Here is a 144,179-nt window from a genome sequence, read left to right as displayed (position 1 = left end):
CCATAAATGGCTTCCTCTTGAACAATGGGCCTTCCAGGGCCCAGGCAGATGGTTTATTGCAGGGGTAATAAAAATGGCTTCCTCTTGGCAGAAACTGGGAGGGGGAGAAACTGGAGACAGAGGCTGAGCTTGAAGAAAGTGGAAAGACTGGTTTCTGTACCATGTGACCTGAAAAGACACACCCCTGTAGCCAGAATATGGTTTTAGAAAAAGATGAATAACTCATAGTACGGACTTGTCATAATTATTTAAATGATACCATAATTCTTGTGATTTTTCTGCCCACATTTTAAGAGGTTTTTAGAACCGGTGGCATGATCTGGGGGCAAGCTAGCAGTTAAGAGGGTATTACTTAAAATGTATGCATGTTAAAAATCTGACACTTCATCAAGTAATGTCCATACTCCTTGCGCACATGTGTATAAATTTGAGTAAGAATCTGATATTGGTAACCTGACCAAAAAGTGAAATATGTTGCCATTTCTGAATGCAAGCTCCCAGGAAGAGCAGATTTGGACAGGGTATACCTCCTGTGATATGTGATGGGTGCATGTAATTTTAAACAAATGTGTACCTGTGCAAATATGTCTTTTGGGTCAAAATATAGATTGTGTGTAATTTGACAGGGGTGGGTTCTCTGTACCATAAACAGACCTCATCATGATGACACTTCATTTCATTCCCCCAATCAAGGGGAAGAGGAGGAAGTGGCCAATGACAAGTGGAGAGGGGTAGAGCCTAGTGATGCTGCACACACACCCATTTTCAAAACACATAAAAGCAGACAGTCAGGACAGATAGGGACATTCAATTCCATTTGCTGCAACGCGCTCTGCCGGACCATACCACATCCAGAGATCCAGACTTCAAATCCATCAATCTCCAGAATCCAGAGAGGCTAGAGAGAGAGCACAGCTGACCCAGATCACTGTGAAGTGCCGAGACCAGACCAGAGTCCAGTCTAAAACCTGACCAGATCCGTGGCGAGGCCCATTCTAATTCAAGAATATAGTGTGAGTACCTAGCAAGACTGTGCAGAACCAATCTCTTAGTTAAAATAATATAATTCAATCTATTTTAATCTAAGTAGAACTGCCTCCTAACTGTCACCTGTCATTTGTAAAGCTGTCACCGGTCATTTTCTAGTTGCAAGCTGCACTTGTCACTTTGAATTTTAACATTCCAAATCCGAAAAACTACCTTTATTTAATCACTCATATCTCCGTGACCGTTTGTCCTAGAGACTTGCAGTAACTTTCCTCTGAAAGCTTAGATTCTTAGCTTTTCAACGAACCTAGAACCGCATTCCAAGTCCATACACTTTTGCCGCAATCGCGAAAAACGCACTCGCGAATTTACCACGATTTGCAAATTTCTCTACGTGTGAAAACAGCAGTTTCCTTGCTAAAATTTCGTTTGCCTCTTAAGAACCATCCCTGAATCATTGCTAGAGTGAACCTGGACTAATATTAACTAGATACCACTCACCCTGAACCTCTAGAGGGAATTAAAAGCATTCTAGCATATTTTTCACTTCATTGCCAGCACATATAAAAGCATTTTGGGCCTGTGTTTCCAACTTCTGTAGTGTAAGCTTGCTGGGGTGAACTGAATTACAGTTGATTGCCTTTCTGAGAACTGTGTGCTTTCCTTCCATTTCCTTGCATTGCATAAAGGGGGAGTGGATTGCCAGAGAAAAGTGATTACATTGTTTTGGTGAAATCATATTGAGTATTTTCTGTACTGCATTTTCATTCAACATTGCATCCATCTGAACTTATATAAAGCATTCTCTACCACCTTATTCTTCTGTTCCTATTCACAAGTGTGCCAGTGCCAGACTATCCATTATTGATTACTGCTCATATTAAGTGTCATATTCAATTATTAAATTATTATAAAGTGTGATATATATATCTATTGTTTAAATTATCAAATAAACCTTTTAACTTGCAAAACAGAACTACTTCTTGGCTCAGTGGGGTCAGGGGGATTCCAAGAGAGGGGTGTTATATAGGGGTAGTCATCCAGAACGCATGAACTGGACATAAAGATATATCAATAAGGGTTTCCATTCAGTATCCCAGACTAGGCATTGACTTAGCTGTAGTGTTGAATTGAATCCTCTTACAGAGTAAGGAGACCCCTGATGCTGATTTGATTACCGCTCAGAAGGGGGATCCAATAATTGGTAAATTTTACCAGCACCTTGAGGACCCTGAGAACTTTCCCCTGACGGATACCGATTACATTGGGAAAGAGGACCTAAGGGTGTTGATGAAATGTCCAAAAATGTTCCGAATCCAAGACGGTTTGCTGGTAAGGAAATCCAAAGCTGGCCACGATCAGTGGGTGGTTCCTACCTCATTCCGAAGCCTGATGTTAAGTCACGCCCATGATGCGGCCACCGCCGGTCATAGGGGGTTTCACACAACATTGGAAATCTTAAGAGAGGTTGCATACTGGCCACACATGGGGCAGGACCTCGACCGATACTTGAAGGGGTGTCTTGTGTGTGCACAATTTCAGCCATCATCCCTCACGCACCGTGCGCCTCTCCAAAAGAGGGGGATGACCCTGCCATGGTCAGATTTACAAATCGATTTCGTAGGCCCCGTGATTCGCTCGGCTAGGGGGAATAAGTACATGTTGACTGTGACATGCTTGTTTACCAAGTGGGTGGAATGTCTCCCAGCCCCAAATTGCAAGGCAGAAACTGCAGCTGCCCTGATGATTAACCACATCTTTTCCCGTTTCGGTCTACCTCAAAGGATTGAGTCAGACAGGGGTAGCCACTTCACCAGTGAAGTAATGACAAAGATGTGGGAGATACTGGGGGTCAAAAGGAAGTTGCATATTGCTTACCGGCCAGCTTCTTCTGGGGCAGTAGAGAGATATAACCGAACCATTGTGAGCATATTAAAGAAGTTTGTGGCAGATTCTGGGCCAAGTTGGGATATCCGATTACCTCTGGTCCTAATGGCCATCAGATCTACCCCTTCATCTGCAACCAAAATGTCACCATTTGAGTTGATGACTGGGCGCAAGATGGTGCTTCCTCAGCATTTGCTCTACAGGACCCAAGAGCAGACACTGATAAATGCCTCCACAACTCATGAGTATGTGGAGAATTTAAGGAAACACCTTCAACATGCTTTTTATTATGCTCAGCGGAATCTAGAAAGATCAGCTGATAGCATGAAGACCCACTATGACCTGAAGACTTCCAGGAAGGAAAATCAGGTGGTGGACCGGGTCTATCTATACAATTTCCAAAGGAACCAGGCCAAACAGCGAAAAATTTTGCCTACATGGAAGGGACCGTTTGAAATTATAGACAAAATCTCCCCTGTGGCCTACAAGATCCGCATCCCCAAAGGCGGTTTGGCAGAGGGGGAAGACAAGTGGGTCCACATAAACCAGTTGAAGTGTTGCCATCCCAGGCACACTCTGCAACAACTGGAGGAATCCTCTGGAATCCTAGAGGGTACTGTCTCAGATTAATTCAGTTTTAACTTAAAATATCCTACATATCGCCTATCAAATTCTGAGTTTCTCAATGTGGGTGTTTTCGTTTTTGAATGCAAAAAGAAATGTGCATGTCCATATGTTTTGACTATAAATGTATATGCCACCCCACTATATCAATGGTGGGGGAGAAATGTCCATGAATAGGTATTGCCGCTCTTCCTTTGTCATCCTGGGAGAAAGAAAACCTGGAGACGGGCCAAGGAGGACGATCCGGAGACCAGGAGCAGAGACGCAAGGGGCCCAGGGTACCGCCCAATATTCCCATCAGGACCGGCGAGGAGAACCGATCGATCCGACCGGATGGAGGAAAAGATGCTGAACTGTGCCATCTATTGGAAGAAGATGAGGAAACATCCCAGGTCTTGCGAGTCCCATCAGTGAAACAGAATGGCCATCGCAAGAGGGGGGCTTGTGGGATGTTTTTATCCACGCATCCAAGCCCTACCTCAAAAACTGTGCAGTACTGACATGGAAAACATCATGACGGCCAGAGCTTCCCAGAAAATGTACAGGGAAATGCATGAAGAATAGGCTGCCACTCATTTTTGCCGATGTTATGGGCACAGAAGGGCACTGCCTAAAACCACCATTGGGCTACCCACACAGTAGTCTGAAACCATTGGGAATGGCAATGCTGATTGCCAAAAGCAACCTAGAATTGTGGGGAATTCATTTTCTTAAATCCCAAAAATGCGTGCAATACCAGTACTCACCACTATCAGAAAGCCGGCGTTTTAAAACAGCACCAGACTTTTTCTTTTTGTGTAAAATTGAATAAATTAACCCAAGGCAGGCCAAAGAAAGACTTACTGAGAGGTGGATACAATCTAAAGTGATATTCTGAAGTGACTTGAAGGTTTATAACAAGACTGGCTGAGTTGTGGATTTCAGCAGTTTAAGTAAATTTGGACTGAAAGACACTAAAAATCTAAATGTTTAAATTAACTGAGTGACCTACTTTTGAGTGGCACATAGTTGTCACTGTTGAAATGCCATAGTTTTGGACTTAGAATCAGCATTCTAGCTGCATATGTAAACATTGTCTTGACTTAAACTGGGTAACAAAAAGTGACATTTTAGCTGGGGCCTGGCTTAAGGAACTGAATTCTGCCCACCAGCTACCCCCGACAGGAGTTGAGACTTGCACAACTGCTGTGTTCCCATGCCTACCTGCCTTTTGCTGCTCCCACCAAAAGGGATATGACACTTCTCTGATTGGATTACCAAGGGACTGCTAGAGGCTAAACATAGGACCCAGGCAGAGGGTTTATGGAAGTGGCCATAAATGGCTTCCTCTTGAACAATGGGCCTTCCAGGGCCCAGGCAGATGGTTTATTGCAGGGGTAATAAAAATGGCTTCCTCTTGGCAGAAACTGGGAGGGGGAGAAACTGGAGACAGAGGCTGAGCTTGAAGAAAGTGGAAAGACTGGTTTCTGTACCATGTGACCTGAAAAGACACACCCCTGTAGCCAGAATATGGTTTTAGAAAAAGATGAATAACTCATAGTACGGACTTGTCATAATTATTTAAATGATACCATAATTCTTGTGATTTTTCTGCCCACATTTTAAGAGGTTTTTAGAACCGGTGGCATGATCTGGGGGCAAGCTAGCAGTTAAGAGGGTATTACTTAAAATGTATGCATGTTAAAAATCTGACACTTCATCAAGTAATGTCCATACTCCTTGCGCATATGTGTATAAATTTGAGTAAGAATCTGATATTGGTAACCTGACCAAAAAGTGAAATATGTTGCCATTTCTGAATGCAAGCTCCCAGGAAGAGCAGATTTGGACAGGGTATACCTCCTGTGATATGTGATGGGTGCATGTAATTTTAAACAAATGTGTACCTGTGCAAATATGTCTTTTGGGTCAAAATATAGATTGTGTGTAATTTGACAGGGGTGGGTTCTCTGTACCATAAACAGACCTCATCATGATGACACTTCATTTCATTCCCCCAATCAAGGGGAAGAGGAGGAAGTGGCCAATGACAAGTGGAGAGGGGTAGAGCCTAGTGATGCTGCACACACACCCATTTTCAAAACACATAAAAGCAGACAGTCAGGACAGATAGGGACATTCAATTCCATTTGCTGCAACGCGCTCTGCCGGACCATACCACATCCAGAGATCCAGACTTCAAATCCATCAATCTCCAGAATCCAGAGAGGCTAGAGAGAGAGCACAGCTGACCCAGATCACTGTGAAGTGCCGAGACCAGACCAGAGTCCAGTCTAAAACCTGACCAGATCCGTGGCGAGGCCCATTCTAATTCAAGAATATAGTGTGAGTACCTAGCAAGACTGTGCAGAACCAATCTCTTAGTTAAAATAATATAATTCAATCTATTTTAATCTAAGTAGAACTGCCTCCTAACTGTCACCTGTCATTTGTAAAGCTGTCACCTGTCATTTTCTAGTTGCAAGCTGCACTTGTCACTTTGAATTTTAACATTCCAAATCCGAAAAACTACCTTTATTTAATCACTCATATCTCCGTGACCGTTTGTCCTAGAGACTTGCAGTAACTTTCCTCTGAAAGCTTAGATTCTTAGCTTTTCAACGAACCTAGAACCGCATTCCTATTCCATACACTTTTGGCGCAATCGCGAAAAACGCACTCGCGAATTTACCGCGATTTGCAAATTTCTCTACGTGTGAAAACAGCAGTTTCCTTGCTAAAATTTCGTTTGCCTCTTAAGAACCATCCCTGAATCATTGCTAGAGTGAACCTGGACTAATATTAACTAGATACCACTCACCCTGAACCTCTAGAGGGAATTAAAAGCATTCTAGCATATTTTTCACTTCATTGCCAGCACATATAAAAGCATTTTGGGCCTGTGTTTCCAACTTCTGTAGTGTAAGCTTGCTGGGGTGAACTGAATTACAGTTGATTGCCTTTCTGAGAACTGTGTGCTTTCCTTCCATTTCCTTGCATTGCATAAAGGGGAGTGGATTGCCAGAGAAAAGTGATTACATTGTTTTGGTGAAATCATATTGAGTATTTTCTGTACTGCATTTTCATTCAACATTGCATCCATCTGAACTTATATAAAGCATTCTCTACCACCTTATTCTTCTGTTCCTATTCACAAGTGTGCCAGTGCCAGACTATCCATTATTGATTACTGCTCATATTAAGTGTCATATTCAATTATTAAATTATTATAAAGTGTGATATATATATCTATTGTTTAAATTATCAAATAAACCTTTTAACTTGCAAAACAGAACTACTTCTTGGCTCAGTGGGGTCAGGGGGATTCCAAGAGAGGGGTGTTATATAGGGGTAGTCATCCAGAACGCATGAACTGGACATAAAGATATATCAATAAGGGTTTCCATTCAGTATCCCAGACTAGGCATTGACTTAGCTGTAGTGTTGAATTGAATCCTCTTACAGAGTAAGGAGACCCCTGATGCTGATTTGATTACCGCTCAGAAGGGGGATCCAATAATTGGTAAATTTTACCAGCACCTTGAGGACCCTGAGAACTTTCCCCTGACGGATACCGATTACATTGGGAAAGAGGACCTAAGGGTGTTGATGAAATGTCCAAAAATGTTCCGAATCCAAGACGGTTTGCTGGTAAGGAAATCCAAAGCTGGCCACGATCAGTGGGTGGTTCCTACCTCATTCCGAAGCCTGATGTTAAGTCACGCCCATGATGCGGCCACCGCCGGTCATAGGGGGTTTCACACAACATTGGAAATCTTAAGAGAGGTTGCATACTGGCCACACATGGGGCAGGACCTCGACCGATACTTGAAGGGGTGTCTTGTGTGTGCACAATTTCAGCCATCATCCCTCACGCACCGTGCGCCTCTCCAAAAGAGGGGGATGACCCTGCCATGGTCAGATTTACAAATCGATTTCGTAGGCCCCGTGATTCGCTCGGCTAGGGGGAATAAGTACATGTTGACTGTGACATGCTTGTTTACCAAGTGGGTGGAATGTCTCCCAGCCCCAAATTACAAGGCAGAAACTGCAGCTGCCCTGATGATTAACCACATCTTTTCCCGTTTCGGTCTACCTCAAAGGATTGAGTCAGACAGGGGTAGCCACTTCACCAGTGAAGTAATGACAAAGATGTCGGAGATACTGGGGGTCAAAAGGAAGTTGCATATTGCTTACCGGCCAGCTTCTTCTGGGGCAGTAGAGAGATATAACCGAACCATTGTGAGCATATTAAAGAAGTTTGTGGCAGATTCTGGGCCAAGTTGGGATATCCGATTACCTCTGGTCCTAATGGCCATCAGATCTACCCCTTCATCTGCAACCAAAATGTCACCATTTGAGTTGATGACTGGGCGCAAGATGGTGCTTCCTCAGCATTTGCTCTACAGGACCCAAGAGCAGACACTGATAAATGCCTCCACAACTCATGAGTATGTGGAGAATTTAAGGAAACACCTTCAACATGCTTTTGCTTATGCTCAGCGGAATCTAGAAAGATCAGCTGATAGCATGAAGACCCACTATGACCTGAAGACTTCCAGGAAGGAATATCAGGTGGGGGACCGGGTCTATCTATACAATTTCCAAAGGAACCAGGCCAAACAGCGAAAAATTTTGCCTACATGGAAGGGACCGTTTGAAATTATAGACAAAATCTCCCCTGTGGCCTACAAGATCCACATCCCCAAAGGCGGTTTGGCAGAGGGGGAAGACAAGTGGGTCCACATAAACCAGTTGAAGTGTTGCCATCCCAGGCACACTCTGCCACAACTGGAGGAATCCTCTGGAATCCTAGAGGGTACTGTCTCAGATTAATTCAGTTTTAACTTAAAATACCCTACATATCGCCTATCAAATTCTGAGTTTCTCAATGTGGGTGTTTTCGTTTTTGAATGCAAAAAGAAATGTGCATGTCCATATGTTTTGACTATAAATGTATATGCCACCCCACTATATCAATGGTGGGGGAGAAATGTCCATGAATAGGTATTGCCGCTCTTCCTTTGTCGTCCTGGGAGAAAGAAAACCTGGAGACGGGCCAAGGAGGACGATCCGGAGACCGGGAGCAGAGACGCAAGGGGCCCAGGGTACCGCCCAATATTCCCATCAGGACCGGCGAGGAGAACCGATCGATCCGACCGGATGGAGGAAAAGATGCTGAACTGTGCCATCTATTGGAAGAAGATGAGGAAACATCCCAGGTCTTGCGAGTCCCATCAGTGAAACAGAATGGCCATCGCAAGAGGGGGGCTTGTGGGATGTTTTTATCCACGCATCCAAGCCCTACCTCAAAAACTGTGCAGTACTGACATGGAAAACATCATGACGGCCAGAGCTTCCCAGAAAATGTACAGGGAAATGCATGAAGAATAGGCTGCCACTCATTTTTGCCGATGTTATGGGCACAGAAGGGCACTGCCTAAAACCACCATTGGGCTACCCACACAGTAGTCTGAAACCATTGGGAATGGCAATGCTGATTGCCAAAAGCAACCTAGAATTGTGGGGAATTCATTTTCTTAAATCCCAAAAATGGGTGCAATACCAGTACTCACCACTATCAGAAAGCCGGCGTTTTAAAACAGCACCAGACTTTTTCTTTTTGTGTAAAATTGAATAAATTAACCCAAGGCAGGCCAAAGAAAGACTTACTGAGAGGTGGATACAATCTAAAGTGATATTCTGAAGTGACTTGAAGGTTTATAACAAGACTGGCTGAGTTGTGGATTTCAGCAGTTTAAGTAAATTTGGACTGAAAGACACTAAAAATCTAAATGTTTAAATTAACTGAGTGACCTACTTTTGAGTGGCACATAGTTGTCACTGTTGAAATGCCATAGTTTTGGACTTAGAATCAGCATTCTAGCTGCATATGTAAACATTGTCTTGACTTAAACTGGTTAACAAAAAGTGACATTTTAGCTGGGGCCTGGCTTAAGGAACTGAATTCTGCCCACCAGCTACCCCCGACAGGAGTTGAGACTTGCACAACTGCTGTGTTCCCATGCCTACCTGCCTTTTGCTGCTCCCACCAAAAGGGATATGACACTTCTCTGATTGGATTACCAAGGGACTGCTAGAGGCTAAACATAGGACCCAGGCAGAGGGTTTATGGAAGTGGCCATAAATGGCTTCCTCTTGAACAATGGGCCTTCCAGGGCCCAGGCAGATGGTTTATTGCAGGGGTAATAAAAATGGCTTCCTCTTGGCAGAAACTGGGAGGGGGAGAAACTGGAGACAGAGGCTGAGCTTGAAGAAAGTGGAAAGACTGGTTTCTGTACCATGTGACCTGAAAAGACACACCCCTGTAGCCAGAATATGGTTTTAGAAAAAGATGAATAACTCATAGTACGGACTTGTCATAATTATTTAAATGATACCATAATTCTTGTGATTTTTCTGCCCACATTTTAAGAGGTTTTTAGAACCGGTGGCATGATCTGGGGGCAAGCTAGCAGTTAAGAGGGTATTACTTAAAATGTATGCATGTTAAAAATCTGACACTTCATCAAGTAATGTCCATACTCCTTGCGCACATGTGTATAAATTTGAGTAAGAATCTGATATTGGTAACCTGACCAAAAAGTGAAATATGTTGCCATTTCTGAATGCAAGCTCCCAGGAAGAGCAGATTTGGACAGGGTATACCTCCTGTGATATGTGATGGGTGCATGTAATTTTAAACAAATGTGTACCTGTGCAAATATGTCTTTTGGGTCAAAATATAGATTGTGTGTAATTTGACAGGGGTGGGTTCTCTGTACCATAAACAGACCTCATCATGATGACACTTCATTTCATTCCCCCAATCAAGGGGAAGAGGAGGAAGTGGCCAATGACAAGTGGAGAGGGGTAGAGCCTAGTGATGCTGCACACACACCCATTTTCAAAACACATAAAAGCAGACAGTCAGGACAGATAGGGACATTCAATTCCATTTGCTGCAACGCGCTCTGCCGGACCATACCACATCCAGAGATCCAGACTTCAAATCCATCAATCTCCAGAATCCAGAGAGGCTAGAGAGAGAGCACAGCTGACCCAGATCACTGTGAAGTGCCGAGACCAGACCAGAGTCCAGTCTAAAACCTGACCAGATCCGTGGCGAGGCCCATTCTAATTCAAGAATATAGTGTGAGTACCTAGCAAGACTGTGCAGAACCAATCTCTTAGTTAAAATAATATAATTCAATCTATTTTAATCTAAGTAGAACTGCCTCCTAACTGTCACCTGTCATTTGTAAAGCTGTCACCGGTCATTTTCTAGTTGCAAGCTGCACTTGTCACTTTGAATTTTAACATTCCAAATCCGAAAAACTACCTTTATTTAATCACTCATATCTCCGTGACCGTTTGTCCTAGAGACTTGCAGTAACTTTCCTCTGAAAGCTTAGATTCTTAGCTTTTCAACGAACCTAGAACCGCATTCCAAGTCCATACACTTTTGCCGCAATCGCGAAAAACGCACTCGCGAATTTACCACGATTTGCAAATTTCTCTACGTGTGAAAACAGCAGTTTCCTTGCTAAAATTTCGTTTGCCTCTTAAGAACCATCCCTGAATCATTGCTAGAGTGAACCTGGACTAATATTAACTAGATACCACTCACCCTGAACCTCTAGAGGGAATTAAAAGCATTCTAGCATATTTTTCACTTCATTGCCAGCACATATAAAAGCATTTTGGGCCTGTGTTTCCAACTTCTGTAGTGTAAGCTTGCTGGGGTGAACTGAATTACAGTTGATTGCCTTTCTGAGAACTGTGTGCTTTCCTTCCATTTCCTTGCATTGCATAAAGGGGGAGTGGATTGCCAGAGAAAAGTGATTACATTGTTTTGGTGAAATCATATTGAGTATTTTCTGTACTGCATTTTCATTCAACATTGCATCCATCTGAACTTATATAAAGCATTCTCTACCACCTTATTCTTCTGTTCCTATTCACAAGTGTGCCAGTGCCAGACTATCCATTATTGATTACTGCTCATATTAAGTGTCATATTCAATTATTAAATTATTATAAAGTGTGATATATATATCTATTGTTTAAATTATCAAATAAACCTTTTAACTTGCAAAACAGAACTACTTCTTGGCTCAGTGGGGTCAGGGGGATTCCAAGAGAGGGGTGTTATATAGGGGTAGTCATCCAGAACGCATGAACTGGACATAAAGATATATCAATAAGGGTTTCCATTCAGTATCCCAGACTAGGCATTGACTTAGCTGTAGTGTTGAATTGAATCCTCTTACAGAGTAAGGAGACCCCTGATGCTGATTTGATTACCGCTCAGAAGGGGGATCCAATAATTGGTAAATTTTACCAGCACCTTGAGGACCCTGAGAACTTTCCCCTGACGGATACCGATTACATTGGGAAAGAGGACCTAAGGGTGTTGATGAAATGTCCAAAAATGTTCCGAATCCAAGACGGTTTGCTGGTAAGGAAATCCAAAGCTGGCCACGATCAGTGGGTGGTTCCTACCTCATTCCGAAGCCTGATGTTAAGTCACGCCCATGATGCGGCCACCGCCGGTCATAGGGGGTTTCACACAACATTGGAAATCTTAAGAGAGGTTGCATACTGGCCACACATGGGGCAGGACCTCGACCGATACTTGAAGGGGTGTCTTGTGTGTGCACAATTTCAGCCATCATCCCTCACGCACCGTGCGCCTCTCCAAAAGAGGGGGATGACCCTGCCATGGTCAGATTTACAAATCGATTTCGTAGGCCCCGTGATTCGCTCGGCTAGGGGGAATAAGTACATGTTGACTGTGACATGCTTGTTTACCAAGTGGGTGGAATGTCTCCCAGCCCCAAATTGCAAGGCAGAAACTGCAGCTGCCCTGATGATTAACCACATCTTTTCCCGTTTCGGTCTACCTCAAAGGATTGAGTCAGACAGGGGTAGCCACTTCACCAGTGAAGTAATGACAAAGATGTGGGAGATACTGGGGGTCAAAAGGAAGTTGCATATTGCTTACCGGCCAGCTTCTTCTGGGGCAGTAGAGAGATATAACCGAACCATTGTGAGCATATTAAAGAAGTTTGTGGCAGATTCTGGGCCAAGTTGGGATATCCGATTACCTCTGGTCCTAATGGCCATCAGATCTACCCCTTCATCTGCAACCAAAATGTCACCATTTGAGTTGATGACTGGGCGCAAGATGGTGCTTCCTCAGCATTTGCTCTACAGGACCCAAGAGCAGACACTGATAAATGCCTCCACAACTCATGAGTATGTGGAGAATTTAAGGAAACACCTTCAACATGCTTTTGCTTATGCTCAGCGGAATCTAGAAAGATCAGCTGATAGCATGAAGACCCACTATGACCTGAAGACTTCCAGGAAGGAATATCAGGTGGGGGACCGGGTCTATCTATACAATTTCCAAAGGAACCAGGCCAAACAGCGAAAAATTTTGCCTACATGGAAGGGACCGTTTGAAATTATAGACAAAATCTCCCCTGTGGCCTACAAGATCCGCATCCCCAAAGGCGGTTTGGCAGAGGGGGAAGACAAGTGGGTCCACATAAACCAGTTGAAGTGTTGCCATCCCAGGCACACTCTGCAACAACTGGAGGAATCCTCTGGAATCCTAGAGGGTACTGTCTCAGATTAATTCAGTTTTAACTTAAAATATCCTGCATATCGCCTATCAAATTCTGAGTTTCTCAATGTGGGTGTTTTCGTTTTTGAATGCAAAAAGAAATGTGCATGTCCATATGTTTTGACTATAAATGTATATGCCACCCCACTATATCAATGGTGGGGGAGAAATGTCCATGAATAGGTATTGCCGCTCTTCCTTTGTCGTCCTGGGAGAAAGAAAACCTGGAGACGGGCCAAGGAGGACGATCCGGAGACCGGGAGCAGAGACACAAAGGGGCCCAGGGTACCGCCCAATATTCCCATCAGGACCGGCGAGGAGAACCGATCGATCCGACCGGATGGAGGAAAAGATGCTGAACTGTGCCATCTATTGGAAGAAGATGAGGAAACATCCCAGGTCTTGCGAGTCCCATCAGTGAAACAGAATGGCCATCGCAAGAGGGGGGCTTTTGGGGAAGTTTTTATCCACGCATCCAAGCCCTACCTCAAAAACTGTGCAGTACTGACATGGAAAACATCATGACGGCCAGAGCTTCCCAGAAAATGTACAGGGAAATGCATGAAGAATAGGCTGCCACTCATTTTTGCCGATGTTATGGGCACAGAAGGGCACTGCCTAAAACCACCATTGGGCTACCCACACAGTAGTCTGAAACCATTGGGAATGGCAATGCTGATTGCCAAAAGCAACCTAGAATTGTGGGGAATTCATTTTCTTAAATCCCAAAAATGGGTGCAATACCAGTACTCACCACTATCAGAAAGCCGGCGTTTTAAAACAGCACCAGACTTTTTCTTTTTGTGTAAAATTGAATAAATTAACCCAAGGCAGGCCAAAGAAAGACTTACTGAGAGGTGGATACAATCTAAAGTGATATTCTGAAGTGACTTGAAGGTTTATAACAAGACTGGCTGAGTTGTGGATTTCAGCAGTTTAAGTAAATTTGGACTGAAAGACACTAAAAATCTAAATGTTTAAATTAACTGAGTGACCTACTTTTGAGTGGCACATAGTTGTCACTGTTGAAATGCCATAGTTTTGGACTTAGAATCAGCATTCTAGCTGCATATGTAAACATTGTCTTGACTTAAACTGGGTAACAAAAAGTGACATTTTAGCTGGGGCCTGGCTTAAGGAACTGAATTCTGCCCACCAGCTACCCCCGACAGGAGTTGAGACTTGCACAACTGCTGTGTTCCCATGCCTACCTGCCTTTTGCTGCTCCCACCAAAAGGGATATGACACTTCTCTGATTGGATTACCAAGGGACTGCTAGAGGCTAAACATAGGACCCAGGCAGAGGGTTTATGGAAGTGGCCATAAATGGCTTCCTCTTGAACAATGGGCCTTCCAGGGCCCAGGCAGATGGTTTATTGCAGGGGTAATAAAAATGGCTTCCTCTTGGCAGAAACTGGGAGGGGGAGAAACTGGAGACAGAGGCTGAGCTTGAAGAAAGTGGAAAGACTGGTTTCTGTACCATGTGACCTGAAAAGACACACCCTGTAGCCAGAATATGGTTTTAGAAAAAGATGAATAACTCATAGTACGGACTTGTCATAATTATTTAAATGATACCATAATTCTTGTGATTTTTCTGCCCACATTTTAAGAGGTTTTTAGAACCGGTGGCATGATCTGGGGGCAAGCTAGCAGTTAAGAGGGTATTACTTAAAATGTATGCATGTTAAAAATCTGACACTTCATCAAGTAATGTCCATACTCCTTGCGCACATGTGTATAAATTTGAGTAAGAATCTGATATTGGTAACCTGACCAAAAAGTGAAATATGTTGCCATTTCTGAATGCAAGCTCCCAGGAAGAGCAGATTTGGACAGGGTATACCTCCTGTGATATGTGATGGGTGCATGTAATTTTAAACAAATGTGTACCTGTGCAAATATGTCTTTTGGGTCAAAATATAGATTGTGTGTAATTTGACAGGGGTGGGTTCTCTGTACCATAAACAGACCTCATCATGATGACACTTCATTTCATTCCCCCAATCAAGGGGAAGAGGAGGAAGTGGCCAATGACAAGTGGAGAGGGGTAGAGCCTAGTGATGCTGCACACACACCCATTTTCAAAACACATAAAAGCAGACAGTCAGGACAGATAGGGACATTCAATTCCATTTGCTGCAACGCGCTCTGCCGGACCATACCACATCCAGAGATCCAGACTTCAAATCCATCAATCTCCAGAATCCAGAGAGGCTAGAGAGAGAGCACAGCTGACCCAGATCACTGTGAAGTGCCGAGACCAGACCAGAGTCCAGTCTAAAACCTGACCAGATCCGTGGCGAGGCCCATTCTAATTCAAGAATATAGTGTGAGTACCTAGCAAGACTGTGCAGAACCAATCTCTTAGTTAAAATAATATAATTCAATCTATTTTAATCTAAGTAGAACTGCCTCCTAACTGTCACCTGTCATTTGTAAAGCTGTCACCTGTCATTTTCTAGTTGCAAGCTGCACTTGTCACTTTGAATTTTAACATTCCAAATCCGAAAAACTACCTTTATTTAATCACTCATATCTCCGTGACCGTTTGTCCTAGAGACTTGCAGTAACTTTCCTCTGAAAGCTTAGATTCTTAGCTTTTCAACGAACCTAGAACCGCATTCCTATTCCATACACTTTTGGCGCAATCGCGAAAAACGCACTCGCGAATTTACCGCGATTTGCAAATTTCTCTACGTGTGAAAACAGCAGTTTCCTTGCTAAAATTTCGTTTGCCTCTTAAGAACCATCCCTGAATCATTGCTAGAGTGAACCTGGACTAATATTAACTAGATACCACTCACCCTGAACCTCTAGAGGGAATTAAAAGCATTCTAGCATATTTTTCACTTCATTGCCAGCACATATAAAAGCATTTTGGGCCTGTGTTTCCAACTTCTGTAGTGTAAGCTTGCTGGGGTGAACTGAATTACAGTTGATTGCCTTTCTGAGAACTGTGTGCTTTCCTTCCATTTCCTTGCATTGCATAAAGGGGGAGTGGATTGCCAGAGAAAAGTGATTACATTGTTTTGGTGAAATCATATTGAGTATTTTCTGTACTGCATTTTCATTCAACATTGCATCCATCTGAACTTATATAAAGCATTCTCTACCACCTTATTCTTCTGTTCCTATTCACAAGTGTGCCAGTGCCAGACTATCCATTATTGATTACTGCTCATATTAAGTGTCATATTCAATTATTAAATTATTATAAAGTGTGATATATATATATCTATTGTTTAAATTATCAAATAAACCTTTTAACTTGCAAAACAGAACTACTTCTTGGCTCAGTGGGGTCAGGGAGATTCCAAGAGAGGGGTGTTATATAGGGGTAGTCATCCAGAACGCATGAACTGGACATAAAGATATATCAATAAGGGTTTCCATTCAGTATCCCAGACTAGGCATTGACTTAGCTGTAGTGTTGAATTGAATCCTCTTACAGAGTAAGGAGACCCCTGATGCTGATTTGATTACCGCTCAGAAGGGGGATCCAATAATTGGTAAATTTTACCAGCACCTTGAGGACCCTGAGAACTTTCCCCTGACGGATACCGATTACATTGGGAAAGAGGACCTAAGGGTGTTGATGAAATGTCCAAAAATGTTCCGAATCCAAGACGGTTTGCTGGTAAGGAAATCCAAAGCTGGCCACGATCAGTGGGTGGTTCCTACCTCATTCCGAAGCCTGATGTTAAGTCACGCCCATGATGCGGCCACCGCCGGTCATAGGGGGTTTCACACAACATTGGAAATCTTAAGAGAGGTTGCATACTGGCCACACATGGGGCAGGACCTCGACCGATACTTGAAGGGGTGTCTTGTGTGTGCACAATTTCAGCCATCATCCCTCACGCACCGTGCGCCTCTCCAAAAGAGGGGGATGACCCTGCCATGGTCAGATTTACAAATCGATTTCGTAGGCCCCGTGATTCGCTCGGCTAGGGGGAATAAGTACATGTTGACTGTGACATGCTTGTTTACCAAGTGGGTGGAATGTCTCCCAGCCCCAAATTGCAAGGCAGAAACTGCAGCTGCCCTGATGATTAACCACATCTTTTCCCGTTTCGGTCTACCTCAAAGGATTGAGTCAGACAGGGGTAGCCACTTCACCAGTGAAGTAATGACAAAGATGTGGGAGATACTGGGGGTCAAAAGGAAGTTGCATATTGCTTACCGGCCAGCTTCTTCTGGGGCAGTAGAGAGATATAACCGAACCATTGTGAGCATATTAAAGAAGTTTGTGGCAGATTCTGGGCCAAGTTGGGATATCCGATTACCTCTGGTCCTAATGGCCATCAGATCTACCCCTTCATCTGCAACCAAAATGTCACCATTTGAGTTGATGACTGGGCGCAAGATGGTGCTTCCTCAGCATTTGCTCTACAGGACCCAAGAGCAGACACTGATAAATGCCTCCACAACTCATGAGTATGTGGAGAATTTAAGGAAACACCTTCAACATGCTTTTGCTTATGCTCAGCGGAATCTAGAAAGATCAGCTGATAGCATGAAGACCCACTATGACCTGAAGACTTCCAGGAAGGAATATCAGGTGGGGGACCGGGTCTATCTATACAATTTCCAAAGGAACCAGGCCAAACAGCGAAAAATTTTGCCTACATGGAAGGGACCGTTTGAAATTATAGACAAAATCTCCCCTGTGGCCTACAAGATCCGCATCCCCAAAGGCGGTTTGGCAGAGGGGGAAGACAAGTGGGTCCACATAAACCAGTTGAAGTGTTGCCATCCCAGGCACACTCTGCAACAACTGGAGGAATCCTCTGGAATCCTAGAGGGTACTGTCTCAGATTAATTCAGTTTTAACTTAAAATATCCTGCATATCGCCTATCAAATTCTGAGTTTCTCAATGTGGGTGTTTTCGTTTTTGAATGCAAAAAGAAATGTGCATGTCCATATGTTTTGACTATAAATGTATATGCCACCCCACTATATCAATGGTGGGGGAGAAATGTCCATGAATAGGTATTGCCGCTCTTCCTTTGTCGTCCTGGGAGAAAGAAAACCTGGAGACGGGCCAAGGAGGACGATCCGGAGACCGGGAGCAGAGACACAAAGGGGCCCAGGGTACCGCCCAATATTCCCATCAGGACCGGCGAGGAGAACCGATCGATCCGACCGGATGGAGGAAAAGATGCTGAACTGTGCCATCTATTGGAAGAAGATGAGGAAACATCCCAGGTCTTGCGAGTCCCATCAGTGAAACAGAATGGCCATCGCAAGAGGGGGGCTTTTGGGGAAGTTTTTATCCACGCATCCAAGCCCTACCTCAAAAACTGTGCAGTACTGACATGGAAAACATCATGACGGCCAGAGCTTCCCAGAAAATGTACAGGGAAATGCATGAAGAATAGGCTGCCACTCATTTTTGCCGATGTTATGGGCACAGAAGGGCACTGCCTAAAACCACCATTGGGCTACCCACACAGTAGTCTGAAACCATTGGGAATGGCAATGCTGATTGCCAAAAGCAACCTAGAATTGTGGGGAATTCATTTTCTTAAATCCCAAAAATGGGTGCAATACCAGTACTCACCACTATCAGAAAGCCGGCGTTTTAAAACAGCACCAGACTTTTTCTTTTTGTGTAAAATTGAATAAATTAACCCAAGGCAGGCCAAAGAAAGACTTACTGAGAGGTGGATACAATCTAAAGTGATATTCTGAAGTGACTTGAAGGTTTATAACAAGACTGGCTGAGTTGTGGATTTCAGCAGTTTAAGTAAATTTGGACTGAAAGACACTAAAAATCTAAATGTTTAAATTAACTGAGTGACCTACTTTTGAGTGGCACATAGTTGTCACTGTTGAAATGCCATAGTTTTGGACTTAGAATCAGCATTCTAGCTGCATATGTAAACATTGTCTTGACTTAAACTGGGTAACAAAAAGTGACATTTTAGCTGGGGCCTGGCTTAAGGAACTGAATTCTGCCCACCAGCTACCCCCGACAGGAGTTGAGACTTGCACAACTGCTGTGTTCCCATGCCTACCTGCCTTTTGCTGCTCCCACCAAAAGGGATATGACACTTCTCTGATTGGATTACCAAGGGACTGCTAGAGGCTAAACATAGGACCCAGGCAGAGGGTTTATGGAAGTGGCCATAAATGGCTTCCTCTTGAACAATGGGCCTTCCAGGGCCCAGGCAGATGGTTTATTGCAGGGGTAATAAAAATGGCTTCCTCTTGGCAGAAACTGGGAGGGGGAGAAACTGGAGACAGAGGCTGAGCTTGAAGAAAGTGGAAAGACTGGTTTCTGTACCATGTGACCTGAAAAGACACACCCTGTAGCCAGAATATGGTTTTAGAAAAAGATGAATAACTCATAGTACGGACTTGTCATAATTATTTAAATGATACCATAATTCTTGTGATTTTTCTGCCCACATTTTAAGAGGTTTTTAGAACCGGTGGCATGATCTGGGGGCAAGCTAGCAGTTAAGAGGGTATTACTTAAAATGTATGCATGTTAAAAATCTGACACTTCATCAAGTAATGTCCATACTCCTTGCGCACATGTGTATAAATTTGAGTAAGAATCTGATATTGGTAACCTGACCAAAAAGTGAAATATGTTGCCATTTCTGAATGCAAGCTCCCAGGAAGAGCAGATTTGGACAGGGTATACCTCCTGTGATATGTGATGGGTGCATGTAATTTTAAACAACTGTGTACCTGTGCAAATATGTCTTTTGGGTCAAAATATAGATTGTGTGTAATTTGACAGGGGTGGGTTCTCTGTACCATAAACAGACCTCATCATGATGACACTTCATTTCATTCCCCCAATCAAGGGGAAGAGGAGGAAGTGGCCAATGACAAGTGGAGAGGGGTAGAGCCTAGTGATGCTGCACACACACCCATTTTCAAAACACATAAAAGCAGACAGTCAGGACAGATAGGGACATTCAATTCCATTTGCTGCAACGCGCTCTGCCGGACCATACCACATCCAGAGATCCAGACTTCAAATCCATCAATCTCCAGAATCCAGAGAGGCTAGAGAGAGAGCACAGCTGACCCAGATCACTGTGAAGTGCCGAGACCAGACCAGAGTCCAGTCTAAAACCTGACCAGATCCGTGGCGAGGCCCATTCTAATTCAAGAATATAGTGTGAGTACCTAGCAAGACTGTGCAGAACCAATCTCTTAGTTAAAATAATATAATTCAATCTATTTTAATCTAAGTAGAACTGCCTCCTAACTGTCACCTGTCATTTGTAAAGCTGTCACCTGTCATTTTCTAGTTGCAAGCTGCACTTGTCACTTTGAATTTTAACATTCCAAATCCGAAAAACTACCTTTATTTAATCACTCATATCTCCGTGACCGTTTGTCCTAGAGACTTGCAGTAACTTTCCTCTGAAAGCTTAGATTCTTAGCTTTTCAACGAACCTAGAACCGCATTCCTATTCCATACACTTTAGGCGCAATCGCGAAAAACGCACTCGCGAATTTACTGCGATTTGCAAATTTCTCTACGTGTGAAAACAGCAGTTTCCTTGCTAAAATTTCGTTTGCCTCTTAAGAACCATCCCTGAATCATTGCTAGAGTGAACCTGGACTAATATTAACTAGATACCACTCACCCTGAACCTCTAGAGGGAATTAAAAGCATTCTAGCATATTTTTCACTTCATTGCCAGCACATATAAAAGCATTTTGGGCCTGTGTTTCCAACTTCTGTAGTGTAAGCTTGCTGGGGTGAACTGAATTACAGTTGATTGCCTTTCTGAGAACTGTGTGCTTTCCTTCCATTTCCTTGCATTGCATAAAGGGGGAGTGGATTGCCAGAGAAAAGTGATTACATTGTTTTGGTGAAATCATATTGAGTATTTTCTGTACTGCATTTTCATTCAACATTGCATCCATCTGAACTTATATAAAGCATTCTCTACCACCTTATTCTTCTGTTCCTATTCACAAGTGTGCCAGTGCCAGACTATCCATTATTGATTACTGCTCATATTAAGTGTCATATTCAATTATTAAATTATTATAAAGTGTGATATATATATCTATTGTTTAAATTATCAAATAAACCTTTTAACTTGCAAAACAGAACTACTTCTTGGCTCAGTGGGGTCAGGGGGATTCCAAGAGAGGGGTGTTATATAGGGGTAGTCATCCAGAACGCATGAACTGGACATAAAGATATATCAATAAGGGTTTCCATTCAGTATCCCAGACTAGGCATTGACTTAGCTGTAGTGTTGAATTGAATCCTCTTACAGAGTAAGGAGACCCCTGATGCTGATTTGATTACCGCTCAGAAGGGGGATCCAATAATTGGTAAATTTTACCAGCACCTTGAGGACCCTGAGAACTTTCCCCTGACGGATACCGATTACATTGGGAAAGAGGACCTAAGGGTGTTGATGAAATGTCCAAAAATGTTCCGAATCCAAGACGGTTTGCTGGTAAGGAAATCCAAAGCTGGCCACGATCAGTGGGTGGTTCCTACCTCATTCCGAAGCCTGATGTTAAGTCACGCCCATGATGCGGCCACCGCCGGTCATAGGGGGTTTCACACAACATTGGAAATCTTAAGAGAGGTTGCATACTGGCCACACATGGGGCAGGACCTCGACCGATACTTGAAGGGGTGTCTTGTGTGTGCACAATTTCAGCCATCATCCCTCACGCACCGTGCGCCTCTCCAAAAGAGGGGGATGACCCTGCCATGGTCAGATTTACAAATCGATTTCGTAGGCCCCGTGATTCGCTCGGCTAGGGGGAATAAGTACATGTTGACTGTGACATGCTTGTTTACCAAGTGGGTGGAATGTCTCCCAGCCCCAAATTGCAAGGCAGAAACTGCAGCTGCCCTGATGATTAACCACATCTTTTCCCGTTTCGGTCTACCTCAAAGGATTGAGTCAGACAGGGGTAGCCACTTCACCAGTGAAGTAATGACAAAGATGTGGGAGATACTGGGGGTCAAAAGGAAGTTGCATATTGCTTACCGGCCAGCTTCTTCTGGGGCAGTAGAGAGATATAACCGAACCATTGTGAGCATATTAAAGAAGTTTGTGGCAGATTCTGGGCCAAGTTGGGATATCCGATTACCTCTGGTCCTAATGGCCATCAGATCTACCCCTTCATCTGCAACCAAAATGTCACCATTTGAGTTGATGACTGGGCGCAAGATGGTGCTTCCTCAGCATTTGCTCTACAGGACCCAAGAGCAGACACTGATAAATGCCTCCACAACTCATGAGTATGTGGAGAATTTAAGGAAACACCTTCAACATGCTTTTGCTTATGCTCAGCGGAATCTAGAAAGATCAGCTGATAGCATGAAGACCCACTATGACCTGAAGACTTCCAGGAAGGAATATCAGGTGGGGGACCGGGTCTATCTATACAATTTCCAAAGGAACCAGGCCAAACAGCGAAAAATTTTGCCTACATGGAAGGGACCGTTTGAAATTATAGACAAAATCTCCCCTGTGGCCTACAAGATCCGCATCCCCAAAGGCGGTTTGGCAGAGGGGGAAGACAAGTGGGTCCACATAAACCAGTTGAAGTGTTGCCATCCCAGGCACACTCTGCAACAACTGGAGGAATCCTCTGGAATCCTAGAGGGTACTGTCTCAGATTAATTCAGTTTTAACTTAAAATATCCTGCATATCGCCTATCAAATTCTGAGTTTCTCAATGTGGGTGTTTTCGTTTTTGAATGCAAAAAGAAATGTGCATGTCCATATGTTTTGACTATAAATGTATATGCCACCCCACTATATCAATGGTGGGGGAGAAATGTCCATGAATAGGTATTGCCGCTCTTCCTTTGTCGTCCTGGGAGAAAGAAAACCTGGAGACGGGCCAAGGAGGACGATCCGGAGACCGGGAGCAGAGACGCAAGGGGCCCAGGGTACCGCCCAATATTCCCATCAGGACCGGCGAGGAGAACCGATCGATCCGACCGGATGGAGGAAAAGATGCTGAACTGTGCCATCTATTGGAAGAAGATGAGGAAACATCCCAGGTCTTGCGAGTCCCATCAGTGAAACAGAATGGCCATCGCAAGAGGGGGGCTTTTGGGGAAGTTTTTATCCACGCATCCAAGCCCTACATCAAAAACTGTGCAGTACTGACATGGAAAACATCATGACGGCCAGAGCTTCCCAGAAAATGTACAGGGAAATGCATGAAGAATAGGCTGCCACTCATTTTTGCCGATGTTATGGGCACAGAAGGGCACTGCCTAAAACCACCATTGGGCTACCCACACAGTAGTCTGAAACCATTGGGAATGGCAATGCTGATTGCCAAAAGCAACCTAGAATTGTGGGGAATTCATTTTCTTAAATCCCAAAAATGGGTGCAATACCAGTACTCACCACTATCAGAAAGCCGGCGTTTTAAAACAGCACCAGACTTTTTCTTTTTGTGTAAAATTGAATAAATTAACCCAAGGCAGGCCAAAGAAAGACTTACTGAGAGGTGGATACAATCTAAAGTGATATTCTGAAGTGACTTGAAGGTTTATAACAAGACTGGCTGAGTTGTGGATTTCAGCAGTTTAAGTAAATTTGGACTGAAAGACACTAAAAATCTAAATGTTTAAATTAACTGAGTGACCTACTTTTGAGTGGCACATAGTTGTCACTGTTGAAATGCCATAGTTTTGGACTTAGAATCAGCATTCTAGCTGCATATGTAAACATTGTCTTGACTTAAACTGGGTAACAAAAAGTGACATTTTAGCTGGGGCCTGGCTTAAGGAACTGAATTCTGCCCACCAGCTACCCCCGACAGGAGTTGAGACTTGCACAACTGCTGTGTTCCCATGCCTACCTGCCTTTTGCTGCTCCCACCAAAAGGGATATGACACTTCTCTGATTGGATTACCAAGGGACTGCTAGAGGCTAAACATAGGACCCAGGCAGAGGGTTTATGGAAGTGGCCATAAATGGCTTCCTCTTGAACAATGGGCCTTCCAGGGCCCAGGCAGATGGTTTATTGCAGGGGTAATAAAAATGGCTTCCTCTTGGCAGAAACTGGGAGGGGGAGAAACTGGAGACAGAGGCTGAGCTTGAAGAAAGTGGAAAAACTGGTTTCTGTACCATGTGACCTGAAAAGACACACCCTGTAGCCAGAATATGGTTTTAGAAAAAGATGAATAACTCATAGTACGGACTTGTCATAATTATTTAAATGATACCATAATTCTTGTGATTTTTCTGCCCACATTTTAAGAGGTTTTTAGAACCGGTGGCATGATCTGGGGGCAAGCTAGCAGTTAAGAGGGTATTACTTAAAATGTATGCATGTTAAAAATCTGACACTTCATCAAGTAATGTCCATACTCCTTGCGCACATGTGTATAAATTTGAGTAAGAATCTGATATTGGTAACCTGACCAAAAAGTGAAATATGTTGCCATTTCTGAATGCAAGCTCCCAGGAAGAGCAGATTTGGACAGGGTATACCTCCTGTGATATGTGATGGGTGCATGTAATTTTAAACAACTGTGTACCTGTGCAAATATGTCTTTTGGGTCAAAATATAGATTGTGTGTAATTTGACAGGGGTGGGTTCTCTGTACCATAAACAGACCTCATCATGATGACACTTCATTTCATTCCCCCAATCAAGGGGAAGAGGAGGAAGTGGCCAATGACAAGTGGAGAGGGGTAGAGCCTAGTGATGCTGCACACACACCCATTTTCAAAACACATAAAAGCAGACAGTCAGGACAGATAGGGACATTCAATTCCATTTGCTGCAACGCGCTCTGCCGGACCATACCACATCCAGAGATCCAGACTTCAAATCCATCAATCTCCAGAATCCAGAGAGGCTAGAGAGAGAGCACAGCTGACCCAGATCACTGTGAAGTGCCGAGACCAGACCAGAGTCCAGTCTAAAACCTGACCAGATCCGTGGCGAGGCCCATTCTAATTCAAGAATATAGTGTGAGTACCTAGCAAGACTGTGCAGAACCAATCTCTTAGTTAAAATAATATAATTCAATCTATTTTAATCTAAGTAGAACTGCCTCCTAACTGTCACCTGTCATTTGTAAAGCTGTCACCTGTCATTTTCTAGTTGCAAGCTGCACTTGTCACTTTGAATTTTAACATTCCAAATCCGAAAAACTACCTTTATTTAATCACTCATATCTCCGTGACCGTTTGTCCTAGAGACTTGCAGTAACTTTCCTCTGAAAGCTTAGATTCTTAGCTTTTCAACGAACCTAGAACCGCATTCCTATTCCATACACTTTAGGCGCAATCGCGAAAAACGCACTCGCGAATTTACTGCGATTTGCAAATTTCTCTACGTGTGAAAACAGCAGTTTCCTTGCTAAAATTTCGTTTGCCTCTTAAGAACCATCCCTGAATCATTGCTAGAGTGAACCTGGACTAATATTAACTAGATACCACTCACCCTGAACCTCTAGAGGGAATTAAAAGCATTCTAGCATATTTTTCACTTCATTGCCAGCACATATAAAAGCATTTTGGGCCTGTGTTTCCAACTTCTGTAGTGTAAGCTTGCTGGGGTGAACTGAATTACAGTTGATTGCCTTTCTGAGAACTGTGTGCTTTCCTTCCATTTCCTTGCATTGCATAAAGGGGGAGTGGATTGCCAGAGAAAAGTGATTACATTGTTTTGGTGAAATCATATTGAGTATTTTCTGTACTGCATTTTCATTCAACATTGCATCCATCTGAACTTATATAAAGCATTCTCTACCACCTTATTCTTCTGTTCCTATTCACAAGTGTGCCAGTGCCAGACTATCCATTATTGATTACTGCTCATATTAAGTGTCATATTCAATTATTAAATTATTATAAAGTGTGATATATATATCTATTGTTTAAATTATCAAATAAACCTTTTAACTTGCAAAACAGAACTACTTCTTGGCTCAGTGGGGTCAGGGGGATTCCAAGAGAGGGGTGTTATATAGGGGTAGTCATCCAGAACGCATGAACTGGACATAAAGATATATCAATAAGGGTTTCCATTCAGTATCCCAGACTAGGCATTGACTTAGCTGTAGTGTTGAATTGAATCCTCTTACAGAGTAAGGAGACCCCTGATGCTGATTTGATTACCGCTCAGAAGGGGGATCCAATAATTGGTAAATTTTACCAGCACCTTGAGGACCCTGAGAACTTTCCCCTGACGGATACCGATTACATTGGGAAAGAGGACCTAAGGGTGTTGATGAAATGTCCAAAAATGTTCCGAATCCAAGACGGTTTGCTGGTAAGGAAATCCAAAGCTGGCCACGATCAGTGGGTGGTTCCTACCTCATTCCGAAGCCTGATGTTAAGTCACGCCCATGATGCGGCCACCGCCGGTCATAGGGGGTTTCACACAACATTGGAAATCTTAAGAGAGGTTGCATACTGGCCACACATGGGGCAGGACCTCGACCGATACTTGAAGGGGTGTCTTGTGTGTGCACAATTTCAGCCATCATCCCTCACGCACCGTGCGCCTCTCCAAAAGAGGGGGATGACCCTGCCATGGTCAGATTTACAAATCGATTTCGTAGGCCCCGTGATTCGCTCGGCTAGGGGGAATAAGTACATGTTGACTGTGACATGCTTGTTTACCAAGTGGGTGGAATGTCTCCCAGCCCCAAATTGCAAGGCAGAAACTGCAGCTGCCCTGATGATTAACCACATCTTTTCCCGTTTCGGTCTACCTCAAAGGATTGAGTCAGACAGGGGTAGCCACTTCACCAGTGAAGTAATGACAAAGATGTGGGAGATACTGGGGGTCAAAAGGAAGTTGCATATTGCTTACCGGCCAGCTTCTTCTGGGGCAGTAGAGAGATATAACCGAACCATTGTGAGCATATTAAAGAAGTTTGTGGCAGATTCTGGGCCAAGTTGGGATATCCGATTACCTCTGGTCCTAATGGCCATCAGATCTACCCCTTCATCTGCAACCAAAATGTCACCATTTGAGTTGATGACTGGGCGCAAGATGGTGCTTCCTCAGCATTTGCTCTACAGGACCCAAGAGCAGACACTGATAAATGCCTCCACAACTCATGAGCATGTGGAGAATTTAAGGAAACACCTTCAACATGCTTTTGCTTATGCTCAGCGGAATCTAGAAAGATCAGCTGATAGCATGAAGACCCACTATGACCTGAAGACTTCCAGGAAGGAATATCAGGTGGGGGACCGGGTCTATCTATACAATTTCCAAAGGAACCAGGCCAAACAGCGAAAAATTTTGCCTACATGGAAGGGACCGTTTGAAATTATAGACAAAATCTCCCCTGTGGCCTACAAGATCCGCATCCCCAAAGGCGGTTTGGCAGAGGGGGAAGACAAGTGGGTCCACATAAACCAGTTGAAGTTTTGCCATCCCAGGCACACTCTGCCACAACTGGAGGAATCCTCTGGAATCCTAGAGGGTACTGTCTCAGATTAATTCAGTTTTAACTTAAAATATCCTACATATCGCCTATCAAATTCTGAGTTTCTCAATGTGGGTGTTTTTGTTTTTGAATGCAAAAAGAAATGTGCATGTCCATATGTTTTGACTATAAATGTATATGCCACCCCACTATATCAATGGTGGGGGAGAAATGTCCATGAATAGGTATTGCCGCTCTTCCTTTGTCGTCCTGGGAGAAAGAAAACCTGGAGACGGGCCAAGGAGGACGATCCGGAGACCGGGAGCAGAGACGCAAGGGGCCCAGGGTACCGCCCAATATTCCCATCAGGACCGGCGAGGAGAACCGATCGATCCGACCGGATGGAGGAAAAGATGCTGAACTGTGCCATCTATTGGAAGAAGATGAGGAAACATCCCAGGTCTTGCGAGTCCCATCAGTGAAACAGAATGGCCATCGCAAGAGGGGGGCTTGTGGGATGTTTTTATCCACGCATCCAAGCCCTACCTCAAAAACTGTGCAGTACTGACATGGAAAACATCATGACGGCCAGAGCTTCCCAGAAAATGTACAGGGAAATGCATGGAGAATAGGCTGCCACTCATTTTTGCCGATGTTATGGGCACAGAAGGGCACTGCCTAAAACCACCATTCGGCTACCCACACAGTAGTCTGAAACCATTGGGAATGGCAATGCTGATTGCCAAAAGCAACCTAGAATTGTGGGGAATTCATTTTCTTAAATCCCAAAAATGGATGCAATACCAGTACTCACCACTATCAGAAAGCCGGCGTTTTAAAACAGCACCAGACTTTTTCTTTTTGTGTAAAACTGAATAAATTAACCCAAGGCAGGCCAAAGAAAGACTTACTGAGAGGTGGATACAATCTAAAGTGATATTCTGAAGTGACTTGAAGGTTTATAACAAGACTGGCTGAGTTGTGGATTTCAGCAGTTTAAGTAAATTTGGACTGAAAGACACTAAAAATCTAAATGTTTAAATTAACTGAGTGACCTACTTTTGAGTGGCACATAGTTGTCACTGTTGAAATGCCATAGTTTTGGACTTAGAATCAGCATTCTAGCTGCATATGTAAACATTGTCTTGACTTAAACTGGGTAACAAAAAGTGACATTTTAGCTGGGGCCTGGCTTAAGGAACTGAATTCTGCCCACCAGCTACCCCCGACAGGAGTTGAGACTTGCACAACTGCTGTGTTCCCATGCCTACCTGCCTTTTGCTGCTCCCACCAAAAGGGATATGACACTTCTCTGATTGGATTACCAAGGGACTGCTAGAGGCTAAACATAGGACCCAGGCAGAGGGTTTATGGAAGTGGCCATAAATGGCTTCCTCTTGAACAATGGGCCTTCCAGGGCCCAGGCAGATGGTTTATTGCAGGGGTAATAAAAATGGCTTCCTCTTGGCAGAAACTGGGAGGGGGAGAAACTGGAGACAGAGGCTGAGCTTGAAGAAAGTGGAAAGACTGGTTTCTGTACCATGTGACCTGAAAAGACACACCCCTGTAGCCAGAATATGGTTTTAGAAAAAGATGAATAACTCATAGTACGGACTTGTCATAATTATTTAAATGATACCATAATTCTTGTGATTTTTCTGCCCACATTTTAAGAGGTTTTTAGAACCGGTGGCATGATCTGGGGGCAAGCTAGCAGTTAAGAGGGTATTACTTAAAATGTATGCATGTTAAAAATCTGACACTTCATCAAGTAATGTCCATACTCCTTGCGCACATGTGTATAAATTTGAGTAAGAATCTGATATTGGTAACCTGACCAAAAAGTGAAATATGTTGCCATTTCTGAATGCAAGCTCCCAGGAAGAGCAGATTTGGACAGGGTATACCTCCTGTGATATGTGATGGGTGCATGTAATTTTAAACAAATGTGTACCTGTGCAAATATGTCTTTTGGGTCAAAATATAGATTGTGTGTAATTTGACAGGGGTGGGTTCTCTGTACCATAAACAGACCTCATCATGATGACACTTCATTTCATTCCCCCAATCAAGGGGAAGAGGAGGAAGTGGCCAATGACAAGTGGAGAGGGGTAGAGCCTAGTGATGCTGCACACACACCCATTTTCAAAACACATAAAAGCAGACAGTCAGGACAGATAGGGACATTCAATTCCATTTGCTGCAACGCGCTCTGCCGGACCATACCACATCCAGAGATCCAGACTTCAAATCCATCAATCTCCAGAATCCAGAGAGGCTAGAGAGAGAGCACAGCTGACCCAGATCACTGTGAAGTGCCGAGACCAGACCAGAGTCCAGTCTAAAACCTGACCAGATCCGTGGCGAGGCCCATTCTAATTCAAGAATATAGTGTGAGTACCTAGCAAGACTGTGCAGAACCAATCTCTTAGTTAAAATAATATAATTCAATCTATTTTAATCTAAGTAGAACTGCCTCCTTACTGTCACCTGTCATTTGTAAAGCTGTCACCTGTCATTTTCTAGTTGCAAGCTGCACTTGTCACTTTGAATTTTAACATTCCAAATCCGAAAAACTACCTTTATTTAATCACTCATATCTCCGTGACCGTTTGTCCTAGAGACTTGCAGTAACTTTCCTCTGAAAGCTTAGATTCTTAGCTTTTCAACGAACCTAGAACCGCATTCCTATTCCAGACACTTTTGGCGCAATCGCGAAATACGCACTCGCGAATTTACTGCGATTTGCAAATTTCTCTACGTGTGAAAACAGCAGTTTCCTTGCTAAAATTTCGTTTGCCTCTTAAGAACCATCCCTGAATCATTGCTAGAGTGAACCTGGACTAATATTAACTAGATACCACTCACCCTGAACCTCTAGAGGGAATTAAAAGCATTCTAGCATATTTTTCACTTCATTGCCAGCACATATAAAAGCATTTTGGGCCTGTGTTTCCAACTTCTGTAGTGTAAGCTTGCTGGGGTGAACTGAATTACAGTTGATTGCCTTTCTGAGAACTGTGTGCTTTCCTTCCATTTCCTTGCATTGCATAAAGGGGGAGTGGATTGCCAGAGAAAAGTGATTACATTGTTTTGGTGAAATCATATTGAGTATTTTCTGTACTGCATTTTCATTCAACATTGCATCCATCTGAACTTATATAAAGCATTCTCTACCACCTTATTCTTCTGTTCCTATTCACAAGTGTGCCAGTGCCAGACTATCCATTATTGATTACTGCTCATATTAAGTGTCATATTCAATTATTAAATTATTATAAAGTGTGATATATATATCTATTGTTTAAATTATCAAATAAACCTTTTAACTTGCAAAACAGAACTACTTCTTGGCTCAGTGGGGTCAGGGGGATTCCAAGAGAGGGGTGTTATATAGGGGTAGTCATCCAGAACGCATGAACTGGACATAAAGATATATCAATAAGGGTTTCCATTCAGTATCCCAGACTAGGCATTGACTTAGCTGTAGTGTTGAATTGAATCCTCTTACAGAGTAAGGAGACCCCTGATGCTGATTTGATTACCGCTCAGAAGGGGGATCCAATAATTGGTAAATTTTACCAGCACCTTGAGGACCCTGAGAACTTTCCCCTGACGGATACCGATTACATTGGGAAAGAGGACCTAAGGGTGTTGATGAAATGTCCAAAAATGTTCCGAATCCAAGACGGTTTGCTGGTAAGGAAATCCAAAGCTGGCCACGATCAGTGGGTGGTTCCTACCTCATTCCGAAGCCTGATGTTAAGTCACGCCCATGATGCGGCCACCGCCGGTCATAGGGGGTTTCACACAACATTGGAAATCTTAAGAGAGGTTGCATACTGGCCACACATGGGGCAGGACCTCGACCGATACTTGAAGGGGTGTCTTGTGTGTGCACAATTTCAGCCATCATCCCTCACGCACTGTGCGCCTCTCCAAAAGAGGGGGATGACCCTGCCATGGTCAGATTTACAAATCGATTTCGTAGGCCCCGTGATTCGCTCGGCTAGGGGGAATAAGTACATGTTGACTGTGACATGCTTGTTTACCAAGTGGGTGGAATGTCTCCCAGCCCCAAATTGCAAGGCAGAAACTGCAGCTGCCCTGATGATTAACCACATCTTTTCCCGTTTCGGTCTACCTCAAAGGATTGAGTCAGACAGGGGTAGCCACTTCACCAGTGAAGTAATGACAAAGATGTGGGAGATACTGGGGGTCAAAAGGAAGTTGCATATTGCTTACCGGCCAGCTTCTTCTGGGGCAGTAGAGAGATATAACCGAACCATTGTGAGCATATTAAAGAAGTTTGTGGCAGATTCTGGGCCAAGTTGGGATATCCGATTACCTCTGGTCCTAATGGCCATCAGATCTACCCCTTCATCTGCAACCAAAATGTCACCATTTGAGTTGATGACTGGGCGCAAGATGGTGCTTCCTCAGCATTTGCTCTACAGGACCCAAGAGCAGACACTGATAAATGCCTCCACAACTCATGAGTATGTGGAGAATTTAAGGAAACACCTTCAACATGCTTTTGCTTATGCTCAGCGGAATCTAGAAAGATCAGCTGATAGCATGAAGACCCACTATGACCTGAAGACTTCCAGGAAGGAATATCAGGTGGGGGACCGGGTCTATCTATACAATTTCCAAAGGAACCAGGCCAAACAGCGAAAAATTTTGCCTACATGGAAGGGACCGTTTGAAATTATAGACAAAATCTCCCCTGTGGCCTACAAGATCCGCATCCCCAAAGGCGGTTTGGCAGAGGGGGAAGACAAGTGGGTCCACATAAACCAGTTGAAGTGTTGCCATCCCAGGCACACTCTGCCACAACTGGAGGAATCCTCTGGAATCCTAGAGGGTACTGTCTCAGATTAATTCAGTTTTAACTTAAAATATCCTACATATCGCCTATCAAATTCTGAGTTTCTCAATGTGGGTGTTTTCGTTTTTGAATGCAAAAAGAAATGTGCATGTCCATATGTTTTGACTATAAATGTATATGCCACCCCACTATATCAATGGTGGGGGAGAAATGTCCATGAATAGGTATTGCCGCTCTTCCTTTGTCGTCCTGGGAGAAAGAAAACCTGGAGACGGGCCAAGGAGGACGATCCGGAGACCGGGAGCAGAGACGCAAGGGGCCCAGGGTACCGCCCAATATTCCCATCAGGACCGGCGAGGAGAACCGATCGATCCGACCGGATGGAGGAAAAGATGCTGAACTGTGCCATCTATTGGAAGAAGATGAGGAAACATCCCAGGTCTTGCGAGTCCCATCAGTGAAACAGAATGGCCATCGCAAGAGGGGGGCTTGTGGGATGTTTTTATCCACGCATCCAAGCCCTACCTCAAAAACTGTGCAGTACTGACATGGAAAACATCATGACGGCCAGAGCTTCCCAGAAAATGTACAGGGAAATGCATGGAGAATAGGCTGCCACTCATTTTTGCCGATGTTATGGGCACAGAAGGGCACTGCCTAAAACCACCATTCGGCTACCCACACAGTAGTCTGAAACCATTGGGAATGGCAATGCTGATTGCCAAAAGCAACCTAGAATTGTGGGGAATTCATTTTCTTAAATCCCAAAAATGGGTGCAATACCAGTACTCACCACTATCAGAAAGCCGGCGTTTTAAAACAGCACCAGACTTTTTCTTTTTGTGTAAAACTGAATAAATTAACCCAAGGCAGGCCAAAGAAAGACTTACTGAGAGGTGGATACAATCTAAAGTGATATTCTGAAGTGACTTGAAGGTTTATAACAAGACTGGCTGAGTTGTGGATTTCAGCAGTTTAAGTAAATTTGGACTGAAAGACACTAAAAATCTAAATGTTTAAATTAACTGAGTGACCTACTTTTGAGTGGCACATAGTTGTCACTGTTGAAATGCCATAGTTTTGGACTTAGAATCAGCATTCTAGCTGCATATGTAAACATTGTCTTGACTTAAACTGGGTAACAAAAAGTGACATTTTAGCTGGGGCCTGGCTTAAGGAACTGAATTCTGCCCACCAGCTACCCCCGACAGGAGTTGAGACTTGCACAACTGCTGTGTTCCCATGCCTACCTGCCTTTTGCTGCTCCCACCAAAAGGGATATGACACTTCTCTGATTGGATTACCAAGGGACTGCTAGAGGCTAAACATAGGACCCAGGCAGAGGGTTTATGGAAGTGGCCATAAATGGCTTCCTCTTGAACAATGGGCCTTCCAGGGCCCAGGCAGATGGTTTATTGCAGGGGTAATAAAAATGGCTTCCTCTTGGCAGAAACTGGGAGGGGGAGAAACTGGAGACAGAGGCTGAGCTTGAAGAAAGTGGAAAGACTGGTTTCTGTACCATGTGACCTGAAAAGACACACCCCTGTAGCCAGAATATGGTTTTAGAAAAAGATGAATAACTCATAGTACGGACTTGTCATAATTATTTAAATGATACCATAATTCTTGTGATTTTTCTGCCCACATTTTAAGAGGTTTTTAGAACCGGTGGCATGATCTGGGGGCAAGCTAGCAGTTAAGAGGGTATTACTTAAAATGTATGCATGTTAAAAATCTGACACTTCATCAAGTAATGTCCATACTCCTTGCGCACATGTGTATAAATTTGAGTAAGAATCTGATATTGGTAACCTGACCAAAAAGTGAAATATGTTGCCATTTCTGAATGCAAGCTCCCAGGAAGAGCAGATTTGGACAGGGTATACCTCCTGTGATATGTGATGGGTGCATGTAATTTTAAACAAATGTGTACCTGTGCAAATATGTCTTTTGGGTCAAAATATAGATTGTGTGTAATTTGACAGGGGTGGGTTCTCTGTACCATAAACAGACCTCATCATGATGACACTTCATTTCATTCCCCCAATCAAGGGGAAGAGGAGGAAGTGGCCAATGACAAGTGGAGAGGGGTAGAGCCTAGTGATGCTGCACACACACCCATTTTCAAAACACATAAAAGCAGACAGTCAGGACAGATAGGGACATTCAATTCCATTTGCTGCAACGCGCTCTGCCGGACCATACCACATCCAGAGATCCAGACTTCAAATCCATCAATCTCCAGAATCCAGAGAGGCTAGAGAGAGAGCACAGCTGACCCAGATCACTGTGAAGTGCCGAGACCAGACCAGAGTCCAGTCTAAAACCTGACCAGATCCGTGGCGAGGCCCATTCTAATTCAAGAATATAGTGTGAGTACCTAGCAAGACTGTGCAGAACCAATCTCTTAGTTAAAATAATATAATTCAATCTATTTTAATCTAAGTAGAACTGCCTCCTTACTGTCACCTGTCATTTGTAAAGCTGTCACCTGTCATTTTCTAGTTGCAAGCTGCACTTGTCACTTTGAATTTTAACATTCCAAATCCGAAAAACTACCTTTATTTAATCACTCATATCTCCGTGACCGTTTGTCCTAGAGACTTGCAGTAACTTTCCTCTGAAAGCTTAGATTCTTAGCTTTTCAACGAACCTGGAACCGCATTCCTATTCCATACACTTGTGCCGCAATCGCGAAAAACGCACTCGCGAATTTACCGCGATTTGCAAATTTCTCTACGTGTGAAAACAGCAGTTTCCTTGCTAAAATTTCGTTTGCCTCTTAAGAACCATCCCTGAATCATTGCTAGAGTGAACCTGGACTAATATTAACTAGATACCACTCACCCTGAACCTCTAGAGGGAATTAAAAGCATTCTAGCATATTTTTCACTTCATTGCCAGCACATATAAAAGCATTTTGGGCCTGTGTTTCCAACTTCTGTAGTGTAAGCTTGCTGGGGTGAACTGAATTACAGTTGATTGCCTTTCTGAGAACTGTGTGCTTTCCTTCCATTTCCTTGCATTGCATAAAGGGGGAGTGGATTGCCAGAGAAAAGTGATTACATTGTTTTGGTGAAATCATATTGAGTATTTTCTGTACTGCATTTTCATTCAACATTGCATCCATCTGAACTTATATAAAGCATTCTCTACCACCTTATTCTTCTGTTCCTATTCACAAGTGTGCCAGTGCCAGACTATCCATTATTGATTACTGCTCATATTAAGTGTCATATTCAATTATTAAATTATTATAAAGTGTGATATATATATCTATTGTTTAAATTATCAAATAAACCTTTTAACTTGCAAAACAGAACTACTTCTTGGCTCAGTGGGGTCAGGGGGATTCCAAGAGAGGGGTGTTAAATAGGGGTAGTCATCCAGAACGCATGAACTGGACATAAAGATATATCAATAAGGGTTTCCATTCAGTATCCCAGACTAGGCATTGACTTAGCTGTAGTGTTGAATTGAATCCTCTTACAGAGTAAGGAGACCCCTGATGCTGATTTGATTACCGCTCAGAAGGGGGATCCAATAATTGGTAAATTTTACCAGCACCTTGAGGACCCTGAGAACTTTCCCCTGACGGATACCGATTACATTGGGAAAGAGGACCTAAGGGTGTTGATGAAATGTCCAAAAATGTTCCGAATCCAAGACGGTTTGCTGGTAAGGAAATCCAAAGCTGGCCACGATCAGTGGGTGGTTCCTACCTCATTCCGAAGCCTGATGTTAAGTCACGCCCATGATGCGGCCACCGCCGGTCATAGGGGGTTTCACACAACATTGGAAATCTTAAGAGAGGTTGCATACTGGCCACACATGGGGCAGGACCTCGACCGATACTTGAAGGGGTGTCTTGTGTGTGCACAATTTCAGCCATCATCCCTCACGCACCGTGCGCCTCTCCAAAAGAGGGGGATGACCCTGCCATGGTCAGATTTACAAATCGATTTCGTAGGCCCCGTGATTCGCTCGGCTAGGGGGAATAAGTACATGTTGACTGTGACATGCTTGTTTACCAAGTGGGTGGAATGTCTCCCAGCCCCAAATTGCAAGGCAGAAACTGCAGCTGCCCTGATGATTAACCACATCTTTTCCCGTTTCGGTCTACCTCAAAGGATTGAGTCAGACAGGGGTAGCCACTTCACCAGTGAAGTAATGACAAAGATGTGGGAGATACTGGGGGTCAAAAGGAAGTTGCATATTGCTTACCGGCCAGCTTCTTCTGGGGCAGTAGAGAGATATAACCGAACCATTGTGAGCATATTAAAGAAGTTTGTGGCAGATTCTGGGCCAAGTTGGGATATCCGATTACCTCTGGTCCTAATGGCCATCAGATCTACCCCTTCATCTGCAACCAAAATGTCACCATTTGAGTTGATGACTGGGCGCAAGATGGTGCTTCCTCAGCATTTGCTCTGCAGGACCCAAGAGCAGACACTGATATATGCCTCCACAACTCATGAGTATGTGGAGAATTTAAGGAAACACCTTCAACATGCTTTTGCTTATGCTCAGCGGAATCTAGAAAGATCAGCTGATAGCATGAAGACCCACTATGACCTGAAGACTTCCAGGAAGGAATATCAGGTGGGGGACCGGGTCTATCTATACAATTTCCAAAGGAACCAGGCCAAACAACGAAAAATTTTGCCTACATGGAAGGGACCGTTTGAAATTATAGACAAAATCTCCCCTGTGGCCTACAAGATCCGCATCCCCAAAGGCGGTTTGGCAGAGGGGGAAGACAAGTGGGTCCACATAAACCAGTTGAAGTGTTGCCATCCCAGGCACACTCTGCCACAACTGGAGGAATCCTCTGGAATCCTAGAGGGTACTGTCTCAGATTAATTCAGTTTTAACTTAAAATATCCTACATATCGCCTATCAAATTCTGAGTTTCTCAATGTGGGTGTTTTCGTTTTTGAATGCAAAAAGAAATGTGCATGTCCATATGTTTTGACTATAAATGTATATGCCACCCCACTATATCAATGGTGGGGGAGAAATGTCCATGAATAGGTATTGCCGCTCTTCCTTTGTCGTCCTGGGAGAAAGAAAACCTGGAGACGGGCCAAGGAGGACGATCCGGAGACCGGGAGCAGAGACGCAAGGGGCCCAGGGTACCGCCCAATATTCCCATCAGGACCGGCGAGGAGAACCGATTGATCCGACCGGATGGAGGAAAAGATGCTGAACTGTGCCATCTATTGGTAGAAGATGAGGAAACATCCCAGGTCTTGCGAGTCCCATCAGTGAAACAGAATGGCCATCGCAAGAGGGGGGCTTGTGGGATGTTTTTATCCACGCATCCAAGCCCTACCTCAAAAACTGTGCAGTACTGACATGGAAAACATCATGACGGCCAGAGCTTCCCAGAAAATGTACAGGGAAATGCATGGAGAATAGGCTGCCACTCATTTTTGCCGATGTTATGGGCACAGAAGGGCACTGCCTAAAACCACCATTCGGCTACCCACACAGTAGTCTGAAACCATTGGGAATGGCAATGCTGATTGCCAAAAGCAACCTAGAATTGTGGGGAATTCATTTTCTTAAATCCCAAAAATGGGTGCAATACCAGTACTCACCACTATCAGAAAGCCGGCGTTTTAAAACAGCACCAGACTTTTTCTTTTTGTGTAAAACTGAATAAATTAACCCAAGGCAGGCCAAAGAAAGACTTACTGAGAGGTGGATACAATCTAAAGTGATATTCTGAAGTGACTTGAAGGTTTATAACAAGACTGGCTGAGTTGTGGATTTCAGCAGTTTAAGTAAATTTGGACTGAAAGACAATAAAAATCTAAATGTTTAAATTAACTGAGTGACCTACTTTTGAGTGGCACATAGTTGTCACTGTTGAAATGCCATAGTTTTGGACTTAGAATCAGCATTCTAGCTGCATATGTAAACATTGTCTTGACTTAAACTGGGTAACAAAAAGTGACATTTTAGCTGGGGCCTGGCTTAAGGAACTGAATTCTGCCCACCAGCTACCCCCGACAGGAGTTGAGACTTGCACAACTGCTGTGTTCCCATGCCTACCTGCCTTTTGCTGCTCCCACCAAAAGGGATATGACACTTCTCTGATTGGATTACCAAGGGACTGCTAGAGGCTAAACATAGGACCCAGGCAGAGGGTTTATGGAAGTGGCCATAAATGGCTTCCTCTTGAACAATGGGCCTTCCAGGGCCCAGGCAGATGGTTTATTGCAGGGGTAATAAAAATGGCTTCCTCTTGGCAGAAACTGGGAGGGGGAGAAACTGGAGACAGAGGCTGAGCTTGAAGAAAGTGGAAAGACTGGTTTCTGTACCATGTGACCTGAAAAGACACACCCCTGTAGCCAGAATATGGTTTTAGAAAAAGATGAATAACTCATAGTACGGACTTGTCATAATTATTTAAATGATACCATAATTCTTGTGATTTTTCTGCCCACATTTTAAGAGGTTTTTAGAACCGGTGGCATGATCTGGGGGCAAGCTAGCAGTTAAGAGGGTATTACTTAAAATGTATGCATGTTAAAAATCTGACACTTCATCAAGTAATGTCCATACTCCTTGCGCACATGTGTATAAATTTGAGTAAGAATCTGATATTGGTAACCTGACCAAAAAGTGAAATATGTTGCCATTTCTGAATGCAAGCTCCCAGGAAGAGCAGATTTGGACAGGGTATACCTCCTGTGATATGTGATGGGTGCATGTAATTTTAAACAAATGTGTACCTGTGCAAATATGTCTTTTGGGTCAAAATATAGATTGTGTGTAATTTGACAGGGGTGGGTTCTCTGTACCATAAACAGACCTCATCATGATGACACTTCATTTCATTCCCCCAATCAAGGGGAAGAGGAGGAAGTGGCCAATGACAAGTGGAGAGGGGTAGAGCCTAGTGATGCTGCACACACACCCATTTTCAAAACACATAAAAGCAGACAGTCAGGACAGATAGGGACATTCAATTCCATTTGCTGCAACGCGCTCTGCCGGACCATACCACATCCAGAGATCCAGACTTCAAATCCATCAATCTCCAGAATCCAGAGAGGCTAGAGAGAGAGCACAGCTGACCCAGATCACTGTGAAGTGCCGAGACCAGACCAGAGTCCAGTCTAAAACCTGACCAGATCCGTGGCGAGGCCCATTCTAATTCAAGAATATAGTGTGAGTACCTAGCAAGACTGTGCAGAACCAATCTCTTAGTTAAAATAATATAATTCAATCTATTTTAATCTAAGTAGAACTGCCTCCTTACTGTCACCTGTCATTTGTAAAGCTGTCACCTGTCATTTTCTAGTTGCAAGCTGCACTTGTCACTTTGAATTTTAACATTCCAAATCCGAAAAACTACCTTTATTTAATCACTCATATCTCCGTGACCGTTTGTCCTAGAGACTTGCAGTAACTTTCCTCTGAAAGCTTAGATTCTTAGCTTTTCAACGAACCTGGAACCGCATTCCTATTCCATACACTTGTGCCGCAATCGCGAAAAACGCACTCGCGAATTTACCGCGATTTGCAAATTTCTCTACGTGTGAAAACAGCAGTTTCCTTGCTAAAATTTCGTTTGCCTCTTAAGAACCATCCCTGAATCATTGCTAGAGTGAACCTGGACTAATATTAACTAGATACCACTCACCCTGAACCTCTAGAGGGAATTAAAAGCATTCTAGCATATTTTTCACTTCATTGCCAGCACATATAAAAGCATTTTGGGCCTGTGTTTCCAACTTCTGTAGTGTAAGCTTGCTGGGGTGAACTGAATTACAGTTGATTGCCTTTCTGAGAACTGTGTGCTTTCCTTCCATTTCCTTGCATTGCATAAAGGGGGAGTGGATTGCCAGAGAAAAGTGATTACATTGTTTTGGTGAAATCATATTGAGTATTTTCTGTACTGCATTTTCATTCAACATTGCATCCATCTGAACTTATATAAAGCATTCTCTACCACCTTATTCTTCTGTTCCTATTCACAAGTGTGCCAGTGCCAGACTATCCATTATTGATTACTGCTCATATTAAGTGTCATATTCAATTATTAAATTATTATAAAGTGTGATATATATATCTATTGTTTAAATTATCAAATAAACCTTTTAACTTGCAAAACAGAACTACTTCTTGGCTCAGTGGGGTCAGGGGGATTCCAAGAGAGGGGTGTTAAATAGGGGTAGTCATCCAGAACGCATGAACTGGACATAAAGATATATCAATAAGGGTTTCCATTCAGTATCCCAGACTAGGCATTGACTTAGCTGTAGTGTTGAATTGAATCCTCTTACAGAGTAAGGAGACCCCTGATGCTGATTTGATTACCGCTCAGAAGGGGGATCCAATAATTGGTAAATTTTACCAGCACCTTGAGGACCCTGAGAACTTTCCCCTGACGGATACCGATTACATTGGGAAAGAGGACCTAAGGGTGTTGATGAAATGTCCAAAAATGTTCCGAATCCAAGACGGTTTGCTGGTAAGGAAATCCAAAGCTGGCCACGATCAGTGGGTGGTTCCTACCTCATTCCGAAGCCTGATGTTAAGTCACGCCCATGATGCGGCCACCGCCGGTCATAGGGGGTTTCACACAACATTGGAAATCTTAAGAGAGGTTGCATACTGGCCACACATGGGGCAGGACCTCGACCGATACTTGAAGGGGTGTCTTGTGTGTGCACAATTTCAGCCATCATCCCTCACGCACCGTGCGCCTCTCCAAAAGAGGGGGATGACCCTGCCATGGTCAGATTTACAAATCGATTTCGTAGGCCCCGTGATTCGCTCGGCTAGGGGGAATAAGTACATGTTGACTGTGACATGCTTGTTTACCAAGTGGGTGGAATGTCTCCCAGCCCCAAATTGCAAGGCAGAAACTGCAGCTGCCCTGATGATTAACCACATCTTTTCCCGTTTCGGTCTACCTCAAAGGATTGAGTCAGACAGGGGTAGCCACTTCACCAGTGAAGTAATGACAAAGATGTGGGAGATACTGGGGGTCAAAAGGAAGTTGCATATTGCTTACCGGCCAGCTTCTTCTGGGGCAGTAGAGAGATATAACCGAACCATTGTGAGCATATTAAAGAAGTTTGTGGCAGATTCTGGGCCAAGTTGGGATATCCGATTACCTCTGGTCCTAATGGCCATCAGATCTACCCCTTCATCTGCAACCAAAATGTCACCATTTGAGTTGATGACTGGGCGCAAGATGGTGCTTCCTCAGCATTTGCTCTGCAGGACCCAAGAGCAGACACTGATATATGCCTCCACAACTCATGAGTATGTGGAGAATTTAAGGAAACACCTTCAACATGCTTTTGCTTATGCTCAGCGGAATCTAGAAAGATCAGCTGATAGCATGAAGACCCACTATGACCTGAAGACTTCCAGGAAGGAATATCAGGTGGGGGACCGGGTCTATCTATACAATTTCCAAAGGAACCAGGCCAAACAACGAAAAATTTTGCCTACATGGAAGGGACCGTTTGAAATTATAGACAAAATCTCCCCTGTGGCCTACAAGATCCGCATCCCCAAAGGCGGTTTGGCAGAGGGGGAAGACAAGTGGGTCCACATAAACCAGTTAAAGTGTTGCCATCCCAGGCACACTCTGCCACAACTGGAGGAATCCTCTGGAATCCTAGAGGGTACTGTCTCAGATTAATTCAGTTTTAACTTAAAATATCCTACATATCGCCTATCAAATTCTGAGTTTCTCAATGTGGGTGTTTTCGTTTTTGAATGCAAAAAGAAATGTGCATGTCCATATGTTTTGACTATAAATGTATATGCCACCCCACTATATCAATGGTGGGGGAGAAATGTCCATGAATAGGTATTGCCGCTCTTCCTTTGTCGTCCTGGGAGAAAGAAAACCTGGAGACGGGCCAAGGAGGACGATCCGGAGACCGGGAGCAGAGACGCAAGGGGCCCAGGGTACCGCCCAATATTCCCATCAGGACCGGCGAGGAGAACCGATCGATCCGACCGGATGGAGGAAAAGATGCTGAACTGTGCCATCTATTGGTAGAAGATGAGGAAACATCCCAGGTCTTGCGAGTCCCATCAGTGAAACAGAATGGCCATCGCAAGAGGGGGGCTTGTGGGATGTTTTTATCCACGCATCCAAGCCCTACCTCAAAAACTGTGCAGTACTGACATGGAAAACATCATGACGGCCAGAGCTTCCCAGAAAATGTACAGGGAAATGCATGGAGAATAGGCTGCCACTCATTTTTGCCGATGTTATGGGCACAGAAGGGCACTGCCTAAAACCACCATTCGGCTACCCACACAGTAGTCTGAAACCATTGGGAATGGCAATGCTGATTGCCAAAAGCAACCTAGAATTGTGGGGAATTCATTTTCTTAAATCCCAAAAATGGGTGCAATACCAGTACTCACCACTATCAGAAAGCCGGCGTTTTAAAACAGCACCAGACTTTTTCTTTTTGTGTAAAACTGAATAAATTAACCCAAGGCAGGCCAAAGAAAGACTTACTGAGAGGTGGATACAATCTAAAGTGATATTCTGAAGTGACTTGAAGGTTTATAACAAGACTGGCTGAGTTGTGGATTTCAGCAGTTTAAGTAAATTTGGACTGAAAGACAATAAAAATCTAAATGTTTAAATTAACTGAGTGACCTACTTTTGAGTGGCACATAGTTGTCACTGTTGAAATGCCATAGTTTTGGACTTAGAATCAGCATTCTAGCTGCATATGTAAACATTGTCTTGACTTAAACTGGGTAACAAAAAGTGACATTTTAGCTGGGGCCTGGCTTAAGGAACTGAATTCTGCCCACCAGCTACCCCCGACAGGAGTTGAGACTTGCACAACTGCTGTGTTCCCATGCCTACCTGCCTTTTGCTGCTCCCACCAAAAGGGATATGACACTTCTCTGATTGGATTACCAAGGGACTGCTAGAGGCTAAACATAGGACCCAGGCAGAGGGTTTATGGAAGTGGCCATAAATGGCTTCCTCTTGAACAATGGGCCTTCCAGGGCCCAGGCAGATGGTTTATTGCAGGGGTAATAAAAATGGCTTCCTCTTGGCAGAAACTGGGAGGGGGAGAAACTGGAGACAGAGGCTGAGCTTGAAGAAAGTGGAAAGACTGGTTTCTGTACCATGTGACCTGAAAAGACACACCCCTGTAGCCAGAATATGGTTTTAGAAAAAGATGAATAACTCATAGTACGGACTTGTCATAATTATTTAAATGATACCATAATTCTTGTGATTTTTCTGCCCACATTTTAAGAGGTTTTTAGAACCGGTGGCATGATCTGGGGGCAAGCTAGCAGTTAAGAGGGTATTACTTAAAATGTATGCATGTTAAAAATCTGACACTTCATCAAGTAATGTCCATACTCCTTGCGCACATGTGTATAAATTTGAGTAAGAATCTGATATTGGTAACCTGACCAAAAAGTGAAATATGTTGCCATTTCTGAATGCAAGCTCCCAGGAAGAGCAGATTTGGACAGGGTATACCTCCTGTGATATGTGATGGGTGCATGTAATTTTAAACAAATGTGTACCTGTGCAAATATGTCTTTTGGGTCAAAATATAGATTGTGTGTAATTTGACAGGGGTGGGTTCTCTGTACCATAAACAGACCTCATCATGATGACACTTCATTTCATTCCCCCAATCAAGGGGAAGAGGAGGAAGTGGCCAATGACAAGTGGAGAGGGGTAGAGCCTAGTGATGCTGCACACACACCCATTTTCAAAACACATAAAAGCAGACAGTCAGGACAGATAGGGACATTCAATTCCATTTGCTGCAACGCTCTCTGCCGGACCATACCACATCCAGAGATCCAGACTTCAAATCCATCAATCTCCAGAATCCAGAGAGGCTAGAGAGAGAGCAGAGCTGACCGAGATCACTGTGAAGTGCCGAGACCAGACCAGAGTCCAGTCTAAAACCTGACCAGATCCGTGGCGAGGCCCATTCTAATTCAAGAATATAGTGTGAGTACCTAGCAAGACTGTGCAGAACCAATCTCTTAGTTAAAATAATATAATTCAATCTATTTTAATCTAAGTAGAACTGCCTCCTAACTGTCACCTGTCATTTGTAAAGCTGTCACCTGTCATTTTCTAGTTGCAAGCTGCACTTGTCACTTTGAATTTTAACATTCCAAATCCGAAAAACTACCTTTATTTAATCGCTCATATCTCAGTGACCGTTTGTTCTAGAGACTTGCAGTAACTTTCCTCTGAAATCTTAGAATCTTAGCTTTTCAACGAACCTAGAACCGCATTCCTATTCCATACACTTTTGCCGCAATCGCGAAAAACGCACTCGCGAATTTACCGCGATTTGCAAATTTCTCTACGTGTGAAAACAGCAGTTTCCTTGCTAAAATTTCGTTTGCCTCTTAAGAACCATCCCTGAATCATTGCTAGAGTGAACCTGGACTAATATTAACTAGATACCACTCACCCTGAACCTCTAGAGGGAATTAAAAGCATTCTAGCATATTTTTCACTTCATTGCCAGCACATATAAAAGCATTTTGGGCCTGTGTTTCCAACTTCTGTAGTGTAAGCTTGCTGGGGTGAACTGAATTACAGTTGATTGCCTTTCTGAGAACTGTGTGCTTTCCTTCCATTTCCTTGCATTGCATAAAGGGGGAGTGGATTGCCAGAGAAAAGTGATTACATTGTTTTGGTGAAATCATATTGAGTATTTTCTGTACTGCATTTTCATTCAACATTGCATCCATCTGAACTTATATAAAGCATTCTCTACCACCTTATTCTTCTGTTCCTATTCACAAGTGTGCCAGTGCCAGACTATCCATTATTGATTACTGCTCATATTAAGTGTCATATTCAATTATTAAATTATTATAAAGTGTGATATATATATCTATTGTTTAAATTATCAAATAAACCTTTTAACTTGCAAAACAGAACTACTTCTTGGCTCAGTGGGGTCAGGGGGATTCCAAGAGAGGGGTGTTATATAGGGGTAGTCATCCAGAACGCATTAACTGGACATAAAGATATATCAATAAGGGTTTCCATTCAGTATCCCAGACTAGGCATTGACTTAGCTGTAGTGTTGAATTGAATCCTCTTACACCTGTCAGCCCGCCAGGTCTGACCTGGCGGGTGGAACGGCACCAGCGTGCAGAACTCAACGGATGCACCGGCACCATTCACGAATGGTGCCGGTGCATCCGCCCTCCCCATTCCCATTGAGTCCAATGTTAGTAATATTTTCCGGCGCCAGAGAATGGGCAACTACTGGGTCTGCCGGGGCTGTAATGCCCCGGTAATTGCCCATTCCCGGGTGCCGGAAGTTTCACCGGCACGGATACCGCCAGGGTCATAATGACCCCCAATGTGTTCTATCTGTGAAACACATGCCAGATCCGTAGTTTCGTTATTCTTAATAAAAGCCTTACACAGCTAACCTAATATATGTTCCCTCCCTTATGTACCGCTACCACACGGTTAAACCACTGAAGTAATATATCGCAAAATATAAATGTTAAATGAATAGTAAAGCATCGTGTACTTCTACTGCTTGAAATTCTAGTGTGGCTCAGTAGGAGAGTCTGGGAACAGAAATGTATTAGGCATAATACAAAGTTACAATCTTATATATATAAATCTGTAGGGATGCCTATGCAATGTGGGCTGTGCATGAGCACCTAAACCTGTGCAGCTTCCTCTCTTGGCCCCTCCTGTTCCAAAATTCATCGAAGGGAGAGGGAAATGATTTCAGGAAATCTGAAGGAGAGCGGCCTGTTGATGCCAATCGTGAGACTATTGTATCAGCCATGCTATCCCCACATCCAGTCTTGTGGCTGTCTGAATGTGTATATAAGGTTGAAGATCACGAATGCTTTACTGATATAGTGAGTGTTGTAAAAGACTTAGATGAACCCCAAGTCCAGTGTGCATATCTACTTAGTGATTTAAGCATATATCCCTTTGATCAAAGGCATACTTGTCAAAGATACGATATGTGGTCATTCATATATTCCCAATATCCTCTTTGATTTTACGCAAAGCATCCAGGAATCTTCGTTCGTTCTATTCGCCCCCTTCCACTTTGTCAAAGGGGTCATTTATACGGTTATTGTAGGTTTTGATAATGTGAATTGATAATTAAAACGCGTGTAATGGTCTTATTATGAATGCAACATATGGCGAACATGATCATTAGAATTGAACTGTATGTCAATAGCAAACCGGAATCCCTGGATGAATGCATAGCTGAATTTCCCGCTGCCAAAGAAAAAGACTTCCTGCACCCTTTAGCCGAGACACTGTGCCTCTCAATCTCACAAATTCCATTAGGGCTGAGGGGGTCTCATGGGGACGGAGAACATATTGCACACTGGGCCATCATCACATAGCATCTCACTGCTCCAGAAGCATCTGGGAATCTCCTATAAACACCCCTACATGGCTCAAGGGAGGCAGATAGCCAGAATACTTTACGGCCTAATTAGGAGGCTGGCGGTAGCTGTGCCTGTAATACAGGCATGGCTGCCACCTGTATTTTATTTTTTCCGGCGCCCAGGAATGGGCAATTACCAGGTCATTATGGCCATACAGCTCAATGGGAATGGGGAAGCCGGATGCACCGGCATCGTTGTAAATGGTGCCGGTGCTTCCGACATGCTCTGCTCGCGGGTGCCGGTACGGCCGCCAACTCGTAGTTCCCGGACCAGCAACCTTATAATGAGGCCCAATGTCTTGCGGTATAATATTTGGGTCAGAGCAGCCAGACTTTTCACCTGTAATCAAGCCAAGGAAAGTCCATATACATTGATGGTCTGCTGGTATTCTGCACCAGTGTATTCATGCAGTCATTGTCCAACCTTGCTTCCCTTCTGTTTGCGAGGCGGGTTGGCCTGCGGCACAGTCCTTCACATTTGGTGGACCCGCTGTACGGAACAGCCATTTTGGCATGAAATTCTTGGACGAAGTAAACGGGTGGAATTGGCCTGGGAATCCATAACAGTCCGATTAGGAGATGTTGGACATAGTTGTCATATAATATTGGGCCCATAGGCTAGTTTAGTTAAGCATATTTTTCTGGCTGCTCACCAAACGATTGCCCAATTCTGGAAAGCAGCCAGCATTTGCCCCACGCCGATTCCCCACATGGACTATTCAAATCTGGTGGCTCCAAACTCTCTCTAATGCTCTAGCAATGACAAAATGACTGCTAATCTGAAGGGGGACCACCAGAAAATGTGTTTCAACCTGGTCAGAGTTTATGCAGTTTGCTCAAGATTCCAAAAACCTGACAATAACGTGCATCCCAGTTATTGACATTATTGAGACTTGTTTTGCTTTTTCAATTTCTGATATGATAGGTTATTTATAACTCACTAAATAACCAGAGATTTCTAATCGCAGACACGGGGATCGAACCTGTGTTGCTTTGTGTCGTCTTGTTTCCAAGGCGAGCACGTTGCCCCTGAGCTATCCTCCCGAGATACACGAGATGCTGTCCGATGCCAGTTGGATTGGTAGAACGTGACAAGAATGAAGCTGTATGAAAAGATATGGTCGAGGCGGGTAAGTATTCAAAGCATAAGCTTTATTATGACAGCAGGCCCGCAGGGAGCACACATGAATCCGTGGCTCCGCCAACCATCACTCGCGTCTCGCCCTGCGCCCGCAATAGAACACTCAACTAGGCACGATACGGATCAGCGAGTGACGGCAGGCGCGAGCCCTATTGTAAACAAACATCTCTACATATCTCCCCCCCCTTAAAACAAGTAACATAATAACAAAAACATTTGTGAATAACACTCTAATTCATCTTTCTAAAAAAAAAATATCAGACAACCAAAATTTAAAATATTTCGTTGCAATACAACTAGAATATAATAGATTTAAACAATATTAAAAATTTCATTATGATAATACATGGATTATAAAAAAAAATGTCAAGAATATCAAATACAAGATATAGTTCAACCAAGATATTCTCTCATCCAACCAGGTTTTTTAACCATTCTTCCTTTTGAAGTAACACCCTCACTTCCCTCACACATCGGCTTCAGATCATAGCCAATACTATCCTTTGACTGCTCATACATCCCACTCTGACCCCTGAGTTTTTCATTCATTTTGCTCTGGCAATCTATGTCATGATCCTCAGGTTGATATACTTCATTAGCTTTTGCCAATCTTCCCTTTGACCAAACTTCACCTCCTTCTAGAATAACAACACCATTCCTTACAGCAGAAATAATTTTAGGTCCAATAAATTTGCTCTCAGTGCACTTTTCCACAACCCTGGGATTTTTAATGTATACCTCTTCACCCACATACCATTCACGCTCCTTTACTTTCTTCCTGTCATCAAAATGTTCTTTGTTCCTCACTTGACCTTCCTTTATTAACTTCACAATCTCTTCTCTATCAATCACAACCGACCTTGCCAAACCAAGCCAACCTGGACACAACTTAGTCCCTGGTTCTCTCCCTTTGAGAGAAACAAAAGGTGCAACCCCAGTAATAGAGTGTGAAGTGGTTACATAGCTCCACGTCACATGCTTTAACACCTCTTTCCATGGTTGCCCCTTGTTCAAAGCCAATTGAATACCAGCCTTGAGGTACCTATTCACTCTCTCTACCAGTCCATTTGGTCTGGGATGATATAACGCAGTTCTTGTGTGTGTTATACCATAACTAGATAGAAAATTCTTCATTTTCACTGAAACAAATTGCACACCATTGTCCGTTACTAGTTCAGACGGAACACCTTCTCTCATAAAGATATTTTCCAAAAATGTGATTAACTCATTTGCTGTCACATCTCTCACTGACTCCCACTCTATCCATTTAGAATGAAAATCTACCAATACTAGCAAGTATTTACCACTCTCTCCCAAACCTGCAATGGGGCCCATAATATCAACAGCCAATTTCACCCAAGGCTGACTGGGAATAGTATTAGGAATCATGGGAGTTTCACGAACCACTTTACTCTTATCACAGGATTGACACATTGCACAATGTTTTACCTTCATTTCTGCCATATTGTCCAAACCTGGCCACCAATAGCTTTGCCTCAACTTCCTCTTCATTGCTCCCTCTCCCGGATGACCTTGGTGAGCTAAGTCTATCAACGTCTTCCTAATACCTTCTGGTGGTACACAATGTTTTCCCCTCCACAACTTATCATTCATGCAATACAACTCATCTTTAATTTCCCACCATATGTGAAAGTTCCTGTCTAACTTTTTTTTTTCTGGCCATCCTTCCATAGTCCATGTCTTCACCATTTCCAAGTTTTCATCTTTTTGCTCTTCTCGCAACCATACATCACGCATAACAGCCTGCTCAACCTCGGCCACAACTGCCTCATCCAACATCTCCTCTTTCATACCCTTCTCAATCTCTCTTTCTTCTTTCCCTGGTAATCTAGACAGATAGTCCGCTACGACGTTCTTCTTTCCGGGTAAGAAACTCACTTCAAAATTAAACAATTGCAATCCCAATCCCCATCTGTTAATTCTGGGCGAGCCCATCGCCCATCTTGCACTCTCAAAAAGCTGGACCATAGGCTTGTGGTCAGACCTCACTACAAACTTTCTACCCCACAAGAAAAATTTAAAATGGTGAATCGCCCAGAACATAGCAAGCGTTTCTCTTTCAATAACCGAATAATTTGTTTCAGCCCCTCTCAGCGGCCGCGAGGCAAACACAATCACTCTCTCCTCATTATCCTTGTTAAACTGTAAAAGTGTTGCACCCAATCCTACACCACTAGCGTCCACAACCAACACACACTTGTCATGCACTACAAACTTTCCAATTGACGGTGCATTCACTATTGCCTCTTTAATATCCTTAAATGCCTTTTCACACCCTTTGCACCACAAAAATGTTGCCCCCTTACCAAGGAGTAACCTCAATGGCGTAGATAAACTCACGAAGTTCTCAACAAATCTGTGATAATACTCTGCAAGACCAAGGAACGATCTCACTTGCTCCTTATTCTCTGGTCTGGGCGCATTCTTGATTGACTCTATTAGACTTTGTCTAGGTCTCACACCACTACTGTCAACTACATGCCCCAAGAACTCCACACTCTTCACTTTTATCTTACATTTACTCCTCTTTACTGTCAACCCTGCTTCATCCAGTCTCTCCAACACCCTCGCAAAAATCACATCATGTTCATCCTCCGAGCCAGCATAGACAAGAATGTCGTCCTGAAATACCACTACATTTTGTACACCTTCTAACACAGTTTCCATTACTCTCTGGAAAACAGCGGCTGCAGATGCCAGCCCAAAAGGCATTCTGCAATATTGAAATGTTCCCAAGGGAGTCACAAATGCCGTTAAAATTTGACTTTCTTTCAGCAAAGGTACCTGATGATACGCTTGAGACAAATCTACCACAGAAAACACAGTTGCACCCTCAAGCGTGGACAGTTTTTCTCCAATATTGGGAAGAGGGTGTTTATCAACCAAAATATTTCTATTTAAGTCCCTTAAATCCACACAGAGCCTGATGTCACCATTGGACTTAGCTGCTACCATCACCGGTGAAAGCCACTCAGAGCTCTCCACTCTTTCAATGATGCCACCCTGTAGCAGTTTTTGTAATTCTAGCTTTACCTTATCATACAAATTGTGTGGAATGGGTCTAACTTTGTGCACTTTGGGTACGGCACCTTTCTTTAGTACAATACCATGCTCAAAGTCTTTCAATACCCCCAAATCCTCTGTGAACACCCTAGGATACTTCTTTTCCCAAACATCTTTTACTTCTGCCACCGTCACAGGACACTCTGCATTAGCTTGGATTCTTATACCCAACTTCCTTTGTTCTGGCCACCCTAACAAGGATGAACCTTCATGTGTGACATACACATTTGCATCGCAACTGCGCCCCTTGTATTTAATGGACGCACGAAACTTTCCAAGAACCTTGATCTTAATGTTTCCATAAGCATATGGCTCAATCTCATGTTCGCTAAGCTGTTCCACTTTCCCTTGTACACATGCTTCATACGTCTTCCTTGATATAAGGGTCCACGGTGAACAACTGTCAACTTTCATTGTTACCACCCTGCCCTGGACCAAAAAAACATCGGTAGGACCTCTCCCCTCAGGGTATAATTCAGCAATTTCCAAAACGTGCTTTCCCTGAAGTGGTGCACCATGACTTTCCTCTTGTTCCGGATTACCTATATCCACACAGTTAACTTGTCCTGACTCATTGCAGACCCTTGCAAAATGACCTCTCTTCTTACACTTTAAGCAGTTAATGTTCCTCGCCGAACAGAAAACACTTGAGGCTATATGCCGATTACTGCCACATTTAAAACATTTGATTTCTCTGAAAGACGTTGGTTTCCTTGGAGTAGGACTCCTAATTGCAGCAACTTCACTCCCGTACTTGTCCGCCTTCATATTTGACATATATTTGGTTGTCTGTTCCATACTTCGTGCCAATTCTACCGCCGCCTCTAGTGGAAGATCTCTGGACAGCAACCTCTCCTGTATCCTTTCACTATTAGTACAACGTACTAATTGATCCCTTATTAATGAGTCAGCAAGGTTACCAAAATCACATGAATGACTGAGAGTTCTCAACGCAGCTATGAAATTCTCAACTGGTTCTTGCGGTTCCTGTCCCCTTTTAAAGAACTTATGTCTCTCAAACGTGACATTTTTCCTGGGTTCAAAATGAGTTTCAAGTTTCTTTACCGCCGTGCCATAAGGGTCAGTCTCCCCTTGACCTTCTTGAGTTGGTTCCGGTAACCCATCGTACACACTGCGCCCTTCCGCGCCCAAATTGTGTAGAAGGATGGCATCCTTCCTTGCAGATGAAAATTTATCTCCGCCTATCGCGATGAGATAAGTATCAAACAGCCTTTTCCATCTGTCCCATCTTATATTGGGCGTGCCCGCTTCCGGAAGGAAAGGTGGAGGTGCTGCCATACTTGCCGCAGCCATAATGCCCCTGTTCTTTGAGATTAAACTTGAATCAGAATCAGCGCCCCAGTTTCAAAATGTACTCTTGTTATCAGTATTCTTTTACCCAAATGTAAAATAGTACACTCCAGCGTTCAATTCCAGTCATCAGATCCTTCAAGATTATCCTTTCTCCAAATACTCAGATCTGTTACACTCCGGGCGCTCCTTGGAGCCAAAACACTGCCTTTACCGCAACAGCAAAAGGTCACCACACAATGTGCCCCAATATTAGCAGGATTCCGGTCAAAACGCTTGTTTTTTTTTTTTCCTTGAGCGCTTACTAGCAGCAATACGGTAACTGAGATGTCCAGGAACAGCGTTGAAAAGGGGCTGCACTCTGAGTGCCAAATCCTCCAATTGGATTTGCGCTGCCTCCAAACCCCTCCCTCCCGCCTTCCTCCTCACCTCTGCACGTAATGTCCTGGAAGGAGGGGCGGGGCAGACCACAGCAGTGTGTAGAGATGCGTGTGGAGCTTCTCGCCAGGGAACTCTGGCCCCGTCAACCCAGACGAACCTCCCCGCAATCCTTATCAGAAGGAGGCAGGGTCGCGGTGCGGCCACAGAGCACCACGAAGGAGCCACGAAGGAGCCAAGAACGGTACCACTGACGTCCCCCCCGCGGGCCTGCTTATCCCATCCTCGTCGCCAATTGAAAAGATATGGTCGAGGCGGGTAAGTATTCAAAGCATAAGCTTTATTATGACAGCAGGCCCGCAGGGAGCACACATGAATCCGTGGCTCCGCCAACCGTCACTCGCGTCTCGCCCTGCGCCCGCAATAGAACACTCAACTAGGCACGATACGGATCAGCGAGTGACGGCAGGCGCGAGCCCTATTGTAAACAAACATCTCTACACTGTACTATGTCGGATAAAGATTCTGTTATGATTATATGAGCACTAGCATGACTGCTTCTCCAACATTTAGTCAGATTTGTAGTGGTATGTGTAGCAAAATTTGCATCCAATGGTATGTATAATCTGTGAACCTTTAATTAAAAAAAAGAATTTAATTGCGAAAAAAAACAAATGATCATCCTTGAAGAATGTTCAAAAGATTCAGTTTACAAAAAGCTTCTTTTGCTGAGAACACACCATTTTGTCTCTCAAAATGTCCTTCCTTCTTGAGAAGAGCCACACTCACAACCAATAATGGGCTTCTTCTGTGATGACCAAGGCAATGTTTAATTGGGAGAGACATAGAGGGAAAGAGAGTGGGAGAGTTACAGAGTGAGAGAGAGGGACAAAGAGAGAGAGAGACACACAGAGGGAAAGATAGGTAGCGGCACACAAATGGAAAGGAAGAAATAAAAGGAGAGAGGCATACAGAGGAAAAGGGAGAGCAAGAGTAGGAGAGAGAGAGAGTGGTGACAGGAGAGAAACAGAGGGAGATAGAAAAAGGGAAAATGGTAAGAAAGAGACAGAGAAGTTGAGGGAGGGGAGAGAGAAACACGGAGAGGGAGGGGGATAGGGAGAGAGAAAAGCAGTCAACATTGACAGAGAGAGTGATATGATATGATAGTTTATTTATATAGCGCCTATACACAATAGTGCTCTTAAATACACTAATACAGAGAACAGAGTGCACAAGACCACAGTAACAAAGGAAAAGGGAGCGAGACAGACCGCATAGACACAGAAAAAGAGAGACAAAAACAGACTGCAATGATGAGAGCCTCATTACAAGTATGGCGGTACAGTAACAACAGCACTGGGAGTGCTACCGGCACCGTTGCTACCGTACCTCCATACTACGAGCTGTGCTCGTGGGAGCCTGTCAGCCCACCAGGTCTGACCTGGCGGTCCGACCTGGCGGGCAGAGCGGCACCCGCGAGCACAGCAAGCCGGATGCACCGGCACCGTTCATAACGGTGCTGGTGCATCCGAGCTCACCATTTCCATTGAGCCCTATAGGGCTTAATGGGAATGGGGAGTTCCACATTACCGGCACATTACCGGCACCCGCGAAAGGGCAATTACTGTGTCCGCCAAGGTCGGCATGATCTGGTTACTGCCCATTCGCGGGTGCTGGAAGAAATGCTACTCCGGCGGCAGCCGTGCCGGTTCTACTAGCACGGCTACCGCCAGAGTTGTAATGAGGCCCAGTGAGCGTACCAGACGGCACTGGGATTGAGGCAGTGGGAGAGAGAGAGAGAACTGTGAGAGTGAAACTGGCAGCGCGACTCTCACCCACAAAGACAAAGTGAGGCACAGAACTCTAGGGGCCGAGGGAGAAAAGGAGCGCAGAGTGTGAGCGAGACCTTGATCGGAGTATGATACGCTAGATATGGCGTAAGATACGCTGGATACGGCTCGTTTTTATTATAACCTCTTGAGTTTTTCAGACTTGAATGCACCCCTTCTCCCCACTGTGGAGGCTTTTCATGTTTTTCTGGCACTACGATGTTTGCTTGGAAACCAATTTCCCCAAAACCACAACATCGTCATTTCAGCTATTTGTAGACTTCAAGACGTGAACATCTGCTTATTATTCCAGGCAGACGAATTACTGGAGTGCTGCCCACATATGCCAGCTGAGCAGATGTTGTTTGGTTAATATTTGAAAGGAGTTTCTTTGCAAAGAAATGTTTCTCCCCAGAGATGTGGCACACAAGAACAACCGGGAAACACGTGCAAGTCAGCGGGACCCCTCCACACTGACTACACTACTCCTGGCCAGTTTAAGAATGAACAATGTATAAGGCCTTGAGTGCACTCCAAAACAATTCTCAGGTTTCTAAATATATTTTCCTTATGAGCTGGTCCTCTGCGTAGAACATTTTCCAGACTGTTGTCTGAAATTTCCAACTTCTCTATGTGCCTTTGTCCAACAGCCACTTTTCTGTTTGGCCGGCTAGTATCCGGCCTTAATCCTTCCTTGAGAAATGTTGCCCACGAATCGCTTGCCGCCAGCTGGGTGCAGACGCTTTTCACTGTGAATCAGTGTTATGGAGCAAAGGGCACCTGCCCCTTTAAGGGAAAATGAAACCAGGAATGGGAGAGGGAGGGGCGGGAGGAAGGGAGGGGGAAGGGAAAGGGAAGTCAGTTTGTAGTAGAAATAAATGGAATAAAGATGTGCTTTGTGTCCACGCGTCATTGAGTGAATGGGCCTAGGCCACCCATGACAACTGGCGACGAGAGCGACTTCCCACGCCACCGTCCTGTGAGGAGGGGACGCGTGCACCCCGACGCAGCGAGGAGGGCCATGGAAGTGAAGCGTCGGAGGAGGTGCATACCACGTCATTGAAGGAAGGAGGCCCAGCAGAGCTGCCGGCGAGGAAGACTGGCGTGCCAGACCAGCCCAGGAACTAAAGGAGCCCGGAAGGGTGGACGGTAAGGAGAAAGACTCCAGTTGAGCGACCGGCGGAGAGAAGACCAGCCTGGAGCGGAGGACGCCCGACAATGCTGCCGGTGAAGAGGACCAACACAGCAGGGAAAAAGCAAGAAAACCACATGTGGCGTAGCATCAAACAGCTGCATGAAGGTACAGAGACTGAAGGGCAGGCACAAGCGCGGAAGAAACACAAGCACAGAACAAGAACATACATCAATAAGGCCACTCGAAAGAGAGGATCACGTAAAGTGTAGAGAAGGCCACTTGAAAGCGAGGACCATTTAAAGGCAACAGTGCCAATACAGAGGGAAACACTTTAACAGGGCCACTTGAAAGCGAGGATTATGTAAACTGAACAGTGCCAACACAGAGAGAGTGTGAAAACGAGGACTATTCATGAGAGAAGTGAACACCAAGGACATACCACTAAAACACGAGGATCCTGTACAAGGCAACAGTGCGTCTCAAACCCAGCACAGCCAAATGCCACGAGGCCGCATGCGCGGGTAAACTAAAGCAGTCCACTAACTGACACCGCCACAAAGCCCAAGACAACCATAGAGATGGCTAACACGACATCACGTGCCAAAGAAACGCAAATCCAGTAACCATAGGAAGTCAGCCCAACCTGACCAAACCCAGAAGTGTCGCAATCAGGAAGTGGTGCAGCAGATGGCGCTGCACCACATACACCTGTGGTAGCCCTCACAAACCCCATATCGTGCTTACGCTGCCCAAATCTTTCCCACTGGAACCCCAAGAAAACCAAGGCCAGAGATGGCAGGAATGGATGGATGAATTTGAGGAATTCATGAGAGCCGCGGGAAACCAAGATGTGCCAAACAAGCTAGACATCTTCACCAACCTAGTTAGAAAGGACATCAAGAGCATGATTAAAACAATCCCGTCCCTAGAAAGAACAACGTACCAGCAACTCATCGCTGCCATCAATGGCCGCCTAGTCGTCATACCAAACAGAGACTATAAAAGATATATTTTCAACCAGTGCACCCAGGCACCCCACGAGACAATAGGACAGTTCATTTTACGTCTCCAAAGGAAAATAACATACTGCAACTTTGCAAACTTTAACAACAATGAAGCCCTCAGACTAAGGGTAATAGAAGGTTGTCTATCCTGCCAATTCCGGAAACACCTACTCAAGAAGCCTCTTCACTTGCAGGAGATACTGGAACTGGCAAGGGTGTATGAGCGCATCGATGTCCAAGCCGCAAATATCGAAAGCCTGAAGAAACTCGACACGGTAGCAGCCATCTCCACCAACCCGCAAGGACAAGCTCACCAATTTGGCACTGTACCCCAACAAGACTCCTGGAACCAAACACGTCAAGCTCAACCAGAGAGACAGTGTTATCGCTGCGAGTTTTAATTTCCCCACAAAGGACAGTGCCCGGCAGTCGGCCAGATGCGCATGAGATGCGGCCAGGAAAACCACTTTCAGAGCATGTGTCGAGAAAGAACACCCTTACTACCAGCCGACAGGCCCCCGACCCAGCTAATGGCAAACAGGCGATGTGAACTGCCAAGACCACCCAACACACAACCATACCCCAAGAGGGACAACACCAGAAACAACGCTCCCAGAAACATCACGCACCCCGGATTCATCCGAGCTGTAGAGAACCTGCAAATGGAGCCAGCAAATGAGGCATACAACAACCTAGAACAATTCTACCAGGTTCAGACTATCCCCGATGAAGATCCAAGAAGGGTATTCAATACCCCAGACCCATACGAGAACCCTCTGGTCGACGAACAGCCGCCAGGGACAGAGCAGTACCCGGAATACGACTGATACAGTAGAGAATATGTCCAACTCATATCTGACTCGTCTGATGACCGCACAGCACCCCGAGTAATAGTCCATCTGGGAGGGATTGACACACCGTCACACCGTTTCTTTTTGACACAGGTGCAACAGTCAACGTAATGAATCAGAAAACATATGAAGCGCTCGTCGAGGCATATCCCCTACGACCATCCCATGCCCACATCTTCCAATGGGGCGCAACCCTACCACTGACATCCAAGGGTCAGTTCCTATGTGATCTAGTACACAGAGGCAGAAGGGTACCAGTGATAATCCCCGTCATCCACAGCCCAGTAACAGGAAGATGCCTTCTAAACTATAAGACAGCCGTCACGCTGCACCTAATAGACATCCGCTACGACCAGTCGGAGACGATTCAAGGATTCCCTTTACGGATACCCCAAGATAAAGATGCCACCACGCATCGAACGCTGGGGCATCTGCCTCCAGGAGTATGACTACACCATCGTCCACAAACCCGGAGGTGAAGCAAATCCAGCCGACTACCTATCAAGACACCCAGACAAGCTCCCGGACACTGAGATGCAGGGTGAGGCAGAGGAATACATCGCCTACCTGTCTCTGAACGCCCTTCCCCCAGCAAACACAACGAAACAGTTCATCGAACGCAGCCGAGCTGACCCCACAATAAGAGCGGCCGTCCAACTAACGAACACCAACAGGTGGTGACAGGTGGCCACAGAACACTTTGAACCAGGGAAGGGGGGGAAGCAGACAGGAGAGACCTAGCAAGAATGGTGAAGGAACTAGCCACGGCAAGCCAAGGAATGCTATTGAGAGGAAATTGACAAGTCGCCCCCAAGAGCCTCAGGAAAGCCCTCGTCATGATTGCACACGAGGGACACCGTGGTGTAGCCAACACAAAGAAGGTACTACGCAACCAGGTCTGGTTCCCACACATTGACACCATAGTCGAGGACACGTTGAGGCACTGTGACCCATGCCAGATAAATGCGGCGAACTCACCCCCATGCCCACTCCAGACAGTCCTCCTCCCCGAGGGACCATGGCAACGAGTAGCTCTTGTTTTCTATGGCCCGCTGGAAGAAGGAGGCCATCTCCTAGTGGCAATTGATGAATACACGAGATTCCCCCTAATGAAACATGTACAGTCTACAGAATTCCATCAAGTCGTAGCCGTAGTAGATGAACTGTTCAGCGAATGGGGCGTCCCTAACGTCGTGAAAACCGACAATGGCCCACCTTTCCAAGGACAGGAGTTCGGGAAGTTCGCAGCACATCTCGGATTCCACCATCAGAGGATCATGCCACTGTGGCCACAAGCCAATGGCATGGTGGAGCGCTTTATGGTAAACATCAAGCGGACATGCCAAAACGCTGTGGTTGACCAAACATCCATGCCTCAAGTTATATCCCAAATACTGAGGAGCTATCAACACACACCCCATGAAGCAACCGGCCGGACCCCGGAAGAACTGATGATCAGATACAAACCGCGAACCAGGCTACCACAGCTGGAAGACTACACCCTGGCAGAGGATGCTGAAATAAGAAAGCGAGAGGCCGAGAAAAGAAAGAAAGCTAAAGAGTGGGCCGACCAGAAGCAGAGAGCCAGAGAACCCCAAATTCCCGTAGGTGAGATTGTGCTAGTCAGACAAGCCCAGAACAGGAAAACTGATTCCTGATACAGACCGGAGCCCCTAGTGGTGACGGAAGTCAAAGGTACAATGATCACTGCCATGGGAGACCACGGGGAAATAACAAGGAACACATCATTTTTCCGCAAGATGTTCCAGGAGCACCGGAAGAAAATACACCCCTCGAAGAGGAAGAACCGGAAAGCCGAGAGCCGCCCCCCGAACTGCCCGAGGACCCCCCTCCACAGGCACCGGATGATGACACAGGGAACCCGTCTGGTACCCAGCGATTCTCAAGGAAGCCCACCCGCCTCATCGAAGAAATATAGGCACTGAACTTCCATGATAAGTAAGGGGGAGGGTGTTATGGAGCAAAGGGCACCTGCCCCTTTAAGGGAAAATGAAACCAGGAATCGGAGAGGGAGTGCGGGAGGAAGGAAGGGTGAAGGGAAAGGGAAGTCAGTTTGTAGTAGAAATAAATGGAGTAAAGACGTGTTTTGTGTCTACGCGTCATTGAGTGAATGGGCCTAGGCCACCCACAACAAGCAGGTGTCAGTTTCATCAAGTCTTTAGGATGGGCGAGGGAAGGCGCTGTTGAAAATGGCTTCATCTTGGTACCCCATGTTGGTGTGCTTAGCCGTGGCCACGGGGTATTGATGCATTTGTTGCGTGCACATATGTGTTCCATGCTCCCTGGGGGCAGTATGGCATTATGGAAAGGCCATTTATTAAACCTAAACCCATCACAATGCAGCCGAGCGCAGCAAGGTAAGAAGACGCAGTGGGTGATTTGTCATCTGAAAAACCATGTCCTTCACAGACGTCCGCTGAATTAGAGAGACGCCTACAGAGAAGCAGGAAGAGGCAGTGGTGGGGTGGGCACTATATCTGACTTCCCAAAAACATTCCATGTGCTTAAGAGACCTCCAGAAGATTAGAGCGAGGTCTACAGAGCGGCAGGAAGGTGCAGTGTTGGGGGGTGCATTACATCTGACTTCCCAAAAACATTCCATGTGCTTAAGAGACCTCCAGAAGATTAGAGCGAGGTCTACAGAGCGGCAGAAAGGTGCAGTGTTGGGGGGTGCATTACATCTGACTTCCCAAAAATATTCCATGTGCTTAAGAGACCTCCAGAAGATTAGAGCGAGGTCTACAGAGCGGCAGGAAGGTGCAGTGTTGGGGGGTGCATTACATCTGACTTCCCAAAAACATTCCATGTGCTTAAGAGACCTCCAGAAGATTAGAGAGGGGTCAACTAAAAGGGGGGAAGGTGGAGAGGCGGGGTGAGCATTGCATCTGACTTCCAAGAAAGATTCCATGTCTTTAAGAGACCTCCCCTAGATTAGAGCGAGGTCTACAGAGAGGCAGTAAGGTGCAATGGTGGGGGTGTTGTACTGAGTGTTCTGGTGTGGTAACAAGCTATGGTTGTTTTGTGGCAGTCTATCTTTAGTCGCTACTGTTTGTGATTCCTGGAGGTGGCCCTGAACACTCAAAAGCACCTTACCCCAGCGGAGCAGTGCAGAGTGTTGTACTGAGTGTTCCTGTGTTCAGGGGCTCGGGTGCGGCAGCGGGACGTGCCTGGACGTCCAGACCCAAACTTCATTGTATACCCCCGTACATCCTGCTACATTGGACCCAGCCGTTGAAAGACTATCTCAGCTGCTATTACTATCGGAAGTTACTTCTGTTTGTTTATCTTCTGGTTTTCAGCCGTCTATTGTACCGCCGACCGGACCAAAGTTATTAGCGGTGCCGCAGTATATAATCAATAGTAATTGACGGAATTATGCCGGCGGAAGCCCCCCCTAATGTCAGAAATTACAACTCGAGGAAGCAAAAAACACAGGGGAAAGCTAATGGATAAAAACGCGCCCCCTACAGGGCACGCCTACCGTAATAGTAACTGAACCACAAGAATTAAGTAAGTCAAATGTCCCGCCCGAGTCCTTAAAGATTACATCAATCAAAACCAAGAAAACCTCTACGTTCTTTTCAAAGAAACAGGAGGCAATTCAACAGGAAACAGGGGCAGAACCCAAGGTGACTGTTGCACAAGTGCTTCACAAGGAACACTCAGCGAGTTTAACGGATCTCCAGTCCTTTTATGGAGACATAGATAACAACTCGCTGCTTGATCTGTGCAACCTTGTGAGCAATTCTATGAGACCCGAGTTGGACCCTGAAAGGGATGATACAAATGGTAACTAAGCTGTCTGTGGGGGAGTATGGGTCGATTTTGGGTGCCTCTATCCACCAAAACTCTATTAACGGCCAGGGGACACAACAACTCTCGGCTTCCCCAAATTTGTTTATGGAGTCAACCCCCCCCCCATTCCCACCAACTCAAAATCTGCCTCCCAACAACCAGTCTAACAACTCAATGAATGAGCCGAACTCTTTCATAGAACCTAACAGTGAGGAGCTGCATTTTGCTATAAAGATTCTATTGAAACTATGAGGATGTATCTACGAGGAAGTGGTGAGACAGTGGCCCTCATTACGGCTTTGGCAGTATCCATGCCGCTAATGGCGGCATGGCTGCCACCAAAACCGGGTCTGGGTTCCCTGAATGGGGAATTACCTGGCCATTCTGAGTTTGGAGGGCCCGGTAATTCCCCCTACAGGGAACCCGGGCCTGTACCCTCCCCATTTGTACCCCCATAGAGCTCAACAGGAATGGGTGCAGGGAGCTATCAACGGGCCGATTACGACCGGCCCGTTGTTAGCTCCCTGGTCCCCTCGCGGGACCCGGTAACAATGCCTGGTTTTACCAGGCGTCCTTACCGGGTCCCACGAGGGAACCTCGTCATTTTGCGGAATGGGTTTAACAGGTCCGCCTCCATTAGCGGAGCCCGTTAACCCATTCTGCAAACCTTATAATGAGGCCCAGGGTCTCTATTTACAGGACCGGGCCAAAAAACAACAACTTGGAGCAGGTAAACCCACGAGTGGACGATGTGAGAGACTTAGCCATGGTAGAGCCCATCGTGATCGATTCTTAAGGGACTGAGGAGCCAAATTAGGTCATCAACGACGGTTTGGTCTCCTCACTATCATACCCTACTCGTAAAGAAAGACGCTTAAAGAAGCAATAAGGACAATGTCAAAAAGCCCCAATTAAGGTTCTGACCCTTCCGAATGAGGTTGACATTCATCCCGTGAACTCGACAAATGTCTCTTCATTGGATGCCCCCCCTCAGTCAAAGAAAGCCAGGAAAAAAGCAATGCGGTGGAAAAAATGCCAACAACAATGTGGTGGAGGCTTAACTAGTTGGCTATTAAATGATAATCATACCAGCCAAGATATCATAGCTAACGAAGAAGGGTCTACTGATGCGGAATATGACCACTGTATTCCATCTGGGCCACTCTGTTTCGGCGCAGCGCTCACTGTCCGGCAGTTGAGAACCATGTGGCTGGTTCTGGGCCCACCTCTTCATTTGGCGGCCCTGCTCTTCATCTTCATGGGGCAGGAAGGGTATCTCAGGGGCAACACGTTTGTCTTGGAAGCAAGACAATGCAGTGCAACACAGGTTAGAATCCCGATCCTACGCTTAGAAACCACTCCTGGTATTAAGCTTCTTTATAAATTAACAATTATATACTGAACAATTATTATCCTGGGCCCCAAGGACAGGTGCCCAGGTTAAGGACTTCTATGGGGCTCCAGCTAATGTTGCATGTGCGGGGCTGTTCCTGGGCATAAGCGGCCTAGCTAAAACCTTACCTCTGGGCCCCATGCTATCAGAACAACGCAGGGCTGCCCCTAGCATAGGCAGCCCAGAGGAGAACTCTGTGGCCCCTTTGTACGGCTGCTGCCCTGGTTTACCTAGCACACGTGGCTCAGGAATTAGAGACCAGCCTAAGAGCACCTCAGAGCACAACTACCACAGAGTGTGGTGTCCAGGAAGTCTATCAGGTAAGGACACCTTGTAAATCGATGTAATCATTTATTGGGCATTTGTAAGGGGCTTGTACAACAATGAATTGTGTTTACTGTGAGTGGAAACTACTGCAAGCTCTTAAAGATGGGGCAACGTCTTAAGGACTGTTGCTTTGCAGAGGATTTCCCCAGACACCATCCAATGGGGAGGAGTGAAAGTGAATCTCTTTGTCAAGTATTCACAGATTAAGTTGATGAGCTAATTGGAGGACCTAAGCACATATATCCACTAAAAGGCCCAATAACCATCAAGAGAAGATACTCTCTGACACACATTTCAATGATGTTAGATATGGAAGCTTTCAATAGCTGGTTTGGATTGTTTAAATAGAAGCTAATGCCTTTCGGTTGTGCAATGCACCGGCAGCCCTTTTATAGTTCACGAGTAGTATAGCTCAGTGGCAACGTGCTCGTCTTGTTCCAAAACGGCGCAGAGCAACACAGGTTTGAAACCCGGTCCGTGCTTGGAAACTTCTTCGGTATTAAGCGTGTTATAAATAATTAATTATATTTCATTAGCAATGTGCTACTGAAGTTAAGAAATTTTGTGATGTATTGCACATCGACAAAATCTTGTTTTACCTTTGAAATGTGAAGGAGCGCCAGTCCCTGCTCAGCTGGTGTGAGCGAAGTTTCGAGAAAATCAGTAGTACGCTAAGGCGGTGAAGAGCCAATCCTACAATCGAACTGTGGAGTTTCTGAGATTCCAAATCTCGCTACAAGGATGATAAATGTTTGAGCAAAAAGTAAAGGATTTGATGAAATGGCCTTCTCAGGCTTCTGTTTGATATGTCCAAGGTTTTGTTCATTTTGCGTAATTGTGGGAGCATCATGACTCCCTATTTTCAGCGTACCCAAGTTACGGGGAAACTCTAGATCGACGTCAAAGTCGTTTTTGATGGACAAACATGAAGTCAGATCTACTTCATTAATATCCACTTGTGACACTTGTGTTAGACCACAGTGTGATGGGTCCAGACAAGCGGGCCTGATATTACCTCCACCCACACCATCTAGACCCTGGTATACAATATTTATGGATTTGATTGTGGAACTACCCTTTGACAAGGGACATTTACCCCTTGTAGTCATAGACGCATTAACTAAAGCCATTCCTTTTATTAATTTAATAGATAGGCAAGTTCATCAGTGTTAATGTCTTGTGTCTTTATTTGTTTCCCACATGTACAGTCTCCAATGGGTTCACAGCGTTCATCTCATAATTTTGATGTTTTTTTTTTAAGAAGGTTGGGATGTAGGTTTCCTTGTCGTTCGGGTATCACTCCAAAATGATGACCACAGAATGTGATCAAACCACGCACCAGTGAGAGATCTTAGGGGTTATCTAAAGTCACAACAGACTAAGGTGGATTTAGTGTAGAAATCTGAGTTTACTTACGATAACGCCATAAAAGATTCCACTAAGATTCCCCCATTTTACTGAAATATGGGTTATCAGCCCTGTTGTTATTTAAGCTCACAACCAAGGGTACTCCCATTGTTATGATATCATATCATATCATACCATGATAGGTTATTTATAACGCGCTTAATAACCAGAGGTTTCTAAGCGCGGACCCAGTGATCGAACGTTGGTTGCTCCGTGTCGTCTTGCTTCCAAGACGAGCACGTTGCCCCTGAGCTATCCTCCTGAGCTGTTTGTTGGTGCAGAGGCCCACCTGACTCATATGACTGAATGCTTACAACAGGCCTTTTTGGTTTTGCAAAGACATTGTACAGGAAGGCTGCTGATTGTAGACATTGGGTAAGTCTGCTGTATGCCCTTGAGGAGATGGCGTGGTCGTAAGAATTTGAGGCTGATTGAGAGGAATACATTTTTTCTTCGTTCACTTGGACCCTAACTGGTGGAACAAATATTGAATTCAGTGTTCGTCAGATTAGCTCCTCCGGGGTCATTAAAGATCCACCCAGTTTTTCATTATAGCCTATGTAAGCCTATGTATCCCAAGACTTGAATTTCGGATCTATTGGTTCCACGGTTAGTGGGTTCATAATATGACTATGAAGTTAGGCTCGGGATTAGTTTGCGGCAAAGTGCAGTATTTGATAACCTGGAAGGCCTACTTGAATGAGGAAAGATCTTTTGTGTTTGTGCATTCTTCAGCTCTCACTTGTAAGTTCCCCATTTACTCTCCGTTCAAGCCAGGCCCTGAGACAGGGCCCTGGGGGGAGGGTAATGTCAGGAAGAAGCTTACTCCAACAGCAGCCAGCCTTACTGTCAGAAGGGGTAGGAGGACACAGACGTTATGCCACATAGTTGGCTTTAGGTTGCCAAGTGGCAGGGGTTACACCATCACTAGACTGGGAGCCAGTAGTTTAGACATGGGATTGTGGTAGACTTTTGTTAGAGTAATAGTAAAGTGTAAACCTTGTAACATATTGAATGAGTATCTATTTGGTGAGTTGTTTCCTTTATACATGTTGCCTCATTGCATGCCTTTCCAAGATAGCGGCACACAGAGCATGGACTGAGAGCAACATCTGAATGTTTTGACTGGATCCGGAGCAGCCTTTCAACAAGAGCAATTGATGCAGGCGGACTCGCCATCCTGTTCTGATCGCATCATTTATAACCAAGTCCTTGTCAGGGAGATCATGAAGCAAGCATTAGGCTCTGGAGTTTTGCCTTTGGTACCTGATGTCTCTCTGGTGGTCCGCGGATCTTTCCTGGTTTGCGTGCTTGCATGCTTCAGTTGGTAACCAGTACCCAGAGGTGAAGTGGGGTTCTAGTACATGCTGCCGGGGCCAGAACGTCTCAGGCTAGTGTCGCAGGCAGAACAGGACTAGAGTTAAGGAATATACTCTTATGGAAATGGAGAAGTTAACTATAAATATAGACAGGTGAGGCGGAGTACGTATGTTCGATATGTGAACGAAGCCGGGTCTTCCCTACAAGTCATTCAGTTAGGAAAAGTTGTTAGTAGATTAGGCAAGGTAAATTAGTTCACTGTTTTTTAGGAATTCTAGACGTGGCTGTGCTTTCAGTATAAAGATAAGAAATACTTCCTTCAGTGTAAGAAAAGAGCACTTCAAGTAAACTCTTTGATAGGAGGACTTAAGTGCCAAAGACAATAGTGTGCTGCAGTTCAGGTTTCCGGAAGTAGGAACAGAGGGAAGAAGTTACTGAACAGCATCTGCTGCAATGCTTGGCTCTCTCTTTAAGGGCATCTACATTCAGCTTCTACATCAATAGCAAAGGGAATTAGCACATGGTGGTCATTACTGGCCTCTTCTCAACCAATCAGAATGTTCAGAGCGCAGTCAATAACTGCTGGTATTGACTGCATTCTGAACATACTGACTTCAAAAGCAGACAGGCAAACCACAAAGAAATGTCCAAGCAAGGTTTCTTTCAGCAAGACACTTCCTTTCTGGGAGGACCTTTGTTTCCCGGCAACATCATATTTAACACACCAGAGAGAAAGCTAAAACATAGGAATATGCTTTCACTTGCTGATAGATAAACTGTTTACTTTTACATGAGGTCTAATGCATGCACATGTTAAACCCACTACAGTTTTACTAAGTCTGCAATTAAAATACTTAACTTATGAAGACAACCCTGTTATTTAAGCACTACAAAATAAAACCACATTACATTTTCTGAGTTTGTCTATTTATTTTATACCAATCAATTCCAAATCCTGTTGCGCCTTTCAACACATTACGTGAAATGAACCCAACATAGTATCCTTATTTTAACAAACATATATCTCCATTAGTGATAAACGCTTGACACAATTCTATTCTTCAAATTCAAGTACTGAAGTCAGTTCCACTGGTATTACACTTCAACATCAATGTTTTCGTCCAATCCAAATACAAGAGTCAATTACAACACGTGTTTCGCTTAGCATCCAACATCAACATCTGTGGATGTTTGTGTGTTTCTTCATGGCTAACTCATGCAGATCAATCTTGATAAATCTGTGAAAGATATTGTATTACTGACTTTTACTTATCTGGCCGATAGTTTGTAAAGACAAGTGAAATACTAAGTCATTTATTTTTACAATTCAGCATACATTCCATTTGGATATCAATTTATCCTTCAACGTATTAAATTAATTTCACTTATCCTGAATTATTATTGATTATATCTCTCAATTACCTACATATTAATTGCTGCTCCACACCAATATCACATCCCGTTTCATACAATCATTGTCTTGTCATTCGGTACTCTACAATGCACCTTGAGCATATGCAAGGCCCTCCGAATTCAATTATCCTCCACCCCATAGTTCTTTATTTAGAACGCTTGCTAGGTGTTCACCTTAGTTTCCTGTGTGGCTTACTCACTTAGTATTTGAGAATTATTCTAGCTGAGCTTCCTAATACACATGTAAACACACAAACCATAGCACAACATATGTGGATCCTGTTATATCCCATCATAGCACTGATACTAATACTAAACTCATATAAACAGTTATCTGTTCATCTCAACGTACCTTTCTTTACAATGTAGATCGCTCCTAGATACAAAATTCAATGTCACGTGATTTGTTTCTCCTCACAATGCTGGTGTTGATTTCTCTAATACCTACAAGCAAAAACGACTAGCTTAGTAAGTACTGGTATCCACCCTAATTATCAAAGTTTCATCTCCTCTGGTCCACACTCCCCACGTACCTTTTACTTGCAGAACAGCCTTTCGGCATGAATCAATGTTTTGCTTAGTCATCCCCCATCTTGAGATTCTGCTATTTATATGAAGAGTCCCTCTTCATTCTATGTGTTACTCCTGACAGCCATCTTGGACCGGTTTTATTACATAGTAATGCCCTACCATTGCATGCATTATAACTTCAAATATCACTTTTGAGTTCCGTCCTTAATTTCAATATATAAATAGTTTTACTCAAATAGTATATGGAGTCTATTGTTATTGGCATAATGTTCAGCATCTTGAAGTGAATATTTAACCCATAGTGATTGTCTACATAGGCGATCTAATTCGCATTAGCGTGGAATTACGTTCTTCTGCTGTTCAAACCCTCTTGCTTTGAAAATGCATATTTTCATGGTAGTGAACCTTCCTGTGGTGTGGATCGAGTGTGCACGACCTTAAATAATCAAAGCTGCCTATATGCACCGGGTGCAGCAGATTCCTAATGGTTACCACACCTCTCCTCTGTGGCTTCCAAATAACTTCATTGAATCAACATAAATTCATGTTCATGTCTATTAGTATCATATATCTGTCTCATATTAGCATACATGTTAGCATACATGTTCTCGTATATATCATCACTGACAATATTCACTGAAAAAGTCAACATCCATGTGTTTCACTGTGCTTACCCTAGAAAGGCATTCAGTTCATGGTCCGAATGAAGACCAACAGTGGTAAATCTGAATTGAAATATAATCTGGCTTCTCCGTGCCTCAAATTTGGTCTAAATCACCATGTCTTTCATGCTGCACTAAGCATTTCAATCCACAGAATCTGATATTTTCTATGTGCAAATCTTTACGTTCACAATTCCAATGCGCCGCCAATGGATACTTTTCATCCTTTATTTTAATCGCACGGATGTGTTGATATATCCTGATTTTCAATTGGCGTTTGGTACCAATAAACACTTTTTTGCATACACATATGATAGCGTATATGACAAATATACAGCACTACCCCTCCCCTTTCCCCTGGCACTTTTCCCCTCCCCCGCACTTGCGTGATCTCAATGTCACTTAGCCTAGTAAGATTGTTGTCTCTGTCCTCCCTATGACCCCCTTCCTTGCCTCGCCATGCCTTGAAACACTTGCGCATAGGCATGTTACAAATGCCATATCATACCATATCATATCAAATCAAATGTGCTCTTGCATTCATTAATCACAAAGGTATTCTTGTATTGATCTGAGAAAGTTTTGCAACTGTCTGCAAATTTGCAATAGGTACATTCCCCACATTTATAGAATCCTGTTAGTTTGGTTGTTAACCATTGCATACCTACTAACTGTTCTTAATTCTGTTTTCGAAAAATGTTTGCCACTCAATTTCCAATCGTAGGAACTCTCCTGTTTACAGCCCTGGGTGACGGATCGATAAATTGTTTAATATCTGTGTCTGTCATTAGAATGTGCCAATGTATTTTCACTAAATTTTGCACCAAATAGCTCTGTGTAGAGTACGTAGTTACAAATTTACATTTGTCCCCAAAATAAAATATGCGTTGTTTGGGCATTAGCAATTCATGTCTGGGTCTCTGTCTAGCTTTTTCTAAAGCCTTTGTTATTACATCAGAATTATAGCCTCTTTGTTTAAATCTTTTAGTGAGAATCTCAGTTTGTTTGCAATAGGTCTCATTGGAGCTACAGTTTCTTTTTCGCCCTGATGAATTCTCCATAATGGATATTCTGTGTGATACTTTTAAGATGACGTCTGTCAGCTCTCAAGGTGGTATTTCCTTCAGTAGGTTTTCTATAAGTTTGAGTTTCAATTTACTTGTTTATTATCGAAATTTCAAAATCAAGGAAAGAGATCAATCATCAACTAGATGCCATAGTGAATTTCATCCCTTTGTTATTCCTGTTCAAGAATGTTATGTATTTTAATATGTCCTGCTCTGTGCCTTCCCAGATTTGCAACACATCATCAATTAATCGCTGCCATCTTATGACGTTCTCATTCTGTTGTGCATGAATGAATTGCTCTTCCAAATATCCCATACATAGATTGGCAACTGATGGTGAACGCTTCGAGCCCATAGCAGCATCAGATAGTTGTTGGTAAATTGTTCCATTAAACAAGAATAAATTGTTTTGTAATACCAAATTGGTAAGATCTTTTAACATGTCCTTTTCAAGAAAATAGGTTGCTGATTTACGGTTGTAGAAATAGTCTATTGCTTCCAATGCAAATTGATGCCCAATTGATGTATGTAATGCAGCAACATCCAAACTTACCAACCAGTATGTGGGTTGCCACTGAATCTCTGATATTTCTTTGTAAAATGTGCATACTCTCCCGTGTATATGATTTCAATGTAATGACCGTAGGATTCAAGAAACTGTCAATGAACTCAGAAATTGGTTCAAGAGCAGTCTATTTACTTCACTTACTATTAAAGTAATGTTTTTATTTCACCACTAAAATAACTCCAAAACATGCATTGCTACTACCACTTTGTGCCAATAGCATTTAAAGACCTTGAGAGCGGTCATTATCAGCTGGGATAATGACCCTTCCCCAACTTGATAGACGGTCAGTATCCCGCAATAATGACCACTCCCTCGGTCAATACGCCTTGCAGAACAGTGAGTACCCACACATCCAGTAGCGCATGGCAGTATCTAGATGGATTCGGTCGAACATCGCATTTGCTGCTCTCTCGGTTGATGATGAGAGGGATCTGGGCTATGACTCTGTAGAAATGTAAGTATGCGTCCGTACATGCAACATTAATGTAGATGTAGGAGAATGTATCGGCTGGGCTGATAATGAGGCATGACCTAAGGGTGACCAGGTTCATCCCAAATTCCCAACTGGAATCATTGTAGGCTCTGCCCACACCTGCACTTAAGACAGGGACGCCCACCCGGCGTCATTTGTTGCATATATAGAAAGAGAGTATCGGACTCCAGGATGCTCGATCGGTCGAATCGTGTTTTTCTCCATATTTCTAGACATACAAAACCACATCTGTGTTAGGGTCTAATCAGGCATGTTCATTGCAACCTAAGCTTGCATGTCCAGATGCATCAAGTCGCATGAACAGCTGACATGGTCACAGAAGCGCTCAACTGCTCACTTCTTTAATGAAGCCCTGCAGAGTTTCATCGTCTTGAAGGTTCAATTAATTACAGTAAAGGACATTCAGCAAAGGGTGCAAAGGGGTCCTAAACTTCCAGGAGGCACAGGGTTGGAAGAAATGATGAAGGCCATAGACTGTTGAGTGTTTAGAAAATTCCATTTTAAACAAATGGACCAAGTAGTCTCATTGGTGGTAAGTAAGCTTTAAACCAGCCTAATTCAAGGATGTGGTCTTGTCATAGAATTAAAATTCTCCCGGTTAGATTAGTAGAAGGAAATCTATCTGATTTAAGGGAGAAATAGACAATCTACACATATTTCAGAGGAAGAGTGGTTCCAGTGGGAGAGATTGCAGTATGAGGATGGAGTGGTAGATTCGGCAATAATATTGACAAAATATCTTCAGGAAAATGGAAGAAAATGCATGGAAAAAATGAGCGGCCCAGCAGAAATTGGAGAGAGAAAAAAAAAGTGAATGAAGTCAGACAAATTGGTCACCAAGGTACAGGGAAGCAATAGCACTGAGTAAAAAGGAGACATTGATTGCTACCATGTAAGGTCTGTGTGTGAACCGTGAGCAGCAAAACGGGCAGACGGCGCGGACCTTGCGGTTCTGATCTGTTGTCAAGTCCCATACAATGTGTTTCTCCTCTCGTCTGGCTGCTGGAAATAAACAGCGGGGCTGAAATGTGTCAGCTCGAATCAGACACATGGATGCTGATTTCTCCATCTTCCTGCGTCCACCCGGGTAGGAGGCCCGTCTCGCCGGAGACGGCTGATGTTATTTGATGGGGCATGTGCCAGTGGACTGCCCCGGCGTAGGCACTGCTGCTGCATCTGATTCGTTTTACCTCAAGCTTGGGTTGGCAACCAGTGACCCAGGCATCTGAAGGAAACACAGTGCAGCCATCAACACTGAAGCCGGGCAGAGCCGGGCCAATTTAAAGGGAAGCTACACTCAATTTCCTTTTCACCCAGAAGTACCCTGCTCTTCAACTTTCTCTGTGCATTTGTAGCTTTGTTGTTCGGTGGGATGAGGAGGCAGAAGAATTTGTTTGCTTAAATATCCAAAATTGCGGGGGGCATGGAGGATGCAGGACTTTCTATGTGTCCAGTCAAATGTACCACGCCAGAGGTTCACCTCACCCGCTCACGTCCGGTGGCATTCTAGCATTAACAAGAACTGGCAAAGGCAATTCCTTTGGCTTTTGTATAGTGAACAGATTTTCTGTCTTGCCGGATGTTGACACCATGTGACCAGGTACTCTCAGGGCCCATTTTGTTAGAGTCAGACGTCATGCCCCCTGGGTGTGTTTGAGACTTGTATAAGACAATGTAAGAGGGGTTTGAACTGCACGGATCCTGGGATTCAAAACCAGGTCCTCCAGCTCACAGAGCGGACACTTCCCCTCAAGACTACCTGAAAACCCAGACAGGCATCTCAAGCGTCTCCTACTGGAATGTTCCTTTGCTGTGAATGTTCTGTTAAAGATTATTGTGATTAAAGGGTGTGCTACCTTTATACTTTGCCAGCAAAATTACCTGGAAATCTTCTCTCTCTGTCATTTTACGTGTTTTGATGATTATTTTTCGGAATGACAAATGCTCATTGTTCTGGGCATTTTCTTCCATTGGGAAAGGCCATTTGAATGTAATTCGCATATTTCACTATCTGTAACTTCACTTCCCAGTGGGCATGCTGGTCCTCTCACCTTTTTATTATTTAGGACGTGCACCATGGGTAATTCACGCCATTTACCAGGAATTCGCATTTAATGCCCAGCTTCTGACATACCTTTCCTGGTATTGCCATGTTGTGCCCAATGTATCACGCTGCACCATCTCTACCCAGTGATTTCAATGATAGAGCAATGTACTCACATCAGTGCATAGTACTGCCAGCTATTACAACCATTTCCCCAGGTAGATCACTGGCCAGGCAGTGGTGCCAAGACGTTGGGAGGGCAGGAGAGTATCTGTTTTTTTAATTTATCTCTATCTCACGAGACTGGCTCTGCCCCAGGCCTGCCGGCCTTTCAGAGGTACCTGCATGTTGGGAAATCTCCTGTTTACCATAGAGATCAGCAAGGCGCTGCTGAGGGGGGTGGGGCGGGGGTCTAGGGGTGGGTGTTTGGCTCAGATGGTGAAGTGATTTTAGGTGGCATTTCTTTCAATTCCGACTCCCATGGGTCTTCAACCTTCGACTCTGCAGGTGTTTTGGGCTACAGCACCCACCAGCCCTAGCCAGCATAGTCAATGGTGAGGGATCATAGGAGTCGTAGTACAGGACATCCGAAGACCGGCAGGTTAGGGAGAGGGGGGAGTGGGGAGGGGGGTCGCTGGTATCTAGCTATTTCAAACAAATACATATTGCTGTTGCTGATGGTGTTTTTAAGATATTATATGTAAAGCCTAATTTAGCTATATGCATATTAAATAAATAAATAAATAAATACATAAATAAAACCCAGTTCTTAGGTTTAGAGTTGCATCGTGTCAGGACAAGGGAAGCGTTGTGCACTCCATTATGATATACAACGGTATGACTATAGCCCGCGTGCTGCATTGTGTATTCTTATGAAACATTCTGGTTCTTCATTCTGCTGCCACTAAAATACAAGGAACATAAACACATACCCAAGTTACTAATGGGTGCACATGCGTTCTGCTGGCCATTACATTATGGTTTGCGCTCTTGTGTGCAGTAGAAGGATAGATGATACATAAAGCCGAGAGGAAAGGGGCTCCTTCCGGCATTTGTAACTGCCCCTGCGCCAGCCCTACCCGCCTTTCAGAGACACTGGCATATTTCGAAAATAATATCTATTTCGTATATGGCGCTACACATCCTTGGCTCTCAGGGTGTTGAAATAAGAGATGACATTATTATCCAACCGAGTGGTACTCAATTTATCGACCTCAGGAGGATGAAAGGCTGAGTTGACCGTGCCGGGATTCGAACCTGCCACAGCAGGCTGCACACAGATATCAGGAGCAAGTGCTCAGCTCGCTGTGCTACCCGACAGACATGCATTGTTTTATCTAAAAGGTCAGCAAGCCTCTTTTTCTTAGGAGGAATATAGACTCTAGTGACCACAGTGGTGACTTTGGCCTTAAGTGACTTGGGTTTGAATCCTGAACCCCCACATTTGAGCATATTGTGTTTGCCCGGGCAAATCCCTTTGCTCGTTGCACCAAGTCTGCTAAAATTGGTAGCACTTGTAACATAGCTTAATGCCAGTAAATACTGGAACGCCCTACCCCCTCATCTCAGAACCAAAACTTCCTTCTGGTCCTTCCGCAGAGGACTCAAAACTTGGCTCTTTTCACAAGCTGTATATCCTCCTCCCTGCATTCGCCAGGGACTAATGCACTACCTATATGAGCAAGCCATAGGGCCTCATTAGGACCCTGGCGGTGACGGTATGAACGGTGCCTGTAAGGCACCGGCACCGTTCATACCGTCCTGCCGCATTACGAGTTCTGCTCACAGGTTCCTGACAGCCCGCCAGGTCTTACCTAGTGGGCTGTGCAGCACCCGCGAGCATAACTCGTAATGCCACTGGCACCATTATCAACGGTGCTGGCGCATCCATGCTCCCCAACCCCATTCTGCCCTATGGGGCAGAATGGGGATCGGGAGCCCGGAAATACCGCCACCCGCGAATGTGCAATTACCGGCCCATTCATCTCGCAATGGGCCGGTTATTGCCCAATTGCAAGAGGCGTTGCCGGTAGCGAGCATGGCGGTAGCCGTGCCTGTCATGCAGGCACGGCTACCGCCATGCTCTCAATGAGGCGTTATGAGCATGGATCTAGCCGTGCCTGTATGGCAGGCATGGCTACCGCCATGCTCGCTACCGGCACTGCCTCCCGCGATTGGGCAATAACCGTCCCATTACGAGATGAATGGGCCAGTAATTGCCCATTCACGGGTGGCGGTATTGCCGGGTTCCCGATCCCCATTCTGCCCCATAGGCCAGAATGGGGGTGGGGAGCATGGATGCGCCGGCACCGTTGATAACGGTGCCGGCAGCATTACGAGTTCTGCTCGCGGGTGCCGCACAGCCCACCAAGTAAGACCTGGCGGGCTGTCAGGAACCCGCGAGCAGAACTCGTAATGCGGCGGGACGGTATGAACGGTGCCGGTGCCTTACTGGCACTGTTCATACCGTCACCGCCAGGGTCATAATGAGGCCCTTTTTGTTTTACTCTCTGTTATGATAACTTGTTCATAAGATGAGTGCGAGGAGTGTTTCCAATGTGAAGCAGGCTGCAGATTGTGCCGTGAACAGAGTTTGCCCTCACTATCCTTGCTGCTAAGGAGGAGGTGGAGGCAAACCTTCAAAATCCTCCGTCAGGACATGGAGCGTCGCAGAGTGCGAGGAGTGTTTCCAGTGTTCCCAGGGGGGGCAGGAAAAGCCAGGAGTACCTGCGCAATGGCAGCGACCGCAGAGTCTTTGCAGAGCACTGAACCAATGGAACCGGTGCAGATGTCGGTGGTTGGAGGACTGCAAAGTACGCGCAGTCAAGCGATGGCTTTGCTGACTACAGGTAGCTGGGTGATCGGTCAGAACTGTCTGAACCAGATAAAAACTTTACCAACCGCAGCGATCCCTGGCCCTTTGGGCACTAAACGGAGCATTACACCTATATCCCCAACCACCCAGATCAGACCAGTGTTACTCTCCATACCCCTCGCCTCCCCCTTGACCCCTGAAATTCCTGCCTCTCTTCTCGCTCCCTCCTCCCCATCCGTAGAAAAATCAAGAACTATACCGTCCTTACTTGCCAACGCCCAGTCAACAATGGCAACTTCTCTGTCTTTGGACGCTGGAAGACCGAAAACTGACGGAAGGGGGGAAGCGGAGGCTAAAGAGCGGGAAGGATCCACGCCGATCAGGGACTCTTCCCACATAACGGAGCCACCAAATGGTGGCGTCACAGAGGCCCACCCTACTAATGCTGCAGTGATTGGAAGCGGAGCCACCCCGGACTCCACTTTAATCACAGACTCTAGAAGTAAAAGGGGTGAGACTCACTTGTTAAAACTTAGGAGCAAATCACTGTCGGATCACGAAAAACTGAAATGGCACTTTGAGCAAAAGGGGGCAATGCAGCACTCACTGCCTGTTGAGAACTTAAAGCCCCCGCTGAGGAAAGTATCCCCAGTGGTAGCGCTGATCAAATTCGGAAGGAAGAGTGGCATGAACCATTGGATGCCAACATGCTGGCTAACTCTAATTCCACTTCTTTACCTCCCCAGGCTAGCTCACAACCACTCAAACAAATGAATTTGAGACGCAGTCCCTCCCGTGGGTGGAGGCAACAATGAGCAGAATGTCCCAAGAAGAACAGAGCACCACCCAAGAAAACAGCGCTCGTCCAACTGAGGAACAGAGTACTACTAAAAAAATCTATATTTGCCTAACCACGCCCAGCCCTGTTACATCAAATTTGACTCCGGAACACAGGTCTGACCTGGGTGCTGAGATACCTGGCCTTGGGGAGGAGAGCCACTTGGCTGTAAGCCCCACTCCAAGATCACTTTTTGATATCTTCAGTCCTCTCCCAAACTTCACCCAGAATTGCCCCAGGGAGTGCCTTAGGGGTCAGCAGCGTTACTTCCGAAGCTCGAACAAACACTTGAGTGAGGATTCTGATCAGGACGCAACTTGGAACTCGAAAACTTATCAAGAGATGAGAGACACTTGCGTGTCAATAAGCAGTTCATGTGGGCGAGACACTACAGAAACCTCTTTGAAGGAAGGTCACCTAGAAGCTCAAACAGCACAGCTACAGGCCTCCATCGGCTCCATGGTCTCTATCACACTGTCACCCTTTCTAAACATGTATGAAAAGTTAAACGACAGTCTTAAAGATCAGGCGACGCTACTCGCCTTAATGCACACTAAATTAATCTTTATCAAATCTTTGTAGAGGCCTCCAGAGAAAAAGGACTAAGGGAAAAAGAAACAGAGGGGGTGATCATCAAAACCCTTATTGACTTAATCCAAGAAGCGAGGGAAGATAAAAAGACCTTCCTGGGGGGGAGTTGGGACACTATAACACAACTGAAGCAACAAGACAAGACAGAACATTTGAGGCTACCCAAATGCCTGCAGATCTGGCTCAGAGAGCACTACAGCCAGAAACTACTTCTAGCCCGGTAGTGTTAGTGCACATTGCCCAACCTTTGTTTATCCAAGAAAACAAAGATGACTCACGGGACTCTTCCCCAGGGTACTCGCAGTCCATTCAGAATCATTGATGACCAGGAGGCAGGTTCTCACCTCAGGTCGTCCAGGACTTCCTCAGGCACAAGCAGGCTGCAGATGTGAACTAACGACGGTAGCCAGGAAAGATGAGACAGTTGTGAGAACAAATAATACTGCACACCATTTCCCAATCTTTACCAGAGACTCAAAAACAGATCAAAGGGCTGGGAAAAGTTAAAAAACCAGAGCAACTCAAGAAAACAAAAAACACACCCATATGGAAAACATCAATGGGTTGTGGTGCACGGAACTTCATAAGAAATCTGAGAACTGTATCAGTGGAACCAGAAAAATGCACATTACCAACTGAAAGCTGTTTCACGGACCATGACAAGGAAAACATTGTGAATCTGAGTATGAATGAGAATGTAACCACGATCCCTTCAATACAGGATGGGATAATTGACTTGGAAAATGTTGAAGACCCACTGTTGCAGTTATCAACATCTGACGACCTCCTGGAAGATCATCTCATAGAAACCAACCAAATGTACCTGGACCATGCGGAAGAAGAGCTGGAATACCAGCCCAAGAGTGTGACCCAACCAAACTCACCATTCTTGACACTGGAGAATAAACGGACAAAAGCGATGAGTAAGTCAGGTCCCACAGAGAAGCCGCCCTCGCTGCTGGACAGAATGATTGAGCACTCCTGCAATGACAGATATACACGTGCAGCGGGCAGAGAGCAAGACAACGATGTCCGGGCCTGGGTTCCTAGATCTCAACTCACTTCCCAGAGCAGAAAGTTAAAGAAACAGGATCCAAACTATGGCAGCCGCAAGGTAATCCTGAAAAGGGTACTGAAGGCAGACGACGGTTTAATCCTAAATCACTCAAATATAATGTGTCTCTTTCACTACGTTCCACAGCTATGAGTAATTGAATCGAAAGACATCAGGATTGTCGACTGCCCAAATGAGAATGAAAATGACAGAGTGTGCCTGCACACGGCCTCTGCCTCCCTGACTGCCCTTTTCACAAACACAAATGACGACCTACAGGCTTTAGGTTTGGACTTGAAAGATTGCAATTCTCCAACGAAATTGGCCCGGGAGCCAGGTTCCTCTTTAAGTATCCAAAGTCGAAAGGGGAGTGCCAGAGGAACAAGCAATGCCCACAAAAATGAAGATGACTGGCAAAGTAAACCTCTGAGAGACAAGCCAGTGGTACTATGCGGCCCAGACTCCTTAAAGATCACCATAAGAGGAAGAAGAAAAGAGACAGTACCTGAGAGCCAGGACCAGAGAGTATACCCTCTGAACCCGAAGATTGATAAAGAGCCGTCTTGGGACTGGTTGGCTTGAGCCCCAGGACCCATCTCTTCAGATTAGAGGAGAGGATCTGAGAGGCTGGATGTTGGATCCTGGAACACCAGAGGATTCACCCATCTAGTTCAGGCCCTCGACGCAACAGTGGCCAAATTGGACATCATATGTCTACAAGAAACGTGGCTGAGAGAAACCCCATTATTGGATGGCTTCACGGGTTATTTAAACAAAGCAACTAAAGGGGATTTTGGAAGGCCTACCTCCGGCCTGTTGACACTGATAAGAAACAGCTCCATAGAGAAGGTTACCATCCCAATCCTGTCATCCAGCTCATCCAGATAACAATAATAAAACTACTGCATCAGCCCTCCGATAGGCAGAGGTGCCTGGCACTTCTTAATCTTTACTGGAACCCAAACTCTAAGGATTCAAGTAATTTTGTAGACAAGGTGATGGCATGGATAGACTTGCTGTATACTCAACTGGACGACCCTCGGCTAATCATATTCCGTGACCTAAACATGGATTGCCTGCGACTAGGCACAAGAAGGGAAGGGATGGATGGAGCTGCATCGCAGAAAAAGAGAGGCAGATACAAGGAATGGCTAGAAGAAACGGTGGTAGGGCCATCCATATGGTGAACAGCCAAGTTGAAGGAGACCTTACATGGGTGGCGACATGGCACTCGGGGACGGCAAGTGCAACCTTAGATAACTTTTTTGTCTCTAGCACTGTGCTCCCACAGGTGATATCCTTGATGATAGACCTCGCCCAACACAGTGACCATGACCCTGTGGTGCTTACTCTCCTGTTTTAGACCGTGCCGGACAGGAAAGGAAAGATATCACCTCTGGAACCAAAAGATCGGCATGGAACCCAGAAGAAACAGGTTGTGAATTACTGCGGTCCTAGTTCCCCATTTGACTGAAAAACTGATAGCTTGGCAACAGATGGATTTACGGGGGGTGTAATACGAAACTGTCTTGGCCATTTTCCAGGAGGAACTTCGAAGGGGAAGAAAACCATGTTTCAAACCAAAGCACTCCTTCAATAAAATAATCGCAACCCAGAAACGTTTGTTGCATAGCAACCTCAGGACTCTAAGATCCCTCCCACTTGTCATTAGAGGACTAGCAATGAAAAAAAGAAAAGAAAAGTATAAGAACTGGGTAACCTCCCACATAGCAATCCTTTACCAGAATGACTCCGAAGCTATGCTGCAGGCTCTGGATTTGAAAGACTCGAGAAATCTATGGAAACTGCTGAATGGCAGGGAAATTGACACTGGCCGACTCCAATTAAACCCGATACCCGAGGACCACTGGGTTGAACACTTTGAAAACCTTTTTGCTTAGAAGGAGCAAAATAGGGAAGAGCCAAACCATGACTAGTCTACCTATTGGTCAATCCATTTCAACAGGGAGGAAATCCTTCATACAATAACAAAATCCAGTAATTCCCATGTGCCATGGCCCAATGGGATAATGAATACTTTGCTGAAGGAGGCCCCTGAGGCCTCGGGTGACTTCTGCTTGGTTCTATTCCAGCAGATTGCCCGATGTGGTAGAGTCCCAGCCACATGGAAATGGGCAGTTGTGGTCCCCATTTTCAAGAAGGGCGACACGGCGAACTCAAATAACTACCACCTGATTGCCCTAATGGATGTTCTGGGAAAGATCTTTGCTGGAATCCTGCTGTTATGCCTGAAAGAATGTTTGAAAGAGACAGGGTCTTATGACCCTAGGCAATCTTGCTTTGTCAATGGACTCGGCTGTGGCCTGAACCTGCTTCTGATTGCGCCTCCTAAAAATGAATACTCTCAAGGGGGTAGGCAGACTTTATATGGCATGCATAGACATGGAATGTGCCTTTGACTGCATCAACCCGGGAGCTATTATGGACCAAAATGACTGCCATGGGTTGTCCTGGGGACCTAGTGGCTGCAATCAAATTCTTGTATCCTGGGACGTTCCCGCAGGTCAGACTTGATCAAGCAGGTAATTTGATGAGGGGATCCAGACATACAGGGGCCTGAAGCAGGGTTGCCCTTTGGCACCCATCCTATATAACATCTTTATTATCGACATGAAAGAGGTTCTAGACCCTCCAAGGCCATGCCCGCCTAGGATTAACAAAACATCTGCAGGATGGCTCCTGTATGCAGGCGACTTAGTCCTTTTTGACAGAATTCCCATTGGCCTGCAGAAGAAGCTCGACACACTTCAGAATTATGTCCACCCGAACGGACCTGAAGATTAACATCGTGAAAACGGAAATCCTCATGCTGGAAAATCTAAGGGGAAAGGAAAAGAGGACATCTTGGTGGTCATTGGGGCGGGAAATCGAATATGACACGTAGCCTCAATAAAATATCTATGGGCAATGATAGGTGCGAGTCCATGTGAGAAGCCATGGTTGGATTTCCTATGCACAAAAGTGAAACAGCTGGCTGTGCAAGGGATGGTGATCGGTAGGAAGTATGAAAAGTTCTCGCTCCCCCGATCATGAACATTTATGACCAGAAAGTTATACCAACGCTGACATATGCCGCTAAGGAGTGTCTTGGTTTGCTGCGGCAAACCTCAGAGAGACTAGAGAGTCGCTTTTGGAAGAGGATTTTAACACTCCCCAATGCAGTCCCAATGGCAATCATTAGACATAAAGTAGGTCTTCTCTCACTATACGTGAGAGTAGCTTGGAATTCCATGATGATCTTCAGCAAATTGAACACCCCTGTCTGTCCACCTCAGTTCCAAATCATGATGATGAAAAATGAGGGAATGTCTGAATGGCTGTTGGCCCTAAGGCGAGAAAGATGTGCAGGAACATTGTCTAACCTTGGTTGTCAGTTGATACCTTGTGCAGAAACCCATTGCTGGTGAAGAGGGCCTTATGGGCTGCAGAATGGAATGAAACCGAAGTCCAAAGATCTAATTCCATGACCCAAACATTATCAAGATCGCTCACTGGCTTACCAACTATAACCCCTCAATACTTGAACAAATTCCTGAATGCAAAATACATGGATCTGTTTCTCAGATGCCGTCTGAACATACTTCACCCCCAAGTCACACTGTGTAGATATGGTGGGCTAGTAGAGGATGATAGATGCCAGTTATGTAAAAACCAGGCAGAAACACTAAATCACCTGATCCTCTTTTGCCCAGAAATGAAAGTACAGAGAACTTTCCTACTGTATGAAAGCATGAGCAGCAGTTTTGGGACCGATGTAGTGGCTTGGTGGGAGGCTCTCTATGGGGGTTGAGGAGGGGGGTGAGGGGGGGGTGAATGTGGGCCCTACTTGAAGCTTGGTAAAGTTTCTTGAGCTGATCTTTATAAAGATATTCAAAGAGACAGTATTCTAATAAGAATGGTTTCATGTGTATGGTCTTTTTGGTTTCTCTCCGTATAATCTTTTCTATTCTTCTAGTTTCCTCTTGCTGTTTGCTTTTTATCTGATGTGAAATGCTGTACGAATGCGTCTTTTAACTCTTTTGTTCACTTTTTAATGGACTGTAACTGGATAGCAAAAGTTTGAAATAAACTAAATGCCAAGTAAAAAAAAAAACATATTAAGCTAACTGCGCCTTCTGGATCCAGCACCTTGACACCTCTGGGTTTTGTGCGCCCTACAAATAATAAATAAAATAAATAAAAATGAGTACAAGAAACAAATACAGTTAAAATAATACAGCTAGAACTACTTCATGCCAACACCAGATTCGTTTCATATGCTGTATTGTGGTGTACATGGGTACGTAGTTATAACCCACGCTCTGCATGTTATGGCCATGTTTCATAAGCAGGTTCTGCGTCCTGGCACCCATGAATCATGTACAAAATGCCCCCATAGACTTCTGCTGGCCTCCTACCTTGAGCACCTGTGAAAACAAAAGAAGATATCGAGGCTGAGTACCCCAAAAGGAAATACACCAAACGCGGGTTACAAAGAAACATACAAAGATCTTTATTCTACACTAAACAGTTTCAAAGGACAAAGCAACAAGCTATCAGCCCTCAGTACAACACAGCGAACTCCAGCCCTGTTCGGTGTGCTCAGTGAGTGGGACTGTACATTAGAATAGTCGCACCTTTTATACAGTCCAAAACATGATGTTCAGCCCACCTACAAGTTAATACAAGTTAATACATCACGGATCTAGGGTTCATGCCGAGTTCATACATCTATACATTTGGGGTTTACCATTAATATATTCACCAACAAGTTACAATGGCAACACTATGTCTTCGGATTTCTCGTTTAAGCTTTCTCAAACATCTTTATACAATGCAGTTAAACAAGTGTTCACATTTCGGTATTTGAATACATTGGGCCTCATTACGACCCTGGCGGAAATCGAAAAACGATGGCGGAAATGCAATACCGCCATCGAATACCGCTCGTTGCGATTATGACCCGTCACCGTAAAGTACGATGCCATTAGCGACACCGTAGCGAACGCCAACGCTAACTGCACCAAGTACGCGCACGCGCGCCTTGCAAAACCGTAATCTCCGCCATGGCGCAACGGTACGCGAATTCCGACCCTAGCGGACATCTACTTAACGCCATCAAGCATGGCGGAAAGTACCATTCCGCCATGGTGAGAATTACGGCATCGCGAACCAACCGTAAATGTCCCTACTGAGTGCCTGTACTCCACTCCCTGCCCACATTGCACAACTCCTCGCAGGCGCAATGTAGTCACACTATGCAACCAGTGAAATGTACAAGTCACCCATGCATGCCAACGAACAAATGCATGCAGGGGTTCCAAGTGCCTTGTGAGTGGCCATCCATATATGGCATGTCACCATTGCCGTACTGATGCAGCACAGGCATTTGAAGGTTCAAGTACACCAAAATGAACTGAAATATTCCATGAGACAAAACAACAATAGTCCCCCATCGCTTGCCACCAGTGTAAATCAACATTCAAAGCAGTATCCTGAGGGAGACTGCACCAGCCCTGTACTCTTGCCAGTAGACAAACCAACCATCAGCATAAGCATGTACCACACAAGTTGGCAGAGTGACTGAGCAGCCAGGCTCATCTCAAGAGGGGCCAATGGGACCTGTAGGGCACAGATGGCACGAATACAGAAGCAATTCCAATGGACCTGACCTCAGTCCCCCTCCAAGAAACGCACGCAGACACAGGCACCTGTGACCAGCCAATTCCTGATAATCCCATCATTCCACCAATCCACCTGGCTGACCGGCATCTGTTGCACAAAAGCTAATCCCCCGCCCCTGAGCATGACATCATAAAAACAGTCATAACGGCAGCCCCTATCCCGGACCTTACTGGGCTTCGTAGGCAAACGCGGCCAGTACAGTACCACACAACCCTACTCAGAAGCCGGAACCCAATGCAGATCATCTCACAATACATCGCGCCACAAATCGGAATATGCTACATTACTAGCAAAGAACAACGCTACACGGTTAATATCTGAATATAAATTTAATGCACATCAAAATCACCAAGCCCATACAGCTATTTGCTCATAAACTCCCAGATAATTTTCATTACTGTGGGCTCCATCCGCAATAAATGACCAGCTTCTTCTTGTGTGACGCCCTGTTCCTTCATGGTACACAGGGGCTACATTTACGTCCAAAAAGGCAACATGGAAGCGCCTAGAACCGCAGGGCCGTCCCATGAAGTAGGCACTAGTCCAGCTGAAAGGTCGATATGTTGCTCCTAGCCACTAGTACTGCGTAAGGGCATGTGGCCCATTGGCGATCGTCCCATAAGATCGTAATGGTGCTCCACTGATTAACACGAAGCTGCAGGTGTCGACTGTAAATGCCATCTGCAGGAGTGGCGTACAGATGGCAGCGGCAAAAGGGGAGAAGATACCTGTCACCCAAATGAAAAAATAAATAATAGTATGGGCATCCGAACTACATATGTATTACTCACTTCATTCAACACACTAAATCTACAACCATATGCATGCTAGCCCACTCAAAAGGATTAATTTCACCCAAAAATCACTTGCGAATCATAACGATATAAATTGAGGTGAATACACTATTACAAACGAGTGTTTGTGTGCATGCGTCTGTTAAAACAGAATCCATTAGATGGGATTAGTAACGTGCATAGACACAAGTGTTTGAAGGCGCGTCGAGACAGGGAGGGTTCAACAAGGGCAGATAGACGATGGTCCCACTATGGCAGCTTTGCATCACATAGCGCAGGGGAAGGGGATAGATTCCAAAAAGCCATGTACATGGCAAACTCTCAATTAAATCATCTGTCCATGCATCCATTCATCATTCCCTCATCCCGGTATAAAAACGCCTGAATATTTACTCACATAACATTTGAAATTTCCATTGAGTCTGTGCGTAATGCAGTCTGCAAAATCCACTGTGCTCCTGCCCGGATTTCTAGTGTAGTGAAGTAACATGTATTTGGGAACGTCCTGCCTTATCGTCCACTACGCTATTGCGCATCCCATTCAATTCATATCAATCATTGCATTCTCGTCATGGGCCCTGTCCCAAGGACATTCAACAATAGAACGTTATATTTCCAGTCAGACCTGTGGGCGTCTCCTCGCCGCTAGTTGAAAACCAAAAGCGCTGTCCTTCGAATTCCTCATTTGCAACATCACGTCGAAAAGGCATCTGTGAACGCTTGAATTCACAAATACATCTATGTAGTGCGGCTGTGTGTGAAAATGGTAACTGGCTCCAATCACTAATGGGACTCCCCGCCCGTCGGTGAACGTCGGTACAGTGCTGCGAGGGTCCACCGTTGATCGAGTACTACATTCCACTGACCCTTCACAAGTTTGTTCGCGACTGCAAATATAGTATGTGAAACAATGGGACCATAGCAGAGTTAAAAAATAAACCAATATGTCACTGCCATCGGGATTAAATACATGATTGTAATTGCAAGATGCCATGCGTCAAATTGCAGCGTTGTGTGCGGGACGTGCTCGCCCAAAAGTTACTGCAGCTGGCACATGTGGAATGAATCACCACAGGTGGAGGCTATACAGCCTGAAAACACATAAATTGCACACCCAACCCCCTCCCACAACCACACCCACTCCAAAATGCTACCGACAGGACTAGCGATGTTGGGCCTGGGGGACCTGATAGCACTGCAAGTACTCCAACTTCAAGAAGAAGACGAACACCAACTACTACAACAACCGGCCGCACAGAGGAGACGCAGGAGGAGGAGGAGGGCAAGGCAGGGGCAGCAAGGCCCACCAGCACAGCCACTACCACCACGCAGGCAGCCCGCAATCCCACGCCTCCGAGCTAATCCGTTCAACCTCACTGCTGAGCAGATCCACACCCTCTACCGTTTGGACCGGGACACCATAACCGCCATTGTCAACATGACACACGCTGACCTTGTCAGCATGATAGATAGCCCAACCGCCATCCCACCCCTACTGAAGGTGGTGTCTGCACTCCACTTCCTGGCCACAGGCACCTACCAGCACACAGTCGGACAGTTGCATGGCATTTCACAGCCACTATTGTCACGGACACTATTCCAAGTGCTTGATGCCCTCCTGAAGCACACAGACGACTACATCTCTTTACCACGCTCGGAGCAGGAGATTACAAACACAAAGGTGGGATTCCATGCACTTGGCGGCATACCGGGTTGCATTGGTGCCATCGACTGCACCCATGTGGAATTGGTTGTCCCACATGCCATGGAGGTGCAGTACCGCAACCGGAAACAATATCACTCCATCAATGTACAAATGGTGTGTGACTCCAACAGGATCTTTACACATTGTTGTGCCCGATTTCCAGGATCAACCCATGATTCTATGGTCTTGAGGAACTCTACAATACCACGCTACATGGAGCGACACGCAGGGCACCGATCCTGGCTACTCGGTGAGTCTCATTTAATGCATGAGAATGTGGGGTAGGTGATGCGTCAATGACCTGGCAGGAAGGGGGGGGGATGCGTACGTAGCAATGTCATTCCACAAACATCCTTTATTGTCCACATACAGGTGATGCCGGGTATCCACTGAAGAGATGGCTCCTTACACCAATCCGGAACCCACAGAACCAGCATGAGGAGGACTACAACCATGCCCACTCACGTACCCGTGTAGTCATAGAACAGGCATTCGGCCTACTGAAGGCTCGTTTCCGCTGCCTCAGCAGGTCTGGCGGGGCACTCCTGTACCGCCATGAGAAGGTTGCAAAGATGGTCATGGCATGTGTCATGCTACACAGCATGTGCGTACGTAGAAATGTGGCCATGCCCCCTGACGCAGAACTGCAAGCACCTGAAGATGGTCATGATGAGGGTGGGGATGTGGCAGCACCTCAAGGAGTCCGCGAGGCACAGGAGGCCCGTGAAATTCGTCAGAATCTCATAGATGCATGCTTCTAGCACTCACGCCTGGTGGCTGTTGCATGGACACGGGACTTGTGGCACTGTGTGTGTCTGGAACATGCACAATGTGGCCTGTACGCCAAGAAAGGCCTCGTACACAAAGATCAATGTCCACACATCTCATTGGATGAATATGAAGAAATGTATAGCAAATGTGAAATGATATTACACACCCAATCGACCCGCCACCCAAAAAAGCCCAACACACCCCCTCCACCCTCCTACCTCCCCCCCGAACACCAGTGTCCAGAGATGCTCATTGTCAGTGGGCAGACGCTATTGCAAGCCCCCTCTCCGGGTATCAGGGGCACCCCTGCCTGTGGAGCGCAGGTTCCTCCCAGATCTACGTTGGGGGCTGCCCTGGACGGAACTTGCAACGGATGATGTCTCTGCCTGCTCACGTCCATGCATGTCCCTAAGGGTTTGTGTGAGCTCAGTGAGCACACGGCGCACAGCGGCAAGTTCACCACATACGTCTTTGGACGTCGCATGCAGTTCCCCCCTCAGGCTCTCGGTGCTTCTCTCCATTTGTCCCCTCAGGCTCTCGGTGCTTCCCTCCATTTGTGCCCTTAGTGTCTCGGTACTTTGCTCCATTTCTGCCCTAAGTGTCTCAGTAGATGCTTCAATGGCTGCCTTGGAACCCCCACATTCGGCAGCATGCTCCTTGAGGAGCGTGGCCAGTTGCTGCTGTTGCACAATCATCTGCTCGAGGGACTGTTGCCTCTGCTGGGCCATGCCCATTTGCGGTGGTGTCACAGAGGGGCTGATCACCTCATGTTGCCTTGCCACAGGCCTTGTGGGGGTTGGCCAGTCGTCGTCTTGTGGGTGCCCCTGCGTGGTTTCCTCATGGTGTACGGGATGAAACAACCAGGGGGATTGAGACAGGTCATGGATGTGTCCTACATCGGCAGCACCGTTTTCTGTGTCGGAGCATGCTGGCATGAAAGCAGTGTCACCTATGGTGCTGCTGCCACCAGAAGCAGTGCCTTCTGTGGCATCCATTGGGGGGACCTGTGGTGCTGCTGTTGTGGACATGCTGGCTGCTGGGGTGCCTGTTGAAGTCCCCTCCAGTGTGCTGCCACTTGATTTGTGCTGCTGCCGTGTCTTGATCCGTGCAGCTGAGGTGGAGGGTCTTTGGCCGTTGGTCTTGGCCCTCTTTGCAGGTGTGCTGGTAGGCGTGTCCTGAAGCTCGTCGTTTGAATCGGTCCCTGTGGTGGAGTAAAGGAGGGCGAGCGTTATTTATGGGTCTGTGGTAATTGGAATGGCAATGTATCACATGCATTGGGGTGGTACCTGAGGGTGATTTGGGTCAGGGCCTTGGAGGTGGTCTCATTTTTGTGTGGATTGAGGATGCAGTTGTTTTGCAGCCTGCAGTTAGGGTGTGCATGCTGCACATGTAGAGGGTGTTTTTAGGATTTTTACTTATTTATGTATTTATTCTGACTTTTGAAAGGCGCTATCATGGTAATGTATGTGGACGTTCTCCTGGACATGTGTTTCTATTGCACTATGGGGACACATGGTACTTCACATGATTGGACATTGTGGATTTGGCATTGTTTTATTTGGGCCACCTACCTGATTCTTCGGATGTCTGCACTCCTTTCTCCATCCCTCCGACTCCCTCTATGCTCTCAATTCCAATGGTGGAGGCACAGATTTCTTCCCAGGGGGTCAACTTGATGGGTGATTCCGATCCTCCCCCGGTAGCTGTGGCAATGTTTCGGTTGGCAGATAGTATGCTCCGGACGCGTATCCGCAAGTCGTCCCATCGCTTTCTGCATTGCTGTGGGTTGCGGGGATGCGGTCCCCACCGCACTTACCCGCTGTGCCACCAGGGCCCATATGGCCTTCTTGTTCGCAAGTGCCGTCCTGGTCATTTGCGTCGAGAAGACGACGGCAGCATTCTCCTGGAGGGCCTCTGTGAGCACGGTGAGTTCCTCATGGGAGAAGTGGACCTGCCGCTTGCGATCGCACGCTTTTTTAGCAACTTTTCCCATTTTTATTTCTTTCACTGGGGTGGCTAACGGGTTGGGATGTGTCTCAGGGTCGGTTTTTGATGGTTGTGTTGGGATTCTGATTTTATAGGTGTACGGCGTGCTGTTTCCCGTTCCGGCCCCATGGTTTTACTTCCGTTTCCGTATATTTACGGTGACCGTAATTTGCGCTGACCGCTCATTACGGTGACCGCTAAGATGGGTGGCGGAATTGCACCTAGGGCGACGTACGACGGCGGTAAGGGGCGTTTTAGGGTCATTTCCGCCATCGCGGACTTTGCACTTCCGCCATGGCGTAATGCTCGTGCCCGATGGGTCGGAATTAGCCGCACTTTACCCCATCGTGCAATGGCGGAAACGCTATTTACGCTATGGCGGTCATGTCGGTTACTTTCCGCCAGGGTCGTAATGAGGGCCATTGTGTTTAACATATACTCGCGGATTAGCTTCGTTGGCGCAGGTAATCCTCTACACACAGGTCAACGAAGGACAAGGTCTCAGTTCATGACCCTAACATGTGGCCTGCGGGCAAGTTACATATTAGCTTGTACACAGAGGTTAAGACGGCCAAGTTACATTCGGAATAACACTGTCCACCATTTTGGACCACAAGGTGAATTTAGAGAGAGAATCTAAAATGGCGGATACACCTAAAATGGCGGCTTACTCAGATCTGAGGTCAAGACCTTGCAACGTGGATTTCTTCGTAAAACGGCTGGCGTAGGCCAATATACATATATTCATACAGTATAGGAGGCACGATATGATTTCCCGTTTGACACACCGTGGATCATCTCCAGTAGATCCGCCCACATCCCTGCGCCCCATTTATCTTGCGGTCTGTCACATTTTAACAACATAGACATTCAAATATAGCTTTCATTCGGGTGTACAGTGGTTAAATCTTACCTACTGAGAAGTGGGTTTTATTTGCCAAAATAAATCATAAGTAAAAATGGCCAGTTTGTACAGATTGGTGCAGATGTGATGATAAGAAAAACGACTTTAGAGTTTGTTTGTTTAAATGAAACTGCAATGAATGAAACCAGGGCTCATTCAAGCCTTCCAGTACAGTGTACATTTGGTTAATGATTATAACCCACATGTTTTTTATTGAACATATGATATATCATTTTAATTTGCTAAATGCCTAGTAAAGTTTCTGGCGTGATCGGTTGGCAGTGATGTAGTCTCCTTGTAGCACTCTCTGTCATTCCTTCCAGCTGTGCAAATAATGTTCAGTTTTCCCTCCTACAATTAGCAGGCCAGTTTGAAATGCATTACACATTATTTAATCATTATGATTTGGGAAAGGGATATTATTTAAGAGCCAGTGGGTATTGGAAAATTCAAGTGGCTGAAAACAGGGAAAACATACAAAAGGAGGGAGTCTGCTCATTTGAATGTGTATGTCCCTCTGCCAAGGCATCACCATCAAGCCCACATCCCGATAAATAGCATTGCAGAGGTGCCACTGAAAGCCAAAACAAAAAATATATAATGCCACAGGATTCTCCATGTCATATGATTTTGCGCAGTACAAAAGCAGAGTAACGTAGCATAACATATACAACATTTGTCACGGTGAGTTGTTTTGTAGACAACAATACATGGCTTTCTGGGTTTCATAATCAAAAAGGGGAACTTGAAACTATGGAACTATGACATAACAAGTACAAAGTGCATTTTTACCATCAGAGCGGTACCATTGGGCTGATAACAGATGTATTTTGTTGCCAACATATAGCTCCATTAATTTGTCTATTACACTAATTTGTGGCCAATGAACTGCTAGAAAATGTCTTCAGTCTTTACATTTTACTGTTGTCTTGTTTTCCTAGATAAAATTAATTTGAAAGAGATTTAGTTACTCTTGGTAACCATTTGAATCAGGGGTCTGCAACCTGTGGCCCCCCAGATGTTTTGGACTACAGCTCTCACGATCTCTCACAACTGACTATGCTGGCTAGGGCTGATGGGATTTGTAGTCCAAAACATCTGTCGAGCCAAATGTCGCAGACCCCTGATTATTGGTCGACATTAGATTCTGTTTAGCTATACAAAAATAGAAGGAAGGTGCGACCTCCGACTGGGCTCAGGAAGAAAGAATTGAAATGAATGTCGTAGGCACACCTTTTGTTAACACTGTAAAGACTTATATTATTGGTTTCCAAGTCCGGTCCTGGAGAGACACAGCCAAGCCAGGTTTTCAGGATAACACGGACTACATAAATAACTATTATTTAGGTTCACAGTATTCAAATATATTTTGTGTGAATATCCTGAAAATATGAAGTGGATTTATCTTTTGCAGAATGGATTTAGGGACCCCTGATATAAACTGTGGAATAGCCCCGCTTCGGGTAAATTCTTGCAGCCTCCATCAAAGGTCAGATGAAGATATTTCATTGGCGGATCCTTATAATTTTCTTGAAATATTAGATAGGGTTATTACTAATGGCATTATTTTAATGCCGACAGATAAAAAATCTTAAAAAGACCGTACCCCTTTCCATAGAGCAGGCTCTTTCCGCCAGATAGTCGTCATTCACTGCTTGAAGGGGTGTTAAGAATGGGACCTCAATCGTTCCCCGCAAAAGAGTGGTCAGGATCTGCAAGGATCCGTGCCTCCCCACCCTAGAGGACAAGAGTGTGGATTCTCTGTCTAGAGGGGATTAGTGCACAGAGCGGATTTTCTGCTCCGCCTCCCACGCCATGCAGGAATCAGTTCCCCGGTCTGTTGGAAGTGGAACAACGCGTCAAGAATGTGTCTTTCGGGCTTTTCCCAGATCTGCGCATGCACGTGATTTCTGTAATCGTACTACTTTGCGATAGAAAGTCCTATTGACCTGCCTTTTTTGGCACCAGATTGGCAGAGTTGCAGTTGCCTTGTTTGTGTACCCTCAAGAGGATGGTCTAGATGTGGGCGATTGGAAACAAGTTGAAATGGATGAACTGCATGTCTTCTTCCGAGATGGGCCACTGAATCCCAACTTCCATTCAGAGAAAGAGTACATACAAATAAGCATTGGGGTGCATGTCTGCTGCAAGAGTGCTCATGAGGGTGGTTCTCATTCCAAGTAATCAACTAGAAGGACAACGTTGGAGTCACCACATCCCGTCACACTATTTGAGGCAGTTTCTTATTTCAAGAAATCAATAACTCCCTGGTTACCCAGCACCATGGTGCAGTAAAGTGACCTTGAGGCAGAGCAGACATATGACATGTGCGTCTTTATTCCAGTTAGAGATTACCAGAAATCACGTACTAACCAGACCCAACAGAAGCTGGCATCTCCTTGAAGACACGGCACGCCATACACGTCCTACTGAGGCGGCACTGAGTCTAACCAACTCAGTATTACTGGGCCTGCGGTAGCGGCCCTGTAGGTATGGTTATAGTTAAGTTGCTCAACCCATTGGAAGAGCAGTTATTGGACAGCTTATACCTTTGGTGCAGTTTGACGAATCCTGGCCAAACCTTGCAGAAAAAGTGTATGGCCACCTCTGAATGGTTTTGTGAAGTTTGGTGCAGTTTCATCAAGGGAGGAAAAGTTATGGGGGATCCCAAAACATTTGAAATCCTTATAGATATAATTGCAAAAAACATTTTCTCACACCTGCAGCCCAAACCGCTGGACGGATTTCCACAACACTTGCGCGATGAGTGCCAGCTTGGTCCCGAAAGCATGCTTTTGCAAATTTGGTGTGAATCCATCCAGTAGATATTTTTTAAATGGTCAAACGTAGGGCAAAAACCAGTCCGCCGTCACTGGATCCACAAGTGAGTCCGCAGACCAGTTTTCCACCTACGCCTCTGAGCCAATCAGGACGTCGCATAACATTCACGGACATCAACGTTTGAAACGGATACCATATTGGATCGCGAACTGCACTCATAGTCTGTGAACATCGCGGTAAAAACATATTAAAAAACACAAAATGGACTGACCACCAGGGGGCGCAGAGACATCCATGCTCTCTGCATGAGCTCCGCAGCTGCAGCCCCAAGAAGCGGATTGAGCCCCCACTTTTTGGACACCCCCGCAGGAGAAAAGCGTGTAGCCGCAGTGGGAATACTTCCCGCAGCACTGGGAGAAATCTCGGCGAAAATCGGAGCGGGGATCCCCCCAAAATTAACATTTGAAACTATGGCCCACTGAACCCACGAAGTTGAAAACGAAACCAATCTGGCACACGTGTGCTGTAGGACTTCACTGCGGCGAAAGGCCGTTCCACGGATCTGCAAACGGAGCCTGCAGGAATACTATACGACCACGGTCCTGAGCAGTGAAGAGACGGCTTGTGAAGGTGGGTGTTCTCGATTGGGAAGCGCCCGGACCGCTGTCTCAGGTGGCCCGCACCACTTTGTATCTGCGCTGGTCTAATTCTGTGGGGTGAGGCTCGCCCGTTAACCGCTCTCCCTCACTGTCCTTGAGGGAGTGGTGCAAGGCCCTGACCTGAGCCAGGTGGTGGGGGCTGCTGGAGGACTCCCTCCCCGAGGTACAGCAGAGGTGGGGGCCCATGAGCCGTCCCCAGCGTCCTTGGACGTGCATCGGTTCTCTCCACGGCTCCGGCGACCCAAAGCGCCTCCCCCTAAAGAATGCTGAGAACCCTCGCGGACACGCGACCTGCTGAGAACACAGGCAGCGGGCAGTCACGCAGAGGCCCCCCCACAACCCTGTGTCGCTGTGACTCCATAAAACACCATATGGCCCGCTCCCGAGGGCCCCAAGCACCACTACGCTACCCTAAGAAGCTCAGCAAAGTTCTTTGCAATCTTAACCCATTCAATGCCTCATAAGAGGGTAGGACCTCAGGTTAATTGTTCAGCCGCATCCAGGCGAGCAGGGAGTGGAATAGGGGCCGATATGGAGCCCAGAGCTCAACACTTTTGAATAAAGTCTTTGCCCAAGAAGAAACTTTCAGACAGAAAGGACATTGCAGCACAAAATAGCTACCCTTACTCTGACACCACAAAGGGTGGGAAGACCTGTGGTCACTAATGGCACTTCCCCATGGGACTCAATAAGAACCTAGCCAAACCAAGCCACTGTGGAACAACAGGCTACATACACCCTCGCAGTGGGAGAAACGCTCACAGCGCCCCTATCTGGTGCGCTTCTACGGATGCCGCAAGACGAAGGGCATACCCTGGAGACTAAAGGCACCACTACTCTTCCCCTCTCCCTAAGTGGAAAACAAACTGAAGTCAAGTGCGCCCCCAAACAAAGAAGGACCCGGTAATAGCCCCAACACCGCAGAATATTCCTGGAATAATTCTGAGGACACCACCCTCCCATACGCTCAAAGCAGCGCAGCCTCACTGTCTAGCGGCTAATTCACCACCCCACGCATATGGATGAAGGAGAAAGGGCTATGTGGGAAAACTGAGCGCCAAACCACATATCGAGAAGACACCACTGAGCCTCCCCGGTCGCAGTGCATTTATATATACAACGAAACCTCCCACTAACAGCAACACTGGTAAACCTCTGAAAGGGGCTAAGTGAGGTACTCCACCTCTCAGTGTTTGGGGGGCCCAGCGACATCCTTCCACGACCACCAGCAAAAAGTTGGACCAATCCACCCCCTATGAGACCACATTGCCAATGCATCTCCCAAGATCACACGAACGTGAGACAAAAATTAGTCTCCTTTGCCTACATCCCCACAACTACTTGGCCCGACAACTCCAATATGGCAACAATGGATACCACAAAAAGCGACTCGGCAGCCAAGAAAGGGGACATTGCAATCTTACTGGGTGAAAACAAGGCCAACAACGGAGGTACAATTGACAAGATCACACAAAGGCTAGACAACATGGAAGAAAGGCTTGACGGAGTGGAGAACAACCAAGCATTCATAGACACCCTTGAAGCACAGCTTGAGCGGAGTATAACTGAATTGGAACAATGAGAAGAGGACTTCAAGCTCAAGATGGATGACTTGGAAAACAGGGAAAGGCGTAACAATCTCCGCATTTTCGGGATAACGGAACGAGAAGGAGAAACCAAAAGTGATCTCAAGAAAATGCTTCACAACATCATCAAGCTCTTAGTGGCAGATGACGCAATAGATGAACCTAAAATGGAACAAATCCATAGAGCTGGGGGTCCCCCGGGTGGGCCGAGATCGGTTCTTGCCCGATTCCGTTGCTTTCAAGACAAGGCCAGAGTACATGAAAAGGCTAGAGGCAGCGAGGCGATCACTCTTGGAGGTGCCCAAATAACGATATACCAAGATCTATCCTCTTTGACACTGGTCCTTAGGTGTATCTGTGGTCCACTAACCAAATGGCTGAAGGAAAGGAGTGTTCGATACAGATGGGGCGACCCTTCTCTCTTTCCTTTGAATATTAAGGAAACAAAGTGCGAGTGCGGTCCGAAAAAGAAATCAAGGCATGCATCTCTGTATTAATTGGACCAAGGGAAGAAGAGGACAATCGTGAAGAGCCGAGATGGAAAGACCAAGGATGGCGCATCCAGGGCCCCAGGAGAAAGCGGGTGAAAGGCTTGAGAAAGTTCCGGAGAGGTAACGTCTCCCCGGAGGCGGAGATCTATTAATTCCTGAATGTGGTAAGACTAAACCTATTCTACTATGCAGATTGTGACTTGAATAAAAGGACACTTCTGTGACAACAGTACGGCCAGAACATGAAACTTGGGGGGGGGACACAATGGGGGCTCAATTTAGAGTGAGGTATCAAACTTGGTCAAGGGGCGTGAAGTAACGGCCCCCACATGCGGTTCGATGCAAGACTGGTGCTGTCAACTGGGCTCGATCAGACGCCACCAACTGGGTGAAGAAGGGGAGGGGGAGGGAGGGAGGGCAAACAAGGGAATAGGGTTGAAGCAGCACCTATAATGGTCCGAAACACTTGACATAGTGGGAAACTTAATGAACAAACAAAACACTGGTCATGAAGGATAAGCTACCTTCCCACGAGAATACCTAATGGCACTGACTACTGAAGTAATGGGAAGAGACACACTAAGAATAGGGACACTCAACGTAAAAGGCCTCAACTCACCAACTAAGGGATCGCTGGTATCCAGAGAATTTCATAGGGCCAAGATTGACATTCTCCTGTTACAAGAGACAAAATACGCTAAAGGGGAAGAAAGGCCAATATTGGGTAAATGTACGGGGATGGAGTTCTGGGGATCTGGGCCACTGAGGAAAGGGGGAGTGGGGATTCTCATCAGAAAAGGTATAGAATTTGAAATAACCAAGACCTGGTCCGACATGGAAGGGAGGGCTCTATTGGTGACGGGGAGTATTGCTAAGGTGAAGGTCACGATTGCCACTCTTTACTCCCCAAACGTTGGTCAGGCTAGATTTCTGTCAAAAACGATCCCTAAACTGATGCTAGAGGCCTCCGGTCATATCATCATGGGAGGGGACTTTAATCAATAGGGAGATCCAACTAAAGATTGGAAGCCTGGTAACCCTGATGCGAGAGGCCAAATCCGGGGTGACCGCATGGAATTCATGGGCATGATGGACACATAAGGAATGGTAGATGCGTGGAGAGACATGCACCCGAATGAACAAGGTTACACTTTTTACTCAAATCCACACAACACGTTCACCCAAATCGATTATATATATATTTGTCCAAAGACCTCTCTGACATCAGAACTCACTCAGAGATCACCCCAGTTACGTGGTCAGATCACGATATGGTGATAGCAGACATTCGGTGGGAGGATCTACTGGCAATGGGAGGGAAATGGAGATGTAACGAAAGTCTCTGGAAAGACCCTGTCTTCAAGACAACATTGGAGACTGAGATAAACGAATATTTGAAACTAAATAACACCGGAGAGGTATCCAAGCAAATGGTCTGGGAGGCAGGAAAAGCCACTTGGAGGGGTATTTTAATAAAGGAAGGGTCTTGCAAGAAGAGAGAAAGAAACATTTTTTAACACATGCTCAGAACTGAAATCTGTCAGGTGGAGGGGGAAAGCATGAGGGACGAGGTAAACGATCCCGTCAAAATTAACGAAGCAAAAAGAAAAAGAGAGGAACTGGGACTATTAGAACACGAGCAGATAGTGCGCAAGCTTCGACTCCTGAGACAGAAATGTTATGAGAAAGGGGACAAAGCTGACGCACTACTTGCTTCAAGGCTAAGGGAACAAAGAGCGGCACAGAAGGTATTAGAAATAACTGATGACAACGCGGTCCGGCCTGATACAACCCCTACCATCCCCGAATGCTTTGCCTCCTTCTACGAAACCTTATACACCTCAGAGATAAACCCTGGTCAACCTGGTACCGAAACGTACCTGTCTTCAATTGAGATGCCCAGGATATCAGGCCAGGACTCAGACCTCTTAGAATCCCCCATATCCGAGCAAGAGATTCAAGATGCAATAAAGAGGCTAACATTAGGTAAATCCCCGGGAGAAGATGGGTACACGGCAGGATTCCATGAATCCTTCAGTACACAGCTAACACCATTCTTTACAGACCTCTTTAATGAAATATTCGAAACAGGGAAAGCCCCAGACTCCTTCACCCATGCCCTGATCACGGTAATTCCCAAAGATGGCAGAGACCCCAGAAAATGTGGATCCTACCGTCCTATCTCCCTACTCAACCTTGACGCAAAAATATACACGAGGGTTCTGGCCGCTAGACTGGAGACACTAATGCTACAACTCATACACCCCGACCCGGTCGGATTTATACTGTGCAGACAAGAGGCGGACACAATGCCCAAAACCCTCCACCTTATTCACGCATCCCAGAGCATGACCAACGACCCTGTCCTTCTCTCAATCGACGCAGAAAAAGCTTTTGATAGGGTGGAGTGGGGATTCCTGAGAGCAGTCCTGGGTAAGGTGGGGATTGGCCCCAGATTCAGGAAGGGAATACAGGCGATGTACACATCCCCCAAAGCATCCGTATGTGTCAATGGGGAATAATCCAGATGGTTCAAACTAGGATGCGGTACACACAAGGGATGTCCCCTCTCCGCAATTCTTTTTGCACTGTCCCTTGAACTCCTGGCACAAATACTGAGGGACAACCCCCAGGTATAGGGAATCTGACTGGGAGAGGTGGAATACAAGGTGACCCTCTATGCCGATGATATACTTCTACATATGACTAATTCCACGGCGTCCACTCCTCGGGCTCTCTATTTACTAGAAGAATATGGCCTACTCTCTGGGTTTAAAGTGAATAAAACCAAATCTATTCTGTTCCCCCTACGGGGATCGGTGTAGGTATATGAAATCAGGTACTCCTCAATTGGACCCAAAACCGAACACTCCAGGTCGAGATACTTGGGGATACAGATCACCAAAGATCTGGCGGATTTATATCAAGCTAACTTCCCCCCTCTCCTCCGACAATTCCATACTGACCTTTATAAATGGAGTAAGTTGACGATCTCCTGGCTAGGACGTCTCAATGCCATCAAAATGGTTTGCCCCCCCTGTTCTTGTATCCCTTTCAAATGCTACCCATAGAGATTCCCCAATACTTCTTCTCCGAGGCCAAGAACGCCATAGTAAAATTACTCTGGCAGGGGAAGAAAGCTAGATTTCCATATGACACCTGTTAAGATGGATTTCTGAACTCTGTCCTGGAGGGGCAGAGGTTCAGAAGGCCAGCCTAGTTTCTTGGAACAGGGTAACCTCTGGACAAGCCAGACCAATCAGGGTAGCGATCGCGGCGGTCAAGACTAGGTCTCAAGAGGGGTGAGGGTGACTGAAAGCCTGCAATGAGCACACAAAGCAAGGACACTTACAAATTACTCCAAGCAGGTGTTATATTAAAAATATATACACATTTATTACAAGGCCTTTGTAACATTGACCGTAGCGAGAAATCACAATAAAACTCAAGTAAACCAACACGTACCAAACCAATACAATATATATGCAAATACAAACGAGTCTAACGAGTTAGACGCACAAAATTTGTAGACCACCTAGATGGGGAGGAAAACAGGCAGTGCGAATAATAATTAGACCCAGTCCGCCTTCAGAGGCACCTAACTAAAAGGAAGTCCAAGCCCTACGAAGAGTGGAGCCTTGTGCGCAAAAGTACCTGCACACGCTGGTGCCAACGGGCAAAAAGGGGAGTCTCTTCGAGGGAATCAGGCAGTTTAGTTCGGTGAACAAATGAAGATGAACAGAGCTCCGCGACTCAAGCGCAGCCTCCACTGTGGGCAGAAGCAGAGCGCGAGTACGGAAAGGCGTGCTGTCAGACACAGTGGGGAAAAGCTATAGGCTACTGCAGGAGGGCGACCAGTTCCTAGCGATGCTACTCACTGGTCCCCGATGCAGGCAGACCCAGGCTTCTCTGCGTCAGTTTCCGTGCTGGCAGGTTCAGATACGAGCAGGGGACGTCTCGGCGTCGTGTAGATTCCGCAGCAGCAGAAGTTGAGCTGAGGACGTCCCAAACGCAGTGAACCCGCACAGTTTGTTACCACATCAGGGCAACGGAGCGGCCGTGTGTATTTCAGCCAAATGTACACTACTCACTTCAGACCTGGGAATGCCAAGTGTACGAATCGTGTGAGAGTGACAAGGACTCGTAATACAACACAACCTGACGGCGGTTACAGAGCAAGGCTTCTGGGTAGGCTGGTCAGTCTGCTGGATGGCCCAGAGACACTTCCGAAGGCTTACGTGCAGGAGATGGTGAAGATGCCGAGAATAGTTGTTCCCACTATTCCAAGGGTCGAAGTACCAGTACAGGCCTTCTGGTTCGATCCGAGGTAGAAAGGGTTTCACAAAGCGACAGCAGTGCAGAGGAGCAGTCCTTCAGCGGGTCACCAGCGATTCCTCGGTTCAGCCTCGTGGTTGCAGGATACTTGGCTCCTGTATTCCTTTGTTCGTGAGAACTCAGGAGATCGACATGGTAGTGGTGTTTCCAGCCCCCTCTTATCCACGGTTCACTTCGCGCCAACACAGAGGGGACCAGATGGGAGATCTGGTCACAAAACACTCACACCATACGTGGACCTATCACGGACCACGGAGGTCCCAGGCATTCACACCACCCTAGACTCTCTGGCACCCAGGATGTGTATTGGGACCAGACATCCCAGCCCACATCCTGGAGGCACACACAAGGCCTGTAGAAGCCTGCGAAAGCATCTGTGTTTCGCGGGAAAGTACATGCCCAAATAAGGAAGGCCCCGAGTCGGCTCGACCTGGGGAAGGTGAAGGGGGCAAGACGGTCAGCGGACAGGACAACGAGCCTCATGGTCTGGCCATTTTGGGAGCCAGGCCACCAATATGGGCTAAGCGCAAGAAACGCGCCTAAACGCCAAAAGGAGCTCAAAAACACAAAGAAACGATCGCTGCCACCGGTCCCGTCCGTGATTCACTTGCACCGTTCGTTATCAATCCAAAGAGAGTATCTAGGGCCTGTAGAAGACTAGAGACCCAAGAGAGCAGTAATTTAGCGTGCAGTGCCCTCTTGTGTCATGTTGCGCGAAAGCTGCAACATGATAAAGAAACTACGGAAAACAATGTTTCCCGGTACTGACTGTTTTAAGGGCATGTCAGTTTCCCCGTAAGAATGGAGCGAAATCCCAGAGGAGTGCGGAAGAAGGCTGCACTTCTCTGGCAAAGTCTAGATCCTGGTGAAAACAACAGCAAAAAGTTTAGGGGTTGCCACATGGAAGGAAAATTACCCACAATTAAGAAATCTTTCCTAACACTCGCCCCTCCCAGACTATGGACAGGGGGAACTAATCCACCCCTGGATGAGTCTCTTGTTCAGGTCGGTTAAAAATTCTGGACAACCCATCAGCATTGCTATGTTGGACACCTGGCCTATGCTCAATAGTGAAGTCGAAGCCTTGTAGACTTATGGACCACCTAAGCAACTTTGGATTCTCTCCCTTCATGTTCATTAGCCACTTTAAGGGCTTATGGTCAGTTTGCACGGTGAAGTGGGTCCCATAGAGGTAGGGCCTCAGCTTCCGTAGGGCCCACACAACAGAGAAACATTCTTTCTCCACTGTGGACCATCTGAGCTCTCTGTCCTTAAGCTGGCAACTAATAAAACCAATAGGGTGTTCCTTACCCTTCTCATCTACTTGCGATAGTACAGCTCCTATCCCAGTGTCAGAGGCGTCCGTCTGCACAATAAAAGGTCTTTGATAATCAGGGGCCCTGAGAACAGGGGCCTGGCACAAGGATTCTTTTAAGCCGTTGAAGGCCTTCTCACACTCGTCGGTCCAAGTTAACTTCTTGGGTTTCTTCGGAGTAGTGAGGGCAGTCAGAGGGGCAGTTATGGTGCCATAGTCTGCCATGAAATTGCGGTAGTACCCTGTGAGTCCTAAGAAGGCTCTCACTTGGGTCTGTGTAGTGGGGGTAGGCCAGTCTTGTACTGCTTGTACTTTACTGGGAAGAGGCTGTATCCTCCCTCCACCTACTTCATGTCCAAGGTAAACCACTGAGCCTTGTCCAATCTGGCATTTACTAGCCTTTATGGTCAAGTGTGCTTTCTGAAGAGCCTGGAGTACAATCCCGAGGTGTTTCACATGGTCTTCCCAGGTGGCACTGAAAACTGCTATATCATCCAGATATGCGAGACAGAATTTGTCCAATCCATTCAACACATTATTCACAAGCCTCTGAAAAGTGGCAGGTGCATTCTTCAACCCGAACGGCATTACCCTGAACTGGTAAAGGCCGTCTGGAGTAGAAAACGCTGTCTTCTCCTTAGCATGTTCTGCTAAAGCTATTTGCCAATAGCCCGCAGTGAGGTCAAACGTGCTGAGGTACTTGGAGGCACCCAAAGTATCCACCAGCTCATCTGTTCGAGGCAAGGGGTGTGCATCTGTCTTGGTGACATTCAGAGCCCTGTAATCCACGCAGAACCTCAATTCAGAAGTGCCTGCCTTTGGAACCAAAACCACAGGGCTGGACCAAGGACTACTAGAGGGTTCAATCACCCCAAGGTATAACATCTTGTTGACCATGATCTTAATGTAAGACCGTACTTTGTCTGACATCCTGTATCCCCTACTTTTGGTAGGTACACTGTCTCCTGTGTCTATGTTATGTTTGCAACAAGGTGTCAAACCAGGCGACTGTGAAAACAGGGGGGAAATCTGCCTAAGCAAACTTTTCACCTCAGCCTGCTAATTAGAAGTCAGGTGAGGGGCCACTCGGACACCCTCAAAGGAGCTATCTGAAGGACTATCTTCCAGAGCCCCAATCATGCTCTTTAACGTTCTGTTGAAACGTTCCACCAGACAATTGGTCTGGGGGTGGTATGCAGAAGAGAACTTGTAGGTGACCCCACATTCTTTCCACATAGCCTGCATATACTTTGACATAGAGTTGCTGCTTCTGTCAGACACAACTTCTTTAGGGAAGCCAACCCTAGTAAAGATGCCAAATAACGCTTTTGCAACTGACTTGGCAGTTACAGTTTTCAATGGGATGGCCTCAGGATACCTGGTAGCATAGTCGACTAGCACCAAGATAAACCTATTGCCTGAGGAGGTCTGCGGGTCAAGGGGACCAAAGATGTCGATCCCTACCCTTTTGAATGGTATTCCCACAACTGGGAGTGGTACCAATGGAGCTTGGATTGTTGAGCCACTCTTACCAGATAACTGGCAGGAGGCACAACTCCTGCAGTGACTTTCTACTTGCACCCTCATCTTGGGCCAGTAGAAGTGCATGGATAACCTTTGCTTGGTCCTCTTAATACCAAGGTGACCAGCAAGGGGCACTTCATGCACCAGCTGCAGGAGGAAGGGTCTTACAGCAAGGGGAACCACCAACCTCCTATGGTCTCCTTCTGTAGACTCTGTGGGCTCACTATACAGGAGTCCACCTTCCCAATAAATCTGATGCGTCCCAGGAGGTTCACCCTCAAGCTGGGAGCAGGCCTGTCTCCTTAGGCCTTCCAGAGATGGGCACTCAGGTTGGCCTTTACTGAATTCTTCCCTGTCAGGACCACCTTCTACTAACAAGTCTTTTAGTTCAGGATGGTCGTTGGGGTCAAATACTTCAGGCATCGCCACCTCCTCGTCAGGCCCGGGCAATTGACCAACTTCCTCCACCGCAGTGGTAGGCGAGCTTGGGGGAATGTTCTCTTTCCCTCGTCTTGACTTGCTTACTCCTTTCGCCTTGGGTTTCACCTTCGGCTGGGGCAGCGTATTGGTCTTGGCCAATGCTGCCCGTGTTTGAGACCATGTGCAGGGTCTGTCGGCAGTGTCTCCTACGAGCCCTAAAGCTCTGAGATCATTGCCTAACAAGACCTTTCCTGGGACGTTTCTCTGAATGCTCACTGGAATCCTGACTGCTGTACCATTTAAAGTAAGATTTACAGGTATTACTGGAAACATGCGAGGCGGGCCGTCAGCCAACTTAGTGGGCATCAGAGTAGCTCTGGCAACTTCCTCTGAGTCTACCAAGGTAGAATCCACTACAGTTCGACTGCACCCACTATCCCTAAGAGCTGGAGTATCCACTCCATTGATCAGCACACTGTCTTTAAAGTAGTGCTTGGTATTATCTGGAATCCTAGCATATGCCTCTTCGACTTTAGGCTCCCAGGAACCCAGGGAAACTAAAACTACCTCAGCTTCTATCCCGCTGGGGAAGGAGTCTGAGGAGAAGGATGCTCCTGTAATCTCTTCTTCCTCGTAGGAGGAAAAGGCCAGATTAGCGGAGTGGACCCCCAAAGGTTTAACCTTATACCGGGGATCCCCCTTCACGTGGTCAGTTACTCCACAAGCAAAACAAGATCCATTGGGTCTGTTTACCTAGGGAGGCTTATTGTAACCAGAGTTCTGTTTCGGAGGCTGACCTCCACTACTCTGTGGGTTCTCTTGTGTCTTACCCTTATTTTTCTTTTTGTGGCCCTTTTGAGAAGAAGATTTATCAGATTCTCCACCCTCCTTATCTTTGGACTTTTTCCCTTCCTCATGCTTGGATGAGTTTTGTCCTTATGGGACACTCGATGTGACACCCATAAATCTGCGGCAATGGCCAGCTTCTTAGGATCTATCTCCTTTGAATCGGCCAAAGGCTGCTTAAGCTCCGGGGAAGAAGATGCAAAAATATGCTCAGCATGACAAGACTTACCATGCCTTCAAAGGTAGAAACCTTATAACCTTCGACCCAGCCAGTCAAGTTTTTTAAGGATTCGGTTACATAAGATACCCAAGTACCACCTTCTTTCTTCTTATACTCTCGGAATCGTTTTAAATATTGGGCAGGAGTCTTTCCAAACTTTAAAATGAGAGTTTGCTTTAACATTGCGAAATCCGCTCGCTCAGCCTTCGACATTTCCATAATGGCACTACAGCCAGAATGGGGCAGTCTGCTGAGTAACCAGGCAATCCTATCAGCATTGTCAACTTGTTGAACTTCGCATGCATACTCAAATGTATTCATCCAGTCCATAATGTCATTCTTTTCCTCATACACACTGAGCAGATCTTTTGGAAACCGTGGATGAGAGGAGGCCCCAGACCCATGTCCAGGATCCTTGGATCCATTTGCAACCTGAAGCTTGGCCAGCTCCAACTGTTGATCCATGTCTTTCTGTTTTTCTGCCTGTTCGATTTTTAGCTTGACCCTATTGAACTCAAGCTCTTCCTGTAGTTTGGCCATATTTAACTCAAGCTCCTTCTGCCTAAACAGCAGCTCTTGCTTCTTGAATTCAAGCATGGCCTCCCCATCGACACTGGCAGAGGAAACATTAGACATCTCATCCTCCCTTTCCTCGTGGTCGCGGTGGACCAGTGCAGCGGCAGAACCGTCGGTTCTACCAGTGAGAGCAGCCCCACCTCCTTCCGCACTGTCCTCAGAAGTTATAGCGTCAAGCTGTGCTTCTTGCCACGCCACGATTCTTTGGATCATATCCATTTTGGTGCCTTGAGAGGAGACACCTCTCTCCGCACACATGTTTTTCAATGTTTCGGATTTAGAAGCATTTAAAGTTAACAAAGTATTTGTTTCCATACTGTTAGATAGGACTATGGCCTTTTAAAAGTTATACTACGACAATTCACTACGTGTCCTGGTAGGAATAACTTGAAATGCCTTCGCTCGTGCGCAACACTGGATACCTTCAGTCGTATCCCACCGCTGTACACCAATTTGTTAAGATGGATTTCTGAACTCTGTCCTGGAGGGGCAGAGGTACAGAAGCCAGCCTAGTTTCTTGGAACAGGGTAACCTCTGGACAAGCCAGACCAATCAGGGTAGCGATCGCGACGGTCAAGACTAGGGGCCTCATTACGACCCAGGCGGTAAGGGGTTTACGGCAGCGTTAACAGCGCCGACCCTTACCGCCTGAGTACGAGGTCCCTTAGCGCCATGGCGCTTTTAACACCTGCTTTTAGCAGGTGTTAAAATCCATGGCGCTAAGGGACCATGGAGTTAATTACGCCACCGTAATTTACGGTGGCGTAATTAACGCCTTCCCCACTCCCATTATGCCCTATGGGGCAAAAATGGGAATGGGGAAGGGTAAATGGGGATTGGGGACTTACCGCCCCGCCAAGGTCGGAATGGGGCGGTAAGTCCGCCAACCACCATGGCGTAAACGTAGTTTACGCCATGGTGGTAAAGTCACGGCCCAGGCGGTAACTTACCGCCTGGGTCGTAATGAGGCCCTAGGTCTCAAGAGGGGTGAGGGTGACTGAAAGCCCGCAATGAGCACACAAAGCAAGGACACTTACAAATTTCTCCAAGCGGGTGTTATATTAAAAATATATACACATTTATTACAAGGCCTTTGTAACATTGACCGTAGCGAGAAATCACAATAAAACTCAAGTAAACCAACACATACCAAACCAATACGATATATATACAAATACAAACGAGTCTAACGAGTTAGACGCACAAAATGTGTAGACCGCCTAGATGGGGAGGAAAACAGGCAGTGCGAATAATAATTAGACCCAGTCCGCCTTCAGAGGCACCTAACTAAAAGGAAGTCCAAGCCCTACGAAGAGTGGAGCCTTGTGCTCAAAAGTACCTGCACACGCTGGTGCCAATGGGCAAAAAGGGGAGTCTCTTTGAGGGAATCAGGCAGTTTAGTTCGGTGAACAAATAAAGATGAACAGAGCTCCGCGTCTGAAGCGCAGCCTCCACTGTGGGCAGAAGCAGAGTGCGAGTACGGAAAGGCGTGCCATCAGACACAGCGGGGAAAAGCTATGGGCTACTGCAGGAGGGCGACCAGTTCCTAGCGATGCTACTCACCGGTCCCCGATGCAGGCAGACTCAGGCTTCTCCGCGTCAGTTTCAGTGCTGGCAGGTTCAGATACGAGCAGGGGACGTCTCGGGTGTCGTGATGATTCCGCAGCAGCAGGAGTTGAGTTGAGGACGTTCCAAACGCTGTGAACCCGCACAGTTTGTTACCACAGCAGGGCAACGGAGCGGCCGTGTGTATTTCAGCCAAATGTACACTACTCACTTCAGACCTGGGAATGCCAAGTGTACGAATCATGTGAGAGTGACAAGGACTCATAATACAACACAACCTGACGGCGGTTACAGAGCAAGGCTCCTGGGTAGGCTGGTCAGTCTGCTGGATGGCCCAGAGACACTTCCGAAGGCTTACGTGCAGGAGATGGTGAAGATGCCGAGAATAGTTGTTCCCACTATTCCAAGGGTCGAAGTACCAGTACAGGCCTTCTCGTTCGATCTGAGGTAGAAAGGGTTTCACAAAGCGACAGCAGTGCAGAGGAGCAGTCCTTCAGCGGGTCACCAGCGATTCCTCGGTTCAGCCTCGTGGTTGCAGGATACTTGGCTCCTGTATTCCTTTGTTCGTGAGAACTCAGGAGATCGACATGGTAGTGGTGTTTCCAGCCCCCTCTTATCAACAGTTCCCTTTGCGCCAAAACGGAGGGGACCCAATGGGAGATCTGCTCACAAAACACTCACACCATACGTGGACCTATCACGGACCACGGAGGTCCCAAGTATTCACACCACCCTAGACTCTCTGGCACCCAGGATGTGTATTGGGACCAGACATCCCAGCCCTTATCCTGGAGGCACACACAAGGCCTGTAGAAGCCTGCGAAAGCATCTGTGTTTCACGGGAAAGTACATGCCCAAATAAGGAAGGCCCCGGGTCGGCTCGACCTGTGGAAGGTGAAGGGGGCAAGACGGTCAGCGGACAGGACAACGAGCCTCGTGGTCTGGCCATTTTGGGAGCCAGGCCACCATTTTGGGCTAAGCGCGTGAAACGCGCTTAAACGCCAAAAGGAGCTCAAAAACACAAAGAAACGATTGCTGCCACCAGTCTCGTCCGTGATTCACTTGCACCGTTCGTTATCAATCCAAATAGAGTATCTAGGGCCTGTAGAAGACTAGAGACCCAAGAGAGCAGTAACTTAGCTTACAGTGCCCTCTTGTGTCATGTTGCGCGAAAGCTGCAACATGATAAAGAAACTACGGAAAACAACGTTTCCCGGTACTGACTGTCTTAAGGGCATGTCAGTTTCCCCGTAAGAATGGAGCGAAAGCCCAGAGGAGTGTGGCAGAAGGCTGCACTTCTCTGGCAAAGTCTAGATCCTGGTGAAAACAACAGCAAAAAGTTTAGGGGTTGCCACATGGAAGGAAAATTACCCACAATTAAGAAATCTTTCCTAACAACACCCTAACAATCCCCAAAGATAAAGGCGGAGTAGGACTCCCCGATCTTAGAAAATACTATGAAGCGTCTTAACTGCGCGTTCTAATTCCCCATTTACGCAATCACAAGAGCCTCAATGAATACATATGGACAACCACTACCTAGCACCAGCCATGGTGTCGGAGTGGATTTGGGCTCCTAAAAAGAAACTCCATTTAAGAACCAAAGAACACCCGATCTTGAACACCATATGGGGAATTTGGAGATACAGTACGAGGATGCAAAAGATCACCACATGGCCATCCCCACTGAGTCACTTATGGTCCCCGGGAATTAATGAACACATCCCCAATGTAGAGAGATTCCAAACATGGTACTAGACTGGATAAGAGAGGGTGGGGCAATTACAGAAAAAAAGACTCTTTCATCACACTACCAGAACTGACCAAAGCCCTGGGGATAGGCATACTGTCCACTTTCCAGTACATACAGATTTAAGGCATTCTGCGAGAATTTACCCCCTTTGAAAAGTTACTAAACTCTAGGACAGAAATGAAGGGCCTGATATCAGCCATGTATAGGGAACTGGTTGAGGCAGGGGACGGAACTACAGACCCATTGAGAAGAAGATGGGAGAGAGACCTAGGTGAGCAAATAAGTCCAGAATTGTGGGAAGGGATGTGCAAAGCGACATCACAAACGTCCATATCCAGCCAATATAAATTGCACGCTATCAAACTACTACACAGATGGCAATACAACACTCTCAGGCTCTCTAAGATGTTCCAAACGATTAACCCAAGATGCTGGCGGGAATGTGGGGAAGTCGCTGACTACTGGCATATGTGGTGGGGCTGTCCCCGAATAAGAGTATTTTGGGATGAGTACCTAGGCTGGATTAATGAAATAGACAGTATCCAAAGAATTCCAGACCCCCATCTTGCATTATTTGATCTCGAGAAAAGCGATTATGAATGGAGTAGAATCAAAGGCTCGGTCCCTCAGCTATTGCTAGCAGCCCGCGCCATACTTGTAACAAAATGGAAGCCCAACACAGTCCCGAGCAAGAATGAAAGGATTAATGTGGCCACAAACCTATGTATAATGGAAAAAATAACAGCATCTCTCACAATGTGAGATACTATGGAAGGACTTTACGAATAAACATTTGTCAGGGGAGTCAAATGGCCAACAGACTTGATGCGCTTGGTTGAAACACAAAGGGTGTAATTCATAAGGTTGTGAGTAAAGGCAAGAACGAAAAAAGTTAAAAGGTCTCACCAAATGGGTAATTCCCTTGTTAATAAACTGTGACCATTCAAAGATATGCGAAGATATATTCCCAAAGATGTCTGTTCGACTCACGGGGGGGGTGGAGTGAGGGAGAAGGGAAAGCCATGTGAAATAGTTACAGCTCAAAGACGGAGGTATGTAACAAATGTATACAGGGACGTTAACTCTGAAATACTCTGATATTGTTTTGTAACCTTGAATTTGTAAAAAAATTAAAATATTTTTGTGACTGATATTGAACAAAAACTCAATAAATTCAAATAAAAAATAAAAAAAAACACAAAATGACACTTGTCAAACTAATGAAACAATCTCTGAGGAGGCGAGGGGTGATGAGGATGAGATGGTGTTTTTAAGTCCTGCATTATAGGGTCAGTGAAAAGCAGTTTTTGGATGGATAGCTTATAACTTTGGTGCCAATCAATGGGTGTCATTCCGAGTTTGGAGGCCTCCAAATCCGGGTCCGGGTCCGGTCTGGCTGAATGGGGACTTACCGTGTCATTCCGACCCTGGAGGACCCGGTAAGTCCCCATTCAGTAAATCATTCCCCATTTGAGCCCCCATAGGCCTCAATGGGAATGGGGAAGGCGCTAATGCGGTACCGTTATTAGCTCCAAGGTCCCTTAATGGGAACCACAGAGAACGAGTGGTTAGACCACCCGTTCCTGCTGGGACCCGCTAAGGGACCTCGGAATAGGGTGGTAAGGGTTTACCGGCACCAGCATCCTTACCGGTGCCCGCAAACCCTTACCGCCCAACTCGGAATTAACCCCAATGAAACTGAATGAAATTGTGCAATATCATTTTAGACCAAACTTCGAATGCTTCTGCCAAGTTTGGTGCTGTTTCGCAAGGAGAGGGCAACATTTGAGTGGGGGGGTCCCAAAATGTTTGAATGGCTTATACATTTTGTGCCGTTTGACGACTCTGCACAAACGAATGTTTCTGCAAAGTGTGAATAGATTTTGTCAAGTGGGGTCGAAGTTATATGACTATTTATTTGTACTTATATTTTAACACTTTAAGAAAATAGAACATGGATGGATTTGCAGCAAACTTGTGCGAGGAGCATTGGCAAGGACCCAAAAGCATGGTGTGAAGGACCTGAGGGGGGTCTGTACTTCCGCTCTCTATTTGGTAGAGCAGAGGCACAGAGGACCCCTGCCAAGATTCTCTATAATTGGTGCGTGGTCGAGTAATCAAGTCCTAGCTTCTCAGGAGGTGATGCAGGCTGGTTCTTAAGTACAGTGTAGTCCTCAAGCACCCACAAATGAATGTCCGTACACTGTATTAGTTAAAACACAATCTTTATATAATTAATACTCAAGGTTATGTACAATATCACGATAACTCACTTTGTACTCGGTTATCTATAATGGCAAATATACAGTTGTACGTGGTACCACAGTTACTATTAGATCTCCTTAAAGTGCATCAACTGTACGATTAAATGTCACACAAATCAGTTTGTAAAGGAAACGAACAAGAGATATAAGAGGAAAGCAGTTGGTTAGAACAATTGGCAGAATACTGGCCTGCTACTTAGACACAGTTCTGTGTGAAGATCCCCCCACATGGGCAACCTGTAGAATAAAGATATATCACAAGCCCAGTCCATATATTGTTCACAAGTGACTTCCCAATAGCTCTGCAACCCCAAAGTACATGGCGTTGTAGCGTTCCTCGTCGGGGAATCAGCGGCCCTTCTTGAGTGCCCTCCCTTTAAGGCAGGAGTCACGGGTCGTCAAATGTCCGACGGCGAACAGGATGAGCTATGACGGTGAAGTGGCAGCTTCTTTCCTAGCAGTGCTCGTCGATGGGGAAGCGTAAACGTCCTGCGAGGAAGAGGCGTGTGGGGCACCTCGATGTCGATAGTTCTGGACCGCAAAGAGTTTGAAGAACTGTGGCCCAGCAAGGGTGTCGAGTCATCGGCGTCTCTGTGGCCTTTGGGTGGCAGGAAACTCACCGATGGATACTCCTCGGCGCGTCAACGGTCGGGCCTTCTCCAGCGGGATAAAGCAACGGCGATGCAGATGAGAGCGTCCTTGGATTTGAAAGTTCTTAGGCACCAGGAGCATGGCGGCTCTGATCGGCGACGGCGGACAACAGTCCGGGCCCTTCTCCTTGGGATTGCGCGGCAGTTCCCGTCTCGGGTCGGCAGCCTGTCGTAGGTCTGTCTACCAGGGAGCTTTGGCAAATATCAGCTGGTGCACGATGGTCCCTCGTAGCTCGGGAAGAGGGTGCCTTACCAAGTCCTCTCTGGGTCAGTCCTTGGAGACAAAGCAGCTTTCAGATTGATGAAGGAGAGCAACAGCAATTCATCCCTTCCAGCAGGGCTTCAAGGTCAAGCTTCAGGTTTACTCCAGTTCCTCGTCGTAGTGGACTTCAGCTTCTGAACACGAATTCTTGCAGTGAGAGGCCCCCAGATATATTAGTTGGTCTCCCATTCTGCTGGGCCACAGTCAGGCAACCAATCGGTCAGAAGGGCATTCATGCAGGCAGGTAGCCAATCTGGTGCATAGTGCATTCAGGCCATTCACTTCTCTCCAGACACTCACAACAAGTTATGTGTATTGGGACAAGTACTCAGCCATTCAACACTCCACACTGCATTCATACCAGTTTCGGGCAGGGCTGCCTCAGTCATTGTGTCAAACACCAGATACTAGACATCCACAACACAGAATGCGTATTCGTCACACACTCCATTCACCCAGGTCCCACCCACAGGTGTACCCACGACATACGGTTGTTGGGAAGTCTCCAGCCAGTCTGGTCGGCACTTTCCCACACTACCATATATGGAACTTCCACCCAACAGCCAGTCAGGCGGATGGGACAGAGACAGGGCTTCCCGGGACTTCGGGAAGATCAAGGTAACAGGCGATGGAGGGCAAGAGGCCACTGGGGCCATCTTGTCCCCATCAGGAATCTACCGATTCCAATGACAGGGCCTGGGCATCCCAAAATGGAGGACGATCCGGGCACCAGTCATTTCAGCACAGAGCTGCCCCCAGCCCGTACTCTGCTCTGTGGGCCACACACAGGTGCCCAAAAACATACAGTAGGGGTACAAGGTTGTACCCCCACCCATGGGTGCCATAAGGGTATCCCATGGGTCTGTTCACCAAAACCAAAAGAGAGAGCTGCACCGCCAGGAGTCCCACATGAACTCCTGCGTGGAAAACACGACAGAACACACGATAAAAGGCAGTAAAGAACAAGGATACGGAGGCCCTGTCCCTCCGATGCATTTCCAGCATCACACATGGTTTTGCAAATGTGTCTGTGTTATATTTTTTGAAAAGTGTCATACTGTAGGTACAAAAATAGTGCTATACCTTTGGTAACTGAGGTATATAGAGACTGTGGCCATGGGCAGTGGCCAGATTGTCTGGGTCCTTGCTGAAAGCCATGACCTGGACAATATGGCCACTAGCCATGACCACGAGGGACTGGTAATGGGGTTAAAGTGAGCATGGGCAGAAGGGACCGACTATGTGGTAACATTTTTGGAAATCGGGATAGGTTTCGATGGGAAAAAAAATTCTGCTCATGGCTACAGCCGAAATGCTGGACGGTATTGCAGCAAACTTGTGTGAGTAGCATCAGCAAGGACCTGAAGCCATGGTTTTGCAAATCTGTCCTGTGTTATATTTTTTCCAAAGTGTCAAAATGTAAGTACAAAAACTAGTGATATAACTTTGGTGTCTGAGCAATAAGCTTGGTCCTAGGCAAGGAGAAATTTCTACTTTGATTTGCTAATTGGGGCATGCGGCATGGCATAGTCCTAGGTTTAAATGAGAACAAAACTTCTGCTTGCGGCTACAGCTTGAAGTGCAGGAGGGGATTGCAGTAAACATGTGCGAGGGGCATCAGCAAGGACCTGAAAGCATGTTTTTGCAAATGTCTCCTGCGTTTAAATTTTTCCAAAGTATCAAAATGTAAGTACAAAAACTAGTGATATAACTTTGTTGTCTGAGCAATAGGCTTGGCCCTCGGCAAGGGCCATTTCTACTCTGATTTGCTAATTGGGGCATGCGGCATGGCATAGTCCTAGGTTTAAATGAGAACAAAACTTCTGCTTTCAGCTAAAGCCTTACGTGCTGGGTGAGATTGCAGTAAACCTGCGCGAGGAGCATCAGCAAAGACCTGAAAGCATGATTTTGCAAATGCCCCCTGTGTTTTATTTTTTCCAGTGTCAAAATGTAAGTACAAAAAATAGCGATATAACTTTGGTGCATGGACAGTGGGCCTGGCCCTCGGCAAGGACAAATGTCTCCCCTGATTTGCCTCCTGTGGCATGTGGCAAGGCCCAAACCTATGTTTGAATGGGAAAAGACGTTTTGCTTGTGGCTGCAGCCCGAAGTGCTGGACGGGATTGTAGCAAATGGCCGGCCAGCAATGACAAATGTCTATTCTGATTTGCTTATTGAGGCATGTGGCATGGCCGAAGCCCATGCTCCACGAAGCCCACGGTCCATGGATTGTGGAGACTGGCCATGGCTGCAAGCCATGATCACTGGCCATTGGTCACATTATGAGGGTATAGTGGACACTGAACTAGGAAGCAGGGTAGGTGCAGTGGATAATGGGGGTGGTTTGGTCCTGGCCGAGTCTCATACCCTAGGCAATTCAACCATGACTTGCATCCCCACCATGCACTGCTCATAACAACACACATCAGTATGTGTTGCAAATAAATATGTTTGTCAAAGGTGGTTTATAGTTCTTTCATATATGTTAAAAGAGGAATTATTAATAACTTATATACAGTGATTTAACATCATGAAACATTTTCACTAATAAAAACCTATGAAATTCATGGAAGAAACTTTGTTAAAGGGACCTTGTCGTTAAGTTGCACTAATAAAAGCCTATGAAATTCAGTGATACAACTTTGTGAAAAGGATGTTATTGTTACATGGTACTAATAAAACCCTATCAAATTCAGTGAACAAACTTTGTTAAAGGGACATTCTGGTTAGGTTGCACTAAAAAACCTATCAAACTCAATTAAAAAAAACTTTGTTAAAGGGAAGTTATGGTTAAATGGCACTTATAAAAGCCTATGAAATTCAGTGAACATTTTTTAAAGGGACATTATGGTTATGTTACAGTAACAAAAACCTATCAAATTCAGTGAACAAACTTTGTTAAAGGGACGTTATGGTTACAAGTAAAATCAAAAAACCCAAGATATTTGCTAGTTATGGTAATGTATGCAACCATAACTTGCACCACCGCCATGTCCGGCCATCACTAACACCCAGAACATCAAAGATGGCATCATAAATAACATTGTATAAGGGGTACCACTTACAGTGTCATTTACAACATATCAAAGGTGATCAGTAGCCTTGTAGTAAACTACTCCATGTCACATAAAAGGTGCTTATTGAAAAATAAACTTTGTATTGAAGTTTTTTTTGTGAATGCAGCAATAAAGTAATCCATACAGAGAAACAATGAATCCAGTGTGGATCATAGAACTAAAGTACTAAAGTACTCTCAAGATGGTATGTTTAGGTAGTACTATGATAGGTTGAAGCATATCATAGTCTTGAGAAATGTATTATCTGCATGGGACCTGCTTCTAGTTCTATGTATGTGCATCATGACCTCAGGGAAAAGAACTTCGGAATAAAGCACCAGGTCAAGCTCTACATGCACAGTACCTTTATAGTACGTGTATCATGGTTCAATGTAGTAGAACCACATGAAGTCCTCAGATTAAAATCATTACTATCACTGAACAAAAACAAGCACCCCAGATCTGTGATGTCATCAGTGATGTCATTTCTGATGTCATCTTTGATGTCCTGGGTGTTAGTGTTAGCAGTGTATCGAGGCAGCGCACGTTATGGTTGCATAGCTTACCATAACTGGCAAATTTCTTGGGGTTTTCAATTTTACTTGTAATCATAACGTCCCTTTAACAACGTTTTTTAACTGAATATATAAACAAAGCAAGAGGGGTCGCAGGGGTGCTACTCTGGGTCCCAGCTGCAGTAAGCACAAACAGTCTAAAGATGGTCTCCTCCTAGCACGCTTTCATGCCTCAGCAATCTTCAGGAAGGCTGATTGAATGCAGGTGTTCAGGGTTGAATCCCTCTGGTATGTACCAGGTAGTGGCAGCAGGGAATTCTGGTAACTGTATTGTAGAGCCAGCCAGCACTTTGTGTTATTTTCAGCTATCACACCTGTGTCTGTGGTAGGAGCAACCTGTTTATTTATTGGTTTTAGGTAAGAAGTGATCTTATCTTGGGCTAGTGCAAACTCACCTCCCCTATCCCATACTGTTTCTATTACAGCTTTGGTCAATCCTTCCGAGAGGACGCTATTTCTGTTACTATTTCTAGTGGAGAGGGATTTTTTAACAATCAACCCACCATTCCGTTTTTTGCTACTAGTTTCACGTTGCTCCATAACTGATACCTTCCACCGGCATAATCTAGGCACCAAAACAACCCCGGATTCCCAGCTCCCCAAACCCCACTCACACCACTAACAGCAGTAAGTGCACTCGCTAGGCATTCGAGCAGTGCGAGCGAGCGTGGCACGCGCGCAGCCTTTTATATACAATCTCTATGGTGAGTAGGCAGAGCTACCAAATTTCGGCTTCAAAGTCCTCTATAATGTAAAAAGAAAGTGGAAAAGTGCATAAATAGTCCACATGGCATGAGTTGATGGTGAGTAAACTTCCCAATCCTTTGTTGGCATAAGGCAATACCTCGGAAGCAAGCCGCACAATGGAATAGCAGGACCGCAGGGTAGAGCACAACAGCAGTAACAGCACTTGCTAGGCACTCGAGCAGGGCGCACCTGCCTGCATCAGATATAACACCAGGATGGTGAGGCTATGTTAGCCATAATGACTGGGAGAAAAGAGGCTCATTTTTGCTCTCTGGTTATGGCTGTGAAGTTAAATCAGGTGGGGGTGCAATTAAATACCATATTGGAGGAGGTGTGGGCGAAGCATTTTGGGCTGCTTGATGGGAAACAGGAGGGGGAGGATGTTGGATGTGAAATATTGGTCTCGATAAATGGTCTCTAGATTTTTCTGTTGAAGATATTGAAAGAATGATTGTTAAAGCTAGATCCTCTCGGCCGGGAGGCTAAATCATCTTTCTAACGAAATCTTCAAACAGGCCGTGGGGGTTTGGGCAAACATCATGCTGATTTTATTTAAAGGTATCGTGGGAAGTCTGACTACTCCAGCTTCATGGAAGACAGCCTATCTCAAACCAATCTATTGTAAGGGTGAGAACATGCCCCCTAGTAATTATCGGCATATCACCCTAACAGATACAGATTCCGAAATATTTTCTGCATTGATCCTGGAGAGAAAAGAGGCTTGGAGCTCGGAGAATGGTATCCTAGATACATTTCAAACCAGATTCTGAAGGCAGGTGGGTACAGATTGTCGGGGCTACCTAATGTCTTGCAAACAAAAACTAGCCTGGGGAATGTTATGGTTTGTCAATTGACCTATTCATGCCTTTTGATCTGGTTGACCACAGCCTGTTGTGGGCCAAACTAAATAAATGAGGCCTACTGATGGGCTTATTAAAATTGTTGATACACATACATGTGGGCACATTGTTGCAAGTAAGACTTAACAATGAGGGAGCAATGTCTAAACTAATTGTGGCAAGGAATGGACTCTGGCAGGGGTGCATTTTGGCCCCGTCCTTTTATCTGTACATGGCTGATGTTGGTGAATCCCTGTTGTAGCTCCAAAAATAGGTGAGTTGCATATACCATGGTTGGCATACGCTGATGATTGTATCCTGTTTGACTGCACACCAACAGGCCAGCAAAGATGAATGAATGCCTTTGTTTTATTTATAGAAGAAAACAAACCAAGGATTAACCCGAACAAAACGGTGGTCATGAAATTCTGTAAAAGGGACAAAAGAAACCATTTTGTTTGGCATGTTAATAAAGTAGTTTGTCGTTTAAGGAAAATATGTTGTATCCAGTTAACCAATTTTAGCACATCCTTCCAAAACTTTTTATCAGAACTTTTGTGAAAGCAAAGGGCAGTGATGCTTGCGGCACAGATGGCTTAGGTGGATCCAAAATTTGGCCAATTCTCTATGGTTCCTGTTTTGAAATGTTATATTGGTAAGGTGGTTCCGAAATGCACATAGGGTCTGGAGATTTTACCAATGTGGTTATTGGATTAACTTGATCGCTTCGAAGATATTATTGGGCGAAGAGTCTTCTACTTTATTCCACAGAGTGTTTCCTTAGTGGTTGTCCGCCATGAATTAGGGTTGCAGTCTTTGAGGACAGAAGCTAGCTTTGTACTATACGTTTTTAAGCTCCCCTTCTCCTCTTCTTTAGGCAGATTTTGGACAATTAGGGAAAAAACAAGTAAATCTGCTGAGTTTGATCAACACTGTACAAAGCTATTATTAAATATGGATTTAACAGTGAACTTTTTACTCTCTAACTCTATGAAAGTGAAGGAAATGAACTGACGGAGAGATTGGAACTCCACAAGAGGAATGTTGGTTAAGTTTCCTCTGTAGACCCATCATAAAAAGGTGGGGATCACGGAAGGGTACTTGAGGAGGTTAGCCAGATTGCTCCTTTAGAAACAAGTTCATGCGTTTCAGGCTAAATGTGCTTTTAACAAACCAGAAAATCTGAACCACTTGCTTTTAATTTGCCCTGCCTTACTGGCGTGTCACATATTCTGAAAAAAATGTTTACAAGTTAGCATCCGTTGAGATGCTGAATGGGAACGCGGTGGCACTAAAGCTTGAACTATTGAGTTTTCTACAGATTTGCAATTGTTATAGAGTATTTTAGATATATTATATGAAAGGGTATATATGAATGTTTGTGTTTTTAGGGAAATGCGATGAAATGTGTTCTAAAAGGTTTATTTTAAATTGGCATGTTTTTGAATGATTAATTATGTGATGTGATCCTTTTGAGGTTGTAAAGGTTCATTGTAAAGCATGTACAAATAAATAAATAATAATAATGGAAATACTAAATAGAAAAAGGGACAGAGAGAGCTAACAAGAGAGAGAGAAAGAGAGAGAGGTGGGAGAAAGAAATGGAAAGACATATAGGGAACAGTTGCAGAGAGAAAAAAGAACGAGAGAGGAGGGAGAGAGAGAGAGGGGGGGAGAAAAAAATGGAAAGACAAATAGAGAAAAATGTCAGAGAGAGAAAACAACGAGAGATAGAAAGAAAGGGAGAGGGGAGAAAGAAAAAAGAAAGACAAAAAGGGGCAGAGCGAGGAGGGGGTAGCGAGAGAGAGGAGAGAAGAGCGAGAGAGAGGAGTGGGGAAGGAAGGAAGGAAGGAAGGAAGGAAGGAAGGAAGGAAGGAAGGAAGGAAGGAAGGAAGGAAGGAAGGAAGGAAGGAAGGAAGGAAGGAAGGAAGGAAGGAAGGAAGGAAGGAAGGAAGGAAGGAGAGAGAGAGAGAGAGAGAGAGAGAGGAGGGGGAAAAGAAAATGAAAGAAAAATAGAAACAGCAAAATGGGAAGAGAGAGAGAAAGAAAGACAAGGGCCGAGGCAGAAAGAGAGTGCGAGGGTGTGAGAGAGGAGGTGGCGGAGAACGAAATGGAAAGAAAAACATAAGCAGAACTAGGGTTCGAGAGACCAGAGGACCAGAGAGAGAGGGAGAGTGAGAGAGAGAGAGAGAGAGAGAGAGAGAGAGACGGGGGGAGGAGGTCCTACTCGAATTCACAGCAGCATGCCAAGGCAGGCACCCTTCTGAGCTTCAATCCCAAATGCCGCCGTGCCTGAGCACACCCGCGCCGTGGCACGGGCAGGCGGATTTCAGAGTTCATGCCAAGGACATCTGTTGGATAACTGTCAGCTGAGAATCTACGCACATCTCCCACTATTCACAGTGAAATAAAGCAGTGACTCACGTCCTGGAGGTGTTTCCCCGCTCCTGCAGCCTCTGCAGCGCGCCCCTAGCGCCCCTCGCGCCCTGCAGCCGAGCACACGCGCGCAGGAAGTGAACGCGCATCCAATCACAAACTCTGGAAGCAGGCCAAGCGGGGTCAAGTGGCAAGGTGCCATTTAAAAAGCGAACCCTGCCAGCGCTGCCAAGAATAACTCCACATAAATGTACTTAAGATATGATCTAGCAATTCAGCCGAGGACAGACTGCTAATGTGTGCTTTCAATTCCGACGCTATCAGCCCATATACACCCGGGCAGCAGGATCACAGAAGCGTAGCACCGGTGCACGCGCAGTTAGCACCCACTGCCGGCAACATATTCCTTCAAAGCATTTTTGCAGCTGGGCAATGTTTGCCCTAGTCGTAGCACTAGCGTGAAAAGTGCCCTGGTGCACTAATGCGCTGCCAGAATGTGTTTTGCACGAGGGCAATTTGCAATGTTTGTATCATTGGCTTTTGAAAAGATAGAGGGTGACTGGTCTAGTCAGCTGGTAAGATGGCTTCGCGGTTCCATGTGTTAATATCCCCGCAAAAATATCGCCTTACAAAAATATCGCCATAATTTGGAAGCAATATTAAGGCATGGAACCTGCGGGACCCGCGACCCCTGCATTATTTTTAAAGGACCGGGGGACACCCCCTCAATCCCCGCTCCCATAAAAACCACAAATGATCACCCCAAAAATATTGCCTATGGCCATTCCAAAAGACCATATATACAGAGATATTTTTTGTGGAAATAATATGTAGTGATACCGGCTTCGCAAACTAAGCGCGTGCCCGAGACCTCTGTACTCGGCCATGGCGACTCAAGTTGGCGTATTGAAAGGGCAGACTCAGCCCTTCATCATTCTTAGGTGCCTAACTTAATTGCCCGCCACATGGTGATATTAAGAACATTTATCATTGCACTTAGAAGGTGTAGGAATCTGGCATGAAGCGCTGCACGAAAATGTGATGCCGCTGTTTGCGACATGCTTATAGTTTTTCACAGATGCAAGTCTGAATAATTTATTTGGCAACGTGCCATGTCCGCTTGTTTTGGGTGATTGATGTGCAGTCGCCGACAGGGGCCTTTCTCACTTGCTGGCAATGGTCCCGCTCTTCAGTTAATCGACTATCGCGCAGCATCCTGCGCAAGTCGCCGATCCTGGTGGCAAATTGCTATTGACCATGCATTGTCCGCTCACTTTCCATCTGCTGCTACACTGTCGACTCTATTTCGCCCCCAGCTCCGCCTTTCAAAAGTAAAAAAACGAGACAAAGCAACTAACATAAAAGTAGGACTGACTCTTTAAAGTAGCTGTCAAGGCCCTACACTTCAGTAGCGGTTGGAAGAGAAGGGGGTTTAAGTGTTACTGTTCAAATAAACACATATTATAATTAATTTATCACAAACTAACACTATCTTAAGTTGTAAAATGCAGCATTTCTTCTGTGCGAGCTGTGCCTGCCAGCTATGAAGACCTACTACCAAAAACCGGGACCACTGCAGTTTCCAATGGAAATATAATCTTGCAAAGGGAGACAGAGCTCCAATTTCCAGGACAGTCCCGACAAACCCAGGGCGTCTGGTCACCCTACTTTCACTGACCCTCCGCGGGAACTGCCATGTGTCAGTCCCAGGCAACTTTGAACTCTGGGTCAATCAAAAATGGATGGATGAAATGCGTATAATCCTAACAACTAATCGTTTTTCTGGATCGATTTCCAGTCCATCATGTTTGACCTCACCTGTGCCATCACCAGAAGCAAAACACATAGGGAAAGTCATTGTGACCCCACCCAAAACAGAACAGCTCACACCTGACTGCCAAGACCTACTGGCCAAACACATATCTAGGGTTACTTGTGTTCCTGTGCACAAGGGACGCGATCTAGTGATCCGGCCTGGACTCCCGCCTTTGGCGTAGGGCTGAGAAATAGTTGCATCGGGAGGATAGCTCAGGGGCAATGCGCTCGCCTTGGAAGCAAGACGTCACGGAGCACCACAGGTTCGATCCACGGGTCCGCGCTTAGAAACCTCTGGGTATTAAGCGCAATATAAATAACCTATCATATACATTTTTTCTTACTCCTTGGCTCCCGCTTTCTCCTGAGGCCACTGGTATCTTGCAGGGGCCCTTTTCTTACTCATTGGCTCCCGCTTTCTTCTCAGGGCCGCTGGTACCTCCCACGGGCCCTGGGAAATCGCTATTTACCTTCTGTGCTCCACACACTCATTGGGTCACTGCTAAAAGGTATTGTTGACATACCAGGAAACTTCACTGCAAGTGTTTTGAGATGTACTGAGGTATTTCCAAGCAGTCACTGCATACAAATGGGATCACAAAGGTTGCTTTGTTTAGTTTTGGCTACACAGTGGTGCAAAAGCGTCACCTACAAGCCGAAACTATTACATTTGAGTACAATTTAGAAGAAGTTAGGATCCGAATGGGGCACAAAAAGCTTATGGGCTTTGTTCGGTTATGTATGCACCCATTGACTGAGGACTGCACATTCATGCATTAGTCGCTACTTATACTGGCCACCGAATAGATGCCAGTTGCCACTACAGCAAACCAAACACATAGCCACTGGCACCTGAGGCTCCTGCAGAGGCCCACAAGCTGTGGTCCCCCCTACCTGTGTAATGTTACTATTAGTACTCCGGCACGTTTGCCGATTTGGGAAATGGCGTGGAAACCGTTTTGCCACTCAAGTAAAATTAAATTAAAATGGGCCACCATCGATCGAGATAAGGGACAACATGTAATCCGTTCTCCCTTAACATGGCAGCCATGAACATATTTAAAAAAGTAAGCAATTGAAATGGCCACCATGGAACGGAGCGAAGGGACTACACATAGTCCCTTTGCCCTTTCCATGACGGCCAGTCGGAGAAATGAAGGAACTTTGCAGGACGCAGTGCAAATTGGGAGCAGGTAAGTTGTTGTGGAGCTGGTAACCAGTTAGAGGGGGCCAATGAGCTCGCTTGTTACAAGCTCATTGTCCCTCACCGGGTTCCAATTCACTGTACGACTAGCCTGGCTTTTTATTGCTCTTCATCACTGGATGGCATCAACATTTCACAAGCAATATCTGATGTATCTGCTGGTGGCATCATCAGCATTCAAGAGCAGCAGAATTGACTTGCAGTTAAGAACCCGCTAAAATGGATCACAAGATGGGGTTCACCATATTTGCAAAGAAAGGGTTCCAGTACACAGTCTTGTCTGGCACCTTGTGAGGCAGCGAGGCAGCTAATAAGTGTTCCATCTTGACCAATCAAATATACGTGCAGTTTATCAGGCCTTGGCCTTTGCCAGGCAGAGCCCAGGGTAGACATATTTTGGCTCTATTACCTCCAGCAAATGCCTGTTTTTTTATTTTGTATTGTTACGGCTGAAAAAACTGGTGTGCAGTCAAAATGTGAATCAATAATTTCGAATGCATTAAATTCGAGGAAGAAAAATGTGGAAAAAAAAATGTTGAATATTTTTTTTTTAATTTGATATGTTTTTTTGGGGGGTTTAGATAGTAAAATAAGGGTTATAAGAAAAAACGGGGGGTTGTGGGGGAATCCCCATAACATTTTCTTTTTAAAAAACAAAAAAATTAGATTTTTTTTTCTCCACATTATTGATTCGACAATAATGCATTTGAAATTATTGATTTCGAAAATATGACTATAAACCAAAAAAACTATCAACCTTTCAAAACGTGATGTTAATTCAATAGTTACGTAAAATTGCAATGTTTTAAAAGAAAAGAAATATAATGTCAAAATAGAAGGTAAAAAAACAATTAAAATAAACATCGTTGATACTACATCCCCAGATTTAAAATATACTGTTGAGAAAAGTGTTATCCAATCCAAGGATAAGAAAAATCTAACCACAGCAATTTTAATTGTCATGCGTTGAGAGCCAAATATGTTAATCCACAGTATTTCAGATGTGAAAATCCTCAGATCTTTAAAATGGGGAAACAGGTATAAGATTCACTTTGGCGTGAGCATAGGGCGCACAGTTAGAAGATGTTTTAGAGTTTCGGTTTGCTTCGATTCTTTGCAGAATCTACATGCATTTCCAGATGTAGAGATTAACTTTTGCATGGCGAAGACGTCTTTTGTTTGCTAACCTCCACACCTACCACTAACAAGCAACTATCACACGAATGCCACACCTGCTGCACACATATCCGGTGCTCACACGCACCTTATGACTCTCTCTTTCTCTACTGACTTGAACTTCGGTTCCCGAGGGCGTTCAACCTACCAGCGCCTTGAGATCATACCAATGGTACATAAGGCGCTATATAAATGCAAAATAACATAACATAACATAAAGGTTAAATTTAATGCGTAAAAAGATGCTTCTATAAACAGAAGATGGAAATTTAACTGAGTACATTTCTGGTTGTCGATACATTTTTAGGGCAAAAGGGTCGCTCTTAAAGTTTGCATATGCGAAACACAATGAATCCAGTCATAATGACTCCGTTTTTGCTTAGCACAAGTAGGGTTCTTCAACAGAACATACCAGTCTTTTCGCCCACTCGGGAAGAACATGACTTACACGTCAAGGAAGTCTTCCAAAGATTACAAGAAAATCACTTGTCTGTAAAGTTAGACAAATACGTTGTTTTAGCGTCTTCCATCTCATACTTGGGTTTCATCCTTTCCCCCGAGGGTATCGCCATGGAACCCCAAAAGGTCAGTTGCATCCTAGAATGGCCATCACCCAAGTCGGTAAAGGATATTCAGAGATTTCTAGGATTGGCAAACTTTTATCGAAAATTCATACCCAACTTTTCTCAACAAGTTGTGCCATTCACTACACTCCTCAAGAATTCTTCGATGCCATTTCATTGGTCTCCGCAAGCTGAAGAAAGCTTCCAACAGCTCAAGACTTTGTTCTGCTCTGCTCCGATAATTCGGCAACCTGATCAACATCTTCCATTTATTGTGGAATCAGATGCGTCCGCAGCAGCCATGGGAGCAGTATTATTACAGAAGCACCAAGAAAAGGAACACCCTGTGTTCCTATTCTATTCAAAAACACTTAACAGCAGTCAGAGGAACTATTCCGTAATAGAACGCGAGTTGTTGGCCATGAAGTTGGCCAGCTCAGAATGGTGTCACCTTCTCCAAGGAGGAGAACACCCTTTTACTATTCGGACTGACCACAAAAATCTACAGGTCTTACGACAGTTCGAATGTTACAACACTAGACAAGCAAGATGGGCTCACTTCTTCACGCAGTTCAATTTCGATATTACATACATCCCAGGCGAGCAAAACCTGGTTGCCGATGCCCTATCCAGACTTAGTTATTATACCACTGATCCTGAACAGTCTAAGGAATTGATGTTCTCCAAACCCAAGAGAATTGGGATCCTGTCTACCTTTCTGCAGCAAGTTAAGGAAGATTCGGGAGGAAGGTTTGAGGTGGAAAGACAGTCCAAGAAAGCCGAATATGTCATACAGGATGGCCTATATTTGGTCAATGGCAAATTGTACCTTCCTTCTCAGTCATTAAAAAATACCGCCTTATCTTGGTGTCACGATTCCAAGTTAGCAGGTCATCGCGGTATTAAAGGCACTCTTGATCTACTACAACGACATTTCTACTGGCCAGACATGGGAGAGGAAACCAGTCTATATGTCCACTCTTGTTCGACTTGCCTTCGCAGCCAATCCTCCACACAAAGGCCCATTGGACTGTTGGAGCCATGCGAGATTCTACTGGTCCTTGGATCATTTTATCGACAAATTTTATAGTCGAATTACCCAAGGATGCACCTGCATAATGGTGGTGGTAGATTCATTCACCAAGTTGGCTCACTTTTCCCCCTTACCCAGAGTACCCTCTGCTTCAGAAATGGCAGAGGTCTTTCTGAGAGACATCTTCAGATTGCATGGTCTTCCAACCAAAATTATATCAGATCGAGGAAGTCAGTATACCTCTCATTTTTGGAAGGCTTTCTGCAATAAATTGGGGATTGAAAGGGCACTTACTTCTGGGTTCCATCCGCAATCAAATGGGAAAACGGAGCGCCTTAATGGCACTCTGGAACAATACCTCAGGTGCTTTGTGAATCGGCAACAAGACAAATGCGTCCAGCTTCTCCCCACCGCAGAATTATCGTACAATAACTCCTTTCATTCCACGCTAGGAATGAGTCCTTTTTTTGTACTTACGGTCACCACCCACATTCCATCCTTCCCCTTGCAGGTCTGGTTTCTAAGATTCCCTCGGTTGACTCTTCCCTAGCCCTCATTCAGGAAGCCCAGGATAAGGCCAGACTAGGTTTTAAAGAGGCCCAAGATCGGAATAAGACTCAGGCGGATAGACACCGCAGACCCGTTCCCAATTGGGGAGTCGGATCCAAGGTGTTACTGTCCACTAAATTCCTGCCACGATTGGTACGCCCTTCCAAATTATCCCCCAGATTCATTGTTCCCTATAAGATAACTCATGTCATCAACCCTGTGGCATTCCACCTCCAACTCCCCATCAGTCTACGTCGCATCCACCCGGTGTTTCACACCTCTCAGCTGAAACGCTTTGTGGCTGACAGATGGGCTCGTGGCTCTGGGAACACCTCTGTTCCTCCTGATCCTTCCAAAGATGTATACGAGGTGGCAAGCATATGCGACTCCAGGTATCGCAGGCGTCGCTTGGAGTACCTCGTACATTGGAAAGGATACCCCAGATTGGAAAGTTTGTGGGAACCCAGATCTCGTCTTAATGCCCCCCTATTGTTACGAAAGTTCCATCAGATTCACCCGGGGAAACCAGGAGGGGTAGGCCTTGGGAGGGGGCATACTGTCACATCTTTGGGTAACTGGCGGCTTTGGAACCGATGGAAACGGCATCCTCCATGGCTGGTTCCATCACGTTCTGTGCAACGCAGAGTGCCGGTCTAGTCTTTTCATTGCAGTACTTCCGACGCCGGTTGTTTACTTTCTGCACTTCTGGCATTCGGGCACGTTGCAATGTCCTGAGTTCCAGTTCGTCTGCGTTAGCCTGCATTTCTCTTGCTATTCCACAGCTCCCTCATTTTCCCTCCTTTGCTTACTTTTCGGTCTGATTTCTCGACCGCTCTCTCTCTGTTTTCTCCGCTGCCCCATCCCGGCTTGACTCGTACCTCCTCACCTTGTTCCTTCCTTTCCGCCCGTCTCCCGTTTATTCTTTCTGCTCACTCGCTTTGCCTTTCTTATTCTTCCTTTCCCCCGTTTTCTTCTGATTGACTTCCCATGTACCGACCTTGCCTGCCTTTGGATTGCTCGCCCTCGCCCTGTGTCTTGATATTTCTCCCAGTATACCTGACCTACGCCTGTAACTGGACTGTTTCTTCTTTTCCCTGTGCTGCTCGCTGAGGCTCCTTCTACTACTTACCTTCCCGAGGAGTTCGCACGGGGGCTCCACTCTACATCCCGTTCTGCTGCCGGACCAGGCCACAGACTATACTTCCCGGATCTGCTTCAAGAACTCCTGGATCTCGTTCTCGCCTAACCGCTCTGTGTGGACTTCCTTGGGGTTTTTTGTGCCATCGTCTTTTTCCCCACATTCAAGCGGCCGCGGATTTTAGCCACAGTTTTCCTTTAGGTGACACTGAGGCGTCCTTCCACAGTCCCCCCTATCTACATAAAAAAAGGAGAAGACCAGACCCAAAGGAAGACAAAAGCCAGCACTCTGGTGGAAAGACAGAGGTGAGGTGGAAGTGGAGGTGGGAGAGACAGAGTCTTTGGTGGAGGAAGAAGATATTACCAACCATTCTGACACAGGCATTGCCATGAATGCACAAGGATTTCCTTTTAGAGACTGTTTACCTCTAACTATTGGAGAATATGACTTATCCATGCCATTATTAATTTCCCACAAGGCACCAGTTACCATATTCGGGAGAGGCCTGATGAGTAAATTAAACATGGTAATATTATTTACTGACCAGGGGATAATATATTCTACCCCAGGAATCTATTATGTGAATGCATAAGAATTCATAACCGCATTCTATGGGCAGAAAGCGCAAAGAGGGGTGCCACTAAACCCATAGGTATTCCTTTATGGAGTACAAATATTGTTAGCATGGCTTCTGAGAATCCAGGGAAGACTATTGGGGTAACCCATAGAATTTCTGTTTCAAGCAGAAGTACCCACGGATATGTAAGAAGGGCAGATAATTAAAATTGAATTGGAAGCAGCAACAGTGAGGGAAGACAGTCATTTTACACATATTTGATATCTGCTGTCTGAGCACAGAAAACTATCATGAGACACAAGCCATTAGTGTTCTACAGCTTGATTTTAGACCCAGTAATGTGAGGACATTATCCCTGTGAACAAGCATTGGCTGCAGCGGCCTTTGCAATTGAGAAATCTGTCAGCATAACTATGGGATGCACAGTTTCATTACTTGTTGAGCTTGCCCTGTTTGCCAAACTTGAAAAGCCCAAAAGCATATTGACCACACAGAGAGCCTCCGGGTATGAAGTAATTATATCCAATCCATTGATCAAAATTGTCAGATGTCAAGTGGTGAATCCAGCTAAATTGATAGCAAAGCCAGTGGAGAGATTACGTGCGTAACTGCACTAAGTACAGTCAATGCTATGATGAGATACCACACGTTAAAGAAAATGCCCTAGTAGGGCGGACAATCCTTTTCATTGACCAGTCCTCGTAGATCGATTAGAGCATGGGCGAGAGGCACAGCAGGACAGCAATAATAAAAGCAAAACTAGATAATAGTTTGAGACAATGACAGGTGCGAGATTGCCATCGCATTTCTGTGCACTAGCAGCAGAATGGGTGGCCCTGATTTTGGCACTGGAAACACATGAAAAAGAGATGGTAACAGTATACTACGACTCCGCCTATGTGACGTCAATAGTATATGCAGGACTATCACCTTGGAAAAGGCATGGGTTTATTTGCTGATGGCACACCAGTGCAGCATTCACCATAATTGGACAGATTCATAGATCCTCTACAACTCCAATCATTTCTCTGTATGGCCACATACAACAGCAGCCCCCGTTCATCTCCAAACATCACAGAGTATCTTTTTTGGGCAGAGACGAACACGCAAACTCAGGTACTACAGGCCCGCTCTTGACGGTGGCAACACATGCACACACAGTCTTCATTTCCAGCATGTGAAATACCAAGAGATCTCTTAATAAGAAGTGCCATCCCCACACACCACCCCTTTGGGACCACTTGCTCTCCTATGCATCTATAGAACCCACCCGCTCAGTGACAATGGCACCCTAACAATTGCCAGTGCTCAATAGAAGACCACCTAGGCAGTACCCCTCCCCTAAGGCAGTTTCCACAAGAGAGACACGATACAAGGCGCCCTCAATCTTAGACGAAATGTCCATGGACCCAGAAATTACCTACCTCCAGAGTCCATAATACATGTAAGGTAGTTAAACCCAACATAGACCCAGGATTGGTTATTTCTTGTCTGCAGCCTGACCTATGTTAGGTTATAGTATAGGACACGGACATAGTTTCAATGATGATGCTGAATTATTGTACTATGCATACCTTGTATACACTTGTGACAATATATGTTTGTGTGCTTTTTGTTTTCTTTTAACTATTCACAGAACTGTGGGTAGTGCCCATAAGCACAGCCTTGGCATACAAGTTTGGTGTTCACATATTGCACTGTGCACATTTGGTCTAGCACAATTTTCTTTTTGTTTTTTGTTTTGGTTTTTGTATTCAATGTACAAATATGAAAGAAAAAACATTTGAAAAAGGCAACTATAATGGAATAATTAACAGGAAAATTATTTACTTGTAGCAAAAAGTAGTAATAAAATTGTTTTGGCCAATTTGAGAAGGCTGTTTTGAAAAAACATGTTATAGCTAAATTTATTTATCTACAACACCACAGACCTAGAACCAGGCTCTTGATGGGTGTTCCAGGCAGATTAATTCCAGCCACCATTTTGGATAAATATTACATACAAGAATAATTATATGTTGAATTAATAAGTGGCAGGACACCTTGTGTTACGTATATTCTAATCTTAAGCCCTCAGTCCTTCCACTAAAAGGGTTTTCCTTTCTGTTACGTCTACAACTCCCATCGGCCAATGCTGTGATTAAGTGTACCGCACACACTAGTGGTGCAGATTTCATTTCACGCTGCAACGAGGCCGCAAATCTTGAAACAATAATAGCAGTATATTTTTTCTAAATATCTGACATTGCGACTGTACTGAATAAATACACATGTGCGCGCAACATGGTGATGAAGGATTTAATACACTGCTGATAGCCCACATAACAGAATTACAGGGAAGAGACCACCCAAAGAGCAAGAGATATGGAAACAAAGGGGATGTTCATTGTCTGCCACAGATACAATGTGGTGGCAGGACAGCACAGGGAAACCAGTTATGCCTCTATTAATGCCTAAAGTAGCATTAGACCAACTGCACCACCCAGCACATACATTGAGAGTGTGTCTTACAGTATTGATTTCAGAGGACTGGTTTGTCCAAATTTAACAGACCACATAGCAGATTTTGTTGTAAATTTCTTGACCTGCCAGAAATGTACAGCTGGCCATACCCTGTCCTACTGGACCATTAACGCATTTGCATATCGACTATGTCGATATGCTGCACATTTGCAACAGCTACAGATATATGTTAATAGTTGTATGTCCCTTTTCCCAATGGATTGAAACAAGTCCATGCACACATCTGGATGCCGCATGTGCTGCAAAGTTCCTTGTATGTGAGGTATTTCCAAGGTGGGGAGTGTGCGAAGTGCTCTGATCTGACAATGGCCTGTGTTTTGTAAATGAAGTACTTAAGTACATCACAATCCTCTTGGGTATTAAACATACATTTTTCATCATCATGCATTTTTGGCCGCTTACCACCTGCAAGCAAAGGGAATCAGTGAGCACTTCAATGGCCTCCTAAAAGATTGCATTGCCAAACTAAAGGTGACACTGAAAAATGATTGGCTCCATTGCCTTCCTTTAGCCCTATTTGCATTACGCTATCAGCCCGTCTCTATCAACCGACTCCACATGAGCTGGTGACGGGATGCCAAATGCACACAGCCCTTGCGCCTCCCACTCCAGCTCAAACTGAAGCAGAAAATGTAGCTACTCTACTAGGAAATAAAATACACAATTGTTTGTTGGCTATGATAGAGCGTCTTAAATCTCAACTGCTTCGAGCGCAGTAGGGGGAGTTGTAGACTACTGATGAAGCAAATTAACAAGTTGATCCGTAAACACTCCGGAAGCCAATAGTACTGTTCCCTGGTGACAAAGCCCTATGCAAATGTTTTTTCAGACAATGGCACAAGCTGTGTTTTTGAGGGCCCATATATAGTTGAGGAAGTCATGGCAAACGCAGATAAAATCCAAGGAAGGCGGGCCTGGCTACACCTCAATGATGTCAAAATCTGCAAAGAAAAGAATCCCCTGCCTGCTAACATCAAGCACGAAGGTGAAGAAGACATGGGAAGGGCTCAAACAAGATCTGTGGTGAGGGCCAATCAACAGAAAGAAGAATAAGAACCATTGTTTCCTTATAGGTATACAGACAAGACAGTTCAACATCTTTTCAATGGCACTTGCCTGAAATAAAGCATGAATACTTTTACAGCATAAGGAAAATAACAAATACTTTCCATAACAATTATATTTTGTATGGTTTTATCCTATTTGATGGACACCTTTCCCTCTCTAGGAGTATGGAACATCTGTCTTGTAGTGTTCTTGTTCAATATAAAAGCTTACTTTATTTTTGAAAAAAGTTTACTTGCCCTACTAACACACTTTTTCCTGTGAATATTTATCCTCAAAGCACTGAAGAAGATCTTTCCCTTGAAATAATGGGATGTAATCATGCCGTTAGATATTTGATTTTGGCACTTAAAAAGAATAACACATTATACATTAGAAATTATGTTTATAACAACATTTTATACATTTCACAGTCTTTATTTTATGATTCTTATGGCATTAAGAGAATTGGTCCTTTACAATGTAACCAGACCAGTGTATGGGATTATAACTACTGTTACCATGGCAAGTGAAATAATAGCACAATGATTCCCTATAGTAGCTACATGCATGAAGAGACTAAAAAGAAATGTACTCGATTACTTTGGGCATGAGAACAAATATGTTACCAATTCTGCCCAAGTCACTAATAATTTGTGGTATCAGCACATGAGCAAAGTAGGGAAAGAGATGTGTGAAGAGAGCTGTTATGTGTGTTCTCCTGACCCCTACGCCCTGAGCGGTTACAGAGTGTGTATAGTGACAAAAGTACCTGCAGACACAGCACATTGCCTATTGCACCTTGCACTTTGCATGACAATGGGACAAAAGTGGATGAACAAAGCAAAGTCCCCACAAGAGAATAATTACATAAATTACATAAAAGAGTTGAAAACTCTGATGAAGGCTGAAACACAGCCCAAGGTGCTAACATATTTTCCAGCAGAGATTGGAGTAGAAGAAAACAAAATGCTGCAGTGCAATGATAAGAAACGTAGAGAAATACCCAGATGATGGGAAAGGGGAATAATAAATAGTTAATAATAAAAAGAACTGCACTTACGCCTGAAGGATGGACTGAATGATTGGCGGTGTGCAAGGCACTAGCACTCGTGGAGCAGTCTGAGGAGGTTGTGCTAAATGCAAATAAAGCATGTCTTGACAAGTGGCCTAAAATTACAAAATTACTCAGATGGGTCATAGATGAGGGGGAACCAGTTTAGATAATACCCTGAATAACGCTACCCTGTGCTTCTGAAATAATGGTACAGTAGAAGTTGGAAAGAACACAGGGTGCTGACGCATTTTTGATGTACCAGGAATGACAGCAGGAACAGCAGTGCTAATGGACCACTATTGGGCTTGCAGTTCAAAAGCCTATATGCGATTTCCTATGAATTGGGGTAGCCTATGTTCCATAATACTAATAAATACACCAGCTGTAGTAGTACCCCAGCGTGAGGTACAAATTGGCGACTTCCCCAAATGAAGGTACATCCAAGAAACAAAAGGTCCCTTCCCCTAAACGCAGTAAAAGGGAAAACTAGTTGTGCAATAACACCTGGAGTGTTCCAAGTGCTGAATGGGATTACCAAATAAATGAACTCAGGCCCAAATGACCAGTCAGACTCAAAGAATATTGCAAAATACAACTTTATCATCAGGAAAACCTGGCAAACAAACAGATTGTAGCTCACACGCTCGCTCTCAATGCATTTCCATTACGCAACAGGCTTTATACCTCGATGCACATCAGCTATGATGTCATCCTACGTGGCGAACAGTAAAAACCTATCGGAGGGATTGGATGAGGGAACATATATACCTATATTTCATATAAGAGTAAGTATCATCATTGGCTGCCCCTTATCTGGTAGGCCCGCCTTGAGCAACCTCTAACTGCATAAAATACTTATAATAGCATAACAACAGCAGCGGCTAGACTTCTGCAACAAAGTAATGTCTGCCAATACTTAGACCCACATGATTGGCTGGCACTCTCTTCAAACTTTGGACATTAAGCAACAAACCCCAGGTGCAAGGGAATAACGTCAGACAACTGCCTTGCTTAGCTAATTGGCCTACCATCTCTCATCAGTTAGGCCCTAAGCCAAGGCATTTTCTCTGTAGTTGATCTGGCAGACTGTTCTTTAAAGGAAGTGAAGGTACATTGCTATCTTCGTCTGGAGCTTTATGAAAAGTCATTGTCTTGCTGTCTTGTATCACATGTGAGAAGACCATGATTTTGTCCATTCTGTCCTTCTATTTAGAGCTATTTGATTAAATTATACAGGGTGCTATTAGTCTCCTCAGCCTCTGGAGATTTTGTTGCTCGGTCTTGTATATGCTTTCTGCATCTTTGATTGTTCAATACCTGAGATTTACAATTATTCACTCTTTTACTTAATATAAATATGTCTTAGGCACATGGCTTATCCTCTACGACTCCTTTTGTGCCTTGCAGTTGCTTCTTGTTGCGGCATCCTTGATCCTGAGCCAAACAAATATCCTTTGTTCTTGCACAAATCTGTATTCCAGCACCTGTCAGCTCTGCAGCCTTGGCCTTTCTCCTCAAGGCAACTTGCTTACTATTAGACAATGCCGACATCCTACTTTAGCAAGCTTCTACATCGTCTTAATCTACTTTGCGTTTCTGCGTATATACATCTACTGCATCTCTTGTTAATTATCTTCTATGTGTGTATGATTTTCTTCATGTGCGTATATATGTTTACTTCGTCACTTTAGTCACAGCTGCATTCTCTAGATATTCATATGTTAGGTTTAGTGCACCCATGTGTCTTCTCTTCTTCATAGCATCACCCCACTTCTGTCAGACCTTTCTTATAGTTCTTCTATGTCCCGTGGTGTCTGCAGACTCATATCTACCACATCGGTTCTGGGGTACATTCCGTACGGTTGTCCCAGTGCGTAACGTCTCTCATACATTCGATGCAGTATTGGGATGATACCAGGTTTCATGCACAGTGGTCTCTTACTGTTCTTCCAATATGACAGAGGTGAGGGGGTTGATTCTATCGATGACATGTTCATCTGCATCTCTACATATTTTGCAGCTTAATCAATAGAGGCGTATGATAACATATCCTATGAGCATACATTTTTCGGTAAGACTGCAATGTTCTTTTCATTCTTCTTTACTCTCAATTTGCAAGCATACACAAATGCAAAATGGTTACAAATAACCAGATGGGAGTTGCTTCAAACAATAAATGCAACTGTGAAAGGTTTTAATGCCATAAAAGAGGAGCGGAGGGTCATTAGTCTTATGACACTCCAGAACAGGTACATCCTTGATTTAATAAAGGCTATGGTGCGGGGGCGTGTGCCCAAATATTGGCCTTCTTGGTACATGTATATACTCTCCCATGATGGGGAGACCAGAGTCCTCGCAGAGACCATAATGACCTTACAAGAATAGCATACTTAAAAGGAGGAGGAAGAGATTGAAAATGATGACTGGTTACAATGTTCTCTTGGATACCCACTTGGCTAGCAAATGCTTTCAAAATACGAATAGCTATATTAGTAGTCATACAACTGTCTTTTTGCGTTATAAGAATAGCAATACATGGTTGCAAAAAGGCTTCCAAAGGGGCAGTTGGAATGGAAATACTAATAAATCTGAACACTCGCAAACATGAGTATACCCAGATAGATTACCTGCCTCTTGGCATTGGAAAGTACTACTACCCCATCAGCATCAATGTTTACTTGTCCCCAGGACCCTCACCATTACACCAAGTACTGGGTATATTGTGACCCCAATGGGGAATGCTGCTATATGACCTGCAGCGTGGACAAACATGTCAGACATACAGGCATCCTGAGGGGGGGTGACTTAAGTATGGATACCCAAAGAGCACTTTATGGGGGGAGGGCATGAAAGAGGAATGGTCGAGGACTCGACCAGAGGGAGAAATGTTGAGAGGCAGATGGTTAAGTCATCAATAGCCACTGCTCCCCCATCCTAATATCACACAGGTGAGAAACCTTACACACTAACATAACCTTACTGCCAATATCCCAGGCAGGTACAGCAGGAGATGAGCCCAATGTCAACTAAAGATGGCACGTGCAAAACCAACCTAACGTTACGACATTACATGTGCATGCATTAGACATGAAGCAAATGTGCGCTCAACTTGAAGAACACGAACAATAGGTTATATAGACATTTATACATGAAGAATATTAACATGGCACCCATAAAGACATAAAGAATACTAACATAAGCAATGTATAAGTTGAATGCAACACAAACAATATGCAAATATAGCTTACTAACATAGAAACATGGGAGTAATGGGTAGTCACCTTTTCCCAAATAAAAACCGCACTACGCTTCTAAGAAAATGAAAGGCCTCAAGACTTCTTGAAAACTCAAAGTGCTGGAATAACAAAATACAGATCTGTGCAGAGCTCAGACAGTAGCTATGCAGACCAAGCCAAGGTTACTTAAAAATTAGGGAGGGTCTGAATGTCTCAGAGAGAACACGAGAGAGCAATTCCTAAAATGCGAGAAGGATATTCCCCAGTTAATTAAAGTTTTATAAGAGAACAACCAGTCTTTGTAAGACAGGTGCAGGACAATTATAAGCCAAATACTCAATAGAGAATAGCTCAAGAGTGTCCCCAGTGGTAGAGAAAACCATAACACTTGCACTAATAGTAGCTAAAACCCCAATAAATGCAGGGTGAAATAATTCCAAACATGGTCTCATCACACCTGATCCATAACTAAAGAACACTGTCTATTCATTAGCAACGGATATAGATAGGACCTTGTCTCACTCCTTGCACACATTTCCAGACACAAGATGCTGTTACAAGGCGAACTACAGAGGAATCACCCTGGTTCATGGGTCACTTACTCCTGTCTGGCTCATGTGACCGTTATGAGGTTAAAATATCCTACAAGTATCATGGCCCCTTCTGCCCATTCGTCCATTACCCTGAAGATTTGAGTCAGGAAACGTATCTGGCCCGAGTTGGGTGCGTATAGGGTGGCTAACGGAATACGTTCACCCTCATAGGTGCCTTTAACCCCCAGAAACCACTCCCCAAAACCCCTCTTGGTTTCTGTTTCTGTAAGATGGAGTGCTTTGCCCAGAAGAATGCCCACCCCTTCATTTTTAGTACTTCTATGAGAGGCCCAGGAGTTACCAATTTCCTTCCCTTTTATCATCGATTCCTCCCCCTGTTTGTAGTGTGTTTCCTGTAAGAAGAGGACCATTAACTACTGTTTGCGGAACATGTTGCTTGTGAGAGAGCTCTTGTTCTGAGAGTTTAAGCCTTTAACATTTAGTGTGCCTATCTTTCCCTCAATCATTGTCGTTCGTCATCTCGTATTCTCTGAACCCCTTTGTGTATTTCCAATGTAGAACCTGTTGTGAAGCAAAAGACCATGGCTCGAACAGGCTTTACCCCTTCCCCTTAACCCCACCAAAAACCTCCCTTTCCCCCCACTTCTTCCCTTTTCCCACCCCCTCCCCATCCCTTGTTCCCTACCTCCCTTACCCATTTTGCAAGGCGTTCGCCTACGTCTCCCAACACTCATTGGGGTTAGTCAACGAACCACCAGGGATACTACCCTGGGCACAGGAAACTCAGTGGAAAGGGATATCCCCTCCCGTCTTCATCTTGGGAATATTTCCAGGTTTCCGTTAAAATCGGACTCCCAGTGAAGGTCTCCCAGCCGTGTTCCACTCCCTGCACCCATAACATTCAACTTGCCCCCCTGACTGTGAGCTCCTCAACAACTTGCCATTCGATGTGGATCAAGAACCTCCCTCCAGTCTCGGGGGCAGAGTGTGAGGAACTTAAAGTACATAACTTCACAACCCTCCCATCTGGCGGCTCCATAACTTCAAATCATTCCCATGAACAAAAACTGGCAAACCGTGGCAATACCTTAGGGCAACATGCATTTCCCCCAGTCCTCAAGGCCCCCGGAGGATCATATAAGCGACTTCAGTATGATGATTAGTCTCGGGGCAGTTCCATTGCGCTCATGGTGGTCCCCCGTGACCCACTGGGGGATGCATAGTTTTCTGAAAATTCCGAGTGCCTTTCACCTTGAGCTTCCCTTCAGTTAGGTCTGGGCCATGTGGGCCCGACTGGGGTCCCTGTCACCCCTGCTCCGCTCTCTGGATATTCCCGTGGGGTCCCCAACCAGGTCATCAATGGCTCTCTGGATGTCCTCCTCCGTCACAAGATGGTGCCTCTCACCTCGGCACTCAAAAGCCAAGTGGAATGGGTGTCCCCAACGATATCGGACCCCCTTCTCCTGTTGCAATCTGGTGATGGCCCCGCATTTTTTCCTCATCTGCAGTGTGAGGGCCGAAAGGTCCTTGAAAATTGCCACCCTGGAGTTTCCATATTGTATATCTCTCAAGTTCTTTGCCCTTTCCAGTATCCTGGCTTTGTCTCTGTAGTAGTGGAGTCGCGCCAGCACTGAGCCGAGCGCGGGCCCCTCCCGCCTCCACCCGCACGATGGACCCTGTCGATCAGAACCGTCTCTCCAGAGTCAATTCCCAGGACAATCCTAATGATGTCTTGTACCTTGCCCTCTAGGCCCACCTGGGTCTACCCCTCCGCCTCCGTCAGGCCGAAGATGTGCAGGTTGTTTCTCCTTTCGCGGTTTTCCATGTCGTCAACCTTGAGGCGGAGTTCCTCCTCGCGGCTTTGCATCTCCCTGAAGTTTGCCTCAATCCTTGTTTCCAGGAGGCCGGTGGATGCCTGATTGTTTTCCACCCCTTCCATTCGGTCCTCCAGTGTGGAGAACTTGGCCGTAAAGTCAGCCAGCTTGGCCCCTGGGGTGGAGGGGGCCAACTGGAGATGGAAACTGGAGCCGGGGTGGAGGGGGCTCCAGTTTCCATCTCTAGGTCCCCTGCCGTGAATTGGTATTTCGCTACGGCCTCCTTCCAACTCATGGGCTGCCGCTCCCCCAAGGTTTCTGTGGCTTCTTGATGTACCCAGCATTGTCCTCCCGGAACCAGGGTTTACTCCCCCGCCACCATCGTGGCAGCTATGAACTGCGGTGCCCGCAAGCCGGGGTCCGTGTGCTCAATTTCGTAATGGGCGAGTCCTCGAGTTCCACTTTGGGTGTTCGCGGTTCCCACAAACCACTTGACTCTGCTTTGCCGCCGCCCATGCGTAGTGCCTCTTCAGCCTTCCAGGCCTGTCCACCAATGGTTCGTTAGGTCCGGATCGGTGCCCCGGGGCTGTTTCAGTGTCCTATTTATCGATCCACACAAGGCCCCAGGTGGCTCCTTATTTACTCCACAGAGTCTGGGTTCAGGGTCTCCACTTGTTTTGGTACCCCCCCACCAGCCTCCAATGTGCCTCCCCAGCTTGGTGAGGAGGGGCAGTGCCCCCAGGAGGCAGCCTGTGTCGCCCTCCTTTTGGCTTATTGTTACTCCCAGCAGAGCCCCTGTAGGCGTGTGGGTCCAGGAGGGGTCCCGCTGGCTAAGCAGTCCCCTGGCTGCTCACCTAAGTTCAGCGGCCCACGTGGGTGTTCAGGGCGGCTTCTTAATGGCAGGGCAGGGCGCTGGGGCTGGGACTCCTTGTTCAGGGGCCTTTTGTGTGGCCTTGCTGTGGAGAATCAAACTCCCGTGCCCTCTGTGCTCCGGGGTGGTCTCCTCGAGTGTCCCATGTTATGGGGCTTAGGCGGGAGGGGGCCCAGGTGCGCTCCCGCGTCGGCCCAGGCAGGCAGAGGAATCTGCTGGTGGGGGTGCAGGGGTGGTGGTATCCCCGGTGCCCATGGGCCGCCGGGCCCTCATTGTGTTCAAGGCTGCTCAGCGGCTCCACCAGCCACCCCTCTCTATGCTGCCTCTCCTCTTTTAGTCTCTCTGGGGGCGGGGAGCGGGCGGGCCTTCGCCGCGTGGTCCCCTCCAGTCGGCGTCCTTTCTCGCCCCTACGAGGGCATGGCTCTGCCGTGAGATGGTCCTGCAAGATCGCCGGCGGCTGGGCAGGCAGCTCAGATGGGGCACTGGACTCCTCCTTGAGTGGTTGGCGGGCAGCTTCGCGTTCCTCAGTGTGTGTTCCCCGTAGGGCCAGGTGGGGGAGGGGGAGCTCCAGAGCCCGCCTTCGAATATCTCCAGGCCGGGGGAACCTCCAGACACCATTCGAGAACCCCTGGGCACCTCAACAGCTCTGACGTCAGGATTTCATACTTTAGAGCGGGTTATATTCCTTTTCATGGCATTACTCCGCAAATATCCCAGGGCCAAACCGGGAGCTTGTGGATCAGGCTGCCATCGTGCCTGCGCCCCCTGGCGGCCTCCGGAATCTTCATTTTTAATGTTTAATGGGAGAGTAATCCAGTGTTTAGGGGCTATGACTGGGAAGCTACTGCCTCCTGCTCTAGTACTTTTGAAACGAGGGACCACAAGGAGCGAGTTTGTATTGGATCTGAGCGTTCTGTTTGATTCTTTTTTAGTAATAGAGTTATTGATATAAATGGGTGCCTTCTTGGCAAGGCATTTATGGGTAAGGCGTAATGATTTAAATAAGATTCTGGCCTTGATGGGGAGCCAGTGGGCCTCTCTTCTGGTGTTAGAGATGTGGTCTGACTTTTTTATTCCAAGTGCAGTGCATAATGCTTTATTTTGGAAGAGTTGTAATTTGGCTAGATTAGCGTTGGAGGTTCCTAAAAAGAGTACATTGCAGTGGTCCAACTTAGAGAGTATTAAGGCCCTAGCTAAAGTGGTACAGTTTGTTGGTGTGAGTAATTGGTGGCTTAGGGCTATTAGTTTAGCAGTGTAAGAGGTAGAAGAGGCTAAAGCATTAACATGTTTAGTCATGGTTAAGTTAGCGTCTTTGTATACACCTAAAGTTTTGACCTGTTTCAGAACGGGTATAGGAGTGCCCTCAATGTTGATTTAGCTGTAGTCGGAGTGGAGAGTAATAATTATGGATGGGGAGCCCACAATGAGAATCTCAGTTTTCTCATCGTTGAGGCATAGGGCCTTATTACAACTGAGGCAGAACAGGTTAACGGGCTCCACTAAAGGTTTAAAGAGTATAGTTTCTGATTTTGTACATCGAGGAGTAATGAGGAAATTGCAGGAAGCTTGTGTAATAGTCCGATTCTACCGGTGTATAAGAAAGGGGATGATGCAATTCCTTTCCGTTTTTTGATTGATTTGCGGGCTATCAATAAGATTGTTGCTCCACAATTTCCGATTGTACCTGATGTGACAACTATATCGATAATGATTCCAGCTTCAGCTACTCATTTTAGTGTGGATCCAAAGAATGCTTTCTTTAGTATTCCTGTACATGTTAACAGTAGATATTTGTTTGTGTTCACCTTAGGGAGACGCTCGTTGACATTAACTTGTGTGCCACAAGGATACACTGAGAGTCCCAGAATTTATAGTAGAGCTTTGAAGGAACAGCTTGATACACTTGAGTTGCCTTCCACTTGTAGGTTGTTTCAGTATGTTGACGATCTTCTTTTAGCTGCAGATTCAGAAGTTGCTTGCAAGGAGGGCACCGTGTTGTTGCTTATTCATCTAGCAGAACATGGGCATAAGGCTTCATTGAAAAAGTTTCAATATTGTCGACAGGAGGTCGCCTACTTAGGCTATCTCCTGTCAAAGGAGTGGAGAAGATTGACACCTGAACGGATACAAAGCATCTCTAGCATGTTGGTCCCAAATACACAGAAAGAGGTCAGAGCCTTGATAGACATGGCCTCGTACTGTAGACAGTGGATCCCTAATTTCTCATTAATGATAAAACCAATGTTGGCATTGACAAAGAAGGGCATTTCTTTGCCTTTACCGTGGAACATGGATTGCCAGAAAGCTTTTAATCTGCTCAAGGCTGCTTTGTGTTCAGCACCGGTTTTGGGCACACCAAATTATGACAAGGCATTTGTTTTGTATGTGCATGAATGTGATGGATGCGCTTTGGTTGTGTTAACGCAGGAGCATGGAGGGAAGATTAGACTGTGCGTTTATTTTTCCTCCATGCTTGACCCTTTTGCATGCACTTTGCCGAGATGTTTGAGAGCTGTTGCTGCTGCCACTGCATCGGTAAAAGAAAGTGAGTGTATGGTTCTGGGTCACTCTTTAACCGTGATGGTACCTCACTCTGTAGACGTTCTATTAAACAGAACGCAAATGCAACATCTCACATCAGCACGATTAACAAGATACGAGCTGATTCTATTTGCACCGCATCTCCAAATTAAGAGATGTTGCTCATTAAATCCGGCCGAACTATTGCCTCTTTCACAAGAAATTGCTTACAGTGACAAGATGTCACATGACTGCCTCTATACCACAGAACAAGAGACGAAAGGCAGAATTGATTTAAATGATACACCATTAAAAGATCCACAAAGGGAGCTGTTTTGCGATGGTTCCTGCTTCGAACTTCCAGATGGTTCATCCACTGCTGCTTACGCAATCACTACATTAAGGACTATTGTGGAAACCAAAAGAATTCCGCATAACTCTGCGCAAGCCGCAGAGATCATTGCATTGACTCGAGCTTGGGAACTTTCCAAAGGGCTTAAAGTGAATATATGTTTATGGACAGTCAGTATGCCTTTGGGGTGGTTCACAACTTCGGTTGGTTATGGGCAGAGAGAGATTTCTTGACCTTGCATGGAACTAAGATACAACATGGTAACCTGATAGTTCGGCTACTTTCAGCACTTGCGCTTCCTACCCAGTTAGCGATAATGAAGTGCGCAGCCCACCAGAAAGTAACAGATGATGTGGGGAAAGGAAACGCTTTTGCTGACAGAATAGCCAAACCGACTGCCACCGATTTGCATTCCAAAATGTATATAATGAAAGAGGTCATTAACACTTGTGCGATAGACATAGGAATTGGTTGTATAAAAGACATTCAGGCTGATGCCACTCCAGACAAACTTAAACAGTGGCCTGAGGTTTCAGCAAGTTTAGACGATGAAGGTTGTTGGGTAGATAATGCGAAAAAGAAATGGATGCTGCCCGATGCTTATGTCACCGCTATGGCTACGATGGCTCATGGTCCAACTCACATATGTGCTAAAAAGATGTGTAAACTGTTAGAACCTGTCTGGGTGAATGTAAATATCTCGAAAACTGCTGAGCGTTTTGTTCAAAATTACATGGTATGCTTACGGCACAATGTTGGGAAAGGTACATCGACACCGAGGGGTAGTTTTGGTCCCCCGCCTATGGAGCACTGTCATAATTACAAATATGTTCCAGTAGTTATTTGCGCTTTCAGTAAATGGGTCGAAGCTTTTCCTCTAAAAGATGCCACAGCAATGACGACAGCGAAAACCATGCTGAAGGAATATTTTCCTAGGTTTGGTTTGCCAAGAGTCATTTGGTTGGACAACGGTCCACATTTTATCGCTGCTATTATACTGCAAGTATGCGCGGGATTGCAGATCGATAAATGGTTCCATTCGGCCAGACACGCTCAGAGTGCCGGGTTTGTAGAACGTCATAACGGTATCGAGGATTCTTCCTTTGTTGTGGGTGGGAGTGTTAAATACTGCCTGATTATGAACAATGGCCTAAGAAATTTGCATTTGTATTAAAACTTATGATTACCTCGATTTAGATAGAATTGACTTCGCTGCCATCTTGAAAACATCCACCATTTTGATCCCAACTCCTGCTGCCTGTTCAGAAATGATTAATCATGTTTTCAGCTGCCACTGAGCAGAATGACCTTTGAGCCTAAGTCAGCACTAGGACTGCCAAAAGCACAAATGTTTGTCCTGTGCAAAGAGACCTTGTAGTCAAAATGAACTCCCATTCAAAGTGTTATCTGTGCCTACAGACTCATCCTCTTTCAAACAATGACACACAAAGCAAAGCAACTACAGCCATGTGTTTTGGAAGAAATCATGTATGCATCTCTTGCAACAGGACTTATCCTACAGCTCAAGAAACAAGGAAAGATCTACACAGCTGAATACAACAAAGTTTGCCAGTAATGTATCTTTAGGGAACCTTGGAGCCACAGTGAACCTCAATTCAAGTGTTGTCTACATCAATAGCTTCAGCCATATACAAACATCAGAACTGAATGGAAGACAAACTAAAACCATGTGCCTTTGCTATAAACTATTGAATTCATTTCTTGAAATTGGGCTTAACTTGAGCTGGAGAACCAACATCGCCAATTAATCTCCAAAAGTGTAAAGTACTCTCACCCCTCACTGTGTCTGCTGGTACACACTGTGACGTGCTTGGAAGCCAGATAGCTATCTGCTTTGTTATTTGTATCTGTAGAGAATAAAGTTATATTCATAACTTTGACTTCATGACTGGCGGATTACATTTATGGTGGTTCTAAGCCTCGATATTCCTTGCTGATCTATCAGGGGCTTCCACTAATTGGATGAAATTCATATCTTTGAGTGCAGCATGTAAAATGTCTGCTTTGTGGTCGCACTTGTCGTTGAATCCTAGATTAATAACTCCAAGTATGATACATTTGGTATTAGGTTTGAGATGGGGAGTGAGCAGGAGAGGGATATCTAGATTGGGGTGGGTGTTGTTATTGGGTGATCTGTATACGAACAGGATATTGATTGTCGTTTTTGGGTGTGATGTCATTTTGGCTAGGAGGAGTTTGTATCCGTCTATTTCTTCAAGAAGGCAAGCCCTAATTACGACATTGGCTTTAGCTATTATGGCCACGCCGCCTTCCTGTGCATTAGATCTATCAAACCTAAGGATGTTGAAGCCTGGTGGGATGGCAAGCGCAAAAAGGAGGCCGGAAGCTTGGTGCAACCAAGTTTCTGTGACAACTAGAATGTTGAGTTGTTGGTCAATGATGTAGCCATGGATCTCTATGGCATGAGCGCCAAGTGAGCGAGCGTTAATAAGCGCCCCTTTGAGGTTAGGGTGGTGATCTGAGACATCATGTGAGGTTGTGGTTAGTGTCATGGAGTCTTCAGTACTGGGGGGTTGTTTGGTTATGGCTTTAAGTGGCAGAGTGTGTTTCTGGGCAAGGATTATGTTTATAGAGTTTGTGACTGGTCATAGCTGGGTTAGGATGGTGGAGGAGATGTTTTGTGTCTATGCTAGGTTGGCGTGGATGGAGTGGTTGGGTGAGTGATCTTAGCCTAATTAACCTAGTCTTTCCCTGAATGGGCTTGGTAGCAGTGAAATCAGTGTTGATGGATACAAGGTTTGTGGTCAACATAGGTATAATGATATTAGGTTCAGTTTTGTGAATGTTTATTATACTGGTTGGAGTAATCGTATACTCTTGGATGGGCAGAAAGGCTGGTGTTGTAGGCAGAAATGGAGTCGGGCAGGGTATAGGGTGATGCCTGAAGCATCCAATTTTGGGGAGGCCATTTCCCTGGGTAGTGAAAGCATTTCCTGTGCACAGAATACAGTCACTAATGATGTTGAAAGGAAAGATAGTGGCTAATAATAGAACTAACATATTAGTGTACATTTGAATATTGGTAGAATATCACCTAAAATTAGGAATAGAACCTGGACACTTGGTTATTGGGTGCGAAGCTCTAACATACTGAAGTCAACTAGACAATGTGTATTTCGCTTTTTTTTTTTTGGCAGTTACACATATGTCATTGGAAGGGTAGTACATCAAGCAATAGGTGGAGCAACAGGCAGTATTCCAGTCGGTATCAGGTAATACAATTGTGGCAAATATGTTGCCAGTAAAATAAATTGCGGCAAAAATGCTGTGGTTTGACCCGGGAAAGGTGTACCCCATTATACCATTTAAGGGGAGCAGGGGTTGCGGGGGTGTCCCCCGGTCCCCTTAAATTGTATAATGGGTCCAGGGTTTGCGGGGGTGTCCCCCGCATCCTTTACATGATTGTGGCGGCAAAACCACAGCATTTTTGCCGCAATAATTTGTATACACTGCCATTTTTGCAGCGATTTTAAGACATATAAACATTACATTCTAAAGTAGGGGCGGTGCCAAAGTATTTCAGAATGGATCCCAATTAACAGTCGGTCAAAATGTTGCAGCGATAGGTGAAAGCAAGGACGGTGCAGTTTTACCAAAC

This window comes from Ambystoma mexicanum, chromosome 14, assembly GCF_040938575.1.
Source record: "Ambystoma mexicanum isolate Mex_15411 chromosome 14, UKY_AmexF1_1, whole genome shotgun sequence".
Lineage (NCBI taxonomy): Eukaryota > Metazoa > Chordata > Amphibia > Caudata > Ambystomatidae > Ambystoma > Ambystoma mexicanum.
This window is presented reverse-complemented; position numbering follows the sequence as displayed.